The sequence below is a fragment of the Mytilus trossulus genome, chromosome 6 (genome assembly GCF_036588685.1).
Source record: "Mytilus trossulus isolate FHL-02 chromosome 6, PNRI_Mtr1.1.1.hap1, whole genome shotgun sequence".
NCBI classification, from domain to species: domain Eukaryota; kingdom Metazoa; phylum Mollusca; class Bivalvia; order Mytilida; family Mytilidae; genus Mytilus; species Mytilus trossulus.
The window spans coordinates 61,534,090-61,678,268 of NC_086378.1; the positions used below are offsets into that span (position 1 = coordinate 61,534,090).

General features: G+C 32.3%; 12 protein-coding genes across 16 annotated transcripts; 4 read left to right on the forward strand and 8 right to left on the reverse strand.

The window, feature by feature from the left end:
• Positions 1-2,053: 2,053 nt before the first annotated feature.
• On the reverse strand, positions 2,054-17,430 carry LOC134721642 (uncharacterized). The gene is made up of 13 exons (XM_063584774.1): positions 17,303-17,430; positions 15,050-15,131; positions 13,317-13,492; positions 12,252-12,431; positions 11,684-11,918; positions 10,611-10,681; positions 9,607-9,734; positions 6,624-6,799; positions 4,996-5,175; positions 4,147-4,752; positions 3,573-3,699; positions 3,173-3,263; positions 2,054-2,320 (listed from the first exon to the last, which is right to left on the reverse strand). The coding sequence occupies exons 1-13, from the start codon at positions 17,332-17,334 to the stop codon at positions 2,275-2,277; spliced, it is 2,130 nt and encodes a 709-aa protein (XP_063440844.1). The 5' UTR covers positions 17,335-17,430; the 3' UTR covers positions 2,054-2,274.
• Positions 17,431-17,567: 137 nt separating this feature from the next.
• LOC134721643 (prefoldin subunit 2-like) lies at positions 17,568-28,014 on the forward strand. The gene is made up of 3 exons (XM_063584775.1): positions 17,568-17,725; positions 22,790-22,913; positions 26,831-28,014. The coding sequence occupies exons 1-3, from the start codon at positions 17,601-17,603 to the stop codon at positions 26,993-26,995; spliced, it is 414 nt and encodes a 137-aa protein (XP_063440845.1). The 5' UTR covers positions 17,568-17,600; the 3' UTR covers positions 26,996-28,014.
• Positions 28,015-28,767: 753 nt separating this feature from the next.
• On the forward strand, positions 28,768-33,905 carry LOC134722875 (52 kDa repressor of the inhibitor of the protein kinase-like). The gene is made up of 2 exons (XM_063586506.1): positions 28,768-28,850; positions 30,881-33,905. The coding sequence occupies exons 1-2, from the start codon at positions 28,768-28,770 to the stop codon at positions 33,903-33,905; spliced, it is 3,108 nt and encodes a 1,035-aa protein (XP_063442576.1).
• A 10,413-nt stretch (positions 33,906-44,318) lies between these two features.
• On the reverse strand, positions 44,319-53,403 carry LOC134721644 (zinc finger protein 569-like). Of its 4 annotated transcripts, none has more exons than XM_063584779.1 (2): positions 53,285-53,375; positions 44,319-47,597 (listed from the first exon to the last, which is right to left on the reverse strand). In XM_063584779.1, the coding sequence occupies exon 2, from the start codon at positions 47,557-47,559 to the stop codon at positions 44,683-44,685; it is 2,877 nt and encodes a 958-aa protein (XP_063440849.1). In that variant the 5' UTR covers positions 47,560-47,597; positions 53,285-53,375; the 3' UTR covers positions 44,319-44,682. The 4 variants fall into 4 exon arrangements, with proteins under 4 accessions (XP_063440849.1, XP_063440847.1, XP_063440848.1 ...); XM_063584777.1 differs by lacking the exon at positions 53,285-53,375 and adding an exon at positions 53,095-53,186; XM_063584778.1 differs by lacking the exon at positions 53,285-53,375 and adding an exon at positions 53,083-53,180.
• A 2,864-nt stretch (positions 53,404-56,267) lies between these two features.
• On the reverse strand, positions 56,268-61,827 carry LOC134723614 (uncharacterized). Its single transcript, XM_063587177.1, has 4 exons — positions 61,411-61,827; positions 60,380-60,483; positions 58,149-58,203; positions 56,268-57,474 (listed from the first exon to the last, which is right to left on the reverse strand). The coding sequence occupies exons 1-4, from the start codon at positions 61,622-61,624 to the stop codon at positions 57,251-57,253; spliced, it is 597 nt and encodes a 198-aa protein (XP_063443247.1). The 5' UTR covers positions 61,625-61,827; the 3' UTR covers positions 56,268-57,250.
• A 445-nt stretch (positions 61,828-62,272) lies between these two features.
• LOC134723616 (uncharacterized) lies at positions 62,273-71,178 on the reverse strand. The gene is made up of 8 exons (XM_063587178.1): positions 70,911-71,178; positions 70,246-70,521; positions 69,013-69,300; positions 65,851-66,171; positions 64,992-65,087; positions 63,853-63,886; positions 62,908-62,984; positions 62,273-62,383 (listed from the first exon to the last, which is right to left on the reverse strand). Exons 1-8 carry the CDS (start codon positions 71,146-71,148, stop codon positions 62,298-62,300), a joined length of 1,416 nt encoding a protein of 471 aa, XP_063443248.1. The 5' UTR covers positions 71,149-71,178; the 3' UTR covers positions 62,273-62,297.
• Positions 71,179-71,531: 353 nt separating this feature from the next.
• LOC134722876 (uncharacterized) lies at positions 71,532-75,343 on the reverse strand. The gene is made up of 5 exons (XM_063586508.1): positions 75,304-75,343; positions 74,297-74,629; positions 73,039-73,320; positions 72,336-72,608; positions 71,532-71,833 (listed from the first exon to the last, which is right to left on the reverse strand). Exons 1-5 carry the CDS (start codon positions 75,341-75,343, stop codon positions 71,532-71,534), a joined length of 1,230 nt encoding a protein of 409 aa, XP_063442578.1.
• A 4,974-nt stretch (positions 75,344-80,317) lies between these two features.
• On the reverse strand, positions 80,318-88,279 carry LOC134723617 (uncharacterized). The gene is made up of 8 exons (XM_063587179.1): positions 88,188-88,279; positions 87,405-87,680; positions 85,597-85,884; positions 83,645-83,965; positions 82,772-82,867; positions 81,954-81,987; positions 81,301-81,383; positions 80,318-80,497 (listed from the first exon to the last, which is right to left on the reverse strand). The coding sequence occupies exons 1-8, from the start codon at positions 88,267-88,269 to the stop codon at positions 80,412-80,414; spliced, it is 1,266 nt and encodes a 421-aa protein (XP_063443249.1). The 5' UTR covers positions 88,270-88,279; the 3' UTR covers positions 80,318-80,411.
• Positions 88,280-89,173: 894 nt separating this feature from the next.
• Positions 89,174-94,603, reverse strand: LOC134722877 (uncharacterized). The gene is made up of 4 exons (XM_063586509.1): positions 94,514-94,603; positions 92,565-92,897; positions 90,928-91,218; positions 89,174-89,475 (listed from the first exon to the last, which is right to left on the reverse strand). Exons 1-4 carry the CDS (start codon positions 94,584-94,586, stop codon positions 89,174-89,176), a joined length of 999 nt encoding a protein of 332 aa, XP_063442579.1. The 5' UTR covers positions 94,587-94,603.
• Positions 94,604-102,635: 8,032 nt separating this feature from the next.
• LOC134723618 (homeobox protein DLX-6-like) lies at positions 102,636-106,719 on the forward strand. Its single transcript, XM_063587180.1, has 3 exons — positions 102,636-103,084; positions 104,760-105,043; positions 106,528-106,719. The coding sequence occupies exons 1-3, from the start codon at positions 102,850-102,852 to the stop codon at positions 106,714-106,716; spliced, it is 708 nt and encodes a 235-aa protein (XP_063443250.1). The 5' UTR covers positions 102,636-102,849; the 3' UTR covers positions 106,717-106,719.
• Positions 106,720-110,137: 3,418 nt separating this feature from the next.
• Positions 110,138-114,829, forward strand: LOC134721647 (uncharacterized). Its single transcript, XM_063584782.1, has 2 exons — positions 110,138-110,227; positions 112,683-114,829. Exon 2 carries the CDS (start codon positions 112,684-112,686, stop codon positions 113,221-113,223), a length of 540 nt encoding a protein of 179 aa, XP_063440852.1. The 5' UTR covers positions 110,138-110,227; position 112,683; the 3' UTR covers positions 113,224-114,829.
• On the reverse strand, positions 114,301-136,396 carry LOC134721646 (uncharacterized). Of its 2 annotated transcripts, XM_063584780.1 has the most exons (8): positions 136,251-136,396; positions 125,095-125,178; positions 124,213-124,380; positions 119,743-119,937; positions 119,296-119,390; positions 117,912-118,175; positions 117,407-117,519; positions 114,301-116,656 (listed from the first exon to the last, which is right to left on the reverse strand). In XM_063584780.1, exons 2-8 carry the CDS (start codon positions 125,159-125,161, stop codon positions 115,480-115,482), a joined length of 2,079 nt encoding a protein of 692 aa, XP_063440850.1. In that variant the 5' UTR covers positions 125,162-125,178; positions 136,251-136,396; the 3' UTR covers positions 114,301-115,479. The 2 variants fall into 2 exon arrangements, with proteins under 2 accessions (XP_063440850.1, XP_063440851.1); XM_063584781.1 differs by lacking the exons at positions 124,213-124,380; positions 125,095-125,178; positions 136,251-136,396 and adding an exon at positions 120,843-120,949.
• Between the last annotated feature and the right edge of the window lie 7,783 nt (positions 136,397-144,179).

Genomic DNA, 144,179 nt, shown 5'->3' on the forward strand with positions numbered 1-144,179 from the left:
CAGAAACCACGAGACATATTTATACCAAAATGTACATTGCATCTGTGGTCAGACTGATAATTTATAATGATAGATGTGCGAATTAAAGAAAACTTGCATTTTCATGGATATTAAATTTTTGATTATGGCAATGTCGGCAAACATTCCTTTTGAAAATTTGTAATTTTTTGAACATTTAAATTTGTAGTTTTGTCCGACAGATTTCTCTGCATTATCACTGTGTCCTTGGACCATTAAAAGTGGTTGTTTTAACTAAGGTTTTCAAACATATGAGGATTATATGCATGTGGTAAAAAGATATATCTGAAACCTCAAGTAACAGGTGGGGAGCAGATTATTGCTGTCACAAAAACTACAAACCATGATTTTCAGGATAAATGAATACACAACAGAAATGTTACAGCAGTCATAATAAATTGATTGATCATTTTAATTGGCCACTACAAAAAAAAGAAGTTGGTCTCGTTTCAAACTGTCAGTACATTGTTAATACAGCTATTACCAGGTTGACTTTGTAGGACAGAATGACAATTCCGCATACAGAGCAGAATTTATTTACCCTGCTTATATCATAATCCACTTCAAATTTGTGTAGACATTCATGCTATCCATATTAACTTTTCAGTATTCTGTGTTGCTCTTGGTGCTTTTTATGCCCCACCTACAATAGAAGAGGGGCATTATGTTTTCTGGTCTGTGCGTCCTTCCTCCGTCTGTCTCGCTCCAGGTCAAAGTTTTTGGTCAAGGCAGTTTTTGATAAAGTTGAAGTACATTCAACTTCAAACTTAGTACACATGTTCCCTATGATATGATCTTTCTAATTTTAATGCCAAATTAAGAGTTTTTACCCCAATTTCACGGTCCCCTGAACATGGAAAATGATAGTGCGAGTGGGGCATTTGTGTACTGAGGACACATTCTTGTTGATTTATATTATTGAGTGTGTCTGCTCCTTTAACACCAAAACCTACAAATGATCAAAATAATAAAAACCAAACACAAATCTTACAAAGGCTTGATTCCTGACTTGGAATAGTTGCAAAAATTTATTCTACAGTTTATATTAAATAATCTCTCTAAAACCACTGAATAGAGTGAAATGATTCAAAGTGTGTCATCTGCTGCATCTATATGATCTTCTATGCATATTATGACTTCTGTCTGGATTGATCAACCAACATCACCACTTGGACTTAAAAAAGAACAAAGGAGTCAAACTGCATTTTTTTTTGCTATTACCGGGTAAACCCAAAAAACTGTCAATAACCATCAAAGGCTGAACATTTTAGACCTATTTTGGAGCTATTGCCCCTGAAATGTTAATTTTCAACTTTTAGATCACCTGGTTCAAACAGCTAATTGTGAGCTATTGTAATGAGTTTCAATTTGGCTGCTGTTCCTATTACTGTGGATTCATTATTATTCGTGGGATAACAATTTTCTTGGATTTTTGTGGTTATAGGTAATCCACAAACTTAAATGTTCAATGACACAAATTTTCTAAAAACTTGTTTGCAGACCTTTTGTAAAACCATGAAATTAAATATCAACGAATACAATGTTTCCTCATTAACCACATAATTAAACGGATCCACAGTATAAATAGACAATTGTTCTTTTTATGAATTTGAAAAAAAAAAAATAATTCAAAGGTTCAAATCTGAATAGAAACATGATCTCATCACATTTTTTTTTACTGAAGAATGAATACTTTTTAGTAAAACATAAAATGATATATATTCAAATTTTAAGGTGGTTTTCATCTATTCAGTGATGTAAAGACAGATCATTCCCTATTCTATTTTTAGGAATAGCAGCCATTTCCTGCAGAATTTCCTTAGCTGTTTTGTAACTATATTGAATCAGCTTCTATAACAGTGGCAACAAACCTTGATTCAAAGGACTAGTAGAAGAAAAGCCTTTTCAAAAGGACACCAATTTATGTAATATCTCATATTACTCTTTTGCATGCTAAAGGTGTGTTAAGATAAAAATGAAATAAATAAATAGCTTTATTACAAATATATCTCAAATTCACTATAATATACATATAGAAAAGGCTTTCAAATATTTAAGCCAAAACAAGATGTTCCATTGCAAAATAGTACAAAAAGACTGGAATTTTAAACTGTCCTATTCTTCCAATCTTGAAAGCATCTTCATATGTTAAGCTGATATATAAACTCTCCAGACTAGGATAGCACTTCTCCAATGTTAGAAATGGATTTAGATTTGTAGAATCATAAAAATCGTTCCATATAATATTGCGTGTCCTTAACTGTCTTCTGGATCTAATCTTGCTAGCATGTCGTCTATATGTCTGCAAAAAATTAAGAAAAGACTAAACTTATACTCATCAGACAAATAAGTGATGTTATATCTTATTGCCATGTATAATAAACTTGAAGATATATAGTGCTCATAAAAATTGACTAAAGATCTGCATGCATTTAATCAATCAAATTTTCATCATTATTTATTACTTTGAATGAAATTTTCTTGCTGCTTAACAGATACAAATTATTTTTTTTGAAAAGTATATGAAACATTGGTGATTTAAAAAACTTGATGCTGAATTAAATGATTTAATTTTATGTATTTGATTACAAACAAAGGAAAAACAGTAAAACTTCTTTTTTGGACCACAGAAATAAAACAATTTGTTGAAAACTAAAATCATGAGTTATTTCCCTCTATAAATGTGTGTGTTTGATTATATGTATTTTACTTATATCAAAATATATGATTTTCTCTGTGAATTTTAGTATTGTATACTATATATGTCATAAAATATGGATTGGTGATTTCAGATAACAAGGCCGGTTTTCTAAGGTTTAATTTTATTGATTATGATCAACCAAATACATGTATACCAACCTTTATCTGGTTTAAAGGGAAGGCTGGTTTTATAAGGGTACATGACCATTTAAATGAATACAAATTGACAAGATTTTCTTGATCTGTAGGGTATGAGGGGAGAACTGGTAGATAGGAGAAAAGAACTAGTACTCAGATGAACTGGTTTAGAGAAGTTTCACTGTAATTTGTGAAATGTCTTTCAATCTTTAGGTTTGTTCGTGTCTTGGGCTGTTTATTTGCAATCTCACTGATGAACAACCCACATCTTCTTATAGTTCATGTTATAAATTTTTCCCACAAGATTTCGTTTTACCTGAGTTGTTCCTCATACTGCGCCCTCTGTTGACGTAACATGTGTAATAACTGGTCATCAGGGTATTCTCCATCAGATTCATAAGACTCCTCTGAAATAGACATTACTCAATCATCACATCAAATTTGATTATTTTTATAAGAGAAACTGATGAGATGTGGGTTTTTTTTATGCAAAAATTGTTTTGTTTTAGTAGTTTACTCCAAATGAACATACATATACATTGAATGAAATAATTGCATAATGTAAATAAGTGACATTTTTAAGTGTTTATTAAAAGTGTAAAATTTGCTGCTGTATACAATTCCACCCAATAAATTATATTTATTCAATAAAGAATAATATTCTGATTTCCTTCAACCTCCCTGTTGAAATTATAGCTTGACATCAGATGAATTACCTGTGTTTTCTTTGTTCTGTTGTTGACTGTCCACTGTAAATTTTGGTTGCCGTGGAGGAGAAATGTCACTGTCAATACTAGATAACACAGTACTGGTTGATATATTAAATAATCTGTCTTTAACAACCTGAAAAAAGTATCCGTATAAAATCATGAAACTTGTTCATTTACTAAAATACTAATGTCTGTGCATACAGGAGTAGTCTTTTGTCTTTGTCGTATAGAATATTTGATTTTAACGGATGTTGGAAGATATAGAACTTCATATTTGAAAAGACACAGGTTTATTGTTAAACACTGTATGTTGCCCTCAAAATGACTTTTGAAATTTTTTTCAACAACTGTTTGCTGTCTCATGGACATTAGATATTGAATTGAAGGAAAATTTTGTTTAAATTTGCCTAAATATCAGAGCACACATTCCTCCAAAACCAGTAGAGTTTTATATACTGCATGATTTCTTGGTTACTTTAATGTTGGCATAGTATTCTAAAACAATAGAGCATAATGAATGTGTTAAGAGTTGAGTTAATCATTGATTTTTTCATAATATCTTTATGTACTGAAAATTTACCTGTCCAATGGCATTATCCACTACTGGCTTGGAATGTGTTGGTTTCCCAGACTTTTTCAAAGTTGGAATATTTCTGTCATTCTCTTTTTCAGTTATTTTTTCATTGTCTTTAATTATTTTCCTCTTCACTTTTGACTCCGTGTCCTTTTGAAATTGAGTTCTAACATTCTGTTTACTTTCCCTTTCCACTAATTTACTGCTTTTATCAGTTTCAAAAGAATTATTATCTTCATCGGTCATATGTTTCTTATTTTGTTCATCATCACCTGACCTACTTGTCCTACTTTCACTTTCTACTTTTTCTTCTATGTCAGGTTTTTCAGCTTGTAAAAACTTATATCTATCACTATCTATATCTTCATCTCTATCTGAGACTTTACTGTTGGTACTGACATTTTTTGAATTATTTCCTCCTGAATTTGTCTCATGGCCTCTCCTTAATTCATTCTGAGATTGTGGGTGAGTTTTATGACCTTGATGAGAACATGGCAACAAGTCACATGTTAAATGATAGTGAGGCTCTATTTCATCAGCACCTTTTTTGGGAAGCATTGGACTAGCAATAGGAAATGATTTCTGTGGCTCAGCTGGCATATCATGGGAACGCTATAAAATAAAATATATGTTATGCAATACATTTAAAATAAACTAATAAGTCATCAACTTCTCTTACCCATTTTTAATCTATCTTTCTTCATATAAAACTGAGAGAAAAAAATATGTCTTTTAATAAATCATCCATATCAAGTTATTAACCATAATTAAACAAAATTTAAAAACAAATCAGTGATGATCACAATTTTTAGAATTTTTAATCAAATTTATTATTGGACATTTAAAATAAAGTACCTGAATTTGACCTCTGACTTGTGGAGCAGGAGTAAACTGGACAGTTCCAGATGAATAATGTGAATCGCTTGTGTTGTATCTTCCATTAGGATTGTTATATTCATCAGTCTGCAGACTTTGTTGATTACCTCTTCCAGATAATCTTTGCTTGAATTCGTCCAACTTTTGATCAATCTCTTTCTGTTCAACGAATTATAGTGTCAGTTAATAATTGTATCATTTAATTTCATATGGTTGCATTCAAGAATAATTTAGATTTTTAAAACATGAATTGACAGCAATCTTGTCTTGACATAACTGGGGTATGTTATTTGATTTCACTTAAATACGTGTCTCATGATTCTAATGCTAAACATTTCAACTTTGAATCAACCAAAATAACTGTCAGACTAACAATCTAAACTATTTACATACACATATGCCTCTACGTAATTTTGATAGTACAGGTATAATATATAACTATTGAAATTAAAACGGTGATACTTGAAAACGTAAAACGTTCAAAGTCAATAAAAGGTACAGAGTTAAAAAAAAAAAATCTGTTGAAATGAGAAATGTCAATGTCTATATAACTGATACCAAATTTCATTGATTTTCCATTAGCTAGGTCACAAGTGGTTCCCTAAGGTCACAAGTGGTTCCCTAAGGTCACAAGTGGTTCCCTAAGGTCACAAGTGGTTCCCTAAGGTCACAAGTGGTTCACTAAGGTCACAAGTGGTTCCCTAAGGTAACAAGTGGTTTCCTAAGGTCACAAGTGGTTCCCTAAGGTCACAAGTGGTTCACTAAGGTCACAAGTGGTTCACTAAGGTCACAAGTGGTCCCTAAGGTCACAAGTGGTCCCTAAGGTCACAAGTGGTTCCCTAAGGTCACAAGTGGTTCACTAAGGTCACAAGTGGTTCCCTAAGGTAACAAGTGGTTTCCTAAGGTCACAAGTGGTTCCCTAAGGTCACAAGTGGTTCACTAAGGTCACAAGTGGTTCCCTAAGGTCACAAGTGGTTCCCTAAGGTCACAAGTGGATCCCTTTAATATGAAATAGTCACAAACTTTATTATTACATGTGTGTGTGTAAACTAGGCAAACTTTTCACTCATCAAACCATGACTAAGAGAGTCAGACCAAATATATTTAATGGAAATTAGATTTGCCAATTATAATACAACTGCATACTAAATTTCATGGACCTGCAAAACAACTTATTATGTCTAGTGATGACCTAATCACAAAATAATTCACTGTTGATGCTAGAGTTACCTGAAATAGCACATATTTTTCTTCGTTTTTTTTCCAGTCTAACTTAATCATAGGAATATCCTTATTGACTAACTCACTAATAATTTATTTTATCAGATGTTTCCCAATCAAGGACTTAACATCAAGAACAAAAGAATTTAACCACATAAAGTGTCTTATTTAAAACAGGCCACTATACAAAAAAAAAGAAGTCTTAAATGAAAGAGAGTATGTATACACTATATGTTGAAGGCCGTACAGTGACCTATAGTTGTTAATTCCTGTATCATTTGGTCTCTTGTTGAGAGTTGTTTCATTGGCAATACATACCACATTTTTTTTTTTTATATATATATATATACAACATTAACTCCTTTCTTGATTCATTCTTGCCCTACCTGTCCAGGAGATTTATCATTATAACCAAACTTGACAGCAGGAGTTTTTGAAGCATTATCTCTGGCCTGTTCCACCTTCCTCTTCAGCCTCCATTGATAGAGAACATCTTCCTCTGGTCCACTAGGTTGTCTCCCCTGGGGCTTAGGAATCTGATAAGATGGCTTCTCTTGTTTATCTTTAATTAAAATAAAACAAAATTTGAACTCATTTCATTGTAGTGGGAAGAAATTAAACATGCGTTTACAGAATGAGGGAAGCAACATACAACACATTGGAAAGGAAGATTATTGTTTGGGAAGTTGTACAAAAAGTTACTTGAAAATATATAATGAACACTGATACTTTTGTTGTAAATCATCTTGAAAGTCATATGTGGTTATTTTAGTTTCTGACAATTACTAAATGTATTTAGAACTTTATGTCATGAATAAATACACACCATATCATTTTTTTTCTAATCCATTATGTTAATTGTAGTGAAAATGCAGTGAGATATGTCATTAAAGCAGCTTAGACCAAAGCAATTAATATGTATCCTATACTGTGGCTTCATATATGCCTGTGGGCTAGTAATTTAACAGGATTTTGTGGTCAGAGGTCAAGCCAAATTTTAGAGATTGGTGTTTAAATAAATAATTGAATTTGTTTTATGTTTTATGTTTTATGTATTGTCTTTTGGAAAATGTTGTTTGTGCTGTTTTTAGACCCTTCTACAACGAAATTTGTTTAACATGCACACGTATAAAAATAGCGGTTTTTATTCAACGCAATCATAGGTTTGAACGTAGTTGTCAATTTAGACTCGTTTATATTTTTTTGTTTGGGCTTTGTATCATATTTTCCCTCCGGTTTATATGATCCATTCATCCTATATTGACTCTTTAAATTCAAGAGTTTATCTAAAAATTAGGGTACTTTTTTTCTAAAAATGAGGATACTCTTAATATGGCCTTCCAAATACCGTTTCGATCCCTAACATCACTGAAGAGACATTTATTGTCGAAATCCGGATCTGGTGTTCTAAAATATATTAACACCGTATGGCCTTTTTTTTTTAATTAGTTGGTTTACGGACAACTAGTGTCAAAGGTTAGGGTCGGAGGAGGTAAAAAAAATAAAAATAAAATAGCAATCTTAGATTTTTTTTTTGTTCACGTATAACTGTTCTGAAAAATTTGAGTCGGAGGAAAAAAAATAAAAAAAATGCTGTTCATTCATGACATTACAGGGGTTGAGGAGGAGAAATAGTTTAGCTCTTATCTTGATATGCTTTGCATTTGATGGATGGATGGTCAATTGTTGTTTAATGTCTAGTGGCTAATCAGATGCATAATTAGGATGAGAATATGATAATGAGAAATGAAATGCTAAACTGACACACTGAGCCAGAATTTAAATGTGCTAGCTCACAAGGTAACAGTTCCCCCAAAGATATGTTACCTTACCCAAACACATTATTCTGACTCCTTTAATAATTGCAATTGCAGCGTGCTTGGCGAAGAAGCAGCAGATACCAATTTTTAAGTCTTTGATTTGACCGGGTCAAGGTTCAAACCCAAGATCTCTCACTCTCCAGGTGAACACAATACCATCACATTTAAGGTGCACCTGGTCTTCACGTATGAATATATGTGCATGTTTGACCCAAAAATCTTTTGAGGACAATATACTTGACATAAACAAATTTCTTTGATTTATGAAATGTTTGATAATCAACTGTGTTCATGATCCTATCATGCTGATGAAGAAATAGCAATGTACCAAAGTTTGACTAAAACACATATTTTGTACAGACAAGAAATTTGTTAGCATCTAAATTATGCATGAATCCCGTTCGCTGAAAAGTGGAAATGGTGGCAAAGAAATAAAAAGTTGAGATCAATGTTTTATTTTCAACAGGTACCTTGACAATGGCAACATTTTCATCAGCCATATTGTCGAATATGGCATCGCCGATTGTTTGCTTAGGTTTGCATTTGATAAAAGTGCTCTCAGTACGTTGACCATCAAAGTTAATATTCAACTGAAAGTAGATGAAGCCGTCAGACTCCATGGTCCTCCCTCGTTGGGTTTTTGAATTCGTCTGCGTCATTTCGAAGCTTTTCAAAATACGCCGTTCACTACAAACGCTTTATTGACACAGACAAAACGTTTTGGAACGCCTCGGATTTTTTTATTCACAGCACTCGAAAAATCGGGTCGGCGGAATAAAAAACAACACGAAATCAAAATTTTAATTTTATTTCACTTTTAAACAAAATCGGGTCGGCGGATCCGTAAACCAACTAATTAAAAAAAAAAGGCCTATGTTTGTAGCATAACATCACGGCCACATGTTTAAAAAGTTTTTCTGTTTAGTATTAAATTTATTTTAAGATCCATTTTGTTACATCTTGTGATCAATTTTATTTGGCAATCGCCAATGGCAATCAGCAGGGTTCAAGAAAATCAGTTGTTCGACCTGTTAGTCAAATGCGTTTTGTTGAAATATACTTTTTCACTTTTTTGGTCTTTTGGAAAATGTTGTTTGTGCTGTTTTTAGACCCTTCTGCAACGAAATTTGTTTAACATGCACACGTATAAAAATTGCGGTTTTTATCTAACGCAATCATAGGTTTGAATGTAGTTTTCAATTTAGACTCGTATATATATGTAAATGTATATACCATTTTTTTATAGTCTCTCATAACTCTTTTTAGAGTGGCTCTTGTTTTATATTGGAAATTGTAATATTATGTAAATGTTTTATAAGAGGTGAGACTCAAATAAAATATTGTCTTGTCTGTCTTGTCTTGTTAAAATAAATGCAAATTTTCCGTAGGCTTGCATGAAGAACTTGTTAGAACCATAAAATCCTTCCAATTAGTTTTAATGTAAATTTACTTTTGGGGATGAATTGCTACTGATTTTATTGGTGGTAGAAGAAACTATTTCAGAATTTAATATTATAATAACAATTTAACCAGTTACAATGAATCTTACCCCATTTTCTAGCAAAAGAGGGTCTATATGGTTGTTCTTCTACACTATTTATAGTGGAACTGAAGGACTGAGAACTACCAAGTCCGTCTGTACTTACAATAGGATCTGAGGATGCCACACTACTGGCACTGAAATTGATTAAAACATACAACTTTATATGTTCTATTAAAAGTGTTTAAAAAGTATCTATAACTAATAAGTTTGCATCTTCATAACAGACTGCTATCAGAAACAAATCATTGAAAATTTGATGTTTTTTCAATACATGCATGCTTCGATATAATACATTTTGCAATAAAACTCATATAAATTCTACAATTAGAACTATTATGTTTTGCTTCATGGCATGATAATATGGTGAAATATTTTCAACTGACCCTAACAGAGAGACTAAAATAACAAATTGAAAATAAAGTTGGAAAACTGCATGAGGTTAAGCCAAAACATTTAAAATAACCATATAATTAACAAGTAGCAGTGTAGTTTCGTAGAGAAAAAAATGTCAGTCTTCCAAGGAAGACAAATGTTGCCTGCTGTTTCTAAACAATATAAGCAGTAGTCATTTCTGAAATGTTAAAACTTGACATTTTGGAATAACCAAATGATGCAGGTGTGATCTCTATGTGTTGGGTACAGCTTGCTGATGGGCAATGTAATAAATGACACAAAATAAAATTGAGAATGGAAATGGGGAATGTATCAAAGAGACAACAACCTGACCATAGAAAAAACAACAGCAGAAGGTCACCAACAGGTCTTCAATGTAACGAGAAATACCCGCACCTGGAGGCGTCCTTCAGCTGGCCCCTAAAAAAATATATACAAGTTCAGTGATAATGAACGCCTTACTAATTTCCAAATTGTACACACAAAATTCTATTGGCCTAATTACAACATTATAAATGTAGATCATGTATTTTTCCATTCAGAAGTTTTTATATGCTTTTTTTTTTAGAAGATGATGTCTAAAAATGATATGTAAATTAAGTAATATAATATCCTACCTATCAAGTAGTCTATCAGCTTTCTCCTGTAACAACTTAGTTGTATCATCTAACGTATGTGGAGCAAAGTCCTGAATAATAAATGTAATTCAAATGATTTTCTGTAAATTTCAATAATTTGCACATGGTAATGTAAAAGATGTATTAGTTATCAAAGGTACCAGGATTATAATTTAGTACGCCAGACGTGCGTTTCGTCCACATAAGACTCATCAGTGACGCTCAAATCAAAATATTTATAAAACCAAACAAGTACAAAGTTGAAGAGCATTGAGGATAACTGTAATAAAAGATGTGATTTTTAAACTTCATCAAATATTTTATCCATCCAATTGATTATTGTTGTTATTGAACACTCTGACACAAAAATAACTTATATTGACAAACTGAGTCTCTATTATAGCTATTTTTGTTGCTGTTCCTTATATACACGGCTAATTTTGCATAGGTACTATTTCTGTACTAAAAATATGTAGTACTGGAAATTTACTTTTAATATTTAGTACTATTTCTTTATTTTAAAACTATTGCAATATTTAGGTACTTGTTTTTTTACAGTACTTGATTTGTACTAAATATTTTGGTACAGAAATAATACAATATTCCATGTTTGAAAATCATAATTTGAAGAGATTTGAAATAGAAAAACTTTCAAAATGCTGAAAAAGTAACAGTAGTAAGTTAACCAAAAATATGTAGTACATAAATTTCAAGTACAAATTAAGTACTGTAAAATACAGGTACCTAAATATTACAATAATTTTAAAGTAACAAAATAGTGATTTAGTACTGAATATTAAAAGTGAATTTTCAGTACTATATATTTTAATACAGAAATAGTACCTATGCAAAAGTAGCTGTGTACATGTATGGATCAGCTTTAATTTAGTATTGACATACAGTATAGGCACCAATTTGTAGTTGATTTTTCCTTTGAAAATTGTTAGAACTACAAAGAAAATGAAAATTTTATATCACAGGAGTTTGTGACTTTATAAGACATTATGCGCATACCCAGTGTTTACATGTGAAATAGTATAATTTTTTGAAAGGTTGAATTTCTGTCTATTTACCTTTAACTCTGGTTTCTTGTACCCACATCCTTTGTCGTGACCTTTGTAAGGACTTATGGGAGAATGTGGGGTAAAACGTCTTGATCTTTTTACACCAGGACTGTCTTCTTTTGGTGTGGAGCTGTCAGCATAAGATCTATCTGATAACCACCAAAAATCTCTTTGAGCCGATGATGAGGCCTTCTGTCTTTCCTCACGACTCATTGGTTGTCCTGAACGAAATCTCTCAATATATCTGTAATTCAAGTTTAACGTTAAAAATTATTTTCTTGCTTAATTAATGTTGATCATGTTAAGGCAATTTTAGAAGAAAAACTTTTACTTCTTTGAGCTGTCCAAATTTCACAATATAAAAATAATATCACATTTCGTTTTGTAGTTATAAAGAAAACAATTTTACAACATCTTTCATTTGTTATAAAAATTCAATTGAATTTCATTAATTGAACGTGCCTTCAAAAGTACAGGGGAAAAAATTATTTTATGAAAGTAGTCACCTTCATGTTTGCTTGACATTTTATATTACAACACATGTATGTTCACTCTTGTAAATTTTTATAACACTTACTTTTGTAAAGTTGAAGAACTGTCTTGTCTCATATTACCATTCTGTGACATAAGGTTTGATTTTCTTTTGTCAACAGTAGGATCCCTCTCTGGAAACTGCAATGTTTTCTTTAAATCACCATATCTATCTCCACCATTTTGAAATATTATGTTGTTCAAAGGATGATCTTCATCTGTTATACTGAAATATTAAGCATTACAAACTTGACTTTAGATGCAAAAGATGCAGCAAAAATAGGTCCAAAGATTATCATTTCATTGGCAAATTTTATTTAATTATCTTTATTTAAATTGTTTTCTTAATGAGAAAAAATGAATAATGAATAAAGGTATTGAAGTTATTTTTATAAAGGTATTTAATTTGTGCCAGTTAGAACTAGTTGCATGCAAGAATGTGTACTAGTACACAGATAACCCATCTGCATAATTTATCATTTTCTATGTTCAGTGGACCGTGAAATTGGGTTAAAACTCTAATTTGGCATTAAAATGAGAAAGAACATATTACAGGACACATTTGTACAAAGTTTCAAGTTATTGCACTTCAAATTCATCAAAAACTACCTTGACCAAAAACTTTTACCTGAAGTGGGACAGACAGACAAACAGACAAATAATTGACAAAAGCCCAGACCAGAAAACATAACGCCCATAAATCGGGCATAAAAATCTGACTTTATAAGTTAAGTCTGTTTAGAACACAACAGGAAGCAAGATATATGCATACAGTCTGTGCCAAAAACTTTTTCATCTACTAGTCCGGACACTAAATATCAACATTGATCAAAACTTGTCCTTATATGACTATATAAAATTTCAAAATTTTTCACTAGTCCGAAGTCTGGGGTATCGGACTAGTGGCTAATGGTGCAGACTGTGCATATGCCGTATACCTTGAATTATGTAATAATGTTCTTGTATTTTATTAAATTTAAAATTAGGCTTATTTTGATGCTGAAGTTTATATATTTCTATCAATTTTTGATCTTGTCTATTTCAGCTTCCTGTGTCTGTCTTCTTTGTTATATGCATCTTTGATCACCTTTAATATACAATAAATTTTTACCTTAGTGGCCTATCTGTACTTGGCCATGATTCATCAAAATGTGAAGAACCAGATTCATCCTGGTTAGCTTTCGGTGTGAATGAGTTACCTCCCTTTAAAAACAGTTCATCGTTATAACTTAGTCTTTCCTCTTCATTACGTTTTCTGTTACTTGATCTTATTGGACTTATAGATGTCTAAAAGTAAAAATACAACACAAAATATATTACTATGCATTAAACCAGTATCAACAATAACATACTTATGAACTTTCCTTTTAATTCCAATGGTGGAACTTTTTTATATATATATATAATAACAACTTGTACTTATAAATGTTAAAATAATAAGTGTTAAACATGAAATTAAAAAATGTTAAGGTTGGTGCAAAACTTAAACTTTTTTCATACTTCTGCACCTGCATATTTTTATCTATTTATGAAATAACCATCTTAAATGATATTTTTGTAACAGAATAGAGATACATAGTTGAAGTCAAATAATATACTGTTAAACTCTGAATTAAACCAAAATGATTTGTTTGTCAAAAGCCTTTGATTCATGCATACTGCTTACAAGTTACAAATGTACATATATATATATGAACGCTATATCCTGAATAGAACTAAACAATTGAAATATTTATGTAAATAACTGAATATAAATTCATGCATCACTAAATACTTTTTTTTGTAATATAGCTTCAATTACTAGAAAATCAATGCTTATCCTCAAGTTTTTTTACTTATCATTTAATTTAATAGTGTGAAAATGAATTATGTCTGTTCTTAATCAGGAATTTTGTCAACTTATGTCCAACTGCCTCAAAGGACTATATCCTGTCTTAAGTGTCTGTGGTCATGGAAGACATGCCTTTCTGAAGATTTATGTGAAATAGTTATCAAAGGTACCAGGATTATAAAATTTAGTATGCCAGACGCGCGTTTCGTCTACATAAGACTCACCAGTGACGCTCATATCAAATATTTATAAAGCCAAACAAGTAAAAACGCAGCTCAACATGCCAGTCTTGTGAAACGGTTTTGTATTCTAATCATAATCATGACCATGTTCTGGTTCTTAGATTCATGTAATATTTGCAACTGGATGTTAAACACTATGTTAAAATTAAATCTTGTTATATCTTATGTCTTTTTGTGATAGTGGAGTTTGTAGTTGGTGGCAGATTTTTGCTAGTCTCACTTCATTTAGTCCTTTTAGTCATGCACTGATATATATAGCCTTTTAAGAATTCATAAATTGTAAAAAGGTATCCTATAAAATAAATATATAAAATAATAATATTGATCTAACAGACAATACTACAATTATGGAAAATTACACAATAAGACAAATCCATTGCTCTGATTTAGGTCTTTCCCTGTAATATATAAAACTTAAATCACTTAAATATGCTTCAACAAATGCCAATATTGATAAAAATTATTTACATACATACATGTAGTTAGAAAAAATCTTCAGTGCTTAATCATGTATAAACATATATCATGTATATACTTCTATGGAAGCAGACAAAAATCTCCAATCTCTTACCCACTAATCTTTTGTTTTAAAGAGATATTCTATCTTATTATTATTTTTTCCAATTTAATGGATTATTCTTTTAATTCTTATGTTTATTTATCATTTTGGTCACACCTTTTTTTGATTAGACTTTCCATCTGTAACTTTAAATGCTAAAAGTAAATAGAAGTACAATGTACATCATGTATGATCTGCATGATTGTTCCTACCTTTTTCTGGTTTTCTGAAAGATTTTTCTTTTCTGATGGATGATAATGTGCTTTAGGAGGTGGATCTACATAGAAAGGATCTCTGTATAATAAAAAATAAAATAAAAGAAAGGTACATTGTAAGTACACTATCATTAATCAATACATACATGTACTTACTATTACAATCAATAACTGGAATAAAATACCCCTATACAAGGTGTTACACCCACTCTTAATGTAGTATGGTTTAGCAATAAAACAGATCTAGACCTGGCAATGGTACATGTAACTAATGCCCCTTAAAAACTAACCCTATAATATACTTTGTGAGTAAGGGCATATGAAGAGTTAGCAATGAAGACGAATTAAAATGTCTAAATTGACAATCAGAGTTGTCTTTTTTGTAGATGGTCATCATTCCTCCTATGATTAGCAAACTACATGTACATTTAGAACATAACGTCACAGTTCCCAAATAATGTCAAATACAATGTATCGCTATTTGGCAGTCTGTCCTGATTCAGCCCTCAAAGTAGCCTCTGAAATGAAGTTGCCAACTAGCCACCAGACACGAAAATTTAGTGGCCAATCCAAAATTTCAGTGGTCCGGCAATAATTTCAGAATGCTTGCATTTTTCTCTATCTAAACAACCCAGCTTGTGAAATAAAAGTATTAAGTTTCTGTTCAGCGATTTTTGCTGTCTAGTGTAAAAAATAGTTTACTAATTTAATTTCATAAACTTTGGACATGTTTTAAAACAGTCTGTGAGGTTTATCAGTAGTCCGAAGTCCCAGTCTAGTAAAAAAATATCATCAGACTTGTACAGAAGCACTGGCGATTGCCCCAGGACATTGTTTTCGTCCATTTACTTACAAATTCGAGCAATGCTTTACCATGTGCTTTCAATAAACACAATCTACGCACGCAATAGCCAAAGTTGTGACTGAGTTTGGAAATATGAAGATCTGTGCCATTTTCAGTCACCGACAACAAATTTCTTACAAATGAACTACAAAGTGAAAGTCAAAAATGCAGAAATCATGGGTCTCTGTGAAAAATGTTAAAATATAGAAAAATAAAGGTCTGGCAGGTAGGCATGGTAGGTGAAACTTTCATAAATGAAGAGATAAATGAAAAATGAAGTGATTGAAGCCCAATTTAAATATGAACTCCAAGGCCCTCAGTCGGCTCCAGAAGCGATGAAGCAGCGCATCTATTTTGGGTGGGCAAATATCCACTTTTTGATATGGGACGAGCTCTGCCGTCCCACGGCCCCAGCTTGTCTGACAATGAAATCAAAGTCATAAGAGAAATTAAGAAAAACATGAAAGTATTAAAGATGAATGGAATTCCATTAAATTTTGAATGGACACCTGGTCATGCTGATATCCAAGGAAATGACATTGCTGATTCACTGGCCAAAAAAGGAGCTAAAGAAGCTGAAAAAATAGAAGAACCGTCAGAAGTAACCAGGCAGGATATAAAACGTGCAGAAAGTGTTTTAAGAAAATGGCAGAACCAATGGGAATCAAGTCAACGTGGCAGAAATTATTACAACTATCATCAAAAAGTTTGTCAAAAAATACCAAAAGATTTACCATCCAAATGGTCGTTTTCAATTACTACTAGTTTGAGAACAGGTTATTGTGATCTAAATGATTATAAATCCAAAATCATACCATCATCAGACAAAAACTGTTCCTGTGGAGAGCCAGAAACTGTAGAACACTACCTTTTACATTGTTCTAACTATGAGAAGGCTAGAGAGTGGATGAGAACATCTATTTACTTTATTATAGGAAATATACACATGGATTTAGACACCTTATTAGGAATCGATGAAGAAGACATTAATAGAGACAATCGAAATGAGATATTGTGCCATCTGGAAAATTTTGAAAAAACTGTGAAAACACTTTTCAGATGTGGTGTCATATATTTTCCATTTTTTATGGGAACTTTTGTGATGTCCAGTAAATATGGCAAACAAATAGAGTTAAGGTGTATGGCAGCCGCACTCATATATATGTCAAAGACCGTAGAGTAAATTCCTTAAAAAAAATCGAAAACATGGATTTTCAGGATATCTAAATCACGATAATTTTTTTTGTCAGTTTGAGAATCTTTAATATTTTCTCTGAAACTGAAAGTGACACTGACAGACAAGTTTCAACAAGATAAAATGAAATATTTTTACACCAGTAATGTTATGTTTGTGGTGAGAGTCGATGCTTTTAAAAGTTATTCAATGCAAAATTATATGTTTAAACCTTTTCGGAGTTGGCCTCGGCTGAGAAATCATGGCAAGTCGATTTCCAGTTTGAACATCTCTCTACTTCGCCGCCATCTGTAAACAAAGTGAGGATTTGTAAAAATTCCAAATCTTATTGTAAAACGAACAATATGTTTTTATAATGCATTTCGCCAGTTCTATATAGATGTGATTGAAATTCTGAAATAATATTATACCTGGTTTTTCAATACAAATTAATTAAATAATTACCAAATTCAATTCAAAATATTGGTTTAGGTGTTCACTTTTCGTTTTCTAAAACGACGAGCATCAAAATGGCTGCGAAAGGAAAAGGCAAAACACAGGAGCAAATAGTTGCTGGTTTTCAGGAATTAAGACAACAACAAAGAGCTGTTGCTGGCAAAATATCAGAGCTTAATGTAGATTTAAAGGAACACGAGTTAGTTCTCCATAATTATTTCTATATAACTTGTATTTTAACCACGTGTTTAGATGAAAAGGGGGAGACAACTTTATTTTAGAACTGCATGGAGATGATGTTTACACTTGGTAGTAACTGTCATCACAAATCTTGTGTTATCAAGTTACGGATATCAAATGAAAATAAAGTTTCTTGTACAAATGTCTAATAAAACCTATAACTCAAATAATTACATCTCTCCTTTTTGTCATATTAAATTGTTCTCCACTCCAGAGGAGTGAGTGAAAATGATGACTCGATTATTTCTGTTACTTTACATCTACAGCAGTTAATACTTAATAGGGGCTCACTAATTAGCGACAAGCGAACCTGCCACCATTTCAAATGCTCATGAATGTTTCATGTGCCAAAAGCCAATCGTAGTCCTACAAAAACTTTACAGGGTGGTCTTATCTTGGCCTGTTTATTGTTTATAGATGCCCTCACATAAAATCTGTACCATGTTTTTGGATGATTTTTTTTTTAACTAACAATCGTATGCATTCAAGATGACGTTTTTCAAATAACGAAGTCAAATATCATTCCTAAAAATCAATTACTGTCCTACAGTCAGGCCTAGGGGACTTACTTTAATGAGTGATTTTCAAAATCACTGATTCAAGTAACATTATTTCCATAAAGGTTGGAAGTAAGAGTTGTCTTTCTTTGATAATCACTTTTTTAAGTAGTACAAAATAATCACTAGATAAAGTGATTTAATTTTACTGTAGCTTTAAATATTGAATACTAATGATCCAGGGACTAATTATGATTCTAAACTTATCAGAACCAGCATCTGTGTTGTCTAGGATGACCAGGTCATTTCAGGTGATAACCTTGTACTGAATCTAGGATAATAGTCCAGTCAAACTAAGATTTAACCTCAAACTAATTGCAACAGAAAATGTTTTAGTTCTTATCTATAGCATTATGCCCTTTACATACACAGAAAAAAGTCTCTTAAAATCTAACTTGAGGAAAACTCAAAATCAGCATTTTCAGGGTTTGACACTAACATTAGTGGTGATGTTGTCCATAGGACAACCAAGAAAAAATTTTGGGTAGTCCTGGTAGTCCTCGTCTATCACCGGTGAGGGCCGCAACGCGGCCCGAACTAGCATGGGGGGTTTGGGGTCATGCCCCCCCCTGAAAATTTTTGGAAATAAGATGCAATTTCCTGCCATCTGAGCACCTCAAAAGCACACAAATGTTCATTTGAGTTTTGAAAATATTTGGGTTTTTTTTTCAGATAAATTAAAGTTGACATTCAGTGAATAAATTTTATTACTCCTGAACTTTTCCTGTCAGAAGATTTTGAAAAATTAAATGCAAAACTGCAATCTGAGACAATTTCTAAGGCCTTGTTAGGTGGAGTTACTTGACCTTTCATTCCAGGATTATTTAGAAAAAAAAGGATAAAAATAAGGTTCGTTTGCCCAAACGCTACCTACCCAGTAAAAAGCTGCCTACTGAAATTCTTTTATTGCCCGATTGGAAGATTTTTTTTTAATCAAATAGGCATGAAGACTAATAAACATCTAATACTTCAATTTCTTTTTTTGAAAAAAGAAAAGAAAATGCCTACCTACCATGCCTACCTACCTACCCACAGTCTAAACATTTGGGTAGGGTTTGGGCAAACCAAAATATTTTTAAGTGTTGCCTAAGTCAATGTTTGAAGTTTTCATTAATTCTTCAATCAGTTTATAAGATTTTTTTTGTAGTGATACAATGTCTTTGTTTGTGTACTAGAGGTCAACTTCATCATCACTGTTGAAAGCAATTCAGTGGATATGTTGCTGAAACAAAATGTCTTTAATATTGTTTGAATGACATGTATGTGGTGTTTTTTTTAATAAGAAAGCCACCAAAAAAATATTGTTGCCTTTTTTTCCAAACAACCTTTTCCTGTTTATTTTTTTTGGGAGATAATAATTTTTTATCCAAATTTGGGAAGACATTTAATATTCTACGTTTTTATTGCTGACCTTTGCTGTCTTTTCAGCAGTTTCTTCACATTTTGGTTATCAGACATTTTTATTTACATTGAAAATCCTATGTGTTACAAACACTGTGATGATTCTGATCAGAAATCTGGATCTCAAAAGTGCTTTCATAATAACAATATTAAAATTATGTTCTTCCAAATGCCATCACTGTTTTTGAAGAATTTAAACATTATAGGGAGGACTTTTATGCCAATTTTTTGGCATTGATATAGCCAGACCATATACAAATTTCCAGGTGGTCCACAGGACTACTGATTAACCAGGTTTTGGTAGTCCTCCTAGATTTTAGGGGGGCACCGGACTACCGTTAGTGTCGAACCCTGATTTTTAATTTCCTATGGAGATTAACATTGGAAGGGGAGATAACTCTTGCAAAAATGAGTCTTTTTTGGTCAGTTTTTTGGTTGTTTTTCTTGAAATTTATGTAAAGTATATTACTTTGATGGGGTTAGAAGTTTGTATTTGAATGAATTATATACTCTTCTGCTCATGAAATGTACAAAATGGAAGTGTTATGGGTAGTTGTTTTTCATGAATTTTTATTTAAAGAAATTACAAATTTGAAGCTTTGTGACCATTTTGAAAAAAATAATCTGAAAATTTGGTATTGTTTATATCTGTATATTATTTTTTTCAGCAACTTACTTATCTAAAGAAACTTTAAACCACAAAAAGAAGAATACATGCTTAATTATTTTTTATTAAATTTGAGATTATTTAACTTGACATGTTGAAAAATTCAATAAATGGTCAACTAATGAATTACAAAATCTACATGTAGATTATAGCTTGATTAAAGATATGAAAACATCTTTAGAGTTGTTTGTTATACTCTAAGAAATCAAGAATCAATACATTCTAATGAATAGAAGCGGTAAAGTTATAATTTTGTATCAATTTTTATTGATATTTCTTCCTTTTTTGCAAGAGTTATCTCCCTTTTCAGTGCAAACTTCCATAGGAATTTTAAATGGGGATTTTTTTAGTCTTCCTCAAGTTAGATTTCATGGGACCTTTTTCTGTGTAATGCTTAAGATTAAAACTTAAAAATCTTCTGTTGCAATTATTTTCGGGTTAGGGTAAAAAAAAAAGTAGCTTCGTCTTTTGCTAATATCTTCATGGGACATCTAGAGGAGAAACTATTAAATGGATTCCCTCTAAAGCCATTTTTATACCTAAGGTTCATTGATGACATTTTCATTATTTGGACGCATGGTAAAGAATCGCTCAATAAATTCATACAACACATGAATTCTCAGCATAGAACAATCAAATTCACTGCTGAAGTATCTGAAGAACAAGTTGTATTCTTAGACACTATTGTGAAATTCCGGAAAACATTGGGTATAGTTGAGTTTGAACTATATACCAAACCCACTGATACCCATTCGTACCTCCATTACGATTCGGAACATCCAATACCATGTAAAAAAGCTGGACCCTATGGGCAATTCCTTCGGGCAAAAAGAAACTGCACAAATGACGCAGATTTTCAAAGACACTCGGCAAGTTTGTTGAAATATTACAAATTCCGAGGCTATAATGAAACTCTTCTCAATGCCAGCCTTAAAAAAGCAGAATCAAAAGACCGTAAAGCATTACTAAATCCAGTCAAAAAAGACACCAAAAAAATGACAAGAATACCTCTAGTGTTGAGCTATACAAAAGCCAGTCCTAATCTAAGAGAGATTATTAACACTACTTGGCCATTGTTGCATATAAAAGAAACAACCAAACAGATTTTTAGTGAACAACCGCTCTTTGCCTACAAAAGAAATAAAAACCTCAAAGACATTCTAGTTAGAGCGGCTTTCCAATATCCGCCAATCACACCAGGGACATCTGGTATCAGTACACTAAATAAGTTGACCAAATGCAGCAACGAAGAATGTAGCTATTGCCCTTGGATCAATTTCCGAAGGTCTTTCACAAGCACATTCACAGAACGCAAATATAGAAAAAACTATATTGGTGACTGCAACACACCAAATATCATTTACATGATTACATGCAAGTCTTGCAAACAACAATATGTTGGCAAAAGCAAACGTCCTTTCAAAGCTCGACTCGGCGAACATCTCCGATATGTCAAAAATAAGTCAACGGAACCTACTGGTAAACATTTCAACCAGACAGGACACAACATCTACCATATGTCTTTCGAAATCATCGAAGTCCTCTGGAACGATCCTAATGACAACACGTCAGACGTCCTTAGGAGCAAAAGAGAGGATTATTGGATCCTCCAACTCAGAGCGCTAAAACCCATTGGAATCAACAGTTTAGAGACTTCCAAATTTCAGTACACCACTCACTCTATTCTCTAGGGTCAAATTTATGCTAGATTGACTGGACTATAATGACATAAAAATCACTTGTTTAAGTATTATACCTCAATTTTCTTCCCAAAAATCACTTCTTTAAGTATAAATATTTTAATAACCCCCACTAATTTCAACACCCCTGAACAATGGAATTTTTATAGGGAACAGTAGAATTTTATTACAAAATCTGAAAGATGAAATCTAGAACTTTACAGGAAAAATACTCCCACTGCTGGGAAAAATCTGTTCAGAAAGTATTTTTCTTCCGCTTATTGAAAACATCATCTACGGGGGAACATGGCGTATGAAATTTCCCATGTCCTGTCGGACTTTATTTTCTTTCATTTGTAACGCTTAAAAAAATCGGCCAATCCTGTGTCATGCTTAGACCCGAATGAGACTCACCTAAAGGTGCCTTCAAATTTTTTAATGTTGTTTATTTTGCTTATTCATGCTTTTTAAATGCTTAACCAATGGTAAAAAGGATTTTTTTGTGTTAAATAGCGGAGAAATTGCCATTTCAAAATTTTCAATTTGAAGCCAAGCCTCTATGGGGGAAATCCCCTGCAAACAGTGACATTTGGCAGGTAAATATCTTTTGTGATTGAAGCACATTCTTGGAGTAATACATCTATATATTCAATATAAAAAAAATTAATCAGAATTTATTCAAACAAAATATTTAAATATTTTTTTTTTTTCTTTTTCAGAATAGTTATAGATACATTAAAAGAAACAGAATCCAGTAGAAAATGTTTTAGAATGGTAGGAGGCGTGTTAGTAGAACATACAGTTGAAGGTGTATTACCTGCTTTAACTAATCATAAAGAACAGGTGAGTGTACACATAAACATGTAGTTGGTACAGTAAACTTCCTAATTTAATGATCCACGCTCAATCAATTTTATTCATGGTTCAATTATGGTTTAAAGAAAGCAACTTTCAGCACAAGCACTTTTTAGCTCACCTGGCCCGAAGGGCCAAGTGAGCTTTTCTCATCACTTGGCGTCTGTCGTCCGTCGTCCGTCGTCGTTAACTTTTACAAAAATCTTCTCCTCTGAAACTACTTGGCCAAATAAACCCAAACTTGGCCACAATCATCATTGGGATATCTAGTTTAAAAAATGTGTGGCGTGACCCGGTCAACCAACCAAGATGGCCGCCACGGCTAAAAATAGAACATAGGGGTAAAATGCAGTTTTTGGCTTATAACTCAAAAACCAAAGCATTTAGAGCAAATCTGACATGGGGGTTAAAATGTTAATCAGGTCAAGATCTATCTGCCCTGAAATTTTCAGATGAATCGGTCAATCGGTTGTTGGGTTGCTGCCCCTGAATTGGTAATTTTGAGGAAATTTTGCTGTTTTTGGTTATTATCTTGAATATTATTATAGTTAGAGATAAACTGTAAACAGCAATAATGTTCAGCAAAGTAAGATCTACAAATAAGTCAACATGATCAAAATGGTCAGTTGACCTGTTTACATGGTTTAGGAGTTATTGCCCTTTATAGTCAATTTTTAACCATTTTTCGTAAATTAAAGTAATCTTTTACAAAAATCTTCTCCTCTGAAACTACTAAGCCAAATTAATCCAAACTTGGCCACAATCATCTTTGGGGTATCTAGTTTAAAAAATATGTGGCGAGACCTGGTCAACCAACCAAGATGGCCGCCACCGCTAAAAATAGAACATAGGGGTAAAATGCAGTTTTTTGCTTATAACTATGAAACCAAAGCATCTAGAGCAAATCTGACAAGAAGTTAAATTGTTAATCAAGTCAATATCTATCTGCCCTGAATTTTTCAGATGAATTGGACAACTGGTTGTTGGGTTGCTGCCCTCCAATTGGTAATTTTTAAAGAAATTTTGCCGTTTTTGGTTATCTTGAATACTATTATAGATAGCGATAAACTGTAAACAGCAATAATGTTCAGCAAAGTAAGATCTACAAATAAGTCAACATGACCTAAATGGTCAATTGACCCCTTAAGGAGTTATTGCCCTTTATAGTCAATTTTTAACAATTTTCATTAATTTGGTAAATTTATGTAAATTTTTACCAAATATAGTTCTCTGTTACTAATGGGCAAAGTTCATGATAGATATAATTGTAAGAAGCAAAATCGTTCAGTAAAGTAGGAACTTCAAACACATCACCATCACCAAAATACAATTTTGTCATGAATCCATTTGTGTCCTTTGTTTAATATGCACATAGACCAAGGTGAGCGACACAGGCTCTTTAGAGCCTCTAGTTAGATGTTTTCACAATACCAGTTGTTTTCAATGTTTTATTTTCCCCAGAAAACGATTCGAATGAGTTGAAAAGTTTCATATCCTTTCTCTTATTTTGAAAGAATAGGGACTCTTAGACAAATGATGTAAATATTAAAATAGCAGACATTGAGAAAATGTTAGATCAGTATATTTACAATAAATAGTATACAAATTACACTTTTGATGATAAAATAAAAAGTAATTATCATATATAGATATAGGAAGATGTGGTGTGAGTGCCAATATATATATAATAATAATTACATTTATAGTTCCTTTTTATACGACCGCAAATTTTGAAAAAAATTTCGTCGTATATTGCTATCACGTTGGCGTCGTCGTCTGTGTCGTCGTCGTCGTCCGAATACTTTTAGTTTTCGCACTCTAACTTTAGTAAAAGTGAATAGAAATCTATGAAATTTTAACACAAGGTTTATGACCATAAAAGGAAGGTTGGTATTGATTTTGGGAGTTTTGGTCCCAACATTTAAGGAATTAGGGGCCAAAAAGGGCCCAATTAAGCATTTTCTTGGTTTTCGCATTATTACTTTAGTTTAAGTTAATAGAAATCTATGAAATTTTGACACAAGGTTTATGACCACAAAAGAAAGGTTGGGATTGATTTTGGGAGTTTTGGTTTCAACAGTTTAGGAATTAGGGGCCAAAAAAGGGCACAAATAAGCATTATTGTTGGTTTTTGCACAATAACTTTAGTTTAAGTAAATAGAAATCAATGAAATTTAAACACAATGTTTATGACCACAAAAGAAAGGTTGGGATTGATTTTGGGAGTTTTGGTTTCAACAGTTTAGGAATTAGGGGCCAAAAAAGGGCACAAATAAGCATTATTCTTGGTTTTTGCACAATAACTTTAGTTTAAGTAAATAGAAATCAATGAAATTTAAACACAATGTTTATGACCACAAAAGAAAGGTTGGTATTGATTTTGGTCCCAACAGTTAAGAAAAAGGGGCCCAAAGGGTCCAAAATTAAACTTTGTTTGATTTCATCAAAATTGAATAATTGGGGTTCTTTGATATGCCAAATCTAACTGTGTATGTAGATTCTTAACTTTTTGTCATGTTTTCAAATTGGTCTACATTAAGGTCCAAAGGGTCCAAAATTAAACTTAGTTTGATTTTGACAAAAAATGAATCGGTTGGGTTCTTTGATATGTTGAATCTAAAAATGTACTTAGATTCTTGATTATTGGCCCAGTTTTCAAGTTGGTCCAAATCTGGGTCCAAAATTAAACTTTATTTGATTTTATCAAAAATTGAATAAATGGGGTTCTTTGATATGCCAAATCTAACTGTGTATGTAGATTCTTCATTTTTGGTCCTGTTTTCAAATTGGCCTACATTAAGGTCCAAAGGGTCCAAAATTAAACTAAGTTTGATATTAACAAAAATTAAATTCTTGGGCCTCTTTGATATGCTGGATCTAAACATGTACTTAGATTTTTGATTATGGGCCCAGTTTTCAAGTTGGTCCAAATCAGGATCTAAAATTATTATATTAAGTATTGTGCAATAGCAAGTCTTTTCAATTGCACAGTATTGTGCAATGGCAAGAAATATCTAATTTCACAATATTGTGAAATAGCCAATTTTTTTTTAATTAGAGTTATCTTTCTTTGTCCAGAATAGTAAGCAAGAAATATCTTATTGCAAGAATTTTTTTTAATTGGAGTTATCTTTCTTTGTCCAGAATCAACTTAAATCTTTGTTATATACAATATACAATGTATATTCACTTTTTACTACCAACTGATAAATTTAAATAATCTTTACCATTCAGTGATAACAAGCAGTTTTTTTTACATCTTAATATTTTATGATGTATTTAAATGAGTAGTTATTGTTGCAAACTCCATTAGAATATTTTAATTGAGATTAGTTTTGGAATAAGGGAAAGGGGGATGTGATTAAAAAATTGGGTTCAATTTTTCTCATTTGAAATTTCATAAATAAAAAGAAAATTTCTTCAAACATTTTTTTGAGAGGATTAATATTCAACAGCATAGTGAATTGCTCTTAAGAGAAAACAAAACTTTTAAGTTCATTTGAACACATTTATTCTGTGTCAGAAACCTATGCTGTGTCAACTATTAAATCACAATCCAAATTTATAGCTGAATCCAGCTTGAATGTTGTGTCCATACTTGCCCCAACCGTTCAGGGTTCAACCTCTGCAGTCGTATAAAGCTACGCCCGGCGGAGCATCTGGTTGTGTTATTGGTGTTGTTATGTACACTTTTTAGGTGTTTATATAATTTTTTTTTTTGTGTACATGTATCGTTACTTGTAACGATCCAGCGCCCTGGTGGGAAAAATCGTTGACTATTATTCAGACATTTTATATATATATTATATATATGCAAATTGAGTGTATTGTGCAATAAAATTACATACATCACTTATATTAAGTGACAGTCTATTTCCAATGCTAATATTTTAATTTCTTTGCAGTTAAATAAGATGGTAGAAACTTTAACGAAACAGTTGGAGACAAAAGGAATAGAAATAAATAAATATAGAGAAGAATATAATTTACAAATAAAAGGAGAAGATTCTAGGGGACAAGATAAACAAGAAAAAGATGTAAAAACTACTGGAGGTGTGTTAGTGGCATAGGAGACATAGCCAACTATTCACTTGATTGTTCTATTTATTGGTACATTTTCTTATGTTTGTACAAAAGATCTAAGACAGTGCTAAATATTCTTAACAAATTAGTGTATTATGAAGTGAAAATGTGTTCAATGCATAATTACTGTCATGACTGTAGCTTTTTCTCTCACATCGTTTATTTTTCATTTGAACCAAAAAAATCTTCTTTACTTATAATGTTCATTTTATTATCAAAGAACAAATTCATTTTATCATGTGTGTCTCAAAAGCTCCCAGAATTGAATTGTTCATCTGAGTTTAACAATTAACCAAGCATTTAAAGACACCATTGAAAGTTAATTACCCTATTTATGACCACTATAAATATGTTCCCTTGGCCTTTACTTTTTAAACAGGGTTCAAATGTTATTATGTATCTGCACTAGACTGATACAAGTGTTTTGTAAACTGTGTGCAATGATCTTGACACAATTTCTGTCAATCAATAAAGAACAATATTGTATAAGAAACTTTGTAAAATATTTCCTTGGGACTTCTTCATAGCTTGCATAGTTTTGCAAATTTAAGACTTTGAAAGTACTATAATGTTTATTGATGGATCAAAAATGTAATATTAAAAGTTATGCTTTTGCATTGAAAGGTGTTTCCTAAATTTTGACAGATGAGTATTTGTCTCTATTGACATATGGAATTTAAGTGTCAATGCAATGAATAATCTCACAATCTTGTTATTTAGGTTTTGAAAGAACAAAAAATATTAATCTTTGATATTTCATCATTAACCAGAAGTGCAAGATCTTTAAAACAAATGCAATAGAAAGTCTTTGATCTCCCACAAGTAACATTCATAACGGATTAATGTAAAAAAAAAGAAAAGAGTAAAAATATAAACTATCCAAAAAATTTGCATTACAAAGCTTGCATTTGTTTCATTTTGTACCTATGCTATTTTGTTATTTTGAAATACAATTTATTGTGAATGTGTTTTGTATGATACATTAATAAATCTATATCATTTTTTAGTTATTTCTGTGTGCATTAATAACCACTTGCAAATGCCAATGATTTTGTATTGACAAACATTTAAAAAAATAAATCAGAGAATGAGAAATCTTAAGATTTAAGTTCAAAACAGTTATAATAAGTTCATTCTTCATCGATTCCTTGTTTACTGTCTTAGAAAGGGGGGATTGTACTTCCACAGGAAAATGAGGGTATGTTGAATAGGGGCTGGGTTAAATTTTTTGTGATTTAATCAATGAATACTGTTCACAATATAGTTGCAATTACAATACATTAATTTTGCATTAATTAAAATAAGTTCCTAAGCCAGGAAATGTGTGAAAAAAATCTCAAAACAATTCAATAATATAAAAAAGAAGACGTGGTATGATTGCAAATGAGACAACTCTCCACAATAGCAGGTGCAAAACTTCAATATGTGACCTAACTTTCTGTGAAGTCAAGTGGCGGATCCAGGGGGGAGTGTAGAGGGCGTACGCCACCCCTTTGTTTTTTCTTTTTTTTTCTTTTTTTTTTTTTTCTTTTTTTTTTTAAAGTTAGACTGTACAATGAATACGACTATAGATTTCATTAACTTTGCCATTTCCCTTATATTAAATGAAACAGCTCTTTACTTATACAGATATTATTTCTTGCTCGCATTTTACGTCAAATATGTTATTGATTATGTCTAATATGTCACGTGATTCACTTCCGGTGGATTTGAGCAGTACGTCGAAAAAACGTCATTCTGAAATAGAAATTGATTGAAGATGGCAAGCACGACGCCTTCAAAAAGACAAAGATTGGAACAAGGGCGCATTGACGCATATTTCTCTATTCCACCGAATAGAAGGTAAATCAATTATCTCACATGAACAAAAAAGTTCCACAGCTATAACATTTTAATTTACATACGAACACATGTTTAACCCACACGCTCAAGTTAGTCCATAACAAAAACTGCACATTGTCTTGCTGAATAAGGACCCCAGTCAGTTACTTCTACATAGATTAAAAGCCTAAAGTATACGGAACATTTGAATTTAGGGGGTCTGAGAAATGTGAGAGAATAAAAGTCTGACCCTTATTTTCGTCTCTAAAAATAATTCTAGCAGACAGTCGTGAGTACCAGAACTGAAAACAATAATTTTGTCCACTTTGTTAGTATTAGAGGAAACTATATTTTCTACATGATTCATTATTTAGTATTAAATATATAAAACGAGCGTAGTTTTGTTGGTTTTGTTTTGTTTTTGTTCGCATTTAAATCCCAGGCCACCCTCGGTTCGTTCCCAAACTGTTGTTGGTATTTGAATCTATTACTAGTACTATTCTCGTGTTTCTTGATGTTTTAAGAAGGAGTTTAAACTAAAGAGATGAATGTGACTGGAATTTTTGTTTCGCCAAAGTGGTATCAGACTTTTTTCAAAGACCGACTGCCACCTGTGTTCTGGGTGCGGCCTTAACATGCTGATCTCGACAGTCATTCACAATTTCATTGAATTTGACATTTCAAACCTTCAATCGCAACCTTTGGTTTATTTAGAACCACTCGTTTCATGTGGTGGGTAAAACTTTTTAAACCATAAAACATTTGGATAAAAACATATCTTTATTCGGCCGTATTGTATATTATTTCATTGAATAGCATAAAATTGAGAATGTATCAAAGAGACAACAACCCGACCATAGAAAAAACAACAGCAGAAGGTCACCAATAGGTCTTCAATGTAACGAGAAATTCCCGCACCCGGAGGCGTCCTTCAGCTGGCCCCTAAACAAATATATATAATACTAGTTCAGAGATAATAGTTCATAACTAACTGTACCACAAACTTCAGTCACTGTCGCAACTTTTTGTCTCCAATTTGGCCTCTGTCGCAAAAAGCCAAACTGAGGGATATCGATCCGGCGGATCTTGTCTTTAAAGTTAGCAATACATTCATGATAGAATATCTCCATGCTTCATACTGTGTTTAAAGATGTCGTATATTACAAAAATCATTCTGTCAGATGACCATGACATCATTTATGGTTCAGCGACTACTTGAAAGTTAAAAAACCAATCAGATTTTATTTTTGTTATGTTACTTTCCTTCTTATCAAAAGTAGCAAGGTAACTTTATTTGGCATTTGCCTACCCCGTGCTTTTCCTATACCGTATAGCGGGTTATTTTCGCGGATGAAGCAAATCGAAATTTCCATTGAAAAAGGTATGCGAAATATTTTGGCGGATTAAAAACTTTAATCAACACCTGTGCATTTACACTAGTTTTTAATCTGGTGGTTCTATGCGCGAATACTTGCACTCCGCGAAAATAACCCGCCATACGGTATTTTCTCTTGACCTAGACCTCATTTCACAGATCAGTGAACAAGGTTAAGTTTGCGGGGTCATGTCCGTATCTGAATACTAAAAACAATAGCTGTTAGGTTTATGAGAATTATTGTAAGGTATACATGTCTAACTGGCAGTTGTCGTCTGTCCTTGAACTTATTATTTTTACTTTCAACATAAACTAAGTTATGAACACGAAGGCAGGCGTGACATTTCAGCGAGGCCTAGTTGAAAGGGGGATAAGTCTAAATCATTAAGAGCTTCGAATTTCGTATACTTGAAAATTGGACTCGCTACATACTTTACCATGTTTACTTCGAATTTTTAAACAGCAATACACAGGCACTTGTTTCTATCCATTGGAAGACCCACTATCAACGTACAACTCGTAAATATACGTTTATAGTGGGTCTTCCAATGGATAGAAACAAGTGCCTGTGTATCAGTTGATCGAATTCCGACTAATAAAATGAAAGATTATATATGAAATATAATATGATACTGAATAGAACAGAATAGTTGTATGGTTTTCTTTTTAAATTTAGGCTGGTGTGTAAAGGTTCTTTACATCAAGGTGAAATAGAATCCGGTGGAAGCCAATGTACATGTATAGCTTTAGTGTTCTTAACTCTAAATGATATCCCAAAGTCAGTACAGGAAGTCGATAATATACTCCATAAAGGAACCACAACATACCAAAGTCTTGCTCACGATGATAATGAATACTTACTCATAACAGACTTTCCAGACAAAGTCAGCATTGAAAATGAAATTTTCGATCTTTCAGCTAGAAATCCAATTAGTGGTATGGTATTGCAAGAAATTGACCATTTAGATTCATTGACATTAAAACTTGATTCTGCTGTAGAGCAAGGCTTTGGTATCGCACCTACATGTTTCCTAACCACAGGAAATAATCCGGGATATACGATCGGGATAAAAAATATTGATGAACACTACTATGTTATGGATTCTCATAGTAGGGATGATAAGGGGCTATCTTCACCGTTGGGTAAAGCTGTAGTGTTACAATTTAACTCTGTTGAGCAATTGGTGAAATATATAAAAGACATGTGTCATTCCGTATCAAATACCGACATGCAATATGAATTGACTCCAATAATTATCAGGAAGACTAGTGTAATGACATCCTCGACAGGTCCTCAACCCTCTGATAATACAAACGAAATTAATCAAAATAATCCAAGTCCTCAATGTTTCGAATCCATGGAATCTGAACATGTTGCAAATGATACTACATTGCAAGATTCTGATATATCGGTAGATGGAGGTCGAACGGACTTGAACATACAGCAAAACGTTGATGCTATAGATGTTGGAAATTCAGACCCACTTCTATTAACAGATGATCAAAAACACATGCTTATATGTAATAGAATGCCAGAATCTACCTTCAAATTTCCATCCAAATTGTACAAGGATAGTCGGTGTAAATCAGGTAGTTTCAAAAGATCTTGTTGTCGAGAATGGTTTACGAAGTTTGAATTTATTTCTTACTCTAAGGATAAAGATGGTATATATTGTCTGGCATGTAAGTTCTTTCCAGACACCTCTGGTCGCAGACCACGAAAGCTAGTTTCGGAGCCATATCAAAACTGGAAAGACGCTATAACTGATTTAAAGCGACATGCATCATCCGAAACACATTTTAACTCTATAGTAAGACTATCTGGGTTCCAAGAAACGTATATGAGACCAGAGTCTAGAATTGCAAATGCAAGGGGTGACACATTAATTGCGAAAAATCGACAGATTTTGAAATCACTCATCAAATGTCTCGAGTTTTGTGGTAGGCGCGGATTGGCTCTTCGAGGCCATCGAGATGACGATAAAATCCAAGATAACACACAAGATTATAATATAGGTAACTATAAGGAACTAGTTAAGTTTCGCGCAGAGGCAGGTGACTCCATCTTGGATGACCATTTGAAACAATGTGCTAAAAATGCATCATATACGTCAAAAACTTCTCAAAATGAATTGTTAGCATGCATCAAGAGGTTTATCCAACAGACAATCGTTGATGAAGTAAAGGCTCAACCGCTTGGTCCACATTTCGGATATCAATGCGATGAGGTGTCGGATGCTAGTAACTGGGAACAACTCGGGATTGTTATACGATATCTTAGGGACGGTAGTCCAGTAGAAAAATTGCTTGAATTTGTCCAAGCAGAAGAGACAACAGGCTCGGCACTTTGTGGTTTGATAGTAAAAGCTTTGACGGATGCTGGATTGGATATCCAGTTTTGTCGCGCGCAGACCATGGATGGCGCTGGCAATATGTCTGGTAAGAATCTAGGTTGCGCGGCGCAGTTTACCCGACTGTCACCAAGGACAGTTTATCATTACTGCGCTAGCCATAACCTCAATCTAGTACTATGCAAATGTTGCAATGTTCCAGAAATACAATTGATGTTAGATAGCTTAAAACAACTCGGGATATTTTTCAAGTATTCTCCGAAACGGAGTCGATGTCTCGAAAAAGCTGTAGATGAGATAAATTCGAACAGGGATGTACAAAACAAAATAACAAAACAGAAATTTAAGGTCTTCTGTGAAACAAGATGGTGCGAAAAAATTACGACCCTCGGCAGCTTTTCTACCATGTACGAGCCAATCATATCTTGTTTGGAGGAAATTAGCTCTAACGTTGGACGCACCTGGGACAAGAAAGCTGTTATTGACGCTAAAGGGCTACTTACAAAAATAACTGATTCTACTTTTATAGTTAGTTTCCAAACTGTCCACAACTTTTTTGGGTATGTTACAGGGTTGAGCAGAAAACTCCAAGGGTCTACACTCGATATTGTAGAAGGTTATAAAATGATTGATACCGTCAAAGCTTTAGTAAAAGCAACACGAGATGACGAAACGGAGTTTGACACCGTGTTTGAAAAAGCTACGGCAATGGCTGAAGTTGCCGATATTGGGGGTATCAAGGCTCCAAGACGATGTGGGCGCCAGACACAACGCAGTAATGTCCCTGCCGACAATGTTCAAGTTTATTACCGACGTGCAGTTTTTCTTCCATTTTTAGATTCTATGATTCAACAGTTCGAGATTCGGTTTGGTGAACGTGCTGTTTCAGTTGTAAGGGCATTGGCTCTAATCCCTAACAACATTCACCAAACCACAGATGAAGCAATCGACGACATTATTAATTATTATGAAGTTGACATGCCATTTCCTGACTCATTTAGGCAAGAGTTTCGACTATGGAAAGAATTATGGCGTGTCCAGAATGAAAAACCGACTACATTAACGTCTACTTTAACAGACCCAAGAGTGTGCAGGACGATCTTTCCTAACATCGTCAAACTCCTAGGTCTACTTTCATTGACAAGCGTCACGTCAAGTTCTACAGAAAGGGCAAACTCGTCCCTTAAATATATCAAAACCTTCTCGCGAAATACAATGGGAGAAGAACGTTTAAATGCCCTGTTGCTTTTATATGTACACAAAAACATTAAACTTGACTACGAAAAAATTATTGACGATTTTTCTCGTAGAAATCCGAGGAAGATGCTTTTGGTCAATCCTATGGCTTAGCACTAGAAACTAAATAAAAAATGTTTTCTGTGGATTTATTTTTTAATGTAATGCATGAATAAAGTAAAACATCAGTTATATAAGTAGGTATAGTCAGATGCATCTTGGGTGTGCATCGCAAATTTGCGATGCATTCCTAAGATGCTAGTTGTGACCTATGACTTGGCTAGGGAGATTTTTCCATATAAAAAAGAAGATATGGTATGAATGCCAATGAGACAAATATCCATAAAATACCAAAAATTACACAAACATTAACAACTATAGGTCACCGTCCATGTCCACTTTTAAACGACAAATTTCACATCAATTTTATGTACATAGCTTTTGATCCATTCAGTCAGTTGAATTTGTATAATAAACAATTAATGGGGAGAATACGACATCAAAAATGTCTAACCCATTTACGTTTTCTATAAAACATACATGGTCCACGTCAGAAACCGTTAATTTGTACAATTTATACTTATTTTATGTTTTTAAGCCAAAAAAAAGGTCAAAAAAAATTTTCGCCGCTCTCCGCTCGGCGAAGGTTGGGATCTACGCCCCCCCTTTCTTAAAACCTGGATCCGCCCCTGAAGTCCTAGAGATCTTGGAAGAATAAGTAGAAGTTGAAAATGTGCACTCTCTTTCATAAATATTGATTTAAGAATTACTAAAATTTCAAAGTCTGTAAAAATGAGAAAAAAATCCTCAAACAATCCAGTAAAAGCAGATACACACATCTTCAGCATGTGTACAATCTTTCATAGAAGTTTTAGTATTTTGGTTGAAAACTCATACCGGTACTCTCTTTCATAAATTTTAGATGAATGACAATAAATTCCCAATGTAGAAAAAATTAGAAAGATTCCCCAAACAGTCTAATATTAGCTGGTGCAACTTCATCATGTTTACAATCTTTCTGTGAAGGATTTAGGTTTACAACTAGTACCTCTTTCATTTTTCTGAAATATTGACAAAAGTTCCCAAGCCTGAATAAATAAGAAAATATTCCTCAAACAGTCCATTATAGCAGGTGCACAACTTATATATGCAATCTTCATAAGAAAAACTTTATGTGTTGATTATTAAAATTACTTATCCTGACCCACATGTGTGGTACATCAACAAATAAACCCGTTTTGAACTTCTTCCAACCTAGCCAATTATCTGTTCCATGACCACGTCTGCCAACAGGACCAATATGGTTAATAATAGAATAATGGGTCAAATACAATTTTTGTTGCACCTGTGCTTGAATTTGCAGCATGCAAAACATAGTTATACTAATCTGGTTGCAGCAGCATAAACTATTTATTTAAAGGTTTATGTTTCAGAAGATAGAAGATGGATGCTACATACCTTCAATGAAGATACCTTATGTTACGAAATTTTTATCTGGCATTGTCCTTGACCTCATTTTCATGGTTCAGTGAAGAAAAAAGGTTAAGTATAATACTCTCTTGTTATGAGTATTAGGATAACTATATTTTGTATATGGTTTCTTGCAAAGTCTACATGACCTTATTATTGGAATTCAGTGATCAAGATAAAAGTTACATGGTCAAGTCCATATGTCGGATATCATAGTATAAGCAATACATCAACTATATTTTGTCTATGGAATGACTGTTCATTGGACAATGCTAAGTTTTTGTGGATTGGTCTATTTCTCCGATACTTTTCTTAGATTTAAGCAATAGGGCCACTATATTTGGTTAATATAATGCCATCTCGGGTGTATATAAAATTGAGAATGGAAATGGGGAATGTGTCAAAGAGACAACAACCCGACCAAAATAAAAAAAAAACAACAGCAGAAGGTCACCAACAGGTCTTCAATGTAGCGAGAAATTCCCGCACCCGGAGGCGTCCTTCAGCTGGCCCCTAAACAAATATATACTAGTTCAGTGATAATGAACGCCATACTAATTTCCAAATTGTACACAAGAAACTAATATAAAAATAATACAAGACTAACAAAGGCCAGAGGCTCCTGACTTGGGACAGGCGCAAAAATGCGGCGGGGTTAAACATGTTTGTGAGATCTCAACCCTCCCCCTATACCTCTAACCAATGTAGAAAAATAAACGCATAACAATACGCACATTAAAATTCAGTTCAAGAGAAGTCCGAGTCTGATGTCAGAAGATGTAACCAAAGAAAATAAACAAAATGACAATAATACATAACAACAGACTACTAGCAGTTAACTGACATGCCAGCTCCAGACTTCAATTAAACTGACTGAAAGATTATGATTTCATCATATGAACCTCAGGCACAATCCTTCCCGTTAGGGGTTTAGTATCATACCATCATAACATATATGAGAAGAACATAACCCGTGTCATGCCAACAACTGTTTTTAGAATAAATGTCTTTAGTTCCGACGCAAAGACCTTATCAGTGACTCAATATTAACGCCAAAATATGCAATCTTTAATGACTTGACAACAGTATCGTAATTATATCCCTTCTTAATCAGTCTATTTAAAGGTTTTGTAAGTTTCTGAGGTGAATACTGACACCTTTGTGCTTTATAAAGAATATTTCCATAAAAAACTGGATGTGAAATACCTGAACGTATAAAAAATCTGCATGTTGAGCTATATTTACGAATGATGTCTTTATACCGATGATAAAATTTAGTAAAAGTTTTGACTAGTTTGTGATATTGAAAACCCTGGTGTAATAATTTTTCAGTAATACATAAATTTCTCTCGTTAAAATCTAAAACATTGTTACAAACACGAGCGAATCGTACAAGTTGAGATATATAAACACTGTAAGATGCAAGGGAACGTCACCATCTAAAAACGGATAATTAACGATAGGAAATGAAAAATCATCCCTTTTATCATAAATTTTAGTATTCAGCTTTCCGTTAGTGTTATAGATATCAAGATCGAGGAAAGGGCAGTGGTCATTATTAGTATTAGCTTTATTTAAAGTAAGTTCAGCAGGATAAATTTCATTAATACTAGAACACACCCGTGATATCGCGGGTCCATGACTGAATTAAAGTATTATATAACTATGCGCAAGCCTTATTTCAGTATTATTATTGTCATCTGATAAAGTCATGCTGATTATAAGATACACAGTTTTCTCTGTTAAAGTGTTTTCAAATCTTTCTGTTTGAACCCGTCGAACTTGAACTGTGATTAGTATTCGTTTTGTTATCTTAGAAAGTCTTGCTGGTTAAAATACTACAATAGGTAACAATTTGGCAATGGTTGATGGAATTTAGTAGTGTCAACCCTGTGATTATGACCCGTGTAAATAACATAGTCTTAAATACACCGTTTGGTGGTGCTCCTGTCAGATGCGGTCAGTTATATTATAAGGGTATGGATCAATTGTGAGACATTCATGTCTGTCTGGTAGTGTTCATTGATCAATGATACTTTTCGAGATTTTGTCATCAAATCAGATACAAGAAACAATAGTTCAACTATGTTTGGTGTATAAAATGACTAATATGTACATGGCTGTTGTTTGCTCTATGGTCGGGAGGTTGTCGCTTTGACATATTCACCATTTCCTTTCTCAATTTTATGTCTGCCTAGCAGGGTACATATGACCTTGAACTCATTTTAATGGTTAAGTGGTTAATGTTAAGCTAGATTATTTATAACATACGGAGATACTTTAAAAGCAAACAAATTAAAAAGACAAGACCTAGAAATAAGTCAACATGGCCTAAATCATCTTTCGACCTTTTTTTATTTTGATAAAGTGAAATTTTAAATAGTAAACAGAATCCACAAGACAAGATAACTTAGGTGAAATTATCAAGTGTTTTGGTAAAACTATAGAGATAGAGTGAAACTACAAATAGAAGAAAACATCAGAAAATACAAAATCGGCAGATTTTAGTGGTGGGTTTCGTGTTGCTTAGTCTTTAGTTTTCTATGTTGTGTACTGTTATTTGCCTGTTTGTCTTTTCTGTACATTGCTCGCGGTACGTTGATCTATCATCACCGCGCATTATTTTTCATTTATTAATACGTTTTCTTTAGGTTGTACCTTCTGGAAAGCCGTGGTGTTTATCGATGCTGATGACGAGATCACAACACATTAAAAACTTACAAAAGGCTTTACGAAATAAATAAACCTTTTACACGGAAATGAGACTACTATATTATAACACACATCTGTTATAGTAGTCTCAGCATATAATGATACTCAAAACATTAGTTTTCTGAATCACAATGGGCAAACTTGAATAATATAATAAGGAGACAACATCATTTATTATCAACGCTATCGAATGCCTGTAAGGACCTTAAAACATGTAAAGGTCTTGGTGTCCAGTGGCGGATCCAGAGGGGGGGGGGGGGGGTTCCGGGGGTGCGCACCCCCCTTTATTTTTGCCGATCAATGCATTTGTATCGGGACATATGTTTTGCACCCCCCTTTGCCCTGGGTTAGCACCCCCCTTTCGAAAATTCCTGCATCCGCCCCTGGTGTCAACAACAAAAAAAAGCACTAGTCGTACATGAGTATGTTATTTGTCAGGAGCGTAACTTGGCATTTGTCGCTTTGCAACTGCAGCTCAATGATTCTCAATGTTTTTAGGCTATCATGGACATGTTTCCCAGAGCACGAACGTACAAATTCGGAGTGCTAATGAGACAACTCTCCATCCAAGTCACAATTTGTAAAAGTAAACCAATATAGGTCAAAGTACGGTTATTATTGTCTGTAATATGAGGTAAGGATCATATTAATCCTGTCAGACAACATGATGATGTACAATATCATGCAATCATTCCATATATAAGAAAATGCCTGTACCAAGTCAAGAATATGACAGTTGTTTGATGTGTTTGAGCTTTTGGTTTTGCCATTTGAATAAGAACTTTCCTTTTTTATATTTCCCTTGGAGTTCAGTATTTTGGTTATTTTACTTTTTATACTTGTGCTGCTGCTACTTATATCTAATTTTGGATTATCTAAACTTTTGACACAGAGAAATGCCTCACGTTTTGAAATTTTGGCGGTATGATGGAGATGTGATGTTGAAATATAAAAAAAAGTAATATTTACAGCCGATTCCATTGAGTGTGTAGGCAAAGGTATTATCTTTGGTTAGCTTGCTTACTAGCTGAACCTTGAAGTCATTATTAGGTAAGGGATACTATCCTCCTTTCGAAGTAGCCTAGTCTTACAAATAGATTGATTTGATATCTGTCAGACTACTACCTTTGCCTACACACTCAATGCAATCGGCTATAAACATGTACACTGCAAACCATTGAAAATCAAAGAATCACGACCGAAGATGCAGGGCTATTAAAGTAACCTCCATGATTCATATATGAAATGCTAATGCTTATGAAACTGCAATCAAACTCTTCGCTGAGCGCAGCCTGATACGACCATAGAGGTCGAATCCTGAACAGTTGGTGAAAGTTTGGACACAATATTCAAGCTTGATACGGTCTGACTTTTGATTGTGATCATATATTTGACATAGTATAGGTTTTTGACACAAAAATAACACTGAGCAATAAACCGTGAAAATGAGGTCAAGATCAAATAAAATCTTGGCCACTGACGTATAGATCATAAAATATTTCCAAACATTTGAACACAAGTTATTGTTTGGAAACTACAAACAAGAGTGTACACGCTGAAATGTCTCGCCTTCTTTATTAATTATTAATATTATGTTGATAGTCCTAAATATTAAGCTTTATTAAAAATGTCACATAAACTTAACAATTTCATTAACCAAGAAAACTTAACAGTGACCAATGAACCATAAAAATGTGGTCAATGCAAGGTCAGATAAACCATGCCAGGTAGATTTGTGCAGCTAACAATTCTTCCATACAACATATATACTAGTAATATGTCGACCTATTCAGTGGTTATTATTTAAGAAAAACAGACCAAAACACAAAATCTTAACACTGAAAAATTAACTGTGAAAATGAGGTCAAGGTCAAATAAAACCTGCTCTTTTGATATATATAGATTCTAAAATATTTGCATACACCAAACATAGTTGACCTATAGCATTAAAGTATTAGAAAAAAAGACCAAAAAATCAAAAATTAACTTTGAGCACTAAACCATGAAAAAGAGGTCAAGGTTAGATGAAACCTGCAAACTAGACATGTACACCGTACAATCATTCCATACACAAAACATAGTTGTGCTATTGCATGCAGTATAAGAAAAACAGACCAAAACACTAAAACTCAACACTGAACCGTTAAAATGAGGTCAAGGTCAAATACAAGCTTATCGACTGACATATAGATTATAAAAAGTTTCCATACACCAAACATAGTTGACCTATTGCATAAAGTATTAAAAAAAAGACAAAAACTCAAAAACTTAACTATTTTAAACTACTGAACCATGTAAATGAGGTCAAGGTCATATGACACCTGCCAGATGTGCATGTACACCTTATAGTCTTTCCATATACAGAATACACTAGACCTACTGCTTATTGTATATCCTATATATGGACGTGACCACCATCGAAACTTAACCTTGTTCACGGATCAATGAAATGAGGTCAAGGTCAAGTGAACACTGTCTGAAGGACACGAGGACATTGCAAGGTACGCACATACCAAATATAGTTATCCTATTACTTAATAAAGAGAGAATTTAACATTAAAGTTAATCTTAACTTTGTTTCAAGTAGTCACTGAACCATGAAAATGAGGTCAATGACATTGGACAGACAGAAACTTCGTAACATAAGGCATCAATAAACAAAGTATGAAACTTCCAGGTCTTCCAACTTCTTAAATATAAAGCTCTGAAGAAGTTAGCTTATGCTGCCGCCGCCTCCAGATCACTTTCCTATTTCGAACTTTCTAAGACAAAAGTCGCAGGCTCTGCTCGATAAAAATGGTGATTTTTTTTTCTACTTAAAAATTACAAAACGTTTGGGGCAATCACCCTCAAACTCAATCCCAGCTTTCCCTTAGTGATATGGAACCTTGTGGTACACTTTCAAAGAGATCCATAAACTTATACACAAGCTATTGTTCGGGAACTAGAAAAAATTGCTTCGCTGAGCCTGAACAGTTTGGGCAAATTTGGACACAATATTCAAGCTTGATGCTATCTGAATATGGATTGTGATCAAATTTTTGACATAGTATTGGTTTCCGACACAAAATAAATGTCAAGATGTTACAAATCTATTGCTTAATACTGTGCAATTAAAGATTCTTCTTAAATTAAAAAAAATTGAATTTTGAAAAATAATTTGAACCCCTAAACAAAAATTGGAACCCTCCAAACTTTAAAGAAAAACCTTGGAGCAATAACCCCCACACTAAATCCTATCCTTTTCTTTGTAGTATGGAACCTTGCAGTACAATTTCAGAGAGATCCATACTCAAGTTATTGTCTCGAAACAAGAAGAAAAAAAAACTTGGTTTTGACCCTTTTTTGGCCCCTAATTCCTGCATATATTGGGCAATTACCCATAACTCAATCCTAGCCTTCCTTTTGTAATAATCCCAGCCTTAATTTTGTGATATGGTACCTTGGGGTAAAATGTTAGAGAGAACAAGAAACTTTGTCCAGAAACTACAAAAATGCTTGTTTTTGGCCCTTAATTCCCAAACTGTAACCCATAACCCCCAAAATAAATCCAAACCTTCCACTTGTGGTACAATTTTCAAGCAATTTTAATAATTATATATATATACACAAGTTATTATCCTGACAGTAGAAAAATGCTTTTTGGTCCCTATTTGGCCCCCAATTCCGAACCGGTTGGGACCATCATCCCCAACCTTCCTAGTAAATTTAGAGATCCAGACTGAAACTTAAGTCCAAATATGTCTTCAGACTACGCAGAAGACGACAACATACCATCATATGTATAAAAATGCTTGTTTTTTTACCCTAATTCCGCAACAGTTGAGGCAATTATCTCAAGAAATCAATCCCAGCCTTGCCATTGTGAAATGAAACCTTGTGTTACAATTTTAGAGCGACCCGTACACGTCTACAAAGGTTAATGTCTGGAAACTAGACAAATGCTTCTTGTATTGCCCCTTATCCCTAAACATTTGAGGCAATCACTCCTAAACTCAATCCCAACCTTCTCTTTGTGATATAGAATCTTGTGGCACAATTTTAGAGAGAACAATACACTTAAACACCAGTTGTTTTCTGGAAACTAGACAAATGCTTGTTTTTTGGCCCCTAATTCCTAAACTGTTGGTACCATAACCCCTAAAATAAATCCCAACCTTCCTTTTGTGGTATTGAACCTTTAATATGATAAAATGTCATAGAGATCCATTAAGTTAAACTAAAGTAATGGTGCGTAAACCTTTGGACGACGACATGATACCAATATACGACTTCAATTTCTTTTTGCAGTCATATAAAGATATTATCGACTTTTCATATGTGGTTCCTTTTGAACTAACCTAAAGTCCTAAACACAAAATTTCACTTGTAAACTCTAAAAAAGTTTCAAAGTCAGTGAACCATAATGATGGGGTGAGGCTATATAAACTCCATGGAAATGCGACTTGCATATACCAATACAATATACCGGATATCATTGACCTGGAATTAGGTCTTTATGGCTTAAACTAATCTAATCAATCATTAACAAGTTAAAAATACAAAACATGATTGAATTGGTGTATGTGTGTGTAATGATTGAGCCAAACAATCTCCAGGGATATGAGATGTGCCAATGCCAACACATCCATTGACCTTACACCTCAGTGTTTACCATCAACTTGACCTCATTAACTTTAACATATTCTAATAATACAAAACATGACTGAAATTGGTGTATGTGTGTGTGTAGAGATAGAGCCAAACAATCTTCAAGGATATGAGATTGTAACATCCAGCTGCATACCAAATATCATTGATGGTGACCTACCACTATAGTTTCCCTGAAACTGACCTTATCAAATTAATACATGTAATCTAAGAAAACTTTAAGAAGTCAATAGACCAAAGATAATCAGGTGCACTGAAACTATATCTTTTTGTCAAAGCAGATATTGTTTAACTCATTAATTGAAGTAGAGGAAACAGGAAATATTAGTCTTTTTGTCATTTTGACTGTCAGATGTTAGTCCTCCTTTTATTCCTTGATCTTGATGATTAATTTCTGTACAAGTTGCATAGCAATGAATAAAAGTTAAAAAATAATTCATGTCAAAAAATCAGTTGTAACAGGTCAACAGTTTATATAAGGAGTTATATAATGACATGTTTAACATGTTCTTTTAAAAAAAGGCAAAATATAGTCATAATAGTACGAGAATGATAACATTTTTTTATTTACAGAAACTTCAACTTGTAAACAGTGAATTTCAATATCAACACATCATAGATATAATTAAACAAACAATAAAAAGCCAACATAGACAATAAAAGGCCATACTAGCTGGATTTTGTACTTTGGATTTTCAAGCATTATTTAATGTTATTAATAAAGTTATCATCTTTTTAGCATGTACAATATTAAAATATCTACATCATTTATAAAGATCTAATATTAATTCATTTGTCTATCAGTGTTCTGTATTTCAAATTTATTAGAGTTATTTCCCTTTTATATGAGTATTTTAGAACAATATTTGGGACTTTGTCCTTTCAATTCTTTTTATTATTTGTATTTTTGATTCAAACTTGTTTTTTTTTTTTTAAATATCCCAATTACATTTTTAACTGCTTTCTTTATACAGGTACACAACTAAAGCAGTTGAATTAATATCACGCCTCAATTATCCTTGCACAAAAAAATAATTCCAGAAAAGGAGAAAACTCTGTACAAACTTTAAAATATAAAAATCAGTTCTACATATTTCAGATAAACAATTAAAAAGTTTTCCCCAATTTTTTTAAATCCAAGTTCATTGTCAATAAAACATGTTTTTTGTTCTTTTCTGAGATGTAAAATCATAACTTATACCAATTTTAGCACATTTTGTGTGCAGACTTATGGAATCACTCATAAAATGCACATCTGACATTTTTCATTTCACATGAACAATACACAAGATACACACATAAAGACAAGAAGAACTTGCAAAACTTACACAAAAATGTAGAACTGTGAAAAAAAATAATAGAGCAACATTTATAAATACTGTAAATTAATTCAGAAATTATTGCATGCATTTATTATTGTTATTTTGTCATTATAGACTAATATGCAATTTTTATTTTTGCTAAAATGAGAAAAATTCTATTAAAGTTATATAACTAAATTTCAAAATGCAAGTTTGAATTATTGCAATTATAACCCTGTTGCAATAAAAAAAACATCGCAATAATTTCTGAATTTACAGTAATTGAATCTGATCATGAATACATACATTAACAAATATTAATTATATTTAATTTTGAGATGTCAAATTGTACCATGATCATACATTTGAAAAATGTAATGAAATCCTTGAAAAAAATACAAAATTTGGTAAAAATAATTTGCATGAAGGAGTGAATCTTGTGACTTTGAAATAAATAATACAGTACACACAATATAGTTCAGTTACTAGTAGTAAATTTGGTATTTAGTGAATCACTGTGAATCAGGGTACTGGTATAGAGATTAATAATTTGATAGAAGTTTGATTTGATGCCTGCCCTGTCTTTTTCATATATCAAAAACAACTGTTAACACTTGAAGTAATACATGTGAATGTACAGATAGAGATAAATTAAACCAAAACACCAGTCATGCCGGTATTCCCTGTGAAAAAAAACCCAAAACCCACATGTTTAACTTAATCACCATCAATGTTATTGTATAATACAGTATTGCTTATTATTCTCTATTAACAACAATAATAATCTTCCCATCTGTTCCCGATTCTACATGAGCATTTGAAAATAACCTATTTAACCAATCAGCGTCTACAATAGTTTCTTCTGTTGTTATTTCTTCACCTCCTAAAATGCTTTCTTCAACATTTACTACCTCAGCAATTATTGTTTCCTCTTCTTTGGAGACAGGAATGTTCTCTGCTGAGATATGTTCCTGCTCATGCTCTTCTGTTATTACCTCAGCTATCATGTCTCCTTCATGCTCAACAGCATGAGCATCTAGTTTGGTTTGACTCGTAAAAACTTGACGACAGATGCTACAAATATACAAGCAGCTAAACTCCCTTTTATCCATTAATTCATCCAGGCTTTCAACAGTCTTGACATTAGGCATTACTTGCTTGGTGTAGTACACGTTTGGCTTAATTTGGCAAGCATTCAGCTTCCTGTGGCGCTGGAGCGAATTTAGTCTTGGGAAACACTTCTGACATAAATCACACTGATAAGGCATATCACCAGTATGCATGCGCATGTGATCATTAAGAGCCTTTTGAGTGGCAAACATTTTAGAGCATTGATCACATGGTATAGATTTGACTTGCTCATGTCTTGCTAAGTGACGTGTCAAATAGTACAGCAAAGCAAAGGATTTCCCACAAAATGTGCATTCATGCTTTTTAATTGATGAATGGATCTCTTCATGGATCTTCATGTATCCTTCTTGAGCAAATCCTTTTCCACATGTACTACATACAAATGGCTTTTCCTTAGTGTGTGTTCTCTCATGGATACGTAGTAAGCATGGCTTAGTGAATTTCTTGTCACAATAACTACAATGATGTCTGGGTTTGGCTAAGCCTTCGGCTGTGTGATTTTCTTTGATGTGACGAGACAGGTATATGTCACGGGAGTATTTCTTACCACATGTTTTGCATTCATGATTTCTTGATGTTGCAGGATCAGTGTGGGTCAGAATATGGCGCTGCAAATTAATTTTCTGATGAAAATTTCTTCCGCATGTTTCACAGACAAACTTTTTGGGATTTGAGTGAAGTCTTTCATGAGCATTTAGGTATTTAACTGAAGAATAACATTTTCCACACTGCAAACATTTAAAAGGCTTCAATCCAATATTTTCTCGCTGTTTCTTCCCAGGTTTTGGAATAGGTGTATTCTGATGGCGCTGCACATGTATCTTCAAGTAGCATTTCAAAGCAAATTTTTTGTGGCAAACATGACACTCATAATCTTTTGTCTTAGTATGAAGAAATTCATGGTTTATCCTGTTCATTCGTTGCGAGAACTTCTTCCCACAAATTCTGCATTCATAACACTTTCCTTTAACATGACGTTCCATATGTTTCTGGAGGTAGAGACGTTTGGAGAATACTTTTCCACATTGACTACAAAGGTGGTGTTCAGGTTCTGGAAATATTCCCATCTTCTCATTTCTTTCTTTTTCATGTAACATTTTATGTCTGACTAAATAAGAGCTAAGGGCAAAGGCTTTACCGCATTCATCACAAATCTTGGCTTTCACTCCAGAATGTAATACTCTATGTTTTTCCATGTTGGATTTAGAGACAAATCCTTTGCCACATACATCACAAGGAAAAGGTCTTTCTCCAGTATGTTTGACCTGGTGTCGGAGCAAGTGACTGGGTTTTGTGAAGACCTTTTGACAATCCTTACAAGGGTAAGTCCTTCCAACTTTTTTACGTCCTCTTTTAACTGCAGGCTTTATTATTTCTATATCTTCATCCCTATCATTGGGTTTATAATCTTCATCTAGGTCATCATCATCTTCAGATTCTTCATTATAAACTGCTTTTGTTGCTGGAGTATTTACTTCCCCTACATGTACTGCTTCAGAAGTTATATCCATATCTTCCGGTGTCTCTGGGTGGTCTTCTTCTGTTATTGATTCAGTTACTCCTTCTTCAATGGTCACTGGACCTACTGTTTCTCCTGGTTCCAAGTCACTCACCTCCACCTTACAAATCTTAGCTGGCTTATTTAATCCAACTTTAGTACTGACTGAAGGCTTTGAGATCTCATTATAAACAGCCAGTTCCACTTCCATTTTTACATTTGACATATTCGGCATAATCTGCTCTTCCATGTCTTCATAATCTATTGGTTCCTGTTTTATACTAGCTTCTAATATAATACTATTATCATTAGATGGAGACCATGCTCTTTTCTCCCTTCTGTTTCTTCTCGGTCTTCCTCTTTCATCAGTATCAGTCTGACTGTCAGAAATGGAATCTTCAGTCTGTTCATGTATTTTCTTTTGAACAGATTTTTTGTTCTTCACTGACCCAGTTGTTTGCTTGGCGCCTTTCTTTTCAATGCTTGTATTTATCTTTCTCTCAGCAAACAATTTTTTCCTTGCCTCCTTCATATCGGTAGGGACATTATTTACAGGCTTAAGCTTGCTTGCTTTATTTTCACTGCTTTCCACATTTGTGGCAACACTTTTCCTCGGTCTTCCCCTTTTTCTCTGTCCATCCCCTCCAGCAGACATCTCTGATTTGTTCTCTTTCGTTTTATCCACTTCATCACTACCTTCATTTTTCTCTACATTTACTTTCGAACCTTTTTTGCTCTTTTTCTCTTCACTTTCAATGACATCTATAGACTTTCCAGCACTTCTTTGTGGTCTTCTACCAGGGAGAGATTTTGGCGATTGTACATCTTTAGTTTCAAGTTTAGTGTCTGTCTTGTTTGATAACATTTGCAAATCATGCTGTGTTTTTAAATGTTTTGACAGAATTGCTGGTAAAGAAAATATTTTCTTACAAACAGGACATGCATGTTTATCTATTTTGGAGGATCTTCTGGTGTACTTTAGCAGATAAGAATTCTGTACAGACATTATGGCTTCTTTTAAGCATTAAAAGGAACCTTTTCTCTCTGCAAATATAAAAAAAAAATAACAGTTAAAGCATGAAACAGAATCGAAAATTTTGTTCAAGTTTAGATGGTTGTTTTTCTGAAATTGTTCAGTGTACGCTCAATTGTGTTGATATGTCTTTTGATTGAGTTAAGCCATTTCAATTGATATTATATAGTGTGTATTTCCAGCGATTTCTATGTTGTATACATAAAAATATACAGCATGTACAGTGTATTCCATTTTCTGGCTACATGTATGTTTCATGGCCAGAATAAGCACATACAATTTCTCAAACTAATTAGGTGTCAATACATTACTTGTAAATTTCAATTGAAGCTGTGAAAATAAGTATTGATCTCTCAAATAATATTCAAAATGGTTTTTTTTATTTGTCCAAAACATTATATATATCATTTAAACAGTGTTCTCCCCAGGCCGTTTTAGCGCCACGATTTTCAGCGCTATCTCAATTTCCCGCTGTCCTTTTGCACTGACCACGTCGCTATATTTTTTTCCCGTATTTTTTCAAATTTCCCGCTTATTTTTCTCTTCGGATCACGTGATTGACTGGTTTACGATTTTTTTAAAAATTATTTCCTTGTATTAAAGTAACTCCGCGGGACCAGTCTAATAAATAAGTATTGATCTCTCAAATAATATTCAAAATGTTTTTTTTTATTTGTCCAAAACATTATATATCATGATTAAATTACCAGCCTTTTAACATGTTTAATCTATTCTTTGATCAATTTCTATTTCAATCCTATTCTTTTAACAATAAAAATAATTTTGGTCATGTTTGACTTACTTGTAGATCTCACTTTGCTAAGAATTATTGTTTTATACAGTTTAAAAAAATGTATCTCTATCTATAGTAATATTCAAGATAATAACAAAAACTGCAAAATGTCCTTAAAATTACCAATTTAGGGGCAGCAACCCATGAAGGGGGTTGTCTGATTCATTTGAAAATTTCCAGACTGATAGATCATGACCTGATAAACAATTTTACCTCATGTCAGATTTGTTCTAAATGCTTTGATTTCAGAGATGCAAGCCAAAATGTAGATTTTACCCCTATGTTCTATTTTTTTGCCATGGTTGTCATCTTGGTAAGCAGACCAGTCATCAGACAAATATTTTTAACTACATACAGCAATGATGATTGTGTCAAAGTTTGGTTAAACTTGGTTTAGTAGTTTCAGAGAAGATTTTTGTAAAAGTTAATGAACGACGACAGACACCAAGTGATGAGAAAAGCTCACTTCAATGGCCCTTTTGGGCAAGATGAGCTTAAAATAGAATTTGATCTATTTTTGTTCAAACTTTAATCAAAGAGAAGTAGTGAAATAATAATTCTCTCTAAGTAGTCAGTATGGTACAAATTTGTCAAAATAAGCTATTGATAAAATAAACATTGATGATGAATTGTTATGCTTCAGTGCTTTCCTATATAACTTTAAGCAACCAAATTTTTCACACGAAAAGGGGGCCCGTGCAGCCCTGGATCCACCTATGCCTAAAGATATGTGTATGGGTTAAACAAATTATTTTCTTTTAAAACAAAGTGTATACAGTATTTATAGCCCCTTTTCTTTTTTAAATGTTTCGTATTAAAAGTTAGCTATTCAGTGATATGATATGAGCCACTCCAGGCAGGACACAGTATACGTAATTATTTTCTTTTGATTTTTTCTCGACAAATAGTGTGAACAGTACAACTTTTTTAATCACACACCTTCAAATATATTTATTTATATTTTAAGAGTAAGATAGTATTTAGGTAGGGGAATGAAATCTCACATTAAAAAAATTGGGGTGATGTATTGGTATTTAAAGGATTGATTTGGCCCTGTCCAAGTTCAAAAATGTCAAAAACTAGTATGAGGGGGGCAGAACCTTTTTTCTGGTGTTTTTTTCGGGATTGATCCTGTCAGGATCTGGGATTTCTATTTTCAAATTTTAGAATGTTGGGATTTAATTTTTTGAATTCAGGGCCTTGCATGGGATTTTATGCTTTTAAGCCCAGGATTTCAGGATCAGAAAAAATGATTTTTCACCACTTTATTTTAAACAGAGAATTGTCATTTATATTTTGAATGAGAACTGACAGACTTTTTTTTTTTAAATTACAATGTATTTCAAGTTTTGGCATAATTTGTCCTAAAAGTAGTACAAGTTAAGTCAACTCAATGTAAAACTCAATATGAGATAGCCCAGGGGCAAATTTAAATTTGAATTTATATTGTTTTAAAGAAATTCACACAAGAAATTAACTGCAGTGTAATTCCTTGTAATTTGGACATGGAAAAATATAATCCAATATTTATAATGTATTTGTAGACAATGGTAGACAAATGGTAGATGTCACAACAAAAATATACAATACAAAGATGTACATTAACCTTACAACATGTTCATATCTTCCTAAATATTTAGATAAAAATTAAACATTCACATGTATTCACCCATACCTGCCAACTATCACTATTTGCAGGGGTTTCCCCCATGGAGGCTCCTAATTGGAAATAGTTAGGGGTAACATGAATGACCGAATAACACCTTTTGATATTATCCATTAACACTTGTATAAACATGATAAATGACCGAATAACACTTAAAATTTTAATATTAGCACATTTTGGTGACTTTTAAATATTGATTATTAAATAATAGTATATTATAAGTGTAGTTGATAACTTAAAAAGAATGTGTCCCTAGTACAAAGATGCCCCATCTGCATTATCATTTACTATGTTCAATGGAGCGAGAAAATTGGGTAAAAACTCTAATTTGGCATTGACATTAAAAAGATCATATCATAGCTTAGGGAACATGTGAACTAAGTTTCAAGTTAATCATTGTTAATTGGACTTTCACTTCATCAAAAACTACATCTACAGACAACTTTAACCTGAAGCGGGACAGATGAATGGATGGACAGACCCACACATCATAAAACATAATGCTCATAAATGAGCCATAAAAATGATTTACAGCAAGCAGATAAGTTCTAAAAGATTGTTATAAATATAGTCAATAAGTGTAAATTGTACATCCATGGCATGGCTACCATGTCACATGGTTTATATATGCATTATCCTTGGTCACCATGTAACAATGATGTTGGATGTAAACACTACATGTATATTTATAACAATCTTTGTGAAATAACTAGTCAAATAATTATGATGTCTGACAAGGCTATTTTTATAATTTTAATTTTTTTCTGGGACGCCTTCCTGCGACTAACTAGTCCAAATAATTATGACGTCTGGCAAGGCTATTTTTTTTCTGGGATGCCATCCTACGACTATCTAGTCCAAATAACTATGACGTCTGGCAAGGCTATTTAATTTTTTTTCTGGGACGCCTTCCTACGAAAATCACGCGCTTACCACAGCGTCAGGGGCGGATACAGGATTTGACGTTAGGGGGGGGGCAGAATAAAATCTCGCCGAGCGGAGCGAGGCGAAAAAAAATTTTTGAGGTTAAAATGATCAAAGTTATCATGGTTATTGAAATATTCTTCTACAGTGGGTGCAATGTAGATAAATATCTTGCCAAGCGAAGTGTGGCGAGAAACATTTGGGGTAAAATGAGCGAGGAATTAAAGTTTCAATCTAAAACTGCATAATTTAAATGACAATCTACATTAACCATATTTAACCAAAAATCTATTAGTTTCTGTTCATTGACTTCCTCTATATATTTACCAGAAAACGGGACTGAACAAAAGTAGAATAGAAACAATTCTGAGTACACAAACTGATTTTCCATATAAAAAAAGTGAGACGAAGCAAATGACGATAGCTCATCTGACCAATATAAGATATTGAAAACGAAAATTATTACTGGTACAATTTATTTGTCAACTAATAATACGTGTTTTTATTTTTGTTCTATTTTCGGAGGTCGAGCTAGACCTTTTACATACTGTAAAACAAAACAAAATGGCCGCTAACCACTATTAAAAATCAAACTGAGATCCTTAAAAAATCATTGTGCTTATTTTCTTGGGATCCCGTGTAATACAGTAGTACCTACGGGTTTGGGCGTTGACCATTTATGCATGCTTCGGCAAAATTAACATGTTGCAAGTGAGAATCATATATTGTCACAGACATATTAAATAATGAGTCAAATTAACAAACTAACCTCTCGCTTGAACCATAATCTTTATCTTTCCTTAAGAAAGAAACTAACTTAGACTGCTTTCTTGGTCGTGCCATGATGAAATAACCAACCGGTTACCCAAATAGCGGGTAGGGCACTTCCACCTTCTTCGTGGGAAAGTGATGTAGGGATGTTTTTGAACTTCGATTATCAAAGAAATTGTTTATTAAAACTGCAACTACAATGTCACAATTGCTTTATTCTAACTGCTAAAAGCCTATGATATGTGTCATCAAACGCAGTACCGCGTTTGACACCTTCCTTTGAAGTGTAACATGTTTATAGAACTTAAATAAACAAAAGGTCAGTTGATTAGTAATCACGTTAAATGGTTCTGTTAAATTACTGTTTTATATAGTAATACTTGTTTGAATGTTAAAACAGATTGAATGCAACGACATTAGCTTTCGTCGGATACTTTATTACGTCCGGACAACCTATGCTTTGCAAATTTTAGGGGGGGCGCACGCCCGCCACGCCCCCGCCTAAATCCGCCCCTGAGCGTTATCCAAAAATCCTGGGGAGAACACTGGCCCGGAGGCCTTTCTACACTAACTAGTCCAGACGGCTGGCAAGGCTATTTTTTCTGGGACGACACCTTTCTACAACTAACTAGTACAAATAATTATGACGTCTGTCAAGGCTATTTTTTTTCTGGGATGCCTTCCTAGGACTAACTAGTCCAAATAATGATGACATCTGGCAAGGCTATTTTATTTTGTTTCTGGGACGCCTTCCTAGGACTAACTAGTCCAAATAATTATGACATCTGGCAAGGCTATTTTAATTTTTTTCTGGGACGCCTTTCTATCATGTCTATGACTAAATAGTACAAATAATTTTAAATGTCTGGCAAGGCTATTCTAATTTTTCTGGGACACTTTTTTTGTCATCCCAGAAAAATAAAAATAAAATAGCCTTGCCAGACGTCATAATTATTTGGACTAAGAACTAACCTGCTTTTTCCATATATGACATTGAAAAACAAATCAAAATACCAGTTGTTATACATTTTAAATCATTTATTTACATTTCAAGATAGACTTTTAAAATCATAATTTTTAATGTTATAAGAGTAACAAGGAACTAGACACGAATACAGTTATGTACATTCTTGATGTAAAGTTAATATTTCCCATTTGAGTTCTTAGGTACTTATCCTTATTTAAAAGTGTAATCACTGGTTTTTGGTCATGCACCGAGTCGTTGATGACCCAAAGAGGAAGAACCGAAGAAATTGTTAGGAACTTCTTGTCAATAATATAAACGCTGCTTTTTGTGTAGTTAATGCATTAAAAAGTGCTAAAATATCAAAAGCTATATAACATTTTCTATTACAGCCAACGGAAAGTTGATTTGTAGTTTGTAAAATTAATGGTTTTTTGACGTCTCATGCCAAACGCCGCCATGACAGAGACAAATGGACAATGACCGACGCGCCCAAATTGTTTATTTACAGCAACTGTTTTGTCTGTTCTTTTACATATGTAGTCATACCAATATTGTTTAAATAAAATAATCAACTAACAGAATCATTAAAATTACCATAAATGAAACCTGTATAATGAGTTGAGTATTTTCTTTGACGACATTAACTGCGTCCTTCCCAAAATCAAAACGAGGTAAGATCATCTGTGCGTTTGAATCAATCGAGTTACTTTTCCTTGACTTCTTCCCGCGAAAATTTAAAAGTGCATGAACTGATTTTTGTCTTTTAAAGGACAAATAAAACGTTATTTATTTCTTTGGTAGAATTGATCTTCAATAATTGAAGGTCTTAGTAAAAGACCATTTGATAATAATGGGGTTTGGTTGAGAGGGGAGGAACAACCGACTCTTTACGGATTACCCATGTTCACGAGGCGGATTTTCTTTAGCTCTGACTAACTTTCAAACACAGGTGCTTGAGGACAGGATCCTGTATGAGCCCCATATAGTCCCTCCCCCTTTTTTTATCTTTTTTTTTTATCATAAATCTCAGATTTCTCGATATATATCACTTATTTGTACCATATATATACTAATATACCATATTTATACTCTAAATTATGAATGTTTACTATCAACGTGAATCTCGACTATAGAGATAGTCGAGATGCACGTTGATAGTAAACATGCATATTTAGAGTATAAATATGGTATATTAGTATATATATGGTACAAATAAGTGATATATATCGAGAAATCTGAGATTTATAATAAAAAAAAATAAAAAAAAAGGGGGAGGGACTATATGGGGCTCATACAGGATCCTGTCCTCAAGCACCTGTGCTTTCAAAGGCATATTTCCACACTAAGTCACAAATTTGACTTTAACTGATTCAAAACTTAGCAGTAAAAGTTAAAATTGTGAATATTAATTCTGAACTCCAAATTTTTCATCGGTAACAAGTTATCAAGAATTTTATAATCATTTTGAGTCTGTCGTCAGAACAAAGAAAACACATCGACTCCGAGAAACAATCCAAGTGTTATTTAAATTGGAGTTTGCAACTTTTTCTATTGACAGTTTCGTCCTCTCGGGGGGGGGGGGGGGGGGGGGGGGTCTTCAACTCAATATTTGAAATGATAGGCCGGTGCCGCTTGGTTTTCCATAAAATGCGATGTAGAAATGTTACCTTTTCCAATAGTGTTTGGGTCTCGTTTGTTGTGAAATGTAACACAATGGAATGGAATACCAAGGTGCCAAAAGAGAGAAAATAGGTTGATGAAACACAGCCGGGAACACCAAGAAAGATGGCAGACGAAGTTATGGAAACTTTATTAACCTTATCATACATTGCTGATTGTTTTCCGAACCAATAATATTCACATATTTTCAAGCTTGAAAAGGTGACCTATTCCAGCGATATTTTGTATGCTGACATATTCTTATCGCTATCAACATGGAGCTTGACAAGACCGCACACGTTGACAATCTCTCACCACTCATGCATAACTTCTCAGTTTGCCGAGTTTTCAGACGGCTCAGGGCAGAAAAGGGAAGGTTCAATTTCCAGCAAACACTCGTCACTAGGAGAGTTAATAAGAGCAAAAGATTACGTCTAGCGTTTGGGTAAAAATTCCTAAAGTGCTTATATAACAGGTTGTTAAAGGGCATTGGGAAATACTTTCTATATATGTTTCTTTAATTTGTTTTTAAATAGTTAAATCGAGTTCCATATATATATATAAGGCTCGGCCGGACCTAAACGGGTCCAAGTGAAAATCGAACGGGACCTCTATTTTGTCATTTGTATCAACATATTAAAATTATAAAACCAATGATTTAAAGATGACAGCCATTGACAACATTTTATCAAAATTTCCCACAAAAAAAGGGGGTGTGGGCCCATCCCACCCCTGGATCGGCCTATGGATTTTCTTTTTGCAGAGTTAAGAGTACCAGAGTTCTTTATTTTATAAGTGGAATGTGTGGCCAAATGAGACAAAAATCCAACATCATAAAAGACAACTGACCGACGTAAATGGTAGTGCTGAACTTAAAGTGCGATGTGAACCTTTACTCTTGGGGAAAGCCCCACTTTGACTTTGCGATGAACAACACCATATTCTTTAGTTATGTCAAGTTGGGGTTTTGTCAAATTCGTGTTCTGATCTTCTGTAATAAATTAACATATTGCTGTATATCTTTTTTTCCATTATCTACATGTCAACAGTTCAATAATAGCTGACTGGATGTATAAACAAAAACATATAAAACAAAACACGACTAACCCCGGCGCATTTTTGCGCCTGTCCCAAGTCAGGAGCCTCTGGCCTTTGTTAGTATGGCATGTTTTCTTATTTTAGCTCATTTTTATGTTTTGAAGTTTAATATATGTGACGTCAATTTTCTCTGAACTAGTTTACAATTATATTTAGGAACCAGCTGAGGACCACCTCTGGGTGCGTGATTTTCTCGCTGCGTTGACTTTGTTAGGGTTGTTGTCTGTTTGACATATTCCCAATTTCCATTCTGAATTTTATTTTAACCGAATCTTTGGTTGGGTTTGTTGTCCCTTTGGAACATTTCTAATTTCCATTCTCAATTCTTTTCTTGTTTATTATATATATAGCAGTAGATGATGGTTATGATGAATGGCTGCATAACGTCCAGCGGGAAGTTGATATACATCCTGACACGAAAAGGACATGTTATCGTAATATGAATTACTGCTAACCAGATATTTAACGCGCTTGTTCACAGGGTAATAGTCCACAGGAAGGCATGTCACTTTACCAGAACACATTCGGACTCGGCCAAGTCAACCAGAGTTTGCTCTTACTCCTATATAGATGCCGCGTGCTTAGCGGACCAGCATCACATACCAACTATAAAATCGTGGGCTGGATCTGGCCGAGGTTCGAACCATCGACATCCGGCATTGCATGGAGGCGAAACACTACAACACTACTGAGGTGGTATATATACATTACAGACCTAGCAGCTAGTATGAGATAAATTAAAACATACTCAGTACTAAAGAAACGTATATTTTGTCACAATCATTAAAATGGTATGCAAAAATACAAATCAACATGGAATGAACATAGATATATGATGCAAAACAATGTTTGATTAAAGAGAAACAAAGTGTACTATTAACAAATTTTGGTACAACACTGGGTGAAACAATACCATTAAGTTCAGTAATTGATTGAAGTCCAACCTTGCAGTATACCAGTAACACTATTGGTTTCTCATTTACAGATTATGATCTTACGAGAATCGGGCACCAAACAAAAATGATCGAGGGTAAATCTGAATTTCTTTTGATAAACATTTTGCCTATTAAGAAGGTTAGAATATTATGTATAAAATGATAGACACAAACGTTTCAGGTATTTTAATAGTTATGTTCCTTAGAATACGCATATCACGTAAAATCGTTGATAAATCAACTTAAACAACACGCTTGTCCAATATAAAAAAAGAGGAACAAAATGCATGCTGAAAAAACATCAGAAAACACTGCTCTGTCATGATAAGATAATAACATTTCAATGGTATTTGCAAACGTACTTGTGATTTGAAAAATAAAACTTCATAACTATGATATGTTACTATTTTACCCCGAAATGATGAACGTTCAGAAATTAAAGAAAATAGTTTCTTTGTTATTTTTCTCGTCTCATAACGGAAAATGATTGATGGTCCATGATATTTAGAAATATTAAAAACAAAATGATAAATCATTTTAGTAACGAATCACTTATACTGGGTTGGAATTTTTCGTGCCAGTGGGAAATAACTTAATCTTTTTCAACGAATTGTTTTTTTATCAGTTTGAAAGTAAAGATAGATTTAGATAGAATGTTTTTCAAAATCCCAATTCCATAATGCATTATTGATTGAAACAATCCATTCATAGAACAATGTTTAAAAAATCACTTCGTTTTTTTGGTATCATAAATGATAACAGATAATTTTTAATGATACACCAAAAGAAAGGCATAAAAAATATAAGAAGTTAATTGCTTTGTACAGAATGTATACAGCTTTCATCAAACTTCACAAAATGAAGCACGTGTCATTTGATTTTGCTGCCAAAAGATTCAATCCCCATTCAGTAGGCGCTTCTTGAAGGTCACTCACGCAGCTGCTTGTTGCGTTTGGTGAGGCAACAGTATTGTCAGCTCCAGGCAGGATATTGTTAGAACCAGATCCACCTATCCATTGGTAAAATCCTCTGTCGTTGTTAAATACAGTACCAACAAGAATATCATCATTGATATCTAAAACCAGACAAATATTATACATATATCACAATCTGATTAAAATACAGTTAGCCAGTGTCTACGCTTTGATAACACTCAATCCTACTTTCAGTTCTGACGGCTATTAAATCAACCAATGAAAGTTCTGCTTACAAATTTCTACAGGTGTGCAACATTACGACAAAACCAAAGGATCCCAAAATGTCGTTAAAATACAAGGTAGAACGGAGCGTTGTCCGCGGATATTTGTAAGTATGGACGCAGGATATGTATTTAAATTAAATTGTATAATTCACATTCTTCGCGATTTACAAACGAAAATATAGATTTTCTAAATTGGATTTCTATGTAGTTTCACTAGGAATATTAAAGGGGTTTCCAGTCTTATTTTTTGTGATCGAAGTTTTATTAGATTTTTTTCCCCTCTGTTTCGATAAAAAGGCTGGGCTCTTAATCTCTGATACCCACCTCGGATTAATAGGTTTCAAACACTGTTTCAGTCACTATGCAAGTATTGTTAATTTTCACGAATAATATAAGTATACATAAATATAATTCATATATTGAATACATATAATAATGTCAGATATTTAACGTGCGTTTTACTGTGTCATTTGGTAAATCGAGATTCGTTCACATCTAAATTACATATTTTGACAATGGTTCTCAATTCCCGTCCAGTATCAGTTTACCTTGAATCGTTCCGATTTTCTGAAAATACTCATCAACTTCGCTGGTACCGGCTTCCTGAAATTATAAAGTATAATCATGGCTAATTATAGAACGAGGCAGAGACAATGTTCACAAGACGTAAATCATAAATCTTCGTTAGCATCGGAACCAAAACCTCTGAAAATTAAAGCGTAATCTAACACACCAGTAGCGCAGATACAATACTATTAAACTAAATAAGTTATTGAAATCAAGTGGGAGTATTGAGATACAGTGTAGTTCTGAAAATTACTCTTTGAGTGTAGAAATCTCCTCTAAAGTTGTTTAGAGACATAACACAATATAAGATTCACCGATGAAATGCATAAATGCCGACAATTTGTTAAAAGTCTAACCCCACCTATAATATACTTCTCCGCTTATACTAAATCAACATTTCACTTACTAGTAAGTCACATGCTATACCAGTCACAAGATTCAAGAAATTGAAATACGCTATCTTCTGATTTTCATTTAAACGAAATAACAAACACTGATTAAATGTGGTTGCAAAATTTAAAGATTTTAAAGATTTAAATGTCTGAGAAAATGTAAAAAAGAGGGTCCATTTCTAACATTTTAAGGCTTTTCCGGAATTTGAAAATTGTTTGTAGATCTTTGTAGGCGTTTACATTATTAATTCAACATGTCAAAGTAGGAACTTAATACAGCTTTTTTCATAGATCTAAAAGCCAAGAAGAAAATGTATTATTAAGTTTTCGAAGAACTTAGCAACACACATAAACATTTAGTTTTCAAATTTCAAATACTATATCATAAATCAATATTGCTCTTAATAATTGATGAAATAAAACAAAAGCTTTGATGTCATCAATACTATAATTTTTTTTTGATATTGACAAATATATTTGAGTTAACCATCATTGTTGATAAGCACATAAAACATGTGTCAATTTCACATTTTTTTTTAAATCAGATGTAGGCTAAGTTTTATGGAATGTTTGAATGATAACTCAATTATTTTACCAATTTTTCGAAAAGTCAAATTCGAATAACAAATATGACTGTCATGAACAAACGACAACCACGGAGCCACATATACTTAATTTGAAACAGGCACATACAGAACATGTCGTGGTTGAACATGTTTATATTACCATACTGATAATGGAAATCGGGAATGTGTAAAAGGGAAAACAACTCGACCAAAGAGTCGACCAATATATTGCCCTATGATTATTTAATTCTTGTTAAGAAAGTTCGCTATTCAGTTTCAAAATAAAAGCTTTTCATAACACTAGTATATATTGATAGGGGACTAATAAAGAAACCAAAAGAGAGAAAATTAGCCATTTAAATTTTGGCGGGAAATGTCCCCCTTGCTTTTTCTTAGCTTTATCATTGACAAGTTTAAGTTCTCAAAAACTATTAATAAATAACAAAGATTTTATAAGAATTTTAGATGGCTTGTAATTAAACATGTAAAAGATCTATAAAAAAGGGGGATCAATGTGTATTTTTTAAAGGCATTCAATTCGATAAAACCAGAGCATTCCGAAAATCTGACAAAAAAAATCCAAAACTTGACAAGCGAACATCCGATCTGCCTAAGCCTGAACGTAAACATCTACACATCAATTTGTATAAAAGATCAACCACACTGTATCAGCTTATAGTGGTTCTGTTAATATTTTTTTTAACAGAAAACTAATTCATATATTTTTAGATTTCCCAGTGAAATTTTCAAGGCCTGTTATTTTTTGGCGAAAAGTAGGTCACTAGAACTAAAATTGATCTGTACGTTATCCATCATTATACACTAATGTTAAAGGCAAAATAAAAAAAAATGTCCTGACAACTGTTTAATTTCAAAAGCGAGCGGACACAGAAAAGAGACATTAAATGCTCTGGCCACTAACACTTATACAAGCAGGAAAGGGGTACGCAGGTAAACTGTTATGTGACAAACAACTTTAGGGGTTAGCTGAAGGACGCCTCCGGGTGCTGGAATTTCTCGCCACATTGAAGACCTGTTGGTGACCTTCTGCTGTTATTTTTCTGTGGTCGATTTGTTGTCTCTTTGACACATTACCCATTTCCATTCTTCTCTAATATCTGGATAAGTTGTGAATCGTAAATTTTTTTGCCACCTTTGGTAGGTATGTCAGATGCATACTAAGAAAATAAGATTATCTGAGAGTAAGTTTTCAGGTAATATTAAAATGACTAGGATTACAAATAACGAACTTACTGGCTCCACAACTGTCCAGTTCACATCGAAATAGCTTTGGAAGAAACAAGTCTTCTCTCCAGCTAATATAATCCATCCTTCAAAACATGTGTCCTGCAGTTCATCTGAAATAAATCTTGGTCTACAAACTGTTGTTTTATCGTTTCAAAATGACAAATATTAGAATATGAAAGTAGGAGATACCCAAGCTTTTATATCAATATCTTGTTATTCGTTTGCTTTTATTTCGATATTCTAAGTTAACATGTAACACGTATTCTTTAAAACCCATGTTACGAGTTTTCTCTAAGTATTGGAGTTCGTACGTATGTGTTAAATTGCATTACACACCGTAATAGGATGAATCTTTCGTTCCATATGAGGCCTCTCTTGTCAACACACAATGTATCACTCCGTTTTTTCGTTATTTGTGTCTACATACCAGATGCATAACACTTCATAATTTTTTATAAATTTTCTTTCTATGGTCTGTAAAGAGTTGGATATCTGACATATACTCAACAAATTATGTGATCTGTTGTTCTGAGTGTTAGTTGTGTCGTTTCCTATATTATTTATGCAATAACCATAATTTCTACAGATATTTGCAAGTGATCTTCAACATGTTCAAATTTATCGACAATCCTTGTTTGCATTTCGAGTTGTTATATTCTTGAGCACAATCATAAGGATATTAATCTCAAATAACCAAGCTAATAATTAAGTCTTTAAAAAATAGTAGTTTTTATAAAGCGGAGCTGCAGAAGTTTCACACAGAAAGACTTGATCTGTGCAGGCCTGTCATGTGATTTTAGTTATAATTTTATAAAAAGTAAAAATAAAGTTTTATCACAGCGTACATTGAATTATATTTGAAAATCACAATAGTACTAATACGTCTTACTTAATATATACGATACACATTTATTTTTTTAAGGTTTAATCTAAATATATAATTTACACATCTTGACCATTTTAGTTTCTTTCGATTATTTTTGTGGAAGGTATTTCCCTTCGAAGTATAAACGCATTAAAAAATCTATAGAACTTACTACTACTTCCAACAGAGCTTGTTGTGCAATTTTCTGTGCATTTATTCTGAATTATAAAATGAATAATCATCATTAACAATATTCCCACTATATATCCGACCAGCATTGCAGCAAGGACATCTCTTTGTCGTATGCTCTTCTTCTTGGGATCTTCTGTTTTGCTTGGATCTTCCAAAGATCGAGACGTCTCACCAACTTTGTTAGTCCCCATCATTCTCCTTTAAAACTTTCAAGAAATGTTCTAAAATACGTCTTTTCAAATAATAAATTATTCAAAGAAATCAATAATAAATAGTAGGATTATATTACACAGTCGATTTCTTTCCAGGAATTAGAATCCCGTCTTTATAAAGGTATATTTAAAAATATGTAGAGTATAATAAAATTTCAAAACATATGAAATTCTGTAAAATATCTTATTATTTAAACAAAAAAATGAACACAAATGCAAAAACATCTTTAGTTTTCCATACTGGGAATGAACAAAACGATTATATAACATATCTTTTACAGTAAAGACGCTTCCGTAAACAAATGATAAAGCTAATACAAATTATCAAATATTGTAAAAACTTCATAATCGATTCTATCGACTTTGAAGCTGCTTAGTGTGATAGATTTGAATGAATAGATAAACAAGTCTTTAGGGTTCAAATTTTGTGTATATAAATTTGTGTGTTCAAAAATTGAACAATAAACAATGTATATTCATAGTATATATTAAACATAGGATTTAATTCCTAAAAATTAACAGCAATGTAAAAATCTAAGAATCTAGAATGAATGTTAATGATACAATGATTATAAGTATATAATTTTGATAACTAGCTTCATTTGTTTTCACAATTATGTACAACAACGATATAAGTCACTTTTGTGCAGGATAATCAGTTTCTGTCATAAGGAATCTGCTCATATTTACTGTCGGTCAGTGAATCTCTATTATGTCCTGTGTTTCCTTCATCTGCTTGCCCTGAAACAACACCATCAAAATCAGAATGTAAAACAAAGGAAATAGAAAATGTGTCTAAAAGACAACAACCCAACCAAAGAAGAAAGCATATATATATATATAATTACACACATTATAAAAGTAAAAACTAACTCGAACAAAACATTCAAATTGACGTTTTCTTAAGACATCTTTACAATTTTGAAAGACCTACATTATAACAGGACTACTTTAGATACAACTCATCGCTGTATGTCCACCATTACAGGATATCACATCCGTACCCGTATAATTTGAATGTCGCATCAGAACACGTTTACTGCAATGTCTGATGCAATGCAAATGTGATTGTTGTATGACGTCAATAGTTCAAGCATTTAAAAATCCTGGGTCAAGTGTTGCAGAATACAAAATAACATTAAGATTTACTGCCCGTTTGCATTTCAATTTGTTAAGTCATTATTTCATATCTTTTACCTCTATGTATTTCTGAACTGTAAATAAAACAGATATTCTATTCTACATGCAAATAAGATAGTTCATACTTATATTCGCAATGACCATTCCAACTTCTTCATAAAACTGGGTATCAATTCGTCGTCTGGATACGGTACTATACAGACTAAAATAATAGATCAAAACATGTTAACATAAACATATTTTCAAAGACATTGAAATCTTACAGGATCAAATTCAAACAATGAGGGGATGATGATTTCAATGTAGAAGCCGTACTTAACTGGAAAATACGGACACTTAAATAACGTTCTAAAGCATTTGAACTAACATATGTTTTTTGTTATTGTGCATACAAGTAACACTAGTTGCTAAATACTAGTTGTTATTTTGTGGATGGCTATAGTTTTATACTATTTTGCTCTTTGTCATGGTTTTTCGTTTGATTTGTGTGTTTTGATTGTCCCATTATTGTCTTCTTCCCCTTTTAAATTGTTTTGATTTATAAGAAATTTTCAGATCTCGCGTTCAAAAACTGTGAGCATTGTTTGATACAATATTAGTTATATTTTTTTTCGGTTTTCTATCATAACCACATTAAGAGATATTTGATTTTTCTATAATGACTTTAATTAGACTAAAAGGGAGCTGATAGAAATCATGTTCCTGTGATTGATTCAAATAGAAATATTCTAAAGTGGTTGTTTTAATATCATTTACGGTATCAGTTTTATTGCATACATTTTATAAAAGATGTGTGTTCTGAGAATTAAAATCTCTTCAGTGACGATCGCGGCCAAAAATTTGAAAATTCAATTGAAGATATACCTTCATTTAGAAGATTTGGTTATAATGCCAAATATTTGATAGTTTCTGTTAAATTTCATAATATTGTTTTGACACAGTATGATCATTACTTGATGTCTTGTTATGTCATTGAGATGGTACTGCTGACATGTACACATATCTTCTTTAACTCATATTGCTTCCAAATACATATTTGTTTTATAAAATTATCTATAACATATAGTTACCTCTTTTTTATTTGCCAAAATTTGTCCTTTTTACCTATATATGAAATAAAATATTTTTTAAACACTTATGTACAATTCAGAGAAGTCACACATTAATATTTTGCTATGCACTACAATTTGATTACTGTTCGTAGATAAGGTAATTACATTATGAAATTAAAATAGCAATTCGATCTCTGCAAAGAGAAATAATGATAACGAATTTTCTATTTATAAAATGTATTACTAGTAACTATATTATTCAATGATCGTTTTTCAGTCTAATCAGAAACGACCCTTTCTTGATATTCTTAGAATTCCATTTGCGATTATTATGATGTTTGTAGAACAAAATTCATTTGAATAATTTTCAAAATCTTTAAAAAAAAAATTCTCATAATATTTGATATAATGATACAATGTTTTAGTTTCTATCTATGCTAAGGTTCTCTTTTTATATCCATAACATGTAATGTTGTATTGTATATTATTTAGAATTGAGACTTTAACTATAATCAATACATTCTCGTTTCTATTTTATAAGAGTATGCATATTCTCAACATTTAGTTTTATGAAATCAATCGATAATACGACTAAGTTCTTAGTAGTTATATTCATAAAAAATAGTAGTTTAAAATAGAAATTTAAAAAGTTAAAAAAAAGCAGATAAAAACATATTACATTTGGTCTCAAATGTAAAAAATATTAACACTGAAACATTATCCATGCTCTCAAAGCTTCGATATTATTCCTAACTGACCACTGAAACGATTTTCCTCATCAAACTTGCAATATGTAAAAATGTCAATCTTTTGCTATTGTAAACTTTTTAAAAAGATTTAGAATTAAGACAGCAATTGTACCATGTAAGTAAAAGGTCTAAACAATGTAAAATACCAATAGCATGTGACAATCTGCAAATTATTTCGAGATATTCAGCATACAAAATGAATTGTGATCTTGTTTGTATATGAATGCCTATACAAAGTCTGGAAAATGACAGTTGTTGTCAATTCGTTTGGTGTGTTTTTATCATTTGATTTTGCAATTTGACACGGGACTTTCTGTTTTGGATGTTCTTCGGAGTTCAGTGTTTGTTATTTTTTTTATGGTACTAAATTATAAGCCTTGTATATTTCATAAATATGTTTTTACATACCCCTGGTTGCTTTGCATATTGTAATGATCAGTCCTGCTATGAAAATTCCTGTTGCTATTATCAGTGAAATTATTAACACTTTGCGGACTGTGTTATCTGATAAAAAGATAAACTATGTTGATATTATCGAAAGATAACCAAATTTGCATTCATCGCATATCAAAAGAAAAAAATCAAAAATACTTTTAAAAGAAATCGAAAGAGATGTTCTGAAGTATACATTTATTAGTTTATTTATATTCGAACTCTTTAAAACTTATTAGAACGATTATACTTGATATGTTGAACACATTGAAATATCACTAAAAATGTGGACCGAACAAGAATTACACCCCAAAAAGATTAAAGATACCAGTAATGTAAAACAAATCATGAGGAGTGTATGTTTACGACATAAAGATTGCACAAACTACTTATCAACAATCAATGTAACAAATGCTACTTTATAGTTAGTTACTATATGTTTACTATATTTTTTAACATACAAGACTAAAAAAGGCCAAAGGTTAAAACTAAACTATTACCTTTGGCCTTTTTTAGTCTTGTATGTTTATTTTTTTTAAATTTTGGTTCATTAATATGTTATGTAGTTTAGTATGACGTACATTTCACTGACTTAGCACACATGTTTACGTGTGGGTCATCTGCATTGAATACCCAATTGTGGTTATCTGCTGTTATCTTGTTTGGTCGGGTTGTTGTCTCTTTGACATATTCCCCATTTTCATTCTTAATTTTATGATGCACAGATGAAAATAAGCCGATGTTTTTGTATGTTTTACTTAAAGAGTCACATGACAAACAGATAAACACTAACTCTCGTAAAACAAACTTTCGAAATCACCTCCCATATACTCACCATTCTCTTCAAAAGTATGGGATGTTGAGAAAAGTGCAGTTTTCACAGTCAGGCGGTATACAGACGTATCCACATCACAACCTGGTTTCAGATGAAGTGTTGCAACCTTTGCTCTCACAGGAACTGCAATGTCATGCATATTTACATGACTAGTAGCTGCACCGATATTTTGTCTCTGACGTTCTGATGAATGCAACAATCTTCCATTTTTATACCAAATAATTCTTGCTTTTTCATCCAAAGAATAAAATTGGACACTCAGTACACATTCTGCCTCTGAATGATCTTTTATAATAGAGCTGTTTACAATAACGGGTGGCCCTGAAACAAATAAGTTGGTTAATGCATTTAAGTTGCCAGGGTGCATAATTTCCTCAACTATTGACATCTGACACAAAACAGTAATCTTTTCAAGTTTAAGGTTCTTGTGATCTTTATAAATTAAAGACCGAAATAAGAAAAATGAAAAGAAAAAAAGACGAAAAGGTCCACTCTGGAATGTACTGTTCTTAAAAAGTTATTTCTCTTTAGAAAAAAATCAGTCATTTGTTTTAAACATATACTTTCTTGGTAATATATAATTTTAATGTTCAAATAATATATGTGCATACTTATGTATACTATGGAATCGTTTATTTTCGCCAGTACATATTTATTTGTGTAATGAAAATTCTTGAATATTTGATTTCAAGTATATATTTAAAAAACCTTGACTTTTACCCTAAATAATGTGTGTACTGCGTTTAACATTCAAATTTGTGGTTTTCGTAGACTTAAAAGTTATGAAAGGTACCAGTATTATAATTTAATACGCCAGACGCGCGTTTCGTCTACATAAGACTCATCCGTGACGCTCAGATCAAAATAGTTATAAAGCCGAACAACTACAAAGTTGAAGAGCACTTAGAGTTTTAGATACTGGTATTACCGTCTGATGTGCAATTTAACCGAATTTTTCAAATTCCCGATCGTGACTTGTTCACTGAATATGAGTCCGAATGACATTTGAAGCATGTACAACAGGAGATCTACACAGTTTTGCTCTTTTTGGAGTTCATGTGATTCCCTCATTTTTTGTTTGTTGCCTTAATTTGCCCCTTGGTAATCGATTTACCAGATTTGAACATCGGTAAACTACAAAATCCACGAATATTTGTATTTTTAGAATAATAATGAATCCACAGCATTTGCTTAATCAGAAACTCAGAAATCAGAATTTATTATGCATTTATAATAACGAATTTTAAAGAAAGGACAAAGATGCATAAATATTAATTGGGATTTTAAGAAAATCTTCATACAAGGTTACACACTGGATATCAAAGATCTGTAACACATTTTAAGTGAAAATTGATTTAAATCATATAATGATTATAACAATGATAAATATATGTATAATTTCAAATCAATTCAAAGATTGGCTGGATTTTAAAAAAAAACCAACATTATAGTAAATGCTGTTATCAATAGTTGCAAATAATATGTTTACTTCAATTTTTGATAACAAAGTTTAAACGTGCAGCAAGTAGCGCAACTGTAAATGTAAAATATTTAATAGTCTCTACCTTATTTTTTTTACAACAGGGGGCGTTAAATAGATTTGTAACTGCAATGACAACTTCCCAATAGTGATTAGTTTAAAAAAAACCCAACTTGGATAGAACTTATATTTGAGGGTCACTGACATATATTTTTACAATACTGTAAAGAAGAATGCAAATTATCTGAACGATTTTTCAGCTAAATTGAGAAATTCACATGTTTTACATTATCTAGCAACTTTACCTGACCATATCGGGAAATAGGTATTTAGTCGGATCTTAACACGTACTTGTGATTTAGTTAAAACCGGTTTGATATAAATATACGAAGAAATGTCGAAATGTTCAGGACTTAACTAAATCCGTATTTGGGTAGGATGGTGCAAGCATATGATTTTTATTGTGTCTTACACTTTGAGAAGCGAATAATCTTTAACTACTTTATTCAAATATTGTGTAAAAACGTAAATTTTGAGCTTTGAAAGTCAAGTGGCTCGAGCATTTTTCTGAGGAAGTTTTAAAAAATTGCAAATAAATATTTTTACAGTAGGTTAGCTTTCATTAGTCTTCACCATCTATAGATTAACAACTTTTGGTTATATTTTATAATTTAGAATCATCATTGAAGGTGGAGGACGTTTGCGCAGTTAATTATTTATATTTATGTGCCATTTGTTTGCAAGAGTGACATTCCGTTGTATTATGTGTCAATTCGAAAAAGTTATGCGAGTATTTTCTCCCCTAAACAGGTGCATTATTTGATAATTAAGTTTACGTTTCTGATATCATTTTGAATAATTACAAAATGTATCAGTTCAATATATTTCAGTTTTTGTTATTGGTGTATCAAAAACATTGATGTACGATATATAATTTCATAAATTTGAAACGTTTAAAATGATTACATACCAATATAAAGAACAGTTTATCATTTTTGAAAAAGACTATGAACGAAAAAAATCGAATTAATTATCTGCTCTTGATGATAGATTGATTGGCAAATGAACATGCGTTATCTAATGGTAATCACAGAGTGGGACCGGCGAGCAATTTTTAATTGTAGCTTATGTAACGTTAAAACAATTTTTCACTATAAACGAATGTTACTTTATACAAATATAAGGTCTTAGTTAGCTAAATCTACAAATTTATTAGATATTATGATTTTTTATTGCAATAGATTAATATTCTTCATTATCATTGACTATGTCTTTTCGAAAAAGGATAGTCTTTGATACTAGTAGATAGTTTTTTCAACTAGGCCAAATACGGGAGAAAACTATACTAATTATTTTATTTTAACTATAAAACGAATTCTGTGACTTTCCTTCATTTGTTTTCTTTTTATTTTCTTAAAATATATTATAACAGTCAATATTTTATATTCTATTTTTAAGTTAATAGCCTTATTCTTTTTATCAACCCAAAACTGATTTTCCTTGTATAATCGTTACAAATTCTGACTGTATGGCACAACCTTTTGATAAAAAAGCGCTATGACCAATATGTTCTTGACAAATTCTTAATATTATCACGTCGATATTAACTTCATGTTTTATTTACTTGAGACCCCCTTTCCCCTCCCTATCTACCAATTTGTATATTAGAAATCTTCGATAACCTGGCACACTAAGAAAGACGGTTGAATTAAAAACGGTTGTGTTCTTCCTTGAATCAGTAACGATGCACGAGTAATTTCCTATATCTTCATATGTACAGAATGGTATATGAATAGAAGTCTGTTTCCCTGTTGAAACTCCATCTAATTGAGATATTTCTACATCATTATAATGGTGAAACCACTTTCCAAAGTAAAAAACGTCTGGTAAGTTATGGTCTTCACAGGTGAGTTTTATCTCTGAATTACTTTCACACACGTTATTACTATGTGATACATTATGTCCTTTGTCTGAAAAAGGAAAGAAGGAACAAATAAAATTGTCAGATGAACAATCCAGAGCCTACTTTACAATAGAATATTTACAATTTGGGATATTCCGAATTGTGATAATTAAAATAATGAAAAAAATCAGGAAGCTGATCGGACAAATAATCAATTGATGAAAATCAAAGCATACAACAAATTCTATAGACAAAAAATGAAAAGGATGAAAAAATTTGTCCTGCATTTTTTTTTAGTTGTAATCTCTGCCCTGCCTTTTTATTTAACACTCCATCCGGTCCTGCTTTTTTTTTTTAGTTTATCCTGACTTTTTTTACATAAATTGTCATCCTGCCTTTTTTTGCATGTGTCTCATCCTGCCTTTTTTTGCATGTGTCTCATCCTGCTATTTTTTTTTTACTCAAAACCCCTGTCCTGCCTATTTTTTTTTCAAATTTCATCCTAGCCCCAACCCATAAAAATCAAATGGTAGCTCCCTAAGTTATCAATTTTCAACATATTAGCAGGTATATATAAATAACACCGAACGATCGTTCATGGGGATATATTAGAGGTGTTCTGTTTCTCTATGAGATGAAGACCATATCATAAAAGTACCAGCCATTCAATATTGTTGTTATTTTATTGTTTTTATGCACATTTTCTAGTGCAGCAACTGAACAACAATTTACCTTTATTGTTATGGTTTTACGAAATTAATTGTTAAATGTTATTTTATTAAAATGAAACGAATGAATTTAAATATTAAAGAAGATGTTTTTTTGAATTTGACTTCCGATAAGTTAAACTTCAATAATAAATGTGGAAAACACATTTCTCGATTTCACGATAAGACCTATCAGAAAGCAAAAACCTAAGTCCTATGTAGAAAATTGGATACTTCTTTGTCAAAGTTATAATTGTTACACTCGGGTTATTACCTGTTATACTTGGTAATTAGTAAAAACTTACATGGAACTATGTGAATCTGCAGTATCGACTCTTTATCAGATTCATTAGCACTACATCTACATTTTGTGCCATCATCCTTTATGTCGGCAACAAAACTAGCTTTAATAAAAGCAGCCTCGTTTTCAACATCCTGTCTCATACTTGTTATATTCTCACATGATAAGTCCAGATTGGTCCGTTCGGATTCGGTGATATCGTAGCATGTCATATATACCAGTTTACCATCTATGAACTGTTCATCCATTTTCATCATTGGTGACATTTTGAAAATAACCCCTACAAAAACGATTCTATTAAAAAAAGAGCGTAAAGTATTAATTAAAATAAATATGCTCAATACATTTTGCGAAAATATTAAAAGTCCATTCGATTCTAAACGGGATGGCTATTACATGATTATATCTGCGATAATAATACGGTCAATGTCAAAATTGAACATGGTACTAGTAGTGATCAACATAAGCGTCCATGTCAATATCGTTTTGTAAAATAAAAAATGGTTGAAAAAAAAACTCCGGTATTGCCATCCTTCTTTCATTCCGTTTGTGTCATTGGTGGACTATATACATACAGTAAAATGTGAAAACCAAGAGTTATAAGATAAACATGAACAGTATTTCCCCTTATACATTTATTCATAATTATACACGTTTCATCTAAAATACCTTGCATATCAAAGTAAAATTCTGCTGTAAATACACCATTTGATACAACCATTCCATAAATAGTGCTTGGCAGGCAATCCACAAGATGAATGTTTACTTCCTGTTTAGTGGTTGGTTTGTCTTTCCTGTCAGGAGCGTTACTATATAATATGCTTTGCAGAAATTCAATCTTTGTGTTGCTTTTCAACAATGACTTTATTTCTATTTCTGGGAAACTCTCGAACGTTGAGGTAAGCATGCACAGTGTACTGTTTACTTGTTTACTACGAATTTTCTTCAGAGAGATCGGTCCTGTTAATAAATAAATGTAGATAGAATTGGATTAGATGTACAACAAATAAAAGATGTATAATGCGCTATGGTTTCAATGTGAAAAATCATTATAATGATTTGAATGATTGTCAAATGAGAAATTTGATTTTCATCAGGGAGCAACATATTGTTTCCTTTATATTCCTTAAGTTTCATGTCCTTTGTTTAAAAATTAGTCAGGTCTATTGTAAAGACCGAATTTTACAGTACTTTCTTTATTGTTTAAATAGTATGTATAAAGGTCAAATGTGGACGTACATATTTATATGTTTCAAACTTAATAAAAGTTTTCCGTTTGTAGAAAACATTTTACGTGCCTTTTACTTTTAACTCAGTCGATGCATTTGCTACCATGCTACCATGTTTCCTTTCATCAACGACGGTGCAATAGTATGACCCTATGTCTGCGTAAGAGCTATTGCTGACTGTTAATACGGTTGTAATATTTGAGGTGATTGATCCTATAATTATCGTTTTCTCGTCTTTTCCATTCATAAATTGCCAGTTCCCAAAGGCAAAGGGATGTTGTAAACCAGGTACATGGCATGTCAATGTTGTTGTGTTGCCAAAGATAGTTGTGTAAAAAGGTGATAACTCGAATGCTGGATCATCTTAGAAAAAGACAAGGCATGTTGTGAATCAGATAATCAATGTAAGTCATTCGCAAAATTTCTGCATTAACTATCGCTTCAGATGTTTTGTTCCATTACTGACGGATTGCAACATGCAAACAACTTCAAACGATTTTCGCTTTTTATCAGTTTATCACATGCACAATTGAACATAGCAATTGTCTTAAATATATAAACATAATAAGGTTTTTTGGGGGTTAGGTTTGTGTTTATCGTAGCACACCTAAAATTATTCTGAAGTAAAAAAAAATGTCAATTGCCTTTATTTTTCAAAAGGTCGATGTAGTTTGTTTTAGGAAAATATCTTCAAGTTTTATTCTACATCATAATCCATGTTGATGTTAAAGATAATTTGATCGTGATCGTTTATAGGTTTTAAACTGCTTGAATATCAAAATTGCACAATAAAGACAGTTTATTCAATATCCATACATGTTTATTTTCACATGGAATTATTATAACATGTATTGGTTATACTTACATTGGTTAATAACGAGTTGAATCTTAGAGGTCACATCGATGCTCATATCCTCCGATTGAGCTGTACACGTGCATTTTGTTCCATGTTTGTCTATACCAATAGTAACATTTAAATCAAGACAGGTAACATTGTCAATTTGTTGTGATACGTATTCACCATGGCACTGCAAGGATAGATTAGTTCTAGGGCTGTCTACTTTTCCAATACAACACTTAAATTCAATATTTTCACCATCAACATATGGCCCAGGTGGTGATATGGTAGTGAAGTTGTCTGTATACATAGAAATAGAGCCACTCATAATAATGTTAATTATTGTTTAATCGATTTTATCTAGTTTATTTTTTAATTCAATATACCACGTCATGTTTGAAATAACATTTGAAAATTCATCATCTGACTTTAAGTACAGATGATTGAACTTCATAATCATTTTTTTTTTTATCTGAACTTGAAGCTAATCAAGAAGTGGTTCATCCAAACAATTACTGCTCGTTAATTGTGTTTATTCGATTTCCATTCGTATTTTAACATGAGTACGATCGCCCAACCCTCTTTGTAGAAGCGTCATTGCTTTAACACTCCATGACAGTTTTAAATTGTTTGTTTAAAACTACGAATTAACGTAATGCAAACATTCTATCTAATGAACAATATTTTATTAATGTCGAATACGCGCCAATATTTCATAAATAACGCAAACCTGAGTATATAACGGGATAGAATGTTGTTTCCTGCTCATAGTCATTTTGTGATTGAATAACTACACATGTACAAAGTGAATTCACCATGTGAGAGTCCATTCTCAAATAAAGGGTAGATTTAACAACTCTGTCTAAACCCATTTTCTCTGTTCCATTGTTACCATTGCAAGAAAATATCATTCTTGGAACTGGATTTCCCCCAATCGATTTACATGTAAGGTTAACCTCCTGTGTAAGGAAGAATGGACCTTCTGGTTTAATGGTGGGTTTACTAGGAAAATCTATAAATTGATAAACTATAAAATTGAATAAACACGTATACACACAATCGTTTAAAATTCAGTATGAGGGAATATGGATGCATGATATTGAAGTTATTCTATCAAAATATTGTATATTGGATCAGAAGTTCGAAATAAACCGAAACAGCATAGAAAGTTAAGCAAAAAATTGCAATATGATAATGGACCATAGGACCTTGCCTACTTAAACGTGTGGTCATTCCGATCGATCTGATTCAATTCAACTGTTTTTACAATAGTGTAATTCAGCAGTGACTTTCTAATTAGAAAAAAACAAATTAAATATACGCCGTTTTGATTTTCTTTGTTTTCATATTTGTTTGTTTTTGTAGTGATTAAGATAACAACACACTGTTGCATGCTGTATCCACATTTTTGATATCTTTAACAAATATGTCTGTTCAAATATTGTTGTCAATATAATAGAGTTTTATGCGACTGCCATATAAGTGAGAAGTTTAGCTAGCCATAAAACAAGTTATTATCCACCTTTTGATACATTCGGAAATGCACGTAGCAAGCTAGCAATATAACAGTTGTTTTTAATTCGTTTGATGTGTTTGAGCTTTGACTTTGCCATATTAAAAGAAACTTCGCGTTTTGAATAAATTTTCAGTACGTTTTATTTTGTTCTACATCTTAAATTTATTGCGGCATATTGGGTTTGTCATTTAAATACATAATGCTGGGTCCAGCCAACTTTTCCAGGATATACAATTGCAATATGTTACAGTTCCGTCGGATGTTCGATCCTATATTGAAAAATGTCACGAAGCCAAAATAATGGAAAACCAAATCTTATTAAGGACACTAAAAGCTTATTTACCATTAAGGAAAACAACTAAAGAAAAATAGTTTTTCTAATTTTGTTTTGATAATAGCATTCCTGATAGTAACCAATATTTAAGAAGTTCATATATTGATCCTTTTTTTATGATGTTATACATTTTCTTACCTGATACTCTGATCGTGGTGGTTTTATTGATGACGTTTTCTGTAGACGACCGATATTTACAGATCATTTGTTGCTGACCAGTAACATGAACATTATGCACATTCAGTGTATACAAGCACTGATTCGAATTACATGAAAACACATATCCTGTTATTCTGTGTACAAATGTTTCATTGCATATTCCACTGAATAATTTTTCAGCATTCCCAAAAGATAGCAGAACACTGCCAGTCTCATTGCATGGTCTAACAGAACAGATGAATGCAAGGTTACTTCCAGTATGAACTAAGGTGCCATTTTTTGGTGACAAATTTAGTTCATGCTGTTCCATGCCTAAAATAGTACAATAAGGTCATAATAAAGTAATAGAACAAATAAGTTTTATTTGCTCCAACGATAATTCATTTCTGGTATTATTGACTTATCAATATTATAAGTGGCGTATGTGAGACTTAAACAAGACTAATAATCAACATTTTTGATTTTATACTGAAAACACTTTACTAAAAGGACAATGATAGTATAATTTATTAACATGAGATTTGATAATGCTAATAAAGCTGTATTCCTAATACTGAATTATAGGACATATTCCCAGAGAGATTACCTTTGCTAATTTCACGATATCGATAAATTCCTAAATATTCTTTTAGAATGATAATACTTAGAGGGGGAAAAATTGTAAAGTACATATGGTGGAGAGATTTTGTCTCCAAAAAACGCAAAATTAAAACAAAAACCACTGAAATATCTGTACTAGTTGTTGCGTTGTTAATTTTCCTCACCACAAACTTTGGGATTATGGCTATAATATATGAAGTAAGATTCACAATTAATTATAATCGCTACGCTAATTATATGAACTAAGTGCTATCGCTATTACATATAATATCTTCAAATACTCATTTAAAACACCTAGATTTATCAAATAACAACTGCTGACCCCGTTCACCCTGTCCACACTAAAAAGATATAAATGCACAAAACACAAGTAATTACAAACTTACCAATGATGAAGATAGCTGTTACTAGTATAATTAGCTTCATAATCGTTTTTTTGTGTGAAAAGAAATACTTTGTCGGATCAGTTAAAGTCAGCGGTTTTGGTCTTACATTTACATTTTCATGTGAATGTTAACATCCCGGAAATGATAGCATGTTTCAAATACCAAATGAGGAAACTATGCCAGACTCAATTACATAAGGAAACGGGGTCAAACGGAACTCAACAAGCACCAATATGAATTGCTTTTATTTCCTTAATTTTATTCAATTTTGTATTTCATGTTTTTTATTTTCATTTTTGTTTATACAGATTTATGTTCATTAGGAAGTTGCGATTCTGATTTTGAATAATCGCAACATCTGTTTGCTATTTCTATGGAATTTTTGGACAATTTCAGCTTTTTGTTTTAAATTCTTCTTAGAATACTGAAACGTATTTTTTTTTTATGGAAAAATATTAGTTAAATTGTATATGTAACATTCTATTAGAACATTTCAAATCCCTTTCAAACACGTCATTATTGTATACTGAAACATTTTGATAATATATAATAATATTTGTCATTTGTATTATTTTAGCAAAGTTTTAACAAGTATGTATGTGTATAAAATTGGTGTTGTCAAGTTTGTTATGGGAAACGTGATCCATTGACAACTCTCTTTACTTATTGGGTCCTTATTGGGTCCTTTTTCTTTTATATCAACAAGGGCATCCAAGTATAATTTGCTCTTACCTTACATAACGGTGTCTATTGATTTGAAAATTGCCTTGATGAACCTGTTCAACTAAGCCAAATGTACCAAGACAGAAATATTTCGTCAGTTAATATCTTTGGTTGAAAGTTGTTTGACATTTAGGGAAATTTGTAGTAATGGAGTATATCCTAAAAATAACGTTTTTGACCCGGCGGAAATTGAGACCTAAGCATATTGCATAATAATTCTTATATCATTTGTATATTAGCGAATACGTTTATATGATGGTCGAGAGGACTTCCGGAAATGGCTCTTGACGTTGTTTATTTTTCGAAAGTCGACATTGACAGAACTAATTTTTGTAACCAATGTAAACAAGATAGCGGCGACGATATCAGATATCCGGCTTGACGTTGCAAATATGTAGTTTTAATTCTCGTTTATTGGTTAGTTTAATATTAAACACAAACCATTCGTTTGAATAATAATATTAAGATGTTTTGTAGTTTATTTTCTATCGGATATAAAATTTCAGGGAGTAAATATTTTTCCAACAAATATATTCATGCATCGGTCAATTCAATGATACACATACTACTTTGGTTTGATAGAGGTTGATTTTTACTGTTTATATTTTTTTTTATATGGGGACGAAGTCCCCAATAACAGTAGAAAAATAAAAAAAATTTAAAAAAACAATCGGAATAATTTCCCCGAATTTTTCATTGTTCTAAATGTACTAAAAATCGTTCAAACTTTTTTTTTGTCGCGTTTTTAATTTCCGGATCTGTGTAGAACGTAGAAATCTACTTCCTTCTTCCGGTCTTGTTGTCGTGAGACTTTGATTAGTATAGTTAAATATAGGAACTCAAGGAACACAATACCTATATTTCATTTTTAATCATTCTTTGTCTATGATATGAATAAACGTTACCTGATATATTGCGTTTCTTTGTTTACATTGAGCATGACGTCAGAACTTAAATGACGTCACAAGTAAAATCCCTAACAACAGAACCAAAATCGGAAACGTTCTACGGTTTTTCTGTTTCCTTTTTTTAAACAAATATTTAAGTTTCAGACTTTGTCCCCATTCACAGGTAATGCCTGCCTCATATTATTTTTTTTATCTCCAATTTTATAGCATTATAAGGATTAAACGTCTTTTTAAATGAATCTATTGGTGTACAAACTGGACCAAGTCATTCACAACCATAGCATAAAAGTCCGAAAATTTCTTTGGACTTTTATTTGTTTTGTGAGTGACTTGGTCGAGATAATACACCAATAAATTCTTTTAAAAAAGCGTTTAATTCTATAAAATTTTAAAAAGTTGACCATAAGATGTATTTCTGCGCTTTTATGTTGTTGTGGCGATGTCTCATTTCCATAAACCTAATTCTCCATTTCTCCATGAACTATTTTCCAAGTTTGAAAAAAATGGTCATATCATCTTTGACCTAATTAGGTCATTGTGCCCTGTAGACATTATTCAAGCATTTATCTGTATTGCTATGTCTATTATTTAACACCACACCTGACACAGAAATATATTAGTTTTATCATTTACCACATTTGTAAGATCTGGAATAGAATCCCAGTTACGTACGTTACCCACAAATGTAGTTCTTCAAAAAAATAGATATCAAACTTTTATCTAAACTGGTGTTATGTTATTATTACACAAGTTCTGAAAAATGAATGTAAATCTATTAAAAAAAGTAGGCTTACTAGTTTGAATTTCTGTAAGAAAATTGATTGATTTAAATGGAATCTGGCGTCAGTAAACAGAGTAAATTGCTTCAATTCTAACCTTTATTCTTCCCCGGAAGTAGACACCCGTTTGTCAGGAAAACAAAATTTTGCAACGGAATTCCGGTCATGGGGCACCGAGATTGTACTTCGAAAATTGCAAAACAAATGCAAAAGATGAACCAGAAGTCCAAAGGTGTTTTTCAAAATAATTAATTGAACAGCACCTTATGTATTTATTATTATTTTCAATGCGTTTCAATGAGGCAAATAATTTAGTTCCCGTTCCATCTGTGACCGGAAAACCACCTAAATTAATATCTTCATTCCCTTTTCCTACGTACTGACGTTCAAGTATTTCGACTTAATTTAATTTTGTTTAACACAAATCAAGATAACTGAAAGAGAATAATCGGAATCAAGCAAATAAGTAATAATGAACACAAAGGTAGTATATTGATATCAACTCAAATTTGATACATTTATTTAAGAACTTAACGCTTCTTTTTGCAGTTTTATTTGGAAATAAAAGCATTTGAATAACATCTCAATGGTACCCGGGCAATTTAAATGCAATATTTGCGCATTTTGTACAGTTAACGTAACTTTGGTTATGATCAAAGACAAAAAAAATGAAATATGAAGCGCGAATACTAATTATGTGCAAGGTAAAAGAACGCTTCATAACCATACAAAGTTACTCAAAGAAACAATAATTACCATTTTACAAGAAAGTGTATACTATAAAGTGTATGTATCATGAACTACAAACATTTTGTCTTTATTAGACTATTTATTTAGTATGTTGATTGGATTTTTAAGTCGGTTGTGTTATATGTCTGTAACTAATGACTACTCAATTTTGTATGGTTCATTCTATTTATTATCACATAAACAACGTTAACAAGGAGATGTACGATAACATCCAATAAGACAACGACCCAAAGTTCTAATGAAGTGGATATAGGCAATTATAGATAACAGTCAACAATGAGAAACAAACTTATACAGTATTGTCTGCTCAAAAATAAAAGAAATGTAACGGCTTAACTAATAACAAAACATTGTTCGAAAAACATATAACACAGCTATCTATCGATATAACATAATTATAAACAAATGTCATACAAGTGAGAGGTTAAGCTATATATCAATTACTATATGATAATTGTTATCAATTCGTTCCATTGGTTAATAAAGTATAATTTAGATTTCGGCAGTTTTTGTGGACATTGTCTTTTTAATTCAGTTTTTTAGCAGCCATTCAAATCAATTTGACATTAGATGTTGGCTACATGAAACTAATATAAGATTTCATTTCACACAACACGTATTTCTGGAATATCCTAATTCTGATATACTCACGACATTTTTTTTTAAAACGAAATATTAAACGTATTTAACACATTTTTTTTTCTGCAACGAGTGATTTTAATACAGAAAACTAAAATTGAGATAAACAAGTAATAATTCATCAAAATTATTCATTGATTAGAGTTTTTAAGCAAATTATTAACGATTTAGATAGGGTTGTTTTTAACAAACTGTTAAAGGGATTTCAAATTTAGTTATTATCGAAATGAAACAATGATGAAGTTATTGAAGGATATAGGCAAGTGGTTTATTACGTACCGACGTTCGTCAAAGACATTAATAACATTTTATATGAAAGGAAATAGTATCTAAAATACCTAATTTTCTCCAAAATGAATCCTTTCAAAAATATATTAGTAGTCATATTCCATAGTATAGTCTGAGGTCATTTGCTGAGGTCATTTGATACAATAGTTTTTCTTGAGAGATTTGAGGACGGATGGAAGTATGAAAATATGTGCTATTTATTTTGAAGATAGAGAGGTAGATGGGTAGCATGCAGGTATATTTGATTATATTGATGTCTATCTGATAATACCTGAACAAAATACATTAGAGTTATCTCTCTTTGCTTAAACTCTTTGAAAGGAAAATTTCTATGTTATTATATTTTAGGAAAAGATCTTTTCAAAGTAAAATACGAGTTGAAAACGTCATTTCCAAATTTACGTCACTGATGAGTGTTTTTTCTTAGACAAAAAGCTCGTCTGGCGTACACAGTTTCAATCTCTGATGATCAGTTATTACTATCTATTATATACAATTTTTTTTGCGTCTTTGTTCAATTGATTCGGAAGTTTGTTTGCATTTTTTGTAATCAGTTGTGGTGTATTGCTTCTGGATCCCAATTATTGTCATTTCAACTTACAGAAATTGTTTTTGTTGCTTTCCCAATTTTATAATTTTAACGGAACAACTGACATACAAGTAAATCTAGGCATAATCCTTGTGTATTCACCATTTCTTCGGGAAATGTCTGAACCAAATCAAGAATATGGCAATTGTTTTTCACTTGTTCCGTTATTGATTATGCTTTAATATGCCAGTTTTTATGGATTGCTACTTTTTGAGTTTTCCCGAAGCTTGTTATTTTCGTAATACTTTTTAATAGTTACAAATATAATACAAAAATGCAGTTCCAGACTAATTTTTATCTTATAATAATAACAAGCTGATGAAAAAAACCTATGCCAATTTAATATTAAATAGTTTAAATATACAATGAAAATAACTTTAAGTTTTACGATTGTGTACTGTATCAAAAGTTTTCATCGTTTTTCCAATATTTTCATTCTCTATCAAATGGTATCTGCTCATATTCATTTTCTGATATTGCATATCTATTTTGCCCTGTAGTTTCTTCATCTGCCTGTCCTGAAACGACCCCACATAGACACATACAAATAATTTATAAGACAAAGAACGATTAAAACGCGTGTTTCTGGTGTGTCATTGTTCTCCTCTTATATTTGTTGAGTTTCCCTCAGTTTTAGATTGTAACCCGGATTTGTTTTTTCTCAACCGATTTATGATTTTCGAACATCGGTATACTTCTGAGTCCTTTAAGTCACATTTGTTAACATGATCATAATGTTTGTTATATTACTGTATCCTTTTTGATTCACATTATTCAACGGTATATAAGAAAATATGAAAAATAGGAAAATATTGTCCTTTGTAGCGACAAAAATATAATTCTCTAAAAGAGGGGCGACTGATACCAGATCGACATGTCAAACTTATAGATCGATAATAAACTGACAACACCATGGCTATAGAAAGTGCTGCTTTTCCTATAACAATCTTAAACACAATATCTTTATGATATATTTGTACTCTATTATTCTGTTTAACATATTTCATAATTTAAAGAAACATGCCATATGTCACTTCTTTATTTTTTTCATATTTAAGGGCATTGGATTTGTTTGCTGTCTCAATGACTTAAACCCAAGTTTTACTATTTCCTATCATTCATGGAACATTTAAAGAAACATTTAATATAGAAGCAACGATTTTTCAAATAACTGTTTATTAAGATGAAGATCTACATTGTACAAATACGAGCTCTTATTTGTTTGAAATCTTCAGATGAATACATCATATTTAATATAAAAAGTTTGATGACACGCGAAAGAACATAAATATCTCAGTAAGCGTTATATAAGGAATCATACTTAAATTCTCAATAAACATATCAATTTCTTCATAAAACTGGGTATCAATTCGTCGTCCCACTACAGCATTACCAGTATATAGACTGAAACATTATATAGTACTGTAGTAGTTATTAGGGTTGTCATATCTTAGTTGTATTTCATATCTTATAATATTATGCTTAAATATGTGTCAGAGGCACGGTTCATGTATGTAAGTCATACACCTGTCCTACTTGCAAATTTACCGATTCTAAAAGCACCATCTGAGGCATCTGTGCTGATCGTGTTGTTATAACTATAGTTTTGTGTACAGTGTTTTATTGCATGCATTTCGCTTTTGCTTTTAACTGTATATGTCTCTCTTTGACAAACGTCTCCTGGTTCACATTAACTACCTACTAATCTCATTAACATATAACAATATTCTCAACTGAACAACACAAAGAAGTAATTGATTTTGAAAGCTGACTTTATGATGCTTTCTCACTGCAATGTGATTAGGAAGATAATTTATAATGGTTTTATTTTACAAATATTTGCTGTAATAATCCGCTTGATATCATTTGAAATGAAGATATTTATTTATATCATGATTATTTAAAAGATCAGGATTTCAAATGCAAGTATCATGGTCTTGTAATACTTTGTATTCATTCTTGATATGGAATTACCTTTTTTTGTTGAACCGGTATTTCTTTTTTCTTCCTTTATATGAAATAGATAAGTTATAACACTCTGTATTGGTGTGATTAATGCTTACAATGTTATATAATGCAGTTTTAACAGTGTGCACAAATAGACATTTTTCGCTTAATAAATCATGGTATGAAGAAATATAATTACTGAGAAACTAGAAAGAAAAGTCGCGATACTGAACATTTCATTTCAATCCAAACATTTTAACTTCATTACAGTTTCTAAATCCAAATATTAAAATGCAATACTCTTTTTCAGTTTAAAACTTGAAAAGGCATCGAAAACTCGTGGTATGAAATAGGAAATCGTTGTAAAGATATACAAAACTTAGTGGACGTTTCAAAATTAACAAGTGTGGTAACATTTTGCGTCCTCAAGATAAGATATACTTTCTTTATTTAGTCAAGAAACAGCTACCAAAAATAAAGTATAGCAAATTGCAATACCCATTAGTCATTGTTGAAGGCTGTAAAGTGACCTTTTCATGTTAAGACCATCGTGCCATGCATATCACACCCCATATCCTCTTTTTCATATCAAATTAATAATTATATTACTGCCTTACTACTGAATGCAAGTGATTTGTTTAGTTTGTGTGTAACTAATTAACTCCATATCAGTAAAGAGGAAAGACAAACAAACAAACTACAGTAAAAAAAGGCCAACATAACAATCATAATTTTGATTTAGAATTTCGCCTTAGTATCTCCTTTGTCTTTTTTATTACTCAACACAAGTTGCACTATATGGTATCTTTACCTTTCGGTTTAACACGAATAGTGATTTGACATACCTTTGGTTGCTCTACATATAATTATGATCAGTCCTGTAATAACAATTCCTGTTGCTATAAGCAGTGACATTATTAACACTGTGTGTACTGTGTTATCTAGTATAGAAACAAGTATGAATATTCATTGAGCGGAATCTATAATATTAACTTATAATAGTCAATAATCGATTTGAAAATATAACTGAACATATCATATATGTGTTTCTCGTTAATAAACGTAGGGAAATGCACTGCTATATCAATATGTAAAAAAATAAACAAATATATCCTTAGAGTATATTCGAATCATGATATTCATACACTGCTATCATAAATAGCTCTCACTCTGGTGATTAAAATGTGTGTCACATTTTGCGATGGCGCTGTTAGGATCCCTTCGAATTTAAAAGTCCATTACTATCTTCCTGACAGTTGATGTTCATTTGTGTCATTGTGTTTGGGCTTTTGATATTCAAAGTCTATCAAGGACTTTCCATTTTGAATTTTCCTCTGAGTTCGGTATTTTTGTTATTTTACTTTTCACATTAAAGGCAACAATAGTTTACCGATCTGATATGCCAAACGCCATTCGATGATCAAGGGTGTGTTACAGCTGCGATAATATGGGAATTTTAATGAAATGTTCATATAATTGATTTTTTAAAGTAGAAAGAAGAATAGAGATATGAAATGAGAAAAAAAGTTTCCTGAAAGAGCTTTTGAGCGAAGTTCGAACTCCAAACCTCAGTGTTGACTGGTTAGTGATAACAGTAAACAACTTAGACCACTGGGTCATGGATAATCAAGGAAGAGAAGCAAATAATACGTTGCTAATGTAGTTAAAAGTCGAAAAATTATAATATAAAATCTCCAATGCAGCAATCATACACTCACCTTCCTGTTCAAACGTATGAGAAGTTGAGAAATAATCTGTTTTCACAGTAAGGCGATACATAGACGTATCGACATCACATACTGGTTTCAGTTGAAGCGTTGCAATTTTAGCTTTTACTGGAACGTCCTTGTTATGCATATTTACAATATGTGTGGTTGGTCTTACATTTGGTCTTTGATTTTCTGATGAATGTAATAGTCTTCCATTCTTATACCAAGTAATTGTTGATATTTCATCAAAAGAATAAAATTCAACACTAAGTAAACATTCTGCTTTTGAATTATGCTTCACTATAGAGTTGTTAACAATAACAGGTGGACCTGAAATGAATAGATCGGTTGCTGATTTTATAAGCATTTGTCTGATCGTCACGATACAGAACTGATTCAATAGTAAACGAATTACGTTTTAAACGGTCTTTTCGTCTAAACAATACAATAATATGTCATGTTCAGCATTTCAGTCAATTCAGACGTATCAACTTTGGTAAATGCAATTCTATTTAGACAGTTCGACTGCAGTCAATTCGGTTCTGTTTGCAATTGGTAGCATTTCAGACAATTCAGTATACTGATGTGTACATAGGCAAATAACAGCTTCTGAAAGTTTTAACATGTTAATTGATGGAAAGCGTTATGTATGCAAAATGCTGTATTTACGACAGTAAATAAGTAAAACAAGTTGACGATGATAATCCCTCACATTTTTTGTTCAGATCAAATGACCGTTTGAGATCAAAATTGATTCAATAGTGTCGTAACGACCAACTGTAATTTCGAAAGTATTTGTATACAACATTTAATTAAGATGCTATTGAGATTTGAAATAAAAGTTACACAGGTGTTTCACTTTAGCTGATAACAGCTTGGACTGTATTTAAATGTAAATAAACTCATCATAGATACCAGGACTAAAATTTGAATATACACCAGACGAGCGTTAATAGCATATGTATCTAAGGAAAATGCAAAACGAAGTCCCATGTCAAATGACAAATTCAAAAGCTCCAACACATCAAACGAATAGAAAACATGTCTTAGTACAGTTATTTATTGGTGGTTTAAACCTAGTAATCTTACAACCAGCGAAACCTTTTACTTGTATGACAGTTATATAGCGTTTAAGACATCGTTTTATCCCTGGTTTTATTTATGAATTCTCTTGATGTCTAGATATCTTTTGGATGTTTTAGGGAAGTTGCAAAGTCGGTGTTATCAGTTTACTCACATGTTTAGTTTATTCAAATTTATAAATCAAACGTGTAGATGTAGTTACCTGCATTTAAAATAATGTACAAGGCAAACAATATTAACAATTGTAAGTTTAAGAAACTCAATTAAACATATAAAGTCATATTCCATCTGCTCGATTTGTGTTCTTATGCCTTGCTGTTTTAATGTGTTTTTAGTTTTTATTACAATTGTAATTTTCTGAAGTGTTCATTTAGTTGATAAGTCATCTGGTATGATGGTTTTAAACCAAGTTAAATCCACCATCTTCTACATTTGAAAATGCCTGTACAAAGTCAGGAATATGGCATTTCTTGTCCATTCGTTTTTTATGTGTTTTGTCATTTGATTTTGCAATACATTTTATCGCTAATCCCGGCTGACCCGGCCGCTTGAACTTTTGACGCAAACAACAATCACTTTTCCATTGTGGCGTCAGAAATTTTGTATTGTGACGTCAAATATTTACGGGAACCTATGTGATATCCAGCAATGGCGGACAGATAGCGATACGGTGTATGTGATAAGGGACTTTCCGATTTGTTTTCCTCTGAGTTTCAGTATTTTTGTAATTTTACTTTTTAGAAACAATTTACTATAAATTGAATACATTTATTTTGTTGAGTTAGTTTTCAAGTTTAAACTTCGACATGACCTTTTTGCACAGTTACTTTCAAAAGCGTTTATTACCATCAATTTATATATATATATTTTTTTTTTACCTGGTACACTTAGAAAAGTGGTTGAATAAAAAACCGTTGTGTTCTTTCGTATATCTGTTATGCTGCATGTATAGTTCCCTATATCTTCATATGTACAGAATGGTATATGGATAGAAGTCTGTTTCCCTGATGAAAGTCCAAATAATGGACGTATTTCAACATCATTATAGTGGTGAAACCACTTTCCAAAGTGAAAAACGTCTGATAAGTTATCGTCTTCACAGGTGAGTTTTATCTCTGAATTACTTTCACACACTTCCTTTCTATGTGATACATTATATCCTTTGTCTGAAAAGGCAAAAAGGGAGGGAACACTGCAAACCAACTTATTTTTGCGACTACTTATTTGCGCGTTTAGCCTTTTCTAGGCCCCTTTGCTGCTCCTTAATGTCGTGTTTATTGCATTTACTGGATGTAGTTAAATCAGAAAAATGCAATTTATACATATTTGCAAAGATATTCTAGTTATTTTCTGCTCGCCTAATTCGCGAACTTAAATCGCACGCGATAATAAGTTGCTTTCCAGTACTCAAAATTAATTAAGAAAAAAAAATGTAGAAAAAGCTACGGAATTAAATCTAAAGATAAAGCTATATATTTATTACATATGTCTGTAAAATTTCATTAGTCAATTGTCTAATTCATCAAACCCAGATCTCTTTACAAATACCGATACACATATATACGAAGAATATTGATTATTGTTCTGATGATTGTTTGTGTCAAAATCTTAATTTCTTTAATCTAAATGTTGTCTTTTTGTTAAATTGAAAGTTCCAAAATGTAAGCAGAGATATACAAAGGGGACAATAAAAATCAAGAAAACCACGGAATAAATGAACACCACAAAAATACAAACAGAAAGAAAAAGAAAAACATACAACTAAGACAGAGGGACGAATAAAAACTAAAACAGGGGATCAACACTTTAGATTGTTAATAGTTCATGTTCACCTAGTAAGGTCGTGTTAATCATTGCAAGGAAGGACTCAGCTGCAAGTCGCATTCAATAATGTGACAATCGAGGTCAAAAAGGACAAGATGTGGTAACAACAAGTGAAATATAACTGAGATCGTTTGTGACACTTAAATTCCATAGAGAATAAACAAAATCATGATGACGTTCGTTTCGAAGGTTATTTCAAGTATATTATTTGAAACCATTAGTACACTAGATTCCTCATAAGTAATAACTCTCTTTCAAGAAAATCATAAAACCTCAACCCTAGAGAAGGGTATACACTGGGAGATATTTACTCAAAATGACTTCTTAGATGTAGCCGAAACATACAATTGTAAATGTTATTTATAATTTAACACATAAAACATTTTTTTAAAACTTTATTAACTTGTTGAAATGTCGAAATACCACACAGTCATTAAAACTATTACTGTCGTCAGAAATAGGTTTTTGGAAGGGCTCACTCTTTCGTTTTCAATGATGTTTTGAGTATACTGTTGTTTGTCTTTTGGTCTTGTATTCTGCCATGGTGTTTGTAGTTTATTTTCGCCTTACAAGTTTGAAAGTCTCTTTAATAATTTTCGATTCCTCTTTTTGAACGTATTTCTTCTGTAACCTGCTTTGTCATATTTTGTTTCCATTGAATTATCTAAGAATAAAAGCAGCCAGAAATTTGAATTTAACGATATCATGGGTAAAGACATCGGAGACCAAAAGCGATATCTTCTATGAATTGGTCGATTTAAATTTCCTTCTTTTTTCCTGCATATGTTATTTATTAGGTTAAGATCATTAGAAGGTATATGCGAAGTATTCATTTTTTCTTGTATATGAAAATAAAACTTACAAGGGAATATGTGAATTTTCAACATTGACTGGCTGTTCGATTTGTTAGAACTACATCTACATATAGTATCATCATCCTTTATGTCGGCCGTAAAAACATTTTTAATTAAAGTAGCATCGTCAATAACTTCCTGTTTTATGTAGGTTACATTGTCACATGATAAATCTAGACTACTTGCGTCTGACTGGATAATATCGTAACAAGAAATTGATGCTTGTTCACCATCTATAAATTGTCCATCCATTTTTAACATGGGGGTTTTGTTAAACAGCTCCCCTGCAAAATTATTCATTGTATGTCAATTTTATGACATAGATGTTCAACACACTTTGCAATGATATTAAGTTTCATTATTCAAATACATAAAAAGAATTCGTCTTATCATCATCTCCAAAAATACATTTCTAATCAGTTGATCAGGAACCAAGCCAAAACTGAAAATTATGTTTATAAATTCTTTGCCTTTTATAATATTGTTTATTCAAGTATTACTGATAAGTCGTTTGGCCTCAAAGTGCGCGTCTCAAAAAATATTAAGCCAGACAACGATGATAAAAAAAATTATTGAACAACTTCAGCTTCCCTACAAATAGCGTTTTCTCAAAGAACAATAAACATCCTACATCTGCAATGCTCTCATTTTTGTAAGATCTGTTTTACCATCCTTATGTTTAAAAAAAATATATCTATACAGTCATGATTTAGGAGGAAGATATACACGAACTCTTTTCCCCTAATACATTATTCCATATGCACATATATTGTGGAATTTTCATTATATACCTGTTTCATCAAAGTAAAATTTCTCTTCGATGACACCATTTGAAACAATCATTCCATTAACATTACTTGACAGGCAATCCATAAGGCTTATAACTCTTTTCTGTTTAGTTCTGAATTTCTCCATTTCTTTCAAGACAGACCTGTTTAATGGACCCTGTTGAAATTTGACCTGTCTGTTATTTGTCCACAAAGACTCAATGCTTATGTCTTGCAAGCTTTCAAAAGTTACAGTAATCGAACACAGTGTGGCATTAACGTGTTTGGTATGAATTCTCTTCATAATAATTGGTCCTGTAATGAGACAATCTCTGTATAAAGATATACATAGTATATGACAAATAACAAATAAAAAGCGAGAATGTTCATCCACTTCCAAAGTCGTTATAGTACTAAATAAATTGATTGTATGATGGCTATACAAGAACAAATACATGTATCTTATCATGTTTATATTTTTGATTTTGTCTTGTATGCATTATCAACCAAAAGATATAAATAAAATGTAAAATAATAACTTTCGAACTGCTAGGAAAATCCAAATCGGTAAGTCAATTAAATCAAATGTCAAAATCAAAAGCTCAAACACATCAAACGAATGGAAAACTACTGTAATATTTTTGACTTGGTACAGGAATTTTCTTTTCACCTGGTTTATCAGATACATAAACCTCTCACTTGTATGACAGTGACATACAATTTCTTTATATTGACAGCGACATAATGATCCATTCATCGGTTGATTTCTAATATTTCGTAAATGAGTTTCTTTTTCAAGATTTTATTATTGTTTAGGTTTTTGTGGATTCTAATACTTGCGAGTCTTCAATGCAAGTCATGTGTTTGACTATGACATTGGAAATATTTCTGGTTTTCAGTAGAATATAACACTGAGTTCTTATAACCATTCTTGTATACTTTAATATTGTCAAATTTGGAGATACATAATATTACAAGTGTCCCTTTTAAACCTTAAAGAACAAATTATATTAATACATGCCTTGTACATATAATTCTGTCGATGCGTTTGCTATGATACTATTATTTTTCCTAACATCAACTACTGTGCAATAGTATATGCCCATTTTTTCGTAAGTGCTATTATTGACTGTTAAGAGTGTTGTTTCATTTGATATAATTGACGATATGAGACTTTTCTCTTCTTTTCCATTCGTATATTCCCAGTGTCCAAAGGCAAAAGGGTATTGTAATACAGGTACACGACATGCTAATGTTGTCGAGGTATCATAGACAACGTTGGTTATTGGGGATAACTCGAATGAAAAGTCATCTTAAAAACATAAAACATGTACGTTACAGAAACTTCAAGAAATCAAAAGAGTTTCCGCCTATGATTTCATTTCATACAGTAATTAAAATTATCACGGTTTCATATCTATTGCATTTGAAATTTCAATCAATAATCAAGATGTAAAACAACTTTGACAACTAAAGATTATTATACCTTTTTAAAAGTATGATATGCATATTTTAAGGATTGTTTGTTTAATAGAGATGCTGAAGATACCAGAGGGAAATCCAAACTCTTTATTAGAAATGTGCCCCGAAAGAGTAAGCAGATCATGCTCCACATGTGGTACCCGACGTGGAGCGTTTATTAGTACGAATCCAGTAATAAGTCTTACTCGGTAAGCGGTAAGAAACATTTGTGAAAAGGGCACGGATTTGTAGTTACTACATAAGGAACATAACCCTCTATCATCTGCGAAACAGATATTCCATAACGGCCAATCAACTGGTGAAGGCGTCCGTAAAATTCCCAATAGGATGATTTTAACTTCATCACTTGAAACTCTTGCTTTAGTAGCTTCTTTATGAACATCAGCCATCTATTATAGGAAATACAAGCCCAGGAATTTCGTATTGACAGGAGATATATTTTCCGTATGACGGCGCTGCTGGAATGTTACTGCATAGAAATGGAAAGTTAATAATTGGAAAGCTCAAAATTATCTCTTTTGTCATAAAGTTTTGTTTCCAACCGACCCTGGAGCTCATAGACAATTTTTATGTGTAATTCATGATATAAGGCAGACTTAATTGTATTTTTTTAATTTGAATTGCCGAATCTTTAAATTCGCATCTGGTGAGGTAGAATTGGCACCATTTATATTAGATAAGGATTCATCTTTCTATAAAATGATTAACTCATAATACCTTCTAGTATTCACATGTGTAAATGCCTTAAAACAGATTTATATCAGTGACTCTTTTTACAAAAAAATCGTAAAAGTAAATAAAGGCAACAGTAATTTCCCGCTTTTCGAAATTCAGCAATCGGTTGAGAAAAAAAAATATATTGGGGTTACAAACTAAAACTGAGGGAAACACATTAAATATAAGAGGAGAACAACGACATAAAAGAAACGAACTATAATATAACAATTGCCATTTTCATGACTCGGTACAGGACATTTTAAGAAAAACAAGGTGGGTTGAACCTCCTTTTATGGCAATGTTAAATATAACATTAACATGACAAAATCACATGACAGACTAAAATCACTCGTAAATTGTAACCATTTCATTTAATTTTTTTAATTTCAGACGTAAGATTTTTTTTGTTAAAAGAGCCAACTCTCGCAGAATAAAAAAATCATCCACTTACAAGATTTGTGTCGATTAAAAATAAGGATCGTACTTACACATTTTCCATAGATTTCAGAATTTAATTTCTAATTTAAATAAATATCTTTACTTTAAAGGCATTGGCTATACTTACATTGGTTTATAACCAGTTGGAGCTCAGAGCTCATATCAAAACTCATATCCTTCGATTGAGTTGTACACGTGCATTTTGTTCTATTCTGATCTATATCAATTGATACATTTAAATTTAAACAAGTAAAGTTGTCAATTTCTTGAGTAATGAGTTCTCCGTGGCACTGAAATGACAGAGTAGTGTATGTACTGTTTTCTCTTTGAACACAACACTTGAAATCCACACTTTCTCCATCAACAAATGGACCAGGAGGTGTTATGGTTGTAAAGTTGTATGCATCATCTAACATGTCTAAATAGTAGGAGAGAAAATATATAACGTTATATATAACATATATGTAAAGACGACACTTGCGTCAAACGTACATCGTGTTAAAGCTGGTTTATTTTGTGATTTAAGTGTCGATTCATATTTCAGCTTATATTAATTCCATTCCTTTCTTAATTAAATACAATATTCAAAAGCATAATTATATTTGTATTCCTTAAAATAAATTGTCATTTTATTTCTTAATAGCTACAAACTCAGATGGTATAGAAAAGAAATTATTTCAAAAATGAAATTTAAACAAGTGAAATGTTAGTATGCTTCTGTCTTTTGATAATATAGCTTTTTATGGTCGATGTTTTGTCGAAACAGACTAAGATCTTTAGCCTTTACGGAATGTAAAAGTTATTGGTCATTGCATTTTGATCACCCCAAACATAAAATCGTCATTGGCTGAATTTGCATTGTTTTTAATGTTTTAACCAATCAAAATGTTTTGAAAATAGTTTCCCGTAATGCTTCAGAGTTTAAAACACGTATTAACTCAGACGTGTTCTAGAGGTGTTATAGATCGTGCACATTGTGTTGGCACTTGTCCAAAGACCGTATACATATATATTGGTATCATAAAATTTGGATGTTACCTTTGATAAAAAAATCGTTCACGTTTGCAGTAGTTTTTCATAGACAAAATTGGAGATGTGGTATGATTGCCATGTTTATTCACCAAAGTACATTTTCGTTATTTTTCAAATTGGGTTCAATGTTATGTTTTTTTCCTTGGTATATAAATAGAAAAGATACATCAAAGATACAAGGCTAATTAAACGCACAGATATTGTGAGTATTTCAAGCCAAACTTTTCGAAAGTTGTGTCAAATACGACCCTCACCATCTATGCCTGGGGTAGCAATATCTATAAACGTTAAAATATAAGTGCATATTTTTTTTTTCAAACCAAAATTGCGACTTCATGGCTGGTGATAATTTCGAGGTCGAAAAGTCATCCAGCAATTGACTCTTTCCAGTGGTTGTAAAAGTCATCAAATTGCATATAGAAATATGATTTATGAAAACAATCCATCATTGACACTGCAATTAAAACAGCTGCACAATCATAAATGATAAATTTACGTTTAAGTTATTGGTTTAATTATTCAGAATAAGAAGGATGTCAATATTCAAATGGAAACCCGCCGTCCGATTGAAGCTAAACGAAATGTATCGAGGACTATTGATATATACATGATATATAATCTAGCTCATAAGCTAACAGTCCACAAAAAGACAAACCCCCATAACCTATTGAACAAAACTAATAAGATTGAGAGTTTGTCTCTTCTTAATAATATTGGAGAAATAGTACTTACCTAAGACTCCAATGGTAGTGGATTTATTTAAAACATCTGCTGAGGCCGACAGATACGTACAAATCATTGGTCGTTTGTGATCGGTTATATCAACATCGTATACATTCAGGCTGTACAAGCACTGGACTGAATTGCATGAAAACTCAAATCTTCTAGCTTTTATAATTGTTTCATTGCACAATCCACTGAATAATTGTTGAACAAGTCCGAACGATAACACCGCACTTCCGGTCTCATTGCATGGTATAACAGAACACGTAAATGTCACATTTCTTCCGATCGGAACTATTGTTCCATCATTCGGTGATAAATCTAATTCAAGCTGTACCGTTCCTAAAACAACACTTTAATTTTAATAAATCTTTATAAATCTTTCATACATGTATGGTGTCTTCGCAAATAAATATTCATAAAATATTCCTAACGTTATTTTTGAAGTGATAACAAGATACTGTATAAACAAGGAAATAAAAGAGGGTATGGTGGGTGGTATTTTAAGGCACAACGAAGAGCATGACAGAAATTGTCGTTTATCGTCATTCCCTACGCCTATATTACCCTGCTCTGTCGCTCCGTAATTCTCGTATCAAGAAATCAAAACGAGACCAGGCATAATCAGCGACGAGACCGATAATCTATACATGTTTGGTACAAATACATGCACAAATATGTTAAATAAATGGAAATAACACCAGTTATGCAGAAAGTTTTACATATATCAAATATTGACTTGTGTAAGAACTAAAAATATTGCAAAAATTTCAACGTGTAAGATACTGCTAAATAGTACCCATGTATTCTCATAAGACAAGGATACAAAAAGAATAAAGACACCTTCAGCGACTAAAAACAAGAAGATAAGAAACTATTATCATACTTCTGCTTATAGACACTGTGAAAACTAATTTGAAGCTTTCAATAAAGTAAAACAACAACTTATCAAAATATTTAAGGTCAGTGAGAGTAGGATAGTCATCGCCATTTTGAAAAGTTGGATTGACAATTTGCCTTTCCTACCTGGTTTTATGCAGTTCCTGGTAAGATGACCTAATAAAAAAGATTCTGACATGTGCTGCACCTAAACTTACGAATTAGTCCTTCTGCACCTGAGACCTGATGAAAAACAGAGAGAATTGAATTTACTTCTGATCTTCAAAAAAGAGGGACGAAAGATACCTGACTCATAAATCGAAAATAAACTGACAGCGCCATGGCTAAAAGATACCAAACTCATAAATCGAAAATAAACTGACAACGCCATGGCTAAAAATGAAAACACAAACAGACAAACAATAGTACGCACGACACAACATAGAAAACTAAAGAATAAGCAAAACGATCACAATTGATGAAACGTGCAAAAAGTACTCGTGCCTATCAAGTCGGTCTAAACAATATTTTATTTTGAATTATGCACATTACACTATAAAGAGGGTGGTAAAGGGGGTGCTTGCACGGAAAAAACGTGAAATAAGACAGAATTTCTGTCATGAACGTTGCACGAAAAAATAAAGACTTTGATGAGAACCTTTTGTGACTGAGTCACTGTCTTCATGTATGTGTAAACTCTCTGTTGTTCTAGAAAACTTCAAAATCGATAAGGAACAACATCAAGGGCCTTTCCGCTTTATCAAAAAATAAAATTGAATCCATTTTTTCTGGACGATCCCTACCAAGGGTGAATTTTATTTAAAAATACGGAGCACGCAAAATAAGCATTTGAAAATCGCGATGCACGTTAAATTAAATAAGCAGAACACGTGTCTTGCACGACTGAACGTCAAATAAAAAAGTAAAAACACGTTGAACGTTAAATAAAAAACGGCGATCACGTTGCACGAAAATAACCCTTTACCACCCTCTATATAAATACACCTTAAAAAATAGGATTCAGAAACGAGCAACAAGTGTTTATATATTGTCTTCTTTTCAAGTTACTGCTAACTTACCTGTGAGGAATAAAGCTGTCAGTATCAAATAACTCACACCAGTATCTCTGTTTGACTCACTATGTCTGATCATTTTACGTTAGCAGTTTTAATCATGCATGTACTGTTCACGTTGATATATATATATTTCTTTCCAGAAAATAATATTTACACGTAATAACAATTTTACTGATAGAGGAATCGGAATCTATTTTCAATGTTCAATACACGAGGAAACTAGGTCAAACGGAACTGAAAAGGCACTAAAATGTATTCTGCATTTATTTCCGTAATTCAATTTAGCGTTTCCTTTATTTTTTTTCATTTTTAATTGATTAAATTCATTTGTTTATAATTATTTAAGGATACTCGTGTTCTCTTGGTTTTTTTTAGACATTCTGAAAAATATCATACTTTTATGTAAAATAAATTAATAAATTATAGTACAAAAAGCTGAGTCTTTAGAACAGTTCATCGATAACTAGAACTATCATAGTGTATATGTCGTGTACATTTTATATAATTGTACAAGTAATAACCTGTACAAATTTTGTGGAGAAAAAGATAATAACTTGTACAACTCATTATCTTTCGTATTTTTCAAAACTTATATTGTGTTTGTTTTTTTCTGTTTTTATTTTCAAGTGTTTATCAGTATTGTTTTTGAAATGTTAGAAGTTTACAGTTGAACGAAGGACACAAAGTAATACCATAATCTCACATGACACCTTATGCAAATTTAGCTAAACAGCTAGATGCAGTGGCTTATTCAAAGCCCTGACTGCAACCGGCCTACTGGGTGTGGCCTATATGACTCCATGTGTCGACCGCTATTCACAACTTCATTTTCGTTTCCGATTCATTCGTAGCCTTTTGGTTGATTTGTATCCCACGCTTCCATTGTTGAGTGAAACATTTCAACCAAACATTTCAATGGATAGAAAGTTCTTTTTTTTACTTTGTGTCGGTCGTATTGTAAATTTTATTGAATAGCCGTATATATTGTTCACAACAAGAAATCTGTAAAATTATGCTAACTATAACCATACAACAAACGGGAATTTTATATGTCCATTTTTCCTGACAAATTCCACTTCAAATATATTAAAAAGTACATAGCTTTGGATCCATTCAATCATTTTATAATAGACAACCAATGTAGAGAATACGGCACCAAAAATGTCCAACCCCTACACTTTAACTAAAATGCACTTTACACTTATTTTATGTTTTGTAGCCAAAAAAAAGGTCCCAAAAACATTTAAAAGAAATTTAGGACTTCGCCCCCCACTTTCCAAAATCCTGGATCCGCCCCTGCGATGCCACGTAAATACTAACATCTTGTGCAAGGTGACATGCTCGTTAAAAGCAAGTTAAGTTAAGGGGTTCTGGCAGTGCATGATCCACTTGTATGCTCCATCTGGACATGACTGATAGTCAACAAGGTCTACTTGACAACGGGAATTAAAGTCTGTAGAAGTGATAGCACGAACAACTAATTTTGTTGTTTTAGTGCGACTTTTCTTCAAAATACACTGTTCACACATCTGAATGAAAATTCTGACAATTTCTTTGCTGCTATTGGCAAATTGTTTTTGTAACTCCTTATATGTCTTGTGGATGCCTCCATGGCCAACTCCAGAATGTGCAGTTCTAATCAACGGATACAGTTCATCTACTGTACAATAGTAAAAAAAATCGTCACCTTTACGAATGAGTTTTTCAATGCCTGCTACACTCAAAACATCATATTGCCTTAAGAAATATCTTTGAAAAGCAGTTCTTTTGGTACTTAATTTTGCTTCCTTTACATTCCTGATAGTCTCTTTGTATCTGCCACGTGTAAATATTGAATTATTAGAAGATTTATTGTCATCACACAATTTAATTATTTCATCATGAAATTTCTTTTCTATACTGTTTTCAATCTAAACACTTTAGTTTTGACTACTTAAATGAACAGTTTTGCTCATATATTTGATATATTAAATTTACTCAAATATTGAGAGTTTATACCTTTAGGCAAAGTACTGAATTATATGTTAAAAGGGAAAAAAATTGTTGTGAACTTGAAATAGGTCAAGGTAAAATAATGAGTTGTACAAGTTATTATCTTTTTCTCAACAAAATTTGTACAAGTTATTACTTTTTCAATTATATTTATACAAGTAATTACCTGTATGATGGCATCATACAAGTAATTACTTGTATGAAATTTTGTACAAGTAATAACCTGTACAAAATAATAACATGTTCACGACATAATACATGTATCAATCCAATAATGCAATGTCAACACAGCAAATCTGAAAACTGTATATACCTAGACTACCAATAGTAATGGGGATAGTCAGCCTTACGGTGTTATAATAGTACAAGCTAAATATATTAGAATGTCTACTTCCACTCCCTTTTAATTTAGGTCTCCGTTGGAATAAACACTATCCTGTATCTTAACTGGTCAAATTCACAATTTATTTCTGAAGGATATAAAACTTCCCTTTCCGACCGGATATGGTTACATGGCCTATTGAACGGATACCTCGTTATAAATTGTTCGGCAGAAGTCCAAGGTTGTCGTACGTTGTAAAGTTGTTATTATATACTCGTCCCTTGATCTCAGCTGAGTTGTCCTATTGGCAATGATACTCCATCTCCTTACTTTTGAATTATATTCCCTTAATCTCAACCTTTAGAATTTAATTAGCTTGCCTGAATTATCATTGTTTCTTGTTATCGAGAACAAGATTATATGATTATCAAAACTATAGCAGATGTTCCATAAATTTTGCAATTAACCACTTAAGTTATCATTGATATTGCTTTCCCAATGTTTTGCCTTATTGTTTTCTTTAAAACTTCAACTTTTGTTAGGGACATGTTTCTTAAATGAATGGTTTTGCTTCAAAATGTCTGAAAAACAATTGTTTCTGAAGAGAACAGTTTTTTTATTCCATTTTTTATACGGTCTTTTTCATACTATTTGAAAAAAAAGTAGTATGTTTTTGTATAAAGTAGAAATTAATTGTTTGTTTCGAAAAGAAGAAAAATGGCGTAAAAGTTACAATTGAAAAAGAACTTGGCAGTCATGGCAAAATTTGCTAAATATAGATCGGGATGCTTTCGCCGATAACAGAATTTCCCAGGAAAATGAATTTAAATAATTCATATTGCTTTATTTTTTAAAGTTTTGGAGGATGTTTATGAATTTGTGCAATTCGTTAAATAATAATATTTAATTTTAAAACTTTTGAACTGTTGTTTTTCTTCTCTTCATGGCCAATCAACAATAATAGGGTATTCTTTAAAAATTAAAAAAAAACCCAATGATATAAATGCCATTGTTATTTGATGTAATGTAATTAAGTACTTTTACCACCACAGACGACCAAATAATGATTTGCATATGCGCTAAGCTAAATGACGGCCACCTAGAATTTTGCATAACTTAAATATCTATCTCATAAACCATAACTGACAAAAGCAAATACCACTGTCAAAACAAAGCCAACATTCCCTGATCAGCACTGATCTATTTATTGTACATAAACTGTATATAATTCACATGTCAGTGTCAATCTCGGATGGATAATTACTATGATATGTGATGTGTCGCGGAATAATTGTCTCTGTCAGAACAAGGAGTTTGGAGCAAATGATACTCGCACTGTAAATAGCTCCTGCTGTGTCTAATCGGTAAATTTATTAGATACTAAGATATTAATCTAGAAAATCTTATTGTTATACAACATTTTCTCTGTTAGAAAAAGAGTTTTGTACTTTTCCACACATTAAAAAAATATCAGCACTATGAATAAAGGATCAATTGGCGATACAATTTATGATAAGATGATGATACATTAACAGCGTATTGATTGCCTGTAAGTCAATGTTCTGACTAAGCTTAATAATGTACTAAGCTGTAATTTAAAAGAAAATATAATTTTCATGTTTAAATGAGAAAGCAATTTGTATTCGAATATCCATTAAAAAAGTGATACACTTAAACTAAGTTAACGATTCCAGCAGCTTATATGTCTATATAGTTTAATGCTTACCCTTCCGGGGCACCTGATTTCACTCACGTTTTTAGTGGAGTTCGGGTTGTTTCTTATTATTTTTCATAACTGTTGATGTAAATGTCCTTTGGTTTGTGTGAGTCTTTGTTTACTCCTTGGTTTAGATTGTTATTGTCCTAATATAGGTAAGTTTATCTTGCCAAAAAAAATCATCAGATGAGCCAACCTGAGTCAGAACTTAAAAATCATCTTACCAGATGGCGATAAAATGGCTTTGTAGAGAAACTGAAATGAGGATTTCATGTGTCTTGCCTTAGAACTAATTATCAAAAAGTCCAGCTACTGAGGAACAAAAAGCGAAATAATTTTCAAAATCTAAAGTAAACCTGCATTTACCACAAGTGATTCACCAATCTCAACAACAGCTTAATGTTCTTATGTTGTACTCTTATACCACTCTCCCAGGTTAGGGGAGGGATGGGATCCCGCTAACCTGTTTAACCCCGCCACATTATTTATGTATGTGTCTGTCCCAAGTCAGGAGCTTGTAATTTAATGGTTTTCGTTTGTTTATGTGAACTACATATTTGTTTTTCGTTCATTTTTTTTATATATAAATAAAGCCGTTAGTTTTCTTGTTTTACATTGTCATATCGGGGCCTTTTAAAGCTGACTATGCGGTATGGGCTTTGCTCATTGTTGAAAGCCGTACGGTGATCTATAGTTGTTAATGTATGTGTCATTTTGGTCTCTTGTGGACAGTTGTCTCATTGGCAATCATACCACATCTTCTTTTTTATTTAAAAAGATTGTATATTTACAAATGAGAAATTTTCAAAGTAGACAGGTTTCATATTTTCTATTATCCCAGCAATAAGGAAAAGACTTTAATAAATCGATGACAGTTCTTGTCCATTCGTTTTTGATGCGTTTTGTTATTTGATTTTCCCATGTGATTATGGACTTTCCGAATTGATTTTCCTATAAGTTCAGTATTTTTGTGATTTTACTTTCGACTAGAACTGAAGATATGGTTCAAATTTTGACAAAAATATTCTTAAACCTAAAAGTCTCAACTTCTGGAAAGACATTCATTGTCAAATTGGGTACACTATATTTTTTTTTTAGGTGTTATTGACTTTGAAATAACTGCCAGTAACTTAATTAATGTTTTTTTTTTGTTAGGGAAGAGCGCCCTGTTGTCTTTGGTTCACGTTAGTCATATTTGTTTTTTTGTAAATTGTATTATTATAAACTAGGCCATTAGTTTTGTCAACTGAAATAGTACGTATTTTTCTTGTCGGGGCCTTTTATAGCAGACGAAAGAAACTTGTATGTATACTGTTCTGAATCACAGTTTATGACCTTAGTGAAGACCTGTTTTAAAATATACGACAAAAGGGACGATTTTTCTTTTTGGATGGTGATGTTCTTTTGGCACCATCTTACGGTGTTTATATTTTACAACTATTTTGCTATGCCCGTGTCTGTTGTGACCTTTTTGATTTTAACGAAAGTAATCTATGTATTACTTGTCAGTTATTAAGCTAGGGATTTCGTCACCACAAATCTTTACACTAAATCCATTGGATTTTGGATGTGACTGACTTATAATTTAGTCTGAGATGCTTGATTTTTTTAAATTGTTGTTAGTGTCTTTGAACAAGCTGTCAGTTAACTGCGAGTACTCTCAGATCAGTACTTAGTGTCCTTCAATTTGTTGTTGGGGTATACTAGTACCCGGCCACGTCCACTCGTTTTTTTTTTGTTATATGTATTTCTGTTTGTATCCATCTGATGAGTTACGCCTTTTTAGACTTATCTTTATAGTTCTTTCGTATGTTGTACTGTTACACCACTGTCCCATGTTAGAAGGGGGTCCCGCTAACATGTGTAACCCCGCCACATTATGTATGTATGTGCCTGTCCAAAATCAGGAGCTGTAATTTAGTAGTTGTCGTTAGTTGATGTGTAATATATTTTTTTTTTTTCAATTTTTTTTACATTAATTAGGTCGTTAGTTTTCTTGTTTGAATTGGTTTCATTTGTCATTTCGGTGCCATTTATAGCTAACTATATATGCAGTATGGGCTTTGCTCATTGTTGAATACCTTTCGCTGTTTATTTTTGTGTCATTTGGTCTCTATAGTAGCCTCATGTGGAGAGTTGTCTCATTGGCAATCATACGGCCACCTCTTTTAAGAAATTTAAAAAATCTTTTATGAATCTCAACAGTTTACACTGAAACAATTTCAGCTGCGCGAATGTTAACTTTTTGTTTTCGATTTTTGTTTTTGTCAAACTCTTGAATGACAAATGGAAAGATAATGAAAAGATAATGGGAATCTGAAAGGGAGCGTGCACATTTTTATCAATTCTAGACATTTGATGAAATTACAGAAAAAAGTTTCACAGCAAAATGTACAAAAGAGAAAATGCCAAAATTTCCAAGAAGAGAGTCGCAAAACATAACCAGATATCTTCAAATGAAAGAGGCTGTGTAATTTTGTGACATTTTAAACTATAACCGACTCCGATTTTAACACCAATTTGGTAATGAGTCTATCAGGGAATCAGAGATCTCTTACTATGCTCCTTTTTGGGGAATTTAATTCCTTGTAATGGAAGTAGAATACTCTGAAATCGGACGAAAAGAAATTAGTTAATGTTGAGAAAACAAATTTGAATTTCAGATTTTGTTAATAAAAAAAAATTTGTCTGCTACAGTCACCAATGATTATAGACGCCAATGTCCAGTGTCGAATCTCTAAACTTTTTTTCCGATTATATGTCATTTCAAGAAACTCAAAACTTTGGCGCTCAAATGCCGATTTTACTATATACTTTTATTTATGAAATTCGGGTACCCTGAAATTCAAACAAAACATGTTACTTGGATATTTTAATTGATGAAGGTATGTTAGTTATTATGTGTATTTTAAAGTTAGTGTTTAATAGAAATTTAAAAATAATGGAAAACTTACTAGTTAGCCATTTTACCAACTAATTTACCACTGTATATTTTATACATTTTTTTTTCAAAAGGAATTTTATATAGAAAATAATCTATAGTACCAGTTGAAGAAACAAGGGGTAGATCCCAAAAAAAACTTTTGTTTCTTTCCGTCGCAACCACTCCGACTTTTCCAGGAATTGTTATCATATCTTCATTTATCTTACATATGAAATTCTTTTTCTTGTTCTTCTCGAGTCGAAAATATTATGTCATAAAATGGCCGACCATCACTCCTTTATTGAAGAAAAATGCATAGTACAGAGGAATTAATATGAATGTTTTGATAATTTTATTCGTTTAAGATAACATCACCATCTGCTTATTAAACTAAACAGAGGCCAAAGGAACATGACCTGTGTTATTATTATCCCAGCAGGTCAGTAACTGACCACATATGTAATACTCTAGATCGTCTCAAGTACATATTACATTTCAAATAATCTGCTTTTGAAGAATACAAGGAGTGTCGAATGAAAAACTCTGCGAGAAAATGAGAATAAAATTTATTGGTACTTGGAATATTTTGTTTTCCCGAGAGTCTGTTCCTTGTTTTTCTTTATTTCTAGTGTTTGTTTGTAGACTAGTTTGCCCTTTCGTTTAAATTAAAATATTTTAAAAAATATATCATGTTGGTTTTTCCCGTTTTTTTTATACCTAAATATTTCATCTTTCTTTATAATATTACAAAGGCTAAAATGAAAATATCAAAGAAGATTCTGTGATGGGAAGAGTTAAAATATTTAAAATGAAAACAAGCAAGGAATTGTATATTTAAATATACAATACCTTGCAACAAGTGATTATCTTTTTTTTAATCGTTCTTTATTTTTAAAGTTGCATTCAACTAAAACGTTTTAATGATTTAAAAGAATAAAAATAAAATTATCTTCAACTTTCTTTTATAATTGTTTGCATTAAACGGTTAATACAATCAGATTATACATATTATTTACGCGTTGCTATCACTAATTGCTGCTAAATGTTTCCTAATTACTCTCTGATTGGTTACACCAACGTTTAATCTTCAGATCTGCAATTTGATTGGCTGATTCCGTCACTTTCATGCTTGCTTATCTTATTCTCAAATTTCATTTATCATAAATCACACAGCAGTAACGATACCACTTTTCAGAAATAATATTCTAAACAAAAATATGGAAAAACAAAAAAGACCTACCGCAAAGTTTTTGTAGTGTATTGCAGTGTGAAATTCAAGACAAAATTATATGACTTTCCCAAGAATCTGAATGTTCCTGTAGTTGTGGGAGTTTTCATTAGAAAAGAGGGACACTGAATAGAACTGAATGTGAATTTATGTTAAAATGAATAACGCATTTCCCACTTCGAATAATTACGGACAAATTCCTCCAAGACATCCAGTGACAAGTTCCTCGTTTTATATCAGAGACATATTAAGAGACAATGAAAGTGGCTATTCAGACGCCGGCAAATTTGGAAATTATGACCCAGGAAATTATTATCCCGGTTATTCGTCTTCTAATTTTTCCAATTCTATGTTTTCATATCCACATCTCGGTTATACGTCAAATTTAAGAGGTAAGATATTATTTTGCAATTGTTGAAAATATTTTTAGTTTTTTTCCTTATCACATTTATTTATTTATAAAAAAAAATGTAAGGCAAGGTCAAAAGATTTTTAAATTTTTACACATAAAGCTATGAACAGAATCGATTATCGGCACGATGCATTGTTGTTGAAAATGAAAAAAAAGAAGTGAAAACAGGAATTGTATACAACGAATAAAGATTCTTTTTTACGGATTCAATTTGTGCTTCAGTCTATATAGAGAGCAACCATTTAAATTCAAAGGGTTTTTTGTAGGAGTCATAAACCATTTTTCGCGCAAAGCGATCAATTTATTTGTTTTTTTCAACGCTATAAATCAATGATTAAAAAAAAAAATATTAAGACTTTGAAGTAAAAGGAAAATCTGGATTTAGAATATATATTTATTTAGGAAAAAACATACCCCTCCTTGAAGTAAAATGGGTGTTTTCTTATCGTATACGTACAATGTATATATCATTTTGAAATTTGTATATATCTTAGATATATCTTATTTTCCAAAAATCGTTATCGAAATATTATGTTTTGGGAGGTTATAAAAGGATATTTAAGATTTCTTATTAATAATAAAATTATGATTGCTGATCAACAAAGGTATGGTCTGCGAATCCTTATTCATTGTTACCATTTTTTCATTACTCACAATGATCAAAGTCAGTAAAATCGCTTTATTTTTAATCACAAACAAAGTCCGGAATAACAATTTAAACAAGTATATATATATGGTTCATTCCCTCTATTCCTGCAAGTAGGAATAGAAGGAATAGTATTTTTAAAAAGTGGGAATAAGAGGAAGACACCAGATATATGTAGTCACAAGTATATTTAAACGAGTTAAAGAAAACATGACTACCGTCTACAAATATCTGTTGTCTTTTTATAGTCAGATAAAAATAAACGCTATGAAATACGTTCAAAATTAAAATTTAGTATTCTAGAATTTAATTTGGTATACAAATTAAAAAAATCAAGCATAACATTTTTTGCCTTCCTTGATACCAAAAACTGGAGTTAATTCAAACAAATAGGAATAAATGAAAGTTCATTCTGTGTGGATTCCTAAAGGATTTCTGTAAATAAATCTAAAATCAAATTATTGGTATTCGTTTTACTACACCACATATGGATCTCGACAAGTAAAAAGAATTTGAAAATCCAAAACTTTACAAATATGAAAACTAAAAAGGACTTCAAGAAAAGACAGCAAGGAATCATATCTATCTATTCTATATGGAATAACCATTCCTATATAATTTGAAATTATAACTACAACTTTACATATGGAACTATTTTGTTTTAGATATGTACTTCTTTCCTGAATGTTTTTTTTTGGACCGGGACCGATTAGGTGGTGTTGCATCTTACATTTCGTTTAGTCTATCCAATTAATTTTGGCAAATAATTCCGCTCAATTAAGCCGGTTCTAGGGGAATTGCAGTGATGTAAGATTTTGTTTACTTCGTGTCAAAAAAAGTCCGTTCTGTAACTTTGAGATAAAGAACTTTTTTTGCTTAAATATAGCCTATACTGATTTTGTGTCATCGATCGATACCCCCATATCCTTTCTTTTCCTATTATAGGAATAATCAAACGCATACAATTTGAAATAAACATCTTAGAATATTCCATAAATCTTATTTTCAGGATTTCCTACAGACTATATTGACCCTTTAGCTACACCAGTCCCCCTTCCAGTCTATATTCGTTCCAGATCCCCATCTGACTTGGATGGTTTTTCAAAACCAAAGAGATGCAGACGGAGTAGAACGGTTTTTACAGAACTCCAACTCATGGGCTTAGAAAAGAAGTTTGAAACTCACAAATATCTATCAACACCGGATCGAATCGAACTAGCAGAGACTCTAGGCTTATCTCAAGTACAGGTTAAAACCTGGTACCAAAACAGACGAATGAAATGGAAAAAGTTGGTAAGCATTACTCTTACGTTTTTAAGATTGTACTTACGATAGAAATGCCAATTTTCAAAAAATCTTTGTTTTGACCATATCGAGTATTGCAAACAATAACTCCTGCATGAAATAATGCAATAGTATATACATATCTCAACGAACAAAGCAATGTAATTCGTATACGATTGTAAATGTTCAGGGTATTTCTTGATTTCACATGAACCAATTTTAGTAAAAACAATTGACAGGATTTTCTATTACATTTTAAAGTTCCAAATTCGCAAAAAAAACACTCTCCAATATTTTCAAAATACAGAAAAAACAGCTCTTTTCTCCAAATATCTTGTTTTGGTTGGAGGAGAATCGGACATTTTCCTCCGCGTATTTAAAAAACTATAAATGAGACACATATTATATAATGAGAGATATGTTTATGATATACTTTACTATACTTTCAATTTAATGTTTTAAGTTATTTAATTTCGATCTGCTTCGATTACCGTTTTGTTACTAGAACAATTCTTGAACTAAAACAAACTCATGCAAGGTAAAATTTTGTGGACGAGACACAATAATTCAAACATATGCCTTTTCCTGAAAAAGTGCTGACGACTTCTTAAACTGTTATCTCCTCGTCGATCAACATTTTTAATGTTTTCAGCTGCCTTATTTATGACTTTATTCAAAGAGAAAATTTTGATTTGGAAAAAAATATTGCAATTGAACTTGTGTCTAGATTACACTTTTTTTCAGAAATAAATCAGATTTCGGGGGGACTTTTTTGTATCAACAGGAATAACTATCTTATGTTTAGCTGTTTTCTAAACGCAAAATTGTGATAATTTTCAATATTTGCATTTGAGATGATATTTAGCCATAGTTTTGGTATACTTTGTCCGTTTACGCGCATTTTGAGAATTTCTTGGCTTTTAAATTACTATAAATTTGTAAGCTTGCAAAACCTTGAGGCAACTTTGCCCTGTAGTGGGTTTGGATTACAATCGTTGTCGGCCACCTTTCTGTTAAGCAGCTTAGCGATTTGCGTGTAATTTTGATTCCTGAATCCATTAATTACCTTTCAAGCAGTCTCTTTTATTTTGTGGCTTGAACATTACGATATCAATATATTACAATATCCCCAGCATAGCTTCAATAAATGCGCTAAACTTTTATGAACTAAGTCTATTCAGATATTCAACAATTTAAATATACATAAATTTATGATACGTTAATTTATAATACATCTTTAATTTGAAACGAAGAAAGTATGCAAAAAAGCAAAAACTAAAATAAAATACGAACAAAGTAACAAACCTTACAAAACAAAATCATGAAACATAAAAAAAAAAACACTTAAAATTCCACAAAACAATTTTCACATTGAGCATCATCAGCGGCCAGATTACATTACCAATTACGAAAGTAGGGCTCTTCAGTAAGCCACATACTTAGTCATTTCCTTACATATGTAATGCAAGTCAAAGAAATCTTGAATTTTACAGGTAATCCAAAAAGGAGGTTCCGAAACATCAATAAAGCCTAAAGGTCGACCTAAAAAAGACACTCCACCTAGTTCACCGAGGAGTGCCGAAAAACAATGTGACAGATCAATCAAGGCCAATAACTCTGTGACAAACAATTATTGTGGCAATTATTCACAGTTTGAAAGTCAACGATCAAATCTCACATGACTGGTCATTTAATTACCATTTGTTATTTTTCATTAAAGATATGATTGAAATAAAATCCATTTTATTTTTATTGGTTTGCTATTATGCTATCAAAGTGAGCAAATATGCATGGAAAATCATAATTGTATAAGTAAATTAAGTAATACTAATAGGAAGGATGTTGTATGTATCTTTGATAATAGTATATGGAACAATGGAAAACAAAATAGCGTAGTTGTAAACCAAATATCACCAAAGAGAATACACCTTATCGCTATTTTCGAAATTAAAATTGAAGTAAAAAAATATTTTGTTTTAAGTATTTACGGTAGTTAAACATGTCTCATCAAAAGGTATCATGCATGTTGAATTGTTTAAACAGGGTCCCAGATAGCTTCAACTGGATGAAAAAGTTGTGTAATTTTAGAACTTATCCGGAATGGAATAAATAGCGATTAGGTGTATGGACTTCATAGGGTCTGGTCGTTGGAAAACATGTTAATATTTTAGCATTTATTTTCGATGTGAAGTGTAAAGAAAATCTAGATAGTTTCCGTTTCTATTAACTAACACACATTATCAGGGAAAAATCTGTTGTTGTAGCATTAATAGATTTCGTAATTAATATAATCTTGCGAAAACTAGAATAACAAACATACTAAACTCCAAGGAAAATTCAAAACGGAAAGTCCCTAATCAAATGGTAAAATCAAAAGCTCAAACATATCAAAAGAATAGATTACAACTGTCATATACCTCTGACTTGGTACAGGAATGTTCTTATGTAGAAAATGATGGATTAAACCTGGTTTTATATTTAGTTGAACCTCTCACTTGTTTGACAGTCGTAACAGTATTTCTAACACAATGTACTCTGAATATTTGAACGCCAAGTATTAAAAGTATACATATAGCAAAGACAACTCATACAATTTGGCCACTTTATCTTCAAGAGTACCGGTGTTATATAGCCATTCTTCCCCCATGCCAGTTTTTCCCCCGGGGGAAAGACCGGCATTAGCCAATATTTCCCCCTTGGAAAGTTTGGATCATTGCCATTCTTCCCCCGCGGAAAATTGACAATACGTATACATATAGTCACTTTCCCCCCATGCCAATCTTTCCCCCTATATTATAGATATCACTGTAGATATATACACGTCTGAAAATTAACCCGAACAGTGTTAGAAATAGGTTTATAGATACAAATTTTTAGTTCTTTTACATAAACAAAAGTCTGTCTGCAGGTTTATCAGTCTATCTATGTTTCAACTAATCTGTCTTTCTTTGTGTCCCCTAGTCTTTATACATTATCAACTGCATGTCTGTCTGTATGTCGACAAGTCTGTCTACATATTCACCCGTCTGTTCACATGTTTACCAGTCTTTCTACATATTCAACCGTCTGTTCAAATGTTTACCAGTCTGTCTACATATTCATCCGTCTGTTCACATGTTCACCAGTCTGTCTATGCTCACTAGTCCGTCTATATTTTCACTAGCTTTGAAATAAGTTTCAGTAACTGCGAGTACTTTTATTTCGGTGTTTTGTTTCTATTGTTTTTATGTAAGTGATTATTGTGCAACGTATCAACATATTTAGTGAAGCCAATTTCAACTGATATTTTTTTTCTTGCGGTGTGCTGTCCTAGGTTGGGTTCATTGGGGAGGGTTGAGTTTATGGCCATCACATTGTTTATGCACCAATGCCCATTCGAAAGCCAGGAACATGTAGTACCGGTTACAGTGGTTGTTGTTGGTTCATGTCGTTTGAGTTTGGTTTTTTTGTAAATTATTTTGTAATCAATAAGCCTTTTATTTTTGTTTGTTTTGTTGCCTTATTTGTATGGTCGGAGCATTTTATAGCCGACTATATATGTTTTTTTCTTTCTTTTGGAGGCCGTACGGTGGCCTTTTATTACTTACTACCAGGTCCGTGTAACTCCGGTCGATATTTGTATCATAAGTGCTAGATCGTGGTCGACCCTATATATACACCTTTAGGTCAGGTGGAATATTTTTGTAGATCTTGTACAGCGAGTCACAATAATAAAGGTAGTTCCTGTACTTCCGATCCAAGTTTCCACTGCACGTCTCCCATACTGGTTGGAGAGGGGGTTCATATCTCCCCTAGGTTTGATGAAGTTTCACACTTATCGGACTTCTTCTCCTGAATGAAAGCTTAAAGACGATGAGTATTTTTCTCTATCCATGCCTTTGATGGGTACTTTTACCTTGTGGTACAAAAATGATTTATCATGTAAAGTCATAATCTTCAAACTGACCAGAAGTGGTTGTATTCAGTAGGTCAATGATACCAAGGGTTCACGATTGAGAATGGATGTGATCACTGCATCAGAATGTCCTTCGTGTGTATGTATACATGGTGTATATAAATACATATCAATTTATATTAGAATCATATTCAAAACAGTGTGGTCCTGGCCATTGATTGACGACCTAAATTATCCCATTGACTGGGACTGATAAGGTGAACGTTCGTCAGTAACAATCACTGCTCACTATGTACTTGTTAAAGACACTGAATCTGTGGGGTCACCAAAGGTTCTTTACACCTAAATAAAGCAATTCGAAAAACGAATCCGGAATAATACATTGTGTTGATTTATATCAATAATATAAATCAAAACATAAAGGTTATTCCTGAATAATTTTTCGAATAATTTTATTATTAAAGGCGTTAAGAACCTTTGGTGACCCCATAGTTTAAATTCTGTAATAAGTAAGAAGTGAACAATGGTCGTTACAGACAAACGTTCACCTAATCTGTCCCAGTCAATGGGATAATTTAGGTCGTCAATCAATGGCTAGAACCACACTGTTTTGAATATGATTCTAATACGATGAAGCTTTGGTACCGCTAAACTAATCAAAAAAGATAATATTCTTTTTTCAGGATAATTTTTTTTTTTCAGGATAAAAATTTCTAACTGACGTCGCCGACGTTATAAGTTTATAAAGGGGAAAAAATAGCTTATCATGCCGCAAAGGGGAAAAATTGGCCTGATCCTCGTTTTCCCCCTATAACGTTGAGGGGGAAAAGTTGGATCATGCCAATTTTTCCGCGGGGAAATATTGGATCGATCCAGTTTTTCCCCCCGGAAAAATTGGCATGGGGGAAGAATGGCTATAGGACACCGGGAAGAAGATTTCAGTCATTCTTATAATATGCATGTCGCCCACCTTTGTGAGAAAGTTCTATAAATATAAATAAACGAATACAATTATAACATATTGTCAACTGAACTGATTTATAAAACTGAGAGAGAGAGAAAAAAGACAAACAAAAATGCACAACTCAAAAAATTTCATTCTAGTTTATAATTTTGCTGCATTTCAAAAATCGGTATTATTTGTAACCTTTCAATCGTTTCATAAAAACTGTTAAACTATTTGCAATCAACACTATCCAATCCTGTCTGAAGTTTTGAAAACTGTGACCTAGTATTTTAGCACATGTCAACAAAGTTTACATTATGTCAAAGGTGTTTGGCTGTTAGACAACTTTCAGGTAAGTTAAAATATTTTTTACATTTTATTTTATCTTTTTTTTTTATTATATCTGTTTTAGGGTAAACGTATCATAGATAAAAATACACAATATGATGTCATATATTCAATTATTTTACTAACAAATATCTGTTTAGTAAATATAGAAACCCAATTTTTAAAATAATTCTTTAAAAATCCAAGAACTTGTTTTTGTGGTATAAGTGGTCGGAAATATATTAGATCTTGACAAAAAATATTTATTTTTCAATTTTTCATTTTTTTCCATTGAGAGATTTTATAATGACTTGCTTCACGAAATATCTGAGAAATTAAAAATAAAATAGACATTTTACATCGCTCTAGAAATCCCTATTGAACATTCTGAATGAATTGGACATTCGAACAGCAACAACGAATTTTAAAAAGTCTGGTTTGTCTACAGACCGTCCCAATAACAATAACGTTACTACATTTGATAACCAACACAAGGGGAAAGTAAAAAAAAAAGTGTTTTACCATAATGCTTTTACGTGAATTTGAAGGGCCCGTGATTCAACAAATAGAGTACTTTAGTAAATGAATTGACGCCCCTGTTTAGAAAATCTCGATCTATGTATCAAAGTTATCATATATTTATTAACTTTAATGTGTCAGTCTTTGAAATAAATTAGACAATGTAGGAGACATCCAAAACATGGCCGAAAAAATATGGTTAGAATGAAAGCAAAATAAAGAGTCTTATTCATTTCAACCATACAATTTCTTGATATACCTGATCAGGAAAGGGAAACGAGTGTTATATTCATGCACCATTATATATTTTAAACTTAAAATAATCGAAAATTGAGTGGGTTATTATTTGTCATGTTTTAACCTCTCTTTGGTTCTCAGTTGACATATTAGCTCTTTCAAATGTCATCTGGCCCAGTCTATATTTTCAAAATTCGTATTATTATAAGAACACTGGAATGTCATTTGGATTTGTCTATTGTTGGAAAGTTTTGAGATTTAAAATTAAGAAATAATTCCTTCATGTCATGCTCTATGCTCATTTTAACATGGGTAGGCATTATATTTGTCGATATTTTACACTGAGCGTTAGCGAGGTGTAAAATGTGGTCAAATATAATGCCTACTCATGTTAAAATGAGCATAGAGCATGACATGAAGGAATTATTTCGATTCTAACATGACAAATACAATATATCTATAGGTCGAAGCGTACAAAAATATCGTAAGACTGTTTGGCTGTTCTCGTTTCCTCCCCGAGGAGTTTGTATATTACATTTCATATTTGATAAGTTTAAAAACTACGACCAGGGTGAATATATGTTGTTTGATAAAAATATACAATAAAAGTTTATGCTTGCTGCTTAAATGTTAATATTTAAAAGGATAACGATGGAAATAACGTTAATATAAAAAGTCTGTGCGCATGTGTCAAACATATTTTTTGTGCTCAATAAAACACGACTTTGTTAACAAAGCGTAATAAGGACGTCATATTAGAACTGTTCTTTTGACTTATGTACTAGTATATTGTTTCAGATCGTATGTTGACCTCTAACATGTGTTTGCATTGTCTTTTGTAAAGATCACAATTTAAACTATAAAATGTATTTTGGGAGTGTTACGGTGCCGTCTTATTGATCTTCAATTACCTCGTCATTAGTTATTTTAAAATCAAAGGAAATATAAAAAATATTATAAAAATGTAAAACGAATTAACAAAAAGAAAAAAATACAAAAAAAAAAAAAATACAAAAATTCAAAATTACAATTTAAGACTTACACAATTTAATCAAATAATAATTTTTACAGTTTGCCTATAATTAAGGTCTTACTGTTGTCTTCTTTGATTGACACATAGTGTTTGTAACATACTATAGTACGGTATGGAACGGGTAAATGGGTTAACACCCTCCTGTTGTCCGTCATGTATAAAATGTTGGTCACACTTTCATTCATCAGGTTTATAAAATTCCTGATAACCGATCTTACTCACAATAGTCCTTTTTTATATAGGTAAGACCGTTGGTTTTCCCGTTTGAGTGGTTTCACACTAGTAATTTTTGATATTACTAGTGGGTCCCTTTGTAGCTTGCTGTGCGGTGTGAGCCAATGTACCTTGACCTATAATGGTTAACTTTTATAAATTGTGACTTGGATGGAGAGTTGTCTTATTGGCACTCATACCACATCTTCCTATTTCTATTGTATGAAATATTCTTAGCAGTTTAAATTTCCAAGAAAGTTCAAATTTATAACGTCATCCAGTTCTAAGTCTTACTGATAGATGTATTGAGAAGTTCAGATGCATACATTTCGATACCCAAGTCAAGTTATATAAATTATGTTTTTTTTTTTTTATTTCAACTTCGTTAAGAATGTTTTTCAATGATAACTGTACATTATTTTAGTTTTATAAAAAGAAGATAAATCCTTAATTTTCATAATTGCAATCATCATTTCAGAATGAATTCAGATCAAGAAAATTCTAAACCATCTGTGTTTGATCGTTTATCAGAGGATATCAGCAAGCATAATGAAAAATCTACACTGCAGAGAATATCGAATGCTTCAGGTATTTCAGTACAAAATACGAAATTTACTGGCAGGCCACAAAAGCAATGTCAAGCACTCCAATGGAGTAAATCAAAACTTGGACAAACAATATTATATGGAAAAACAACACACCAACGACACCTAGAAACTAAGATTGCAAACATTGAAAGGCAAAAGTTACAGTCTATTAGAAACATGGAATGGAAACAATTAGATGTGTTCAGATCTCTGGCAAATTCTAAATTAAACGATGTAAGAGAGAAAGAAAACATCAGCGCAGCCTTTCAGTCTTCCATTGACAGAAGAAAACGTCAGTTTATGGCAGAACAAACAAGGAGTGGAGTTGTAAATTTTCCGAGTTTGTCCTCATCGCACTCGCTCGTATCGAGTAGTGGAAACTTTACAAATGTGCAAAATGAAAATCAGAAAAAGCATTTAGGAGACTTGTGATAAATCTGCGATGGTATGACAACTATCTGTGTTGAATGCATTTCGTATACATATGCCATCATATCAAAATGTGCTTTATATTTCTCTTTCATTCTAGACGGTATTGTTCAATAATGCCACCAACAATTTTTATTGCATTGCCCGCAACTATTTTATCTTGACCCTATATGACATCGATTATCTAACACGGGTAATATATATCCTTTCTGAATGTCTAAATAAATGTCAACATTTTTTAAATTCTTATCAAAATGACAAAATATTTCCGTAAGCTGGTTGTTTGTAGCCTACCATCCACTAGTCAATGCTACTTTAACAAATTGTGAGTTGGATGAACAGTTGTCTCATTGGCACTCAAACCACATCTTCATATCTATATAGATATATATAAAATGTATAACGATTGAACAACAAAGACAAAATTAATGGACGCAACCATAAATCACCATACAGCCTTTCAACAATTAGAAAACCAATACCATTGATTAAGCTTTAAAATCCAGAAAAGACAAATTATAGAATAAGTAAAACCAGAAACAAAACATTCCTATAAACGAAAAGCAACTATGAAAGACAGCTGTCAACGACATAAAGCTCATAAAGAATGAGGAGAGAAACATGTTTGCGGGTACCCATTTCTCCCTTCACCTACATCAGAACAACATACGAACAAACTTTAAAAATCAATTGAAATAGGCTTTCCTCAACAAATCAACACAAAGCACAAAGATACAAAAAAAAACGACTCACCAAAAGACAACAAGCACCGACCTAAAAGTAAACATATTTCACAGATCAAAATATGAAGCAGTACGCTCATAAAATTTAAGTGTAAAGACGCAAACATTAAACAACAACTATCAAAATAAAGACAAAAAGCATCGACCTTACACTACACACAGCTACAGAAATAAAGTACAAAGCAAAACACAATATTGTTTACAGACTAAAATGCAAACCTGTACACATCAAATGAGGATAAAGGCGACAAAACATGAACTAGTGTAATATCAAAATAAAGGTATCCACATGGTAGAAACCTTCTACATGTAATATGTATTTCATACCGAAATGAAATTTAAAAGAGACACGTGTTACTTTATTCAGTATGTAATATATATGCAATAAACTAATAGCTTTAGTTAAACAATAAAAAAAAAAGCGCAATTCAAAAAGTTCAATAAAGATTACAATGTACATGTTGCAATATGCAACGTAAAATGATTTCTTTTATTCGATTATTTACAAAACACACATATGTTATTGTGGAAAATGCGCCCACCATTAAGAACAGAAAAGGACAATAGCACCCTTTCCGTAATATCGGAAGTTTTCCGACCTCGATCTCCTATAATGGAAATACGCATGTATTGTCAAATAATCAATGGTCATATGAAACATTTACAATATACAGCCTTTGTCATTTTATAACCTTACTGGTCTCTCGCGTTCAAGACCTTTACTAGGGGAAAGCAGTCACATTAACAGTCCCGGAGTTCGTTGTAGTAAAACCACATAGTAGTATAACTTTTTATTTATAAATTATAGAAATGCAGATGGTATCAAAGGAATGCAACCCTATTGTATTATCTCTTTTGGGTAAATACTAGGATAAGCTTTTTACTTTAAAAAATATTCGTTGGTCTTTTAAAAATGAATAAAATATAAACCCAGCTGGATGTATATTTATTTTTTCTCTCCAATAATTATCAATACAGTGTTAACATTGTCCCTTTTTTTGTGGTATTGGAACAACAAACTTCCGAAAAACAAGATGGCCACCATCATCGTGACAAGACAAAATTGTTCTATACATGATTATTTTTTTTAGGTAAACTACTTTTCCTAAATTGAAGAACAACTCATAATAATAACTTCATAATAAAGGTGAAAGGTATTATCATTGTCCATTGATCAAAATAAAAACACACACACACACACAAAGTAAAAAATGAAAGAAAAAAAAGCGACAAGAAAATGATGGCACGCAAAAGTTCTATTATTCCTTTGAATTAATCAACTACATGTACGTAAAAAACATGTAAATAGGGAAACGAATTCTAGATTGGAACATTATATGAAACACTTTCAATTGAATTGAATTTCTTCTTGCGTTTAGGCATTTAAAAATTTACTGTTGTATATACATATGTTATACTTTTGTTTTGAAAAAGTTTAAATATTTCACTTGATACTAGTTCTACGAACTTTAATTTCTTTTCTTACTGATGAACAAGTTTTAAAAAGAAGAATTTCTCAGTCTTCGTCTTTTTTAATACTCTTTTTAAGTTCATCTATTGCCCCGTCAAAATCGAAAAATAAACTCTCTCGAACTCCCTTTTCTTTGTAAACTTTTTCCATCTCGGTTCGCATTGGCGTAGAAGAAACTTTGCGGACATCAGGTAAAGGACACAAAATGTTGCTATCCGTAACCGTTTCAGCCAAGCCTGGTGCTTCTCTAGATATAGCCGACGAAACAGCTTTTATTTTTAACCAACTGCTCTCTGCTTCTATTTGTTCATCTGTGTCTTCGTCTTTTGGTGTATTTACTTTTTGAAGTAAACATTCAAAATTGCTCATCAAAGATTTTGCATAGTCAAATATTTCTGTCTGAGCAGTTTCTTGTTTGTCTGCCATATCACCATATCTGTTCATCAGTTTCTGAAGCTCTGATTGACCCTCCCTCATGGCATCAGCTGATCCACCCGAATTTCCGTCAAGAGCAGCTTTTGCGGCTTTACCTAACACTTCTTCTGAAAGCATTCGAGCATCATTCTTGTAGTGTTCTGTGATTGCTTTCCCACCCTGTACTCTGCCTTCGTTTAAAATGTCACTTTTTGTTATTGTCCTGATTATTGTTTTCCTCTCTCCAGAAAATCCAGAATATTCCACCTTAACTCTCAAAACTTCCTCTTCAAAAGCCTCCTCCAGATCAACCCCTATACCAATATGCCTTGTTGATGCTGCTGGTATGTCATAATAAAAGTAAGCCTTGGCAGTTTTTGGACCACGGGAGGATTGCCCATGAGTCCGTACTTTGTTATCCTGAGAACAATCCTCATTAATAAGAACGGCACCATTAACCGATTCTATGTAAACAGACACATTCCAAGCAACGGCCGCTTTTCTCATAAGAACCGGAAGGAAAAGGTCAGTTTCAGTATTTGAATTGTCTACATCCATGTCTATTGTATAAAAAGCATCACTACTGCAGAACTTTGATAGGCAGAACATTATCTCGGACGCTGATTTCCCCAACACGACAGTAGAAATAGAAGCCCATTGGTTAAGAGATTCGTCGAGACCAAACGAAAGTTGCCGAATCTTTTCTCGGACTTCATGAACAAGTTTACTTGGTTCTTGGGTTCCAGCATTCACTTCACCATCCGAGAAGACTATAATAGCATTTCTATAGTGAAGCAAATCACGTTTCCTGAAAGAATAAAAAAAGTCGATTCGGTGTCAAAAATGTGCAATAGTTAATCAGTTAAGTTTATTGTGACGGGATTACTTCTCTTAGAAATGTGAAAGATACTTAGTTGTGCAAGGAAAGTACACATTTAGCTCAGTCGGTATCCGCGATGCCTTGTAAAACGTAGGTCCCGGGTTTGAGACCCGTTGAAGACAAAGATGATTTTGTATGTTGAATCGTTGCTCTCCGGTTAAATTGACGCCCAACTAAAAAAAAACATGATGGTGGTTAATGAGGAATTCTAGCTAGGGTGTGTGTGTGAGAGTCATAATGGTATGAATACTCTTGAGAACGAGAAGGTGTGACGGGATTGCTTCCCTTAGTGAATGTGGTAGATACTTAGTCAGTCGTAAGCAGTTGCGCTAGGAATGTACTCCTTCAGATCAGTCGATATTAACACTGCCTTGTAACACACTGACAGAAGTCGGGGCTTCGGGTCCCGGTGGAGACTAAGATGATTTTGTAATAAGAATCATGCTCTTCTTTTACTTTATAACGGTCTTTAGAAATGTTGTTCGTGGACGAAATCTGGCATTGTATGTTCTTGAATGTAAATAATGAAGAATAAGGATATTTTAAAATACATGTATTACTTATTTAAAGACTGACTACAACACATTCATGATAACTCTTTTTATACTTTAAATTAAGATGATTAAAATAAGTCCTATTAAAAAAGTATTTTTTTGAAAATAGTACTGAAATACTAACCCTGAACTGGCATCTCTAAATACTTCCAACGCTTTAGACAAACCAGCACTGAGATTCGTCTTGGTTGACAAGAAACTTTTGTCTAAGGTGTCTAGTTTTGATTTCAAACGATCCTTTAAAAAGCAATAAAAAAGTCATTTTTAATGAAAATAAACTTTACAGTACTTCAAATATTATGTTCAGTAAGCCTTTAGTCCTTAAACTGTCGATTGACAAAAAATATACAAAACTATAACCGTAATTGTTTTCAAACAAAACAATAGGATTGAAAAGATACCATGAATCCGGAAAAATCTGTAATCATTTCTACAAATATCACACAGGCACTTGTCTCAGAATAAAAAAATTCCTATATACCTTATTATAACAGTTATAATAAGGTATATAGGAAATTTTTTTCTGAGACAAGTGCCTGTGAAATATCAGCAATATGAAAACCATGTATGAGAACTTATAACATATGTGTATGCTGTACACTATATGTATAAAAAAAATGAACACGTACCCTACTTTCGTGTGTAATTTCTGTCATGGGCAATAATACATCTGCATTTTCCCCAAACGTTACAAGGCCTGCAAAATCCCCATCATCTAATGACGTCACCATATTTTTTGCAAATCCTTTAATTCTATATAGCTTGCTATATCTCCGTCGTCTTCCTGTTTTGATACCCATGCTGCCGCTTGTATCAACCAATATCAGAATACGAGTTTTTATTGGATTGACTTCGGTCGTATGTTTCGTTGTTATTTCTGCAACTACTTTCCCCTGAAACACAAATTATACAAGTCTGCAATATTCTAAAACAATTAAAAATTAAAAAGTATTCTAAAATTGTTTTTCTTGAAATATATTCTTTACATTCAACCAATATCAAACGTGCCAATTTTACTGCTGCAGTAGATATGCACTTTGACAAATAACGTCACTCCCTCCAGAAATTTACCAAAAGTAATGCCAAGTTTGGACAAGGAATCAAAGCTTGCACGATTGGAAACACATTTCGTAATATCAATTGATTTTTCCAAACGCCGAAGAACTGAACTAACATGCTGGTGATATCATCGTGTACTTAAAGGTGTACACACGCTGTAAAAAGAGTGTAATCCTATATAATATGTATGTTGGAAAAGGATACCCACTTTGTTTTGCAACAAGTAACCTATGGACTCGAAAGGAAATTAGTTTTACAATATTTGCAGCTGATTGTTCAGGGTTATCCATCTTTTATCAAGAATTTAAATATATGCATATATTCTTCATAGTTTTGGATATCCGTATATTCGTCATAGTTTTTGGATATCTATCTATTCTTCATACTTTAGGATATCAAAATATTCTTCATAGTTTTGGATATCCATATATTCTGAATAGTTTTGGCTATTCTAATTTCTGCTATAAAACAGACTTATGCACTTAGCTTCCAAAACTTACAGAATGAACCCGATGAAAATGTTTGAATTGTTTAACGTGTTTCATGTCGAGGCCTGACTTCTTACGTCATTAGTTTTTTCATTGTTAAAGGCGTACGATAACAAATACATGTTTATATCAACGCTAGGCAATCATACAACTCATCCTTGTCTTTACATTATACAGTGGAAACAAATTTCGTTTTGATAAATTTTATCAAATGTATTTCTTCCAAATCCGAGATACTGTTTCATTTATATAAACAACTCCGGTGAAGGAGTTTCTCGCTGCATTGAAGACCAATTGGTGACCTTCAGCTGTTGTCTGCCCTGTGGTCGGGTTGTTGTCTCTTTGACACATTCCCAATTTCCATTCTCAATTTATAAGGTTAGAACACGGCTCATCCGGAACCTTGGTTAGTTTACGTGTTATATTGAGACATATTTATAATATACTGATATTGTCTTATCCATACTTTGCCATCTTTCTCCAAACAGTAACACTGTAGATCAACCTCTCCTGTTCCATTTACTTCTCTTATAGGAGGCGGTATTACACTGTTACGTGCGTCTGATAAAATAAAGGAATGATTTTTATTATAGATCCAAAAACAGTGTGCATGAATTTGTCAAAATATGTATTACATTGACTTCAATAAAACGATTTACATAGACACAACAGCATATATATGGTTTATAGCTCAGCAACTGTGAAAACATCACACATTCTTCAATATAGAACTCGATTGACCTCTGAGAGCTACAGAGTATATATATATATATATTATGTATTTCGACCGTGTTTTCTTTTCCATATTGAAAACTGATGTTGATATAGGAAAAAAGGAAGCATACAACTGACAAATTGTCAAGAGCATTCAAGAGCTGTGCGTCATGCATGAATCATTTTTGTAAACACTAACCGGGTAATCGACTTTTAGCTTTGGTGGTGAGACTTCGGAGAATTGCTTTTTGTCCTACTTTCAGGCCTAGTCCATTAATATCATCTTCAGATAAAGCTCCCAAAGTAACCTTGTCAGCAATTTCTTCTTCCTCTAGGAGTTGAATTGTCGCTTTTGTCACCCCTTGCCTTTTCAGGAACTCCTCAAATGTAAGATCTATAAAAGATATGAATTCCAAATGAAAAATGCTATGTCTATATAAGAGTTCTTGTCAGTAATTTCTAAAACAGTACGTAGAATGAAATGTTATCACACAAGATAGATTAGACACAGAGGCTTTTTAGTGGGTCAGACGAGGTTTTACTGTTAATGTCGATCGCTATCCTTTTTTTTTCCATACAGGATAGCGATCGCCATTGACAGTAAAACCTCGTCTGACCCACTAAACAAGCCCCTGTGGATTAGATTGTAAAATTTTAAGCTATAATAGTTAACATGTCCGTAGTTTGACAATTTGTTTGGTAAAAAAAGCTATTTTGGTGGCGTATTATATTTTATGAGTGAATAACCTTATTGAGTGGGACTGAATAAGTTTTTTGCGGAAATTTGATCTTTAGTTCGACTTATATGAAAACAGTATCACTGTTGAACTGTTCCTTGAAATGCATAATGTGTTCGGATATAACAAGTATAAGAGTCTCCAGATTTAAAAAAAATATGCAGGGACAGCAATTAGTACTAACACACACTTCAGTGTATTGACAGCTCAACTATAATGTTTGATATCAAAGCAGTCAATCTTTAGGTCTTATGTCAGGGGCGGATCCAGACATTTTAAAAAAGGAGGGTTCCCAACACAGCATAAGGGGGAGAGGTCCAACTATATGTCCCTATTCAAATGCATTAATCGGCAGAAAAAAGGGGATTCCAACCCCCCGGACCCCCCCCCCCCTTTTTTTTTACTGGATCCGCCAATGCATGTGATACCAAAATTGGAAGTTTGTTTTTAAAAATATCTATTAAACAGATTCTGAAGTTGATACCCAAAAGAAAAGGTGTCCAAAAAGGACTGTTTCTGATATATAAGACCTCCTTATTAAATATAAGTGTTTGAAAGATACCTTGATAGATCGTGTTCATCTTTAACGTCTTCTTTAACTATCAATATATACAACAATGGCCGAGATGAGGAAGGATACAGATATAAAAAAGAGGTTTTCATTTTCCATATCTATGGATCCTTGTGGATAATTATTTTATTTACATCCTCGTGGGTGATTATGTTTACTTAATTCACATGTACTGTGTCCTTCGGTGAGATTGAGATGAATGTTAGCTCTATATTTGGCTCTGTTAAAATTACCATATTTTCTGAATTTTTGACGATTTAGAGCTTCACACATTATATATACCTTATTTAAGAACCCCCTAGGTATCTTTCATATACACGTTGGTTTTTGATATACGTTTTTTTTCCATATCGGGTGGTTGCTGTCTCATTGACATAAACCCTTATACTTAGAAATATCGTGAATATAGTATATATAAGTGGCATTAAATACAGTACATCAACTGGAAGTTGTTTGTGCTGATTTTATAAACATTCAAATAAGACTATCAAGTCACTATAAGTACTAAGTACAAACAGAAATAGTTTTTTCTTTCTCACATTTCGATTCAGATAAAAATTAAAGTACTGAAAACACTTAAATAGTATCACTTGGTACAAGCTTTAAATTTCCTTAAATATAGTTTTTACTGACGACATGAGTAATGGATGATCAGTTATGAGTACAGGATACAACACAGGAAAATAGCACTTTTAATTTGAAAATGTAATGACAGTTTTATATTCTCAAAATAAAATCAAGTAAAGTAAAGTCTACTGTTTTAATACAGGTTTTGACATATATTCTCTCTTTTCAGTTCGAACTCGATCGTTAGAACTCGTTTCATTCAATGCGATTAGTAGATTATGTATAATGAAAATTATAGGACAGTATAGCATTTTCGAGAAGTCGAATGGTCCACAGTGTAACGGGTAGTTACTACTGTGTAGAAGATGAATAAAAGTCATATAAGAAGAGTTTCTTGAAATTATAATGTTATTGACAAAAAAAAAATGTTATTGACATGATTGCGTCAATACGTGCAAATATATATTTTGCGTCTTTCTGTCTTGTGTTGCTACACTATTGTTTTCGGTAAGGGTGAAGGTTGATACATATTTAAGAAATAATTAATGCAAGCTATACTTTATTGGTTGTTTTAACATGGATAGGCATTATATTCGTGATTATTTTTGCCCGAGCGATTGTAAAAGTATTAGGGAGCTACCATTTGATTTTTATAGGGGGGCTAGGATGAAATTTGAAAAAAATTAGGCAGGACAGGAGTTTTGAGTAAAAAAAAAGGCAGGATGAGACACTTGCAAAAAAAAAAAAGACAGGATGACAATTTATGTAAAAAATTCAGGATAAACTAAAAAATAAAACCCTAGGACCAAATAGAGTGAAAAATAAAAAGGCAGGACAGAGATTACAACTAAAAAAAAATGCAGGACAAAACTTTTCATCCTAGCCCCCCCATAAAAATCAAATGGTAGCTCCCTTAGTAACAAAATGTGTATCATTTTAGTGTTTGAAAGTGTTTTAATTTAATGAAATACATTAAATGCATACGAATTTGATATAATTCATTTTTCTGTCGTAGTCAATATACGCATGTGCAAACTAATTTTATTGGATAATAGAGCATGGGTTTGTTTACAAAGCTAAAGAAGCACGTCATATTAGAATGTATACTGCACTCGTTCTATTTGAGCAGTCAAAATGCGTTGATCGTATATTTCTATGTCATATACAGTCACTAACCTGATATCACTTTTCCTCATGAATATTTAAATAGAATTTGTCGAAATTATATTTAATTATTCATACGACCTCTTCAACCTGTTCTTGTTTCCAATGTAAACAACGATGCGTTTAACGACTCAAACTTGTTTCTTTTACAATTTTGGGGTAAACATATTTCACTTATTAATTTTTTTGTTTGCAACCTATAAATCATTATGTTTTATGTTTATTGTTGATATTTTAGTCTGTAAACAAACGAATTCGATCACCATTGATTGTGGTTTTCAACAGGTAATGATGTACATTTCATCGTGTTGTATATTTCTTCGCCTGTGTGATATGAGGCCTTTTTAAAGGGAGATTTCCCCCAATATTTAAATCAAGTAAATAGAATTAACACACTAAACAACAATTAATTGAAAATGATTTTTTTAGATTGCAGTATAAAGACAATAATAGTGCATTGACTTGACATATCAACGATATAAGGATTCGGCCCGAAACGGGGAAAATGCTCGGCTCAGCCTCGCATTTCCCCGTTTTTAAGCCTCATCCTTATATCGTTGATATGTCAAGTCAATGCACTATTATTGTCTATATAACGTTTAAACCCGCTGCATTTGTTTGCACCTAAGTCAGGAACCTGATTATCAGTGGTTGTCGTTTGTTGGCGTGCTTCATACGTGTTACTCGTTTTTTCGTTTTATGTATAGATTGATTTTCCAGTTTGAATGGTTTTACACCTGTCATTGTTAGGGGCATTTAAAGCTTGCTGTTCGGTTTGAGACAGGGCTCTGTGTCGAAACCGTTACGTACTTTATCCTATTTTGGTTTACTTATATAAATTTTGACTAGAATGGAGAGTTGTCTCACTTGACACTCATACCACATCTTTGTATATCTATGTATACTTAACTATATGTTACATGTACGATTTTATGATGAAATATCGACAAATAATATTCATTCATTGATTTTTGATTGCAAGAGCCAAATAACTTTCGAGTTTGTTGTTCAAGTCAACCGGATTGAGACATAGATAAATAATCACAGAGCACGTGGAGCGCGTGAAGATAAGTGAATTGATAGACCCATGATTGTTTTTTTACATTTTTCATGCGTTTCCATTTGTTTATTAAACTGGAACATATCAGTTGTACAATGCTTTGGTGAATTTAATTTGTCATTTAAGAATCAGTTATTTCTATTTGGGTTTAGGTGCAATTTATTTTTTATTTTTCATTACGGTTTTCCCTGACTGTGTGCTGGCCGAAGTTCTAACGAGAGGTCTAACAGTTAAGGTCACTCCTTACTTAGAGAAAACCATCGGGAAGACGAAAATTCAATAGCAGTAGATTTGTGAAGATATTGATAATATAAAGGATTTGCCTTTGTCAGAAAGTTCACATACTGTAACACTTGTTGTAAAACGTTTCCATCCAAGCACATTCATCCTCCGGGTGTGGGATGTTCTCGCTGTGTTAGATACCCAATGGTGGGCTTGGGCTGTTTTCTGCTATTCGGTCGGGTTTTAGTCTTTTTGACACATTTTCCATTTCCATTCTCAATTTTATTTTTCAATTTAAAAGATTCATACTTTTTGTACTAAAAGTTTTATTTTTTTCATTTTCTTTACCTTCAACAGCTTCGCCACTTGAACTATTCGAGCTGCTTGAACTGTGTTTTGACGATGACCGTTGGGATGTAGATGAAACTCTTGATGGGAGTGAATTGGTTGAGCCACGCCCATTCGGCAAGTTTCTTGGTGGTCTCAAAGGAACACCGTCGTCTTCATCTTGTTTCACTGTGAGAATACAAAGTGTATGCTATATTTTATCATCAAACATTACTTTTTGGTTAATTATATGCACTACTTTATTATTTTTTTTTTTTATTAAAAACAGAACACACGAAGAGAAGTAACAATTTAGGTAGTAATATCATCTTTCCATTTTCTTTCTATAATAAACTGTCATTTAAACAAACACCTATCAACTTCCAAATTAAAGTAAACTTCAATACTATGCTTGACGACTAATGATACGATTTCCATGCACAGAACCAATGATGGAATAGGTCATAAACAAAGTAAAAGTTTGGAATGGTTGGGAACATAAATACAGGAAAAGATATCAACTCTGCCCTAAAGGGAGCGGTAATCTTAGCTTTTGTATCAATAAATAAGTTTGTGAATTGGTTGATTACAAACAAAAATGAATAATTTAAATCAAATCAATACCGAAGCAATGGAATGGTTAATGGGTGCATCGATAGTAAAATCTAATAAGCATTCGGCTGCAATTGTAGGCCGTGTTTAAAAATGCCATTGAACGTCTTCTTATTGAAATGATTTCGAGCTCGTGTGAAGCAACGCATCGTTATATATTACATGTAAAACGAAAAAGAGTTAACTTACAAAAAATACAAATACACACATTGTTAGACATCATCATTGTATTATTGAACATGAACTATAACAAATATTTTTCTTCACACCTTTCACAAATTTATATCTCACCTGAAACCTGGCTAAGTGATACGTATTCATCGGCTGCATCTTTGTACCTGTTAGTTGCACCCGCCATTATTTTGTGTTCGCAATCTGAAATATAAAAGAAGTTATCAATCTCAGACAAATATAGTCGCGTTTTGCAGATTCAATTGATATTGATACATAATTATTTTAAATCATTCCGAGAAACAAAGTTGCGGGAAGAATTGACAAGCTTTCCAAGAATTTTTTACGTGGGTTATTCGTGTAAAAATAGTACTATGTATGGGATAGTTTTTTTTTTTAATGATCATAGGATATGCGAAGATTTTGGGGGATTTAACTAAGTATTCAATAAAGATATCTTACAGTAATTAGATGTAAGACGTATGAGAGCTACAGATAGTGCGATTGCAAGGAATAGAAAAAAGATCTAAACGGAATTTACAAGTGGTGCAGGTTACTTGTCTACAAGAAATACAGAGTTTGAAATATCAAGGGGTACGAAGGAACGTTAACATGAAAATAGAATGAATTAAGGTTTAGCGGGAATGCAATCGAATGGAGAAAGAGCATGACAAATATTGAATCGAAAATCATTACCATGAAAAGTTTCGAAAAGTGTACATTATGGGGGGGTGCATTTATTACGAGGTATGCATATTAAGGTAAGCAGGTAGTAACATTTCGTATAACCTGATCAGACATCCCAAGTTTGTTTTTACATCGCCTTCAATCTGTATTGACAAGGTTCTTGCTTTTAGTGTATCTTATGGAAGTATCGTGCTTCCTTTTTCTGTATTGTAAAGCATACGATGGATTTGCTTGAATTTACACACATATGCATACTATTTAGAATAGAGAAATAAAACGGGGAATATGTCAAAAAGACAACAACCATCAGACCCAAGAGTAGAAACGCAAATTGACGCCACACGCATCTCTGAAACATACAATTAAATCAAAATAAAAAAAAACCAACAACACACAAGACTAACAAAGGCTGGAGGTTCCTAACTTTGGGTCTGCACAAACATGCGGCGGTTTAAACATGTTTTGTGTGATCGCACCCCCCTTTTATACCTCTGTTTATAGTTTACTCGTTCCACATAGTTCTTTGTACATGATGATTTATCTATTACTTAATGTCGGTCAATTACTTCCTTCTTGTATAACTACCACATATTTGTTTTTTCTTAAACATCTCTGTCACTTCGTTAAAAGGTTTTTGACCCTCTTCTGCCTTGCTTAAATACATTTTATGATGTGCTCACTTCCTTGTATATGTTTTACGTTTTAGTTCCATATTCTTACTTACTGTTAGCATTTCTTGTGTATTGCTGATTTACTTTTCTAATTGATTATCAACTTTAGTCGTAACTAGTTTGTTTCTCGTTCTTGTTTTCCTTACATGAGAAAATATTTTTTTGCGTTTTGCATTTTGAAAAAAAGATAGTAAAATAATCTCCAATGATACACAGAATCAGTTTAATATTATAAATTCAATCATATAACTGCGCGCATTACCTTAATATTAGAAATGTCACATTAAAAAAAAAAACTCGAAATTTTTATCAACAATGTACAGGAATGGAAGTCAACATATATTTTTTTTACATAAATAAGGCCGTTAGTTTTCTCGTATGAATTGTTTTACATTGTCTTATCTTGGCCTTTTTTAGATGAAGCTGACTATGCGGTATGGGCTTTGCTCATTGTTAACGGCCGTACGGTGACCTATATACTTGTTAATGTTTGTGTCATTTTGGTCTATTGTGGATAGTTGTCTCATTGGCAATCACACCACATCTTCTTTTTTTTTTTTTTATATTAAAGGATTTTTAACCAGTTAAATAAATAAAAATTCATCGAGTCCAAAATGTTGTTCCGTATTGATGAATAAAAGTTTAGTTATTTTACAATATTAAAGAAATCTAAGAACTCTACGTTCAGGTTTGGTTTTAAAAAACATTTCTGGTACTCCAATATAATTGAAATATTGTCAGTTTCTGACAAAGCTTACGGTAGATACAGGATAAATACTTCTCATCGATTATGGTTCCGCTGGTTATTCCTAATGATATACACAGCTTCGGAAAATGTAATAATTACGGGAAAAGAAACAAGAAAAGAGTGTCAAGAAAGCGTTGAACAGGTTCTGTATTTTTTTATCAGATTGGCGATTAGAGTGAAAGTTTGGCTTATACACATGAGTAGAATATAACATTTTATTGTATAGCAATATAATATTTCCCACAGAAAGCAACCAAAAGTTAGCGTGCAATAAATTCCAATATTACACTAGTGCAATAAATCTCCAAAAGTTCATGACGTCATCAACGTCAAAATCTAGTTTAAACCAATTTTTACTATTAAATATTATATTGCTATACAATAAAAGGGTTATTGCATGAATATTGGGGAATATTGTCCCTCGTAGAACATATATTGCACTCGCAAGCTCGTGCAATATAAAATTCTACTCGGGACAATATTCCCCAATATTCATGCAATAACCCTATATTGTCAAATGCTAATAATGACAAGCATGTGATCCCATATCCTTATTGTTATATAAATGATTTTGAATAGCATCCCTTTGCCCGTAAGCTAAGCTAAACTGATTAAAGTTAACTTTGGTAGGGATGTACATAAAGGGACTAATAACCAATATTGTCATGAACATAAGAAGTTCAAGAGTTAGACAAAATAATGTCAAGTACAAACGTGCAGAGGTGGTATATTCGAGTATTTATGATAAACAGCAATCAACACGGTTCAAAACTATTCGCGAAAAAAATCTATATTTAATTGGTGTTGTCTGCGAAGTCAATAAAGATGCTCACGTGCTATATATCCATGACAAATAATGCTAAATGCGTTACCAGTCAGGAAAAATTAGGTACACAACCTTAAAATTACTAAGATTTTTCATTTTTTGAGACACTTTTCACGCACAATTCTCCAAATTATATGCACATTATAGTTCGTGATATATGCGTGAACGTTCTAAAAGGTAACCTAAATTCGTCACAGTAAAACTTGGAGGGTTTACGAAAGCAAATAGCACACAATGCATGTCCTACCACTATTCAAGCTGTACTGGTAATGGCACTGTTCTTCAATTGTGTGCTATGAGAAGAAGTAAGAGATTATGTTTTATTTCAATTGATTGAGCGTACTTCAATCTGATGAGATATCATAAGCCTTTTTCAACTGATTTTTATATTTCGTTCTTATATATATATAACTGTTAACCGTCCAAGGTAAGTGGAACGTTTTGGAATCCGCTAACATGTTAAACCCCACCACATTCTGCATGTATGTGCTTGTCGAAAGTCAGTAGCCTGTAATTTGGTGGTTGTCGTTTGTTTCTGTGTTACATATTTGTTTCTTTGATCTTTTTTCTTGTACATTAGTTTAGCCTTTAGTTTTATATAACTAACTTAGATGATGAAATATTCATTTGCAAGTGAAAAATTCCACCTTAATGAATCCGTATTTTTGTGACCTTCAATTTGCCCCCATAGCTAGAGATGGATTACGCATGAATTATTATACCTGTTCAGTTATTTAAACAACATTAAAAGAGAAACAAAGGTAAATCATTTGATTGACTGATTCGATCCACAAAACTCATTCTTTTACAGATGAAGATCATGATTAAAAAAATATATTTAAACTATAATATGAAATCAGACAGACCTAGGAAAATCCAATTGCTCGAGAACGCTATTTATTTATATCTATAGTTAGGTTTATGTCGCATGTATGACCGTCGGCAGTCTTCGGATGTCAACTCGATAGTTAATTTGATGGCGTCTAGACTATAATACACACGAAGCGATGATATATCGAGCCCATGCCTTGTTGATTGTTTGTTTTAGAGTTTGTATAACTTGGATATACGTTTTAGTATGATATAAATCAAATATGAGAATTTAAGTCAAATTGATGAACATAAATTGACAGCCAATGCCCTTTACTGTCCGAACGGGAGTGTGTACGAATCTATACATCATGACCAGTAAAAAGGGACGTCCCTCTTATATAGTCCCTTATAGTTTTGGTTTTATTGCCAAATAGGATAATTCAACGGATGACCGTTTTTCTATACCGAGTCTATCTATCTAACATCTTAAACATCGTTTGTCAGCTCTAAACGTATATAGTCAATATATTTGTAAGTTGCTGTATGAGTCCAGTTTATAATGTTAAACAAATTAAATCTTTTATTTAGTTTCACACATGCAGGTAACGCATGAAACAGAGCAGTGCTACATTTTCATAAAAAATTTACAGTCCTTTTTTCTTTTGGAAAATAAGGTCTGTCAAGTCTGTAATTTTTTTATTTAGTCTTTTTAGAAATACATGTATTCATCAGTGCAAAAATGTGAATGTTGTTCGACAATTTTGAAAATTCGGTTAAAAGTCACAGATGTCCGATTCTCTTAACTTTGAAGAAGTTCGTTTAATGCTATAAATTCTAAACAATTTCTTAACAAAAGCTCATTGAATTACAACAAATCGAAATTGTGTGTATATAATACGAGCTTGGTGAGTATCCTTACTTTCAGATTATATAATTGTGTTCCCTAAATATAAAGAAAATTGCAAAAACCCAACAGACAATCACGATTTAATTAGGCGGTATAGGTCACGCTCCTCAAAAGAACATTTATCTTGTATGGAAATACCGGTGTTCTAAGGACTGAACTGAATGTAAATAAACCCAACTTGTAGTGATTACTTTTATCTGCTTCTGTTTACCATGTTTACGTTTCATATAAAATGTCATGTTTGTAAATTCGCTACATTGAAAGGGCAAATACAAATTATGTGTGAAAGCTTATAAAGGTAGTTGAAGAAGGCTATATATATAAATGGCGCTTTCACTTTTATATGCATGTTACCAACTGTCAACGTATATTTGTTCCACTTATTCCTTTAGAAACATTTACTGTTAATATTTATTCCAGTGGAAATATTATTCCAGAATATTGTTTCCATTTGGAACTTATATTATGAAGGAATTTCTATTCCGCGAATGTAAGCGTAATTTCATTCCGGGTTATTGTTTTTTCACTAGAGAATATTGGATGTAACAGTGTAAATAGTTAGAAACTGAAAGCGTTGATCTTGATATCATCGGTTTATTGTTTACATAAATACATAGGTTAAAATTAGAATAGCTTTCAAGGAATTCGAACCAGTTTGATTAATGGATATTGACATAGAAGATATCGAAGTCTACCAAAATGCAAAAGCACAAAAAAACTTCGGCAATCCATTTTTTTTGTGACAATTTAAAGCCTATGGTTCAATCAATGTATACATCTAATAAATTTCGGTTCAAAGTAACTAGTGCAATCATTCTAAAAAACAAAATCACTAGACAGTGTTATAATTCCTGGTTCAAAATCACTATTGTAATCATTCCTGGTTTAAAACATTTGTGTGAACATTCCGTGAATAAAAAACACTAGTTTATTTGCATTGATTACCATCGTATAAATTAAGCCGTTAGTTTTCTCGTTTGAAGTAATATTGTTTTACATTTGTTATTTTGAGGCCTATAACAGCTGACTTTGCGGTATGGGCGCTTTGCGCATTGTTGAAGGCCGTATTGTGACCTATAGATGTTAATTTCTGTGTCATGTTTGGTCTCTTGTGGAGAGTTGTCTTATTGGTATTCATACCACACCTTCTTTTTTATGTTTACATTTTTGTACTAGTAACTTTGGTTAAAAAACCTTTAGCTTGACATATATTGGATTATTATATAGTGTATTATATATAATAGATAACAGTAACGCAATGTTGTATGAATGCCAATGAGACAGCTTTACCCTGAGATCAAAGGACGAGGATTAACTAGAGATATTAACCCACAAAACACAAAAACGTTCAGGAAATGTTTCAGGAACGTTTCTGTTTCGTTGTGAGAACGTTGTGATTTAACATTGTTGGAACGTAAAAGTGTGGACTACCAGTTACGTTGTAAGAACGTTATGATATAACGTTATGGAAAACCAACCTGGAACCTAAATAGAACCTTGTGTAACCAAACTGGAACCTTGATGGAACCTTGTGTAACCAAACTAGAACCTTGATATAACCTTGTATAACCAATCTGGAACCTTTATAGAACCTTGTGTAACCAATCTGGAACCTAAATATAATCATGTGTTACCAATATGGATCCCAAATTAAGCCTAGTCCCAAATTTGTATGTTGGCACAACAATGGTCCAACGTATCTACATTCATTGGCCCAACGTTGTTTTTCTCTCCATCTTCCTGAACATGCATGAACATTTTGCCAATGGACGTTTTAGCAAATAACAATCAAATTCATCTTTCTCTCCAGGAATTTGTACCCATATTTGATTGAATTAAATCAACACATCTATGTTACCTATTTTTCTTAAATAATTAATACAAAAATATGAATACAAATACATAATTTATTTAATCTAGACAAGGAGCAAATTCTTAAAACTTGAATTTTATGTAAATAAACGTTGCAACATCAGATCTAGAATGAAAATTATAAAGTGTATTCATGATGTTTCATTTCTGTCAATGTAATTCACCGTGGCTTCATCAGGTTCATACAGTTATTTCCTAGTTCTGTAATTTCACTTCACCATGTTCATACAATTACTTCCTAGTTCTCTAATTCACTTCATCGGATTCATACAATTCTTTCCTAGTTCTGTAATTTCACTTCATCAGGTTCATACAGTTATTTACTAGTTATATAATTCACTTCATCAGGTTCATACCGTTATATCCTAGTTCTGCAATTTCACTTCATCAGGTTCATACAGTGATTTCCTTGATTTGTAATTTCACTTCATTAGGTTCATACAGCTATTTCCTAGTTCTGTAATTTCACTTCATTCGGTTCATGCAATTATTTCCTTGTTTTGTAATTCACTTCATCATTTTCATACACTTACTTCCTAGTTCTGTAATTTCACTTCATTAGGTTTATACAGTTATTTCATAGTTTTGTAATCTAGCATGGGTTGTATTCACAAGAGTGTTCCTTTTGTTTTCTGCTACACTTTCTTTTGGCACTTATTCTGAATCCGTCTTTTGTTTAATTCTAATCCAGTGTAGCAAATCTTCATAAAAATTATTTCACTGCCCCTGTAATAAAGAATGAACAAATGAGTACTCAATGTATACTTCTTTTGAAAATAATAAATCTTAAAAGACTCTTGTTTAAAACTAGACTATACAAGCGATGTCATATGCATAGGGATAAGGCACTCATACCACATCTTCCAACATTCATTTAGATTATTAGACTTCACTGTGCTAGCTAAGTTTAGCCGGAAAATTGAGGGTAGATATGAATACAGGAAACAGAACCATTTAAAAAAATGTTCTAACTAAATAAACAATTCTAGTGAAAAAAATATGAAGTCAAATCTAAATACAACAGCGTTATCGGTATTATAATATTTAACATTTCAATTATGCATATATATTTGCAATCTTCGAATCCGATGTGGCATTATAAGGATTGCTAGTATGTTACTAACTTAAAGTATTTATTGTGCATTTCGTCCAATTCTTTTAAATTTGTATGAACTAAAAATAATTAAACAACATTCTGAAACAGTATGTAACAAGGAAAATTCGAAAATACACTTATCTATTGATAAGGGTTATAAATGCATCATTTGTCATTCATAATCATATACGTATATAAGAATTTTTAAAGTAACAATCAACTTACATGTTTCTTTCTCTTTAGATGATGCGATTTTCTTTCTCTTTTGTTTTCTTTGTTATCACTGCTTTCTTACAAATACACGACAGGAAATAGTCTCAAAAGTGACTATCCCATTACACTTAGATTTCCTATAACCTTAATTACCATAGCAACTATCTTTGAAATTTGCCTAACATCAATCTTTAGGTCAACCTTATCAGAATATGCTTGATTAACATAATGGCTGTATCAAATATCCTTCTGTATATAATTGATAATCATGTTTCACAAATTAAAGTTGGATGAAAAAAGTTATAATAATTAATGAGAATAATGAATTTTAAATTTTAATAGAGCAATCTATATGTTGAAGAAATAAAAAAAATATTTTGTTCTTAATACAGTGCTGTTTTTTTTAATTTTAAAAACTCTCAGCATTGACTTTCTGAAACAAAATAAAGGTTTCATTAACATGCAAGACGGCAAACATTTTGCTTGCATTTTTTCTATTAATTTGATTAATTTTTTTTTTTGGAAAGATCTTTTTTTCAAAAAATTTAGGAACATTATTCGAACGTTTTAAGAATGTTAGTAAAGTAACGTTAAAAATTAACTAATATTAAACGTTTCTACAACGTATTACTTGTAACACAACCAAACTGAAACTTCCACACAACGTTAAAACAAAACGTTCCAAGAACGTTGAATTGTAACGTTTCATTTTAACGTTCTCACAACGTTCGTGTAACGTTAACGTCCGAAATAACCTTACAGGAACCAATCCACAACGTTCTTTAAACGTTATGTGTTTAGTGGGAAATTGGATAGGCATGATTTTTTTACTATCGTTTTGTCTGATATTGTTCTATGCTCTTCAGGGGCACATCCAGTCATTTTAAAAGAGGAGGGTTCCAACACTTTGCTTCATTCAAATGCATTTATTGTGAAAAAAGGTCAATGTTCTTTGTAAGCTCTTTTTAAGCGACTACTAGTATAATGGACAATTAGCAGCTTATTCATTGGATCCGTCAATGCTCTTTGTAAGCGAATATAATGGACAATTAGCATCTTATTCATCGGATCCGTCAATGCTCTTTGTAAGCGAATATAATGGACAATTAGCATCTTATTCATCGGATCAGTCAATGTTCTTTGTAAGCGAATTTAATGGACAATTAGCATCTTATTCGTCGGATCCGTCAATGTTCTTTGTAAGCGAATATAATGGACAATTAGCATCTTATTCATCGGATCAGTCAATGCTCTTTGTAAGCGAATATAATGGACAATTAGCATCTTATTCATCGGATCCGTCAATGTTCTTTGTAAGCGAATTTAATGGACAATTAGCATCTTATTCATCGGATCCGTCAATGCTCTTTGTAAGCGAATATAATGGACAATTAGCATCTTATTCATCGGATCCGTCAATGCTCTTTGTAAGCAAATATAATGGACAATTAGCATCTTATTCATCGGATCAGTCAATGCTCTTTGTAAGCGAATATAATGGACAATTAGCATCTTATTCATCGGATCCGTCAATGCTCTTTGTAAGCGAATTTAATGGACAATTAGCATCTTATTCATCGGATCCGTCAATGCTCTTTGTAAGCGAATATAATGGACAATTAGCATCTTATTCATCGGATCCGTCAACTCTCTTTGTAAGCAAATATAATGGACAATAAGCATCTTATTCAGCGGATCCGTCAATGCTCTTTGTAAGGGAATATAATGGACAATAAGCATCTTAATCATCTTTTATTATATCCATGCATATCCTAGTTTGCTTCATTATATTCTTTTGAACTAAAATTCTGTCTCTTTTGAAGTTATAAAAAAAAATCTGTACTTGAGGTGGCAGGTAGAAACTGTAATCCCAAATCTAAAATGTTTTGAATCAAGAAAAAAATTGTAAAACATATGAACAATTGTCATTCTTTAGTGAGCGGCTTATATTTTACCTTGTCGATATTTAATTTAAAAAAAACTCATTGAATAGTTACATTGACGTTTTTACGGGTTTTATTTATATACTTATGCAATAAATATACAATAGCTGAGGGTCTGGATAGGGGTGCGTTCTTACATTATTTAATAATTTTAATTTATCATGCCAATTTTCTATATTTTAGTTAATCCATTATTTGTTAGTCTAGATATTTAGCTCTCATTTTTCATTATTTGTTTGTTTATTTTAGTCCATGCTTTAACTTATTTCCTTATTTTTATTCGGTAAACCCCAAACCAGACTTTTTTCTAATATTTTTTAAAAACCGTAGATCGTCATTCTATACTAACCGTCAAAAGTAACGATACACACATCACACATGTTTGAACTCGAATTTATCATACATTACAATTTAAAAGTAAAAATAAAGAAAGTTTTCAATGAAAAACGTTCAGTTGCAAATGATTCAGAAAAATCGGAAAAAAAATATAACGTGTTTATAAACAAAGGAGTCGAATTTATATTGCTGTCATATGATGACGAAAATGGATTTTTGAAATTAAACTCTATATTACGAATTAAACATTTTGTGTTATTTTTTCATATGTTTATGGTTTTGATGAGAAACATCATTCACAATAAGTATATCAAATCAATAAGACGTTTTTGTTTTTCAAGCTGGGTACCGTAAATGCAATTTAAAATTGCATTCATTGCCTTTAAATATGTACCATTTGTTTGTTGTTGTTGACTTCAGTGTATTTCCTTATGCGTATAAAATACAATGAATAAATAAGTGTATTGATCTTATTAAAATACAATACTCGTAAGTATTTCAAGCTTCATCAATTCAACTTGAGTTTTTATATCTCTTTTAAAAATCTGAATTTGCATTGATTTGTAGATAAAAGAATATGCGAAGTCTAGTTCAACATGCATGACAGCAATTTCAAATTAAGTCACATGGTCTATAGTATATATAGGACTAGTCTACCCATAATATGTGAAGCTCTATAAGTTCAGAATAGTAATCAAGATAGAACATTTGAAAGTCCTACAATCTTTAAAAGTTCCGGACCCCTAAAGGGAAAACATAAGACATGCCTAAAGAAGACGAATGACTAGCCGTGAAGGTCCAGACTATGGACGGGTTTCCTGGTGTATAGTGAATAAAATTGAGAATGGAAATGGGGAATGTATCAAAGACACAACAACCCGACCAGACTACACCAAATACAAAATCGCCGAGTACAGCCAAACTGTACTAGCCCGTCAAGAAAAAAAGTTCTGCAAATAAGTTTGTAAAGCGAAATAGGTGTTATTACCATGCTTCTAGTGAGGAGAAAAAAGTAGGATAACAGAACTTAATAGCCTTCCTTTAGTAAAACGGCATAAATTGAAAAAGCTTTCAAACTTTTTCTTCATAAATTAATAACAAGTCATGTAAAATACAAAAAATATAAACATGAACGATTTTCGTAAAATACGGAAATAAACTTACTTATAGATAACTGGACACGCTACGTACACCATATACACAAGTATCATCCAAAAAATGTCAAGAACGTTACTTCCTGTTGATCAAAATTTAAGATAAAATTACCAGTATGAATATTCTCCCCAACAAGGAAGTATTTACTAATTATAAACAACTGGGAACTTACGAAAGAGTTCTATATTTAGATACTTGATGTATTCATGGTTAACATTAAATGACCCTGTCTTTAAAAGTAATGTACTATGTAGTTTACTCTCAATTTAAACACAATTTAAACAAGCCATTTTTTTATTGGTCGGGGGAAGCCGGAGTGTTTGCAGAAACCTACTGACTTTCATTAGGGATATAAACATTTGAAAAAGCATATCATCTAAAAGCAGTTTTTCAGTGTAAGGTTACCCATTGGTGGCCTTGTGCTGTTTTTTTTTTTTAAATTTTGGTCGGTTTTTTGTCTCTGACACATTCCCATTGTCTATTTTCAATTTTATTATTTGTTATTGAAGAAATATGAAAAAAAGGATTAGTTACAAGTAGATAATCAGATTACACAAAAATTACATCAAGTCTCTGAGACAAAGCGCTAGAGTCTATACGGGGATTGCATAGAATTTTCATTGAAAGACAACATCGTGAGGCATTCCCATAAAAAAATCAAATGTTATTATTCGTCTTTTATTTTTCAACAAAGCCATTATATTGGTATAGAGATATACACTCGTCATAAAAAATATATACATTATGCAATATATCATATATTTCATAATGTATATCATTTATATGTACAGAAACAGCAATAAAACAAATAGCAAAGCAAAAAGCAGAAAATGTAATTACAAAAATGGATTTTGGGTTGTAAAAGCTGCGATCACGTGTACTTTTAGTGTTAGGCGCATCCGATTTATTCTTCTTATTAATATTATAAAACTATTATCAATTATTTGAAAGTACTATAATCACTGTGACTATAATAGTGTAAACATATTTGGATATCAGCAGAAAAGGACCTAGTCTATTTCCGAGCGTTTCATCATAGGTTTGCCGTCACTTGGATATATACAACTTTCATCGATAAAATTAATATTATTTTAAAAGTGTTTGGTTGTAAGGTAACGCGCTTTGCAAAAATATTCAGTGATTTCAAATGAGAATTTAACAAGTATTCTTAGATGTCAAACAAACCACAGTACATATAGAATCATATTCAAAACAGTGTGGTCCTGGCCATTGATTGACGACCTAAATTATCCCATTGACTGGGACAGATTAGGTGAACGTTTGTCGGTAACAATCACTGCTCACTATGTATTTGTTAAAGACACTGAATCTGTGGGGTCACCAAAGGTTCTCAACACCTAAATAAAGCAATTCGAAAAACGAATCCGGAATAATACGATGTGTTGATTTATATCAATAATATAAATCAAAACATAAAGCTTATTCCTGAATAATTTTTCGAATTATTTTATTATTAAAGTCGTTAAGAACCTTTGGTGACCCCACAGTTTAAATTCTATAATAAGTAAGAAGTGAGCAATGGTCGTAACAGACAAATGTTCACCTAATCTGTCCCAGTCAATGGGATAATTGAGGTCGTCAATCAATGGTCAGGACCACACTATTTTGAATATGATTCTGTATTTCTCTGACACTCCAGAGAACCATTTTAGTAATTCAATGCTACGCGGAATACATGCACGATGATATCTCAAACTGGATGTCTGTTTCTATTGTACATGTGTAGACTTGCTTTATCCATTCTCGCGACTGAAATAGATCACAATGCAGAGGTTTGGTATTTACAAGAGAAATTGAAACGCCTAGAGAGAGAGAACTTGTATTTTTAAAATAAACGAGTAAATGGATTGTAAAATCAAAAGAAACTGTCGGGTATACATATAGAGAAAGATAAACTTAACAAGCAACCATAAAGTGTCAATTCAGATATGTAGTCTGAAATCATACTGTAAAGATTGATAAAGAATTTTTAAAGAGGTATATATGGTTTATTCATATACAACTCGTCTAAACATCAACCCAACAATGTTAGATCTGTACGTTTGCTTTCGCAAATTTTAGGTTCTTCCCTCGCCGGGATTCGAACCCATGCTACTGTGATATCGTGACAACAAATCGCCTGCACTGCACGCTAGACCACACGACCACCTGGGCTCTACAATAATAGAGCTTTCGCTGGCCGTGTGTTACCTTTCCACGTCAGTTTTAATCTAGCGGCGTACTGCAGTACATGATATATAAGCCATGAAGATGTTATTGTTACAGATCAGCTAAATTATCTATAGTAAAGGATCCTACAAATTAATGCAAGATACAGTCACAGAAAATAATTATATTTATAAGTACGTCTGAGTCAGTGACAACTCAACAACAGATGTATCCATCGGATCGCCATCAATGATGGTGATACATGGTTTATTCATATATATATATATATATATACAACTCGTCTAAACATCAACCCAACAATGTTAGATCTGTAAATTTGCTTTCGCAAATTTTTGGTTCTTCCCTCGCCGGGATTCGAACCCATGCTACTGTGATATCGTGACACCAAATCGCCTGCACTGCAGCCGTCCCGCTAGACCACACGACCACCTGGGCTCTCAAAAAAAGAGCTTTCGGTGGCCATATGTTACCTTTCCACGTCAGTTTTAATCTAGCGGCGTACTACAGTACATGATATATTAGGCATGAAGATGTTATTGTTACAGATCAGCTAAATTATCTATAGTAAAGGATCCTACAAATTAATGTAAGATACAGTCACAGAAAATAATTATATTCATAAGTACGTCTGAGTCAGTGACAACCCTACAACAGATGTATCCATCGGATCGCCATCAATGATGGTGATACATGGCTGTGTACATAATGTATATACAACTCGTCTAAACATCAACCCAACAATGTTAGATCTGTAAATTTGCTTTCGCAAATTTTTGGTTCTTCCCTCGCCGGGATTCGAACCCATGCTACTGTGATATCGTGACACCAAATCGCCTGCACTGCAGCCGTCCCGCTAGACCACACGACCACCTGGGCTCTCAAAAAAAAAGAGCTGACGGTGGCCATATGTTACCTTTCCACGTCAGTTTTAATCTAGCGGCGTACTACAGTACATGATATATAAGGCATGAAGATGTTATTGTTACAGATCAGCTAAATTATCTATAGTAAAGGATCCTACAAATTAATGTAAGATACAGTCACAGAAAATAATTATATTCATAAGTACGTCTGAGTCAGTGACAACCCTACAACAGATGTATCCATCGGATCGCCATCAATGATGGTGATACATGGCATATATATATATATATATATATATATAACAAATAAATCGTGACAAAAAAGGCATACAGACAAAGCACACTTGCAATTATGGAAGACAAGAATACAAAAATCTACAATAGCACACAAGACAGAGCAACGCCAATCTGATATCACAAAAAACACTAAATGACAAATAAAAGAATACTAGTCCACGTCAGTTCCCATGCAGAATCTATACGTGATGACCATCATGTATTATTTGTTAGGTAATACGGAATATTTTTCAAAAAGTTCCTTGTAACTTTCGATGATTTTTTTGTTAGAAAAAGGACGAGAGCTCAGACGTTTCTTGACATACGTTCATCAACTTTCTACCCAGACACTGGTGACGTTTTACAAAGAGTGTAACAACTGCAAGCTCTTCAATACCGAATACATTGAGAAATATCATCCCATATGCAGGTGAAGTTGGTACATTGCTACATATAGGTGGTGGAAATTGATAACTTATAAAAAGGTCGCCTCGTTTGTCAATAAATGTGAAATCAAATGATCTGATGTCTTTAATCTTCTTGATTTAAACAAGTGTCTGAAGGAACCTTCGACTCATATGAAAAAAGGAAGAGATCGGCAAATGAATGTCCGCTATGAAAATATAATATTCTTGACAAATGAATAAGCTCGTTTGAACCTGTAAAAAACCAATGTAAAACTCGTTAATTGTTGTGAAATACATCTGTTCGTGTTGTATTGTTACACTACTATCTCCGTTAAGGGCAAAGACTGGTGCCTGTTTAAAAGTGTAAACCCACTGCATGTTGTTCACCTGTTTTTAGCCAGGAGCTTGTTGTTCAATGGTTGTCATTTGTTGGTGTAGTTTGTAGGTGTTTCTACTGTTTCTTATTTTTTATATAGATTAGACGGTTGGTTTTCTCGTTTTATAATTCTTTTACACTAGTCATTTTGTGGTCTTTTATAGCTTGCTGTTCGATTTGAGTCAAGGCTCAGTGCTGAAGGTCGTACTTTTACCTATATATAATTGTTAACTTTTTATACATTTTCACGTGGATGGCGAGTTGTCTCATACCTCATTTTTCATATTTATATAAGCAGTATATATATAGACATTAAATTTACCTATCAATATTATCATTATATAAAACTATCTTTGAGTATATAGTAAAGTTTATATATTATGTTAGATCTGGTCACTTTTTTCAAAAGAAAGGCAGAATATAAACTTTTTATTTGTGATCACGCTGTAAGCATTTTATTTTTATTTTACAATTTAAATAGTGGTGATATTAAAACGTTTATAGATAATTTTCCTATAAAAAAACAACTCTTTTGTTATCCACGTAAACTTAAGCATAGCGTTTGATTTCCGTGCCAAATTTTATATCTTTTATGTAGTAGTTTATTCAACTTTTTTCAGTTACCCAACTAAGATTCACAGCCTTCAGACGCAAGGAAACTTGGTCGTCTACAGAAAAGGTCATAATATTCGAAGATCTAAAAACAAAGTTGACTCGTGCATGGTACAATAAAAATAATGGTATTTTAACTGCAAACCAGTCAGACTTCTTCTTCTTCTTCTATACGTATTTAATTCCAATTATGGAACACCCTCTTATTGGAATTATTTCCAGATGAGGAGTTATTTAGAGTTATAATAAAGGCTTATATTTTTACGCTTTCTTTGTCGATATTGAGTGCAGCCCACATAGCAGTGCCATTACAATTAGCATTGTGAAAAACAGTGATATAGTATTGCTGAATCATTTTGCCATGGATCAATCGACTTTAATAATACTGGAACTATGGCTGTGATTTCTTTGAACATTGGTGATAGGGTCTTTGTTTATCCGATTGGAGTCAGCATTTAACTAGGGACAAATACCACAGGTTCTGGATTTTTAACCGGTTATGCCACTGATCCTTCTGGCTCCTTCCGCAAATTTCCCCAGACAGATGAATACGGCTAGATACAATTTGTTCGAATCAATGATATGAAAGTAATTTGCGTTTTAGTGAATTTGATATTTAATTGATGGATAATTTGACAATCTAAATATTCATAATTGTGTGTAGAAACCTGACAAATCTTAAAAGAAATTATTCAACGAGAGAAGTCGGATGAAATAACGAATGAATCTATATTTACTGTTAGAGCTGGAGGGATTTAGAACAATGTTACTTTTATAGTATGTAGAAAATGTCGAATTAAAATACGATGATTGATGTTTTGCAAACGATCATTTTAAAAAGGCAATGTGGGCTTTGTGTCAATGAGACAGCCACCAAACCAAGTTATATCGTGAATGGGTCGGTCGTCTTAACAGGGATCTAGCCCCAACCATCTGACGTTTAATCGTTGGACAGAAAACTGGTCAATACTAGTATATGTCTAACACGTAGACGACCCAAATGATTAAAACTATATGTTATTTCTTGAAGTATTCATAAATTTTAAAATGATTTTCTTTTTAATTTTTACAATGATTTAAATTTCTGCATGTATGTGCCTGTCCAAATTCAGGAGCATGTAATTTAGTGTTGTCGTTTGTTGATGTGTTACATATTTGTTTTTCGTTCATTCTTTGAACATAAATTTGGGCGTAATTAATTTTCTCGTTTGAGTTGTTTTACATTAATTTTGTGATTTTTTATAGCTTACTGTGCGACATGCGCTTGTCCATGATTGTTAAAGGCGGTAAGGTGACCTAAACGTGTTAATTGTTGTGTCTTTTAGTCTATTGTGGAGAGTTGTCTCATTAGCAATCATACCAGATCTTCTTTTTAATATTAAGGACTGATGTCCATACACAATTTCAGAAGTGATCCTTACAAGATTCTTTCCAAAGGGGACCGCTATTTCTTTTAATGTACGTTGTCTGATTGCCCAAGGTTAACTTCGAAAACTTCCTCGAGAAAAACTCTGAATCAATTGAATCTAAGGTTTATGTTTTGAATGTCCTTAGCAAGTGGGGTAAAGTTTTGAGTGTCCTTAGCAAGAGGTGTAAGGTTTTGATTGTCCTTAGCAAGTGGGGTAAAGTTTTGATTGTTCTTAGCAAGTGGGGTAAATTTTGATTGTCCTTATCGTGTGGTGTAAAGTTTTAAATGTCCTTAGCAAGTGTTGTAAAGTGTGTGCTAATCACATGTTCAACATGTCCAAATGACGTTAAAGTATAAGCAACTTTCATATGCATGTCATTTTACGGCATTCGAGGACAATCAGAACCCACACCGTATAGAAAGCTATAAAACAAGGCTAAAACAATGAAATGAAAAATGAATCTATCGTTCTAATTTATGTACCAAAAAACAAACAAAAACAAGCATTACATATACAACAAACGACAACCATTGACTCTGGATAGCACACCAAACATGTTCGAGGGGGAGGGTATTCTGTTTGCGGTCACCAATTGCACACCCCCTCCTTGCATGGGACAGTGAAAAAGCTTAAGGCTTGACCTATAGTTGTTATTCCTGTGTCATTTGATCTCTTGTGGGGAGTTGTCTCATTGGCAATCATACCACAGCTTTTTTTTAATATACAAGTCAGATCGTCACATAAAAACCCCAACTAAAAACGATTTAAGAAGACCCATCGGTGGCCTTTGGCTGTTGTCATCTCTATATGGTCGGGTTATTGTCTCAATGACACATTTCTGATTCCTAATTTCCATTCTTAATTTTATTAATAGACAAAAGATCGATCTGGAATTTCTTGCAGGTACTTCTGAATTACATGCTCCTAACTTAAATCAGACAAGATCGTTCATCATGATTCTTCAAACGTTGACGTACATACAAATGTACTTAAATGTTTTTTTGTTTCTTTTGGTAATCCACATCTTATCTTTATCTGGGACTATTATACTTACACTTGTTTAATGCTCTTTTTTTTTCTTTTTTTTTTTTAAATAAATGTGGATCTGTATTGGAAGTTCATCATTTCTACATTCTCTACTTTTTGGATCATTTTCTCTATCTATTAATTTATCCTCTGTTTTCTATTTTTGATATCATTATTATAGATAACTTCCGTTTTCAAAAGTTTAAATTTAAGTAAAAAACCATCCTTTTTCTATTCTTTAGTTTTTGCCTATTTTTCTTTATACTTTTGTTGTTGCCTTAATTCTGATATTTGTTTTACCATTATTCTCTTGTAATCGAACACCATCCAGACTCTCATATATAATCTTTATTTCAGACACAAAATGTCCATATACCACCGTACATATCACAAAATATAATGTCTTAACAGTATGACTTAAAATGGAGAAATATGTACAGTAAGAATTATTCTAAACTACAAACTTGTTTTAAGTTCTTCAGGGAACGGTCATCATTTATCAGCTGAGCAGTCGGTGCATTTAAGGGGAGGTCATTGCCAAGAATATGCCGCTTTTGCGTGGGGGAGATAGGATACCATTTAAAAATGTTTCAACTGAGGGAGTTCTAGCAATTGAAGATGTATGCCTGACTAGTAAATAAAATGTTGATGTTATTGAAGTGAGTATACTATGATGACATATTGTATATATTGAAATATTATTATATCTTTGACAGTGTAAAGCACCATCAGAATGCCTATAATTGCTCACGGGAAGTGATTCTGGTAACTCCTAATCC

Coding starts and splice junctions, on each gene's coding strand:
- LOC134721642 (XM_063584774.1), bottom strand. CDS start 17,334: ATGATTTCTCAGCCGAGGCCAACTCCGAAAAG. Junction 13,493..15,049: donor TTTCAGAAAACCAGAAAAAG/GTAGGAACAATC, acceptor TTTTACTTTTAG/ACATCTATAAGTCCAATAAG. Junction 12,432..13,316: donor AGTACAGATAGGCCACTAAG/GTAAAAATTTAT, acceptor TTAATATTTCAG/TATAACAGATGAAGATCATC.
- LOC134721643 (XM_063584775.1), top strand. CDS start 17,601: ATGGCTGCGAAAGGAAAAGGCAAAACACAGGAGCAAATAGTTGCTGGT. Junction 17,726..22,789: donor GTAGATTTAAAGGAACACGA/GTTAGTTCTCCA, acceptor TTTCTTTTTCAG/AATAGTTATAGATACATTAA. Junction 22,914..26,830: donor TAACTAATCATAAAGAACAG/GTGAGTGTACAC, acceptor ATTTCTTTGCAG/TTAAATAAGATGGTAGAAAC.
- LOC134722875 (XM_063586506.1), top strand. CDS start 28,768: ATGGCAAGCACGACGCCTTCAAAAAGACAAAGATTGGAACAAGGGCGC. Junction 28,851..30,880: donor TCTATTCCACCGAATAGAAG/GTAAATCAATTA, acceptor TTTTAAATTTAG/GCTGGTGTGTAAAGGTTCTT.
- LOC134721644 (XM_063584779.1), bottom strand. CDS start 47,559: ATGTCTGTACAGAATTCTTATCTGCTAAAGTACACCAGAAGATCCTCC.
- LOC134723614 (XM_063587177.1), bottom strand. CDS start 61,624: ATGATGGGGACTAACAAAGTTGGTGAGACGTCTCGATCTTTGGAAGAT. Junction 60,484..61,410: donor AAGCTCTGTTGGAAGTAGTA/GTAAGTTCTATA, acceptor GATTTATTTCAG/ATGAACTGCAGGACACATGT. Junction 57,475..58,148: donor GAAAATCGGAACGATTCAAG/GTAAACTGATAC, acceptor GTCTGGTTTTAG/ATATCAATGATGATATTCTT.
- LOC134723616 (XM_063587178.1), bottom strand. CDS start 71,148: ATGCTTACCTCAACGTTCGAGAGTTTCCCAGAAATAGAAATAAAGTCA. Junction 65,088..65,850: donor CCATACTTTTGAAGAGAATG/GTGAGTATATGG, acceptor TCTTTTTATCAG/ATAACACAGTCCGCAAAGTG. Junction 63,887..64,991: donor AATATGCAAAGCAACCAGGG/GTATGTAAAAAC, acceptor TTTCATATATAG/GTAAAAAGGACAAATTTTGG.
- LOC134722876 (XM_063586508.1), bottom strand. CDS start 75,343: ATGAAGCTAATTATACTAGTAACAGCTATCTTCATCATTG. Junction 74,630..75,303: donor AACAGCTATCTTCATCATTG/GTAAGTTTGTAA, acceptor GTACTATTTTAG/GCATGGAACAGCATGAACTA. Junction 71,834..72,335: donor TCAACTCGTTATTAACCAAT/GTAAGTATAACC, acceptor TCTTTTTCTAAG/ATGATCCAGCATTCGAGTTA.
- LOC134723617 (XM_063587179.1), bottom strand. CDS start 88,269: ATGGATTGCCTGTCAAGTAATGTTAATGGAATGATTGTTTCAAATGGT. Junction 83,966..85,596: donor CACTTTTCTAAGTGTACCAG/GTAAAAAAAAAA, acceptor TATTCATTTCAG/GTCCACCTGTTATTGTTAAC. Junction 81,988..82,771: donor TATATGTAGAGCAACCAAAG/GTATGTCAAATC, acceptor TTTCATATAAAG/GAAGAAAAAAGAAATACCGG.
- LOC134722877 (XM_063586509.1), bottom strand. CDS start 94,586: ATGATCAGACATAGTGAGTCAAACAGAGATACTGGTGTGAGTTATTTG. Junction 92,898..94,513: donor GACAGCTTTATTCCTCACAG/GTAAGTTAGCAG, acceptor GTGTTGTTTTAG/GAACGGTACAGCTTGAATTA. Junction 91,219..92,564: donor CACTACCATTGGAGTCTTAG/GTAAGTACTATT, acceptor CCTACTATTTAG/ACATGTTAGATGATGCATAC.
- LOC134723618 (XM_063587180.1), top strand. CDS start 102,850: ATGAATAACGCATTTCCCACTTCGAATAATTACGGACAAATTCCTCCA. Junction 103,085..104,759: donor TTATACGTCAAATTTAAGAG/GTAAGATATTAT, acceptor TCTTATTTTCAG/GATTTCCTACAGACTATATT. Junction 105,044..106,527: donor GAATGAAATGGAAAAAGTTG/GTAAGCATTACT, acceptor TGAATTTTACAG/GTAATCCAAAAAGGAGGTTC.
- LOC134721647 (XM_063584782.1), top strand. CDS start 112,684: ATGAATTCAGATCAAGAAAATTCTAAACCATCTGTGTTTGATCGTTTA.
- LOC134721646 (XM_063584780.1), bottom strand. CDS start 125,161: ATGGCGGGTGCAACTAACAGGTACAAAGATGCAGCCGATGAATACGTA. Junction 124,381..125,094: donor ATCACTTAGCCAGGTTTCAG/GTGAGATATAAA, acceptor GTATTCTCACAG/TGAAACAAGATGAAGACGAC. Junction 119,391..119,742: donor AGCTAAAAGTCGATTACCCG/GTTAGTGTTTAC, acceptor TTATTTTATCAG/ACGCACGTAACAGTGTAATA.